Source organism: Lacerta agilis, chromosome 1 (assembly GCF_009819535.1).
Source record: "Lacerta agilis isolate rLacAgi1 chromosome 1, rLacAgi1.pri, whole genome shotgun sequence".
NCBI lineage: Eukaryota > Metazoa > Chordata > Lepidosauria > Squamata > Lacertidae > Lacerta > Lacerta agilis.
Window position 1 is genome coordinate 77545194 of NC_046312.1, and position 113245 is coordinate 77658438.

Sequence of the window (113245 nt, forward strand, 5' to 3'; positions counted from 1 at the left end):
ACACGAGTACACACCTAAAGCCCAGATTTTTTCCTCTACTGTACTTCATTTGCAAATGCCATCTCTGAAAACACTGTGCTGAATGCGGTCATTTGTGCTTCTTCAGTGTGTTGAGGGGAAAAAGAGCATAATTTTTTGTTCAAAGTGCAACAATAGCAATGCTAATTATGAGTGATGCTTACCAGTGGAGCAGCAACATGCCAGGGCGATGAGGAGAAGGACAAGTGTCAACTTCATGATGACGGAGAACACTCTGTGTATGGATAGCAATATGCAGGGAAATCGTCTGTGATTGTGAGCTGCACAGAGCAGGTGTGTATATATATACACAGGAGGTAGCAAGAGCAACACCACCCACAACAGGACATAGGAGGACACTTGGCCTTCGTCATATTTGTTCTCTTCATTATACCCTGAGGGAGGAATTAGATGGATGAGAGAGGAATTATCCCATTGGTTTGTTTCTCTTCAAAAATTGAATCTGAGGGAGACAAGGAGATGCTTCAGACATTCTCAAATTAGTTGGCACCAAGTGGATCACTTTGGTTAGCTCCGATAGTGATAAGCTTGAGTGAAAAATGCACTTTTTAAACCAATTTTATTCAGTGCCTACCCATTAGAGCTGGTGAGGCAGAATAATGGAGACTTTGGTGGATGGGTGAGATTTTCCCTACTGAACCAGCCATTTCTGAGGGGGCAGACTTTCTCCCCTCTTCCCCATGCAAGTCAATGCAGTCTGTCACTTTGCCCCACAAAGACAGAGAAGGTGGACAGAGGCCTGTTCTCTTCCCTTCCACTACCACCTTTGCCTGCAATGTGACTTGGGCCCATGGCTGCTGTTGGTCACCCACCTCCACAGCATCCTCACCAGAGGTGATGTCCTTCCTCATGGTGCCTAACAGGCAGCAGCATTGGTACCCACTACATAGCTACTCTACAGAATGAGAAATTCTACAATTGCTCATGTAGAAGAAACGTATGTTCTCAAATGCATGTAGCTGCAACCAATATAAATTAGCTGGCATGTTTGAGAGGATGTTTTTAATGTCTGCATTCTCTGTTCTTTCTGTTCCTCTCACTTGGTTTTGGTTTTTTGGTTTTGCATGGCAAGAAATCTTTATTTTTCCCTCTACCGGTAAATCTATAACCTATCTCCTCAGCCTCCAAGCACCTTGTGCATTCACCACAGAGTCCCATGCCAGCTCCCACAGTCTCCTCTAACTCATCTCCGGTAACCCCTTCTCTCACCAGATCAGGCTATCATCATTCCTCTCCCCCACCCCAGCTTCTGCTCCCATGTGTGCATATCACACCCTGAGCATGAAGAAGCTGTGGCTAGGAGAGTGACTGATTGTGTGCAGCCTTACCCTTTGGTGCACAGGCAGAGGGGGTGCCAGCAGAAAGGTCCTGCATCAGGATTACCTGCAGGGTGTCTAGGGATGGAAGGTTAGAATGTGCATTAAAATCCATGTTGCAAAAATAACATTAAAAATGCTCCAAAAACCATTTTACTGGGGTGGATCTACACACAGGAAAAAACCACGCTATAAATAAGTCAGAAATAAAATCATTATAAGAAAAGGGGGGGAGCTCTGTATACAGGCTGTGTGGGGGGTTTGTTGTTGAGAGAGTAGGGCATAGCCGTGACAGTGTTTACTTCGGTTGTGGAAAACCCTGAGCTAGAAAGAGTGTAGCACTCCCCTTGCCCAACGGAAAAAGGCTCTACCCTTGGTGCACACTGCACGGGTTTAAGGACAAACCTGGTTCCCCGTGGGCTTGTATGGACAATGCATATGGATTTTTGCTTAAAGGTAAGAGAACAGATGGAATGCCATGGCTTGAGGACTGAGTTTGGAAATGTAGAATGAATCCCTGGTTTCGCCCATATTAAGCTCCCTAGGTATCTCTGGAGAAACTGCACACAGCACAGACCATCTCACATGATTATTGTGAGGCTATAATGTCACTTTCAGTTTCTTGGGGAAGTAAAAGACAGGATCCAAAACGTACAAAAAATAATGATGAAATATATCCATGTCATATGTGACAGTGCTTTTTTCTGGGGGGGGGGGATGCAGGGGTACGCATACCCCTAAACATTTTGTGAATCTTTGTACTTTTGTCTATTTACTGTATTTATTTTTCCCAATTTGTACTATAAAATGGTGATTTTCTTGAGTCAAAATGAGAACACCCCTAAACATTTTTTAAAGGAAAAAACCACTGGTTGTATTTAACGCACATAATTTGTAGCTGATATATCTACTACAGAATTGTATTTGCTATGACCAGTGGCGTAGCGAGGGCGTGGCGTTGGGGGCAGTGCGCTCTGGGTTCCAGCATGTGGAGGGTGCCACCCCCCGTGAGTGTGACTCCCAAGCCGCCGCCTGGTAGCCCTTCCGCGCGAGTAGCCACCACATGGAAGGGGTGCCGGGCGGTCTGCGCATGTCTGCAGCAGCCTGCACTCGTGGGAGGGTGGCCGGGTGGTGGCATACGCATACGCTACGGAGTGAGGCCCCGCCCCCAGGGGGTGCCACTTGGCTTGCCGTCCCTGGCAGCCAAGTGGCTCAGTACGCCTCTGGCAATGACCACTGGCCATAAGTTTTTCATGGCTACAAAGAAGAAAGGGCAGGCAATTTTAGGGCAGGCTAAATTGTCTTTGTATCCAAATGATCAGTATGGCCACAGGTTTTCTAAACAGACAAAAATATCTGACAAGAATAACTAATATGAATTCTGTTTCTAAGCTATTGAGGTTATTAAGGAATTGCCTAAATGAGGGACTTGTTTTGTATATAATGACTTTTCTACTTTGGGTACTGATTTAGGCTCAGGCATGTTCATTGTTTGATGGCGTGCTTTGAAAACCAGTTAGTAATATTTTATGCCCACACTGCATGTTATTAAGGGATCAAACTCCAGTGCTTTAAAACAAATATTTGCTTTTGAGCACTTTGACAAAGGGCTTGGCATCTGAAGTGGGGGAGTGAAAATAGAGCCACCTTCCTCAGGCATTCTCTAGGGGATTATCCTGCCAAGGCAAACTTCTGTACTCTTCTGAGGACCATTGCTCTAAGCTGCTATTTCCCATGAAGTGATGCCGTGATCAATGAATCCAGCAGCACTTTGCCATTGGCGTGGGGGGGTGCGCATGCTGTTCAATAACATCTTCCCATCTTAACGTATTGGTTTCTACAAATGGGTCCCAATCAATCTCCCATCAATACACTGAAAATTCCAAACCAAGTGCTTACTCATTACTATTTTGTTTCCTGAAGAATAGCCTAGAAATACCTCTGCTGTGGCTAAGGTGAATATGCAATACAGTTTGCTCAACCATTAAGGCATCAGTGCCTGCATTCACTGGGGAAGGACCACAGCTCATCTACATTGCATGAAGAAGGCCTCAGCGTCAATCCCTGGTGTCTCTGGGTACAGCTGGGAAAAGCTCCTGCCTGAAACCATGGAGAGCAGCTTCGTATATTCATTGCCCCATCCCTCATGGTGCCACCTGAGGCAGGTCATCTGGCTTCGAGGCAAGGCCCAGTTCTGGCCAACCTGCTTAGCTTCAGCCAACCTGTCTCTGATTTAGACCATAGTTAAAATGATAACTTTTCTGCCATTCCTATGGTTATATGTCTCATAAAATATCACATATTGCATATATTTTAACTATATTTTTGAAGGAAAGTAGAAAGAAAAGTGCTACTACCGGTATTTCAATTGTGCTACCAGGGTAATCCTTTGGCTCTGTCACAGAAACTAGCAAGTAAGCTGTTGGTTCAGGCAGTGTGGTGTTTTTTAATTATCTGCCCAAGTTTTACTCCATTTTTCTGTTATTGTTTCGGCAGTTTCACTCTCATGTCCCTTTTCCTCTCTGGTAGCATTTTGGTGTTTTGTAACAGTAAACCAATTCAGCAATGCATTGGTGACTGCCCCAGAGACTGTAGCACAGTGCAACATCCCTGTGGCAAATCAGAACTCTGGGCCCATGATCTTGAAAATAACATGCATCCATGGTAATGTGAATTCATAAAGATTTAATGTGCCTGTAAAGTTCAAGTGTGACTAATGCATGATCTGGGTCATGTGTCGTCTTGGTAACAATGGCTTGCAGGGATTGGCTGCACTTGGAAAGCGTGAGAGGGAAGGATGGTTAGACATGGCAGGTTGCTGAATGAAAGGAAGGTGAATGGGGAGTGGGGTTGGCTAAAGACAAGTTGGAAAAAAAATTCACAAAATGATTTTCAGGCAAGAAAGGCTTTGGGGGGGGGGCAACGCAAAGCACAACATATGAACCTAAGCCATATATTAGAAAATCAAAGTTATTAAACTTCATGAATTGCTAGCGTGCACTATGGATACAGATTGGGGTGGAAACCCTGGAAGAGATGAGCTGTTATCAGTTGTTTCTTTAAAAAAAAACCCCATCCAAACCACGCCACTGGTATGCTTTTTGTTTATTAAGGAAAGAAGTGACTAGAAAGAAGCCTGTGAAGATGCCCGATCTTGAAGAGCAGGATTGTTTGAGAGAAGAACGGCTCTTGAAGCAAATATACGTTTCAGCAGGATGAAGATCGGCAAAAGGGAATCACAATCAACAGCTGGCATGATCATCATGGGTTCCTGTCCTGGTTGGGGCTGGTGGACCACGAGAATTCCTCAAAGCTTCAGTTTTGCAGCAGTTGCGGCTTCTCACATTCATGCAGGATATTTAACTGGAACAAAGATTGCCAATAGAAAGGTATGCTGTAATTCACATGGAGAATAGGATAAGATCTAATCATATAATCATATCTCTCTCTGATATGGTAGGTCGTGTCTAGGCTGTCCTAATCCAGGGTTAGCCAACATGGTGCCTGAGGGCACCAGTACCTCATGTGGTGCCTGCAAAAGGTCTCAGTAAATATCCCCTCAAAAATCTACAATGCATGAGAAACTGCTTTCCCCTGGGCAGTTCCTGTTTCTCTCCAAGATGGACCATGCATGCTCCTTTAAACATGCTACATTTCAGTGAATGCCAGGATTAGACACATACCCTCCCATCTGTGCTGAACAGGGGAGAGGTGCAAAGAGCTCTGTGTAGGGGCGAATATAGGTGATTCCCCCCCCCCCCGCTCCACTGATGGAGATGGCTGATGGGGAGGAGGTCTGCACCATTTTGTGTCCTGTCTCTTTTTCTGCTCTTCTACATGTGGCAGCCATTTTATAACTAGAACCCTGTGCTTTCGCAAAATTCTGAATGTGTCCTCTAGCCCAGAAAGGTTGACAACTCCCGCCCTAATCTCAGAGATTGAATGGGCTTCTTTAATGTGGGAGCTTTTGCCCTTCACTACCAATCCCCAGGGGCTTGAAACCCTCATTGGTTGTAAAATATTCTTTCCTAGAAGAGATACATTTTTGGTGCCAATTTTCTAATTTTTAGGCAACAGATGAAGACAGTTTGAATCTTCTGGACTTCTAATGGGTTGCTTTAATGCTTGGTGTTTCTCTGCTTTTGTTACAACCTTTTTGCTATCTAATTAAACTTTCTCTGTGTGGTTCTTTTTTATTATCTGACTTTAGTATTTATTATTGAATGAAAAATACTATACAGTTAGCTCATACAGGCACCCAGCCAGCTTATGCTGGAGTCATGATGTGATAAACAGCCATATCTGAACAAGGTCTCAGAGCCTACTTCCACTGAAACATAATTGTGTCTGTGGTGACTTGAGGCAATCTGTCATAGCAGTTTTAGACCTTCAAGTCCTCAAATGATGAATAGGCCTGTGCTTTTGTGAATTTGCCCGAAACTGTGATTTAAGTGTTGGGTATATGTGTGTGAAAATAATTACCAGCACTTGGCTTTTTGCCATTAGAACGGATTCCGGAAGCCCGACTGCACATTGTTTAAGCACTGAAGCAGCTTTCTTCATTTCTTCGGTGGTGGCAAAGCGATCAATTGCTTTCATGTAGTCATCATGCGAGGCGAAAAGGAAGTTTGTGAGGGTATCAACAAGAACGGGGCAAGTTTTGATAGCAGTAGCTGGAAAGGAATGGAAAATGCTTGAAAATTAGATTTTGAGTGAAGAAATCTGAATTGTGATAAAAGTTAGCAGGCTTTGAACCAGTTAAGCATCACATGCCAAAACGCAGGTAGCTTTGACTAGGGTATTCAAGTTAAGCAGAAACTATGAATACATGATTACATATCAAAAGCCAAATATATAACAAATAAAAATATTTTTTAATTAATCTGTTACTTTTGTGAATCTGTCAGCTTTTCACGTTCTCACCTGCTAACTGGCTCCCTAGGGTAGTTAATGAAGCAGCAGGCCAGATTCCATGACCTTGAATGACAAGGATTTTATTATTTCAGTCATGTCCATAAATTGGAACTTGGGGTGGGAGGCTGAGTGTGCAGGGCACATTTGATCTTCTACTCCAGAAATAGATCCCGGCACCAGTCTTCTTAACCTCCTCACCATACCACCAAAATCCTCTTGAGACTCTCACACAGAATTCGCCTATTCTTTTTTGGGTGTGCAAACACGGCATGATTATGTACATACAGGGCTGGATACAGGTGCCACGTCATCCCTGTCCCAAATTATTTGTTGATCTAAAACACATTCTCCTGGAACAGTTATAATCCGTTCTGCACCAATAATGCACTTCTCAAGTGCTTGCTGCCTACATGCATACACAGAGAGCACTTTCTCGGGTCTCCTCCTCCTATTGGGGAAGGCCTATGGACATTGCAGGGTTGTGCCACTCGCCCTCATCATATTTAACTTGTCTTTGAATGAAATAGACAAAATAAAAAGCGGTGCAGTCATTTAGCCTCCTCTGTATACTAGAATATATCCACAGCATATCAACACACCAGTTTCCTTCCCCTCTTTTGAAAGGCTATTATGTGTATATATGGTCTGTTCTAACACTGAGTGAAATAGAGAATGTCATTGCACACAAGTTTGAAAACAAGCCCACCTGTGTGTACAGACAACAGGGGTAGTAGCTGCAGCTTTATATGATGTTATTGCATTAAGGTGTGTACAATTGCAGACTGCTATGTACAAAAGAACACTGTGGAAAACCAACTCCTGTGTGGTTTCAAAGACTACATGTGTACGCATCCTTATTCTTTCCCAACCCTATCTTTTGGGGTCACCCTTGGGGTAGGCGACTTCTAGCTTCCTCTCCCGTGGATTCACTGTAATGATAACAAAAGATTGGAGCTATTTACAGCTCTACAAGACACTCCCTCTGCTTTGACCAAGTTGTCTTCTAAATAACTCCAGTACTAAGCAGCTGGTGCAGGCTAGCCTTTGTGTATAAACACAACAGTCTTACTCAGAATACCTATGGGGTGAAATACTCCCCCCCCCCACATATGTCCAGAGGAAACTGTACGAGCAAAATTGAGCACATAATCCCAGATCCATTTACTCACAACTCTGGATGCTAATAAGCAGTTGTGAATTGTGAGTGGGGCAGAGCCATCCTCCTAACACTGGTGTCACTGCATCCTAGCTGGGTGAGGCTAGGATGAGGTAGAATAGGGAGCGGTAAGGTCAGAGCCGCATGGGTATGCAATGGAAGCTCTGGATTGGCTCTGCTGGTGCACCTATCCTGCCATAGAGCTATCAGGGTAAGCTGCAGCAATGCTGACTTTGGAGGGTGGCTCCATCCAACCACAATAACAGAGAGAGAGAGAGAGGGAGACTGGTCCATGAAATGCATTTGGGGGTAGTGTCAGGGACTGGAGGAATGGTGGGGACTGCCCCACCCTCTTTGTGAACCTTCCCGAGAAGAGGACAGTATAGATTTAGAACAGCGGTTTGAAGAAGGTCATAGTTCAGAGGCTGCAAAGGGGAGAGGCTGGAAATATTGGGAGAGACAGCTGACAGTGTCTTTAGACAGCATTCCTGACCCCTCCTCTCCCAGGACCCGGCATGCATTGAGAGTAGGAGAACTGAAAGCTCAGAGGCAGATAGCACAGATCAGCCAGTGCAGGGATAACGTAGAATAGGAGAGACGGTGGGGTGGGACTTTACTTGGAGCAATGCCATTATGTGAGAGGCAGCATCCTCTGTCTCTCTCTGTGAATATTGAATAAAATACCATGGTAATAACTTCTTGTTTTCCCATTTCTGACTGCCAGCTGGGAGGGTGAGGGATCAGATTCCCTGGAGCCTGATAGGGAGGCAACTTTATACTGCTACTGAAAACTAATTTGAGCAGCAGGATAACAATGACTTATAAATTTTAGGTATTTAAGGAAAACTGTTTAGTATGAAATTGTCCAGTATGAAACTCTTTCCTATGGAGGCATCCATACTTACCCCAAAAAGGTCCATTGAGACTAAAATGTCTTGTTATAATGGGCTAAGCAACTCACCTGAATAACAGCAAACCAACAGAGTGCCCAGGAGAAATACAGTTGTCAGCTTCATGGTGGAGATGGTTGTCTATTGCGTACCAGATGGCAACAGGCAATGGACTTCCTTTGGAAAGTTGAGGACCAAGCTTAAATATATATAGGAGACTGCTGGTTTTCCACCCAGCTGAATTTGTGCCAAATTACAGAAATATATTCTTCAGAAATGTAATTCAAACCATCTTTGCTCATGAAGTAGGTTTCCAGAGCAGGGGCGAGGGGAAAGTACAACTATAGCTTTTGTTCTTGTTCCCGTGAGAATGAAGTGGCCCATAGAAACCACTTGTTCCTGCTATGCACAAATGCAAAACAATAAAGGATATTTTGCAAACTGGAGAAGTGAAGCGTGTTGTTTCAAGAAGAATGGATTATGCAGGATCACATTAAAATGTAAAAGGAACTGAAAAGATTATTTAGTGCCAAAGAAGTTCATGTCCAGTTCAGGTATGACCAACAACACAGAAACAAGCCTTAATCTCTGTTTTAGATAAAATTTGTCAGTAGTAACAGCTGAAGAAACTATAAAACCAGATTGGCAGGGTACAAATAAAAAATTATTATTATTATAAAATTATTATAATAAAACAACAAAACTGGTTTGGACAATTTTGGAGATGCAGGTGACTTTCTATTAAATATATAAAAACCTTAAATTGTAGTTTTATCCATTAAAAGAATGACCCGGGGACAGACTCCAGCAGTCACTTCCGAATCAGCCAAAATGGTGAGCATTCCAGGGTACAAAAATCACAGCTGTTATTAAAAAATTAGGCTGAGTTGTTAAAGTACTGACAGTTACTAACCAGAAACGTTATTACTATTGTTAGGTTAAGCGAATCTGTCAATAAACCTTTGGGGTTATAAATTGACATTTCTGGTTCTGTCCAACTCAAATTTCTTCATTTGAAAGGTTACATTGTTCTTAACAGGAATTTGACCAGTTCATTTATAATGAATAATTCATGCTTTCAGTAATTATGAAATTATTAATACTGCTCTAGTGGACCACTGCCCACCATTAAAGGGAAACTAAGAGGACTTGAAACAAATAATTTATTGGCACTTGTTCATTGCTAATTCCTAACGGTATAAGAGCTTAGCACTTATGATGGTGTTGGCAGCAAAATGACTTGCCCTTTTAACATTTGGTTTTGACTTCCCGCCAAATCGTAAACAGTCTTGGTTCAACAACTTTCTGCAACATTTATCTTCTTATTTTAACAAATATTGACAGGGAAATCTACTGAAATGAACAATGGAGCAAACCTTTCCCCCTATAATGCAACAGTATCCACCTGAGAATTTGGAAGTATGCAGAAACGATTTTATGGTCTGGTTCATGTACTTACCCAACCCACTCTTCCCTCAAGCAAAGAGGACTGATGGGCTGAGTAAACATATGAACTGGCATCAAGTGAACTGACAGGAGTCACCCAATGCTGTGCTCATGGATGCCACAAAGACCTTCATTGGTGGCCCCAAGCAGGGGCCTCAGACTCAGAGCTTTCAGTAAAAGTGTGTGGGGCAACTTTACTTTTGCTGATAAGGTGCCAGAAGAGAACCAGCTGTTCTGGACTGAAAATAACTGGCATGATGTCTACAAGGCTTCCAATATTCCTCTGATTTCAGGCAAAACTGTAGGCATGACTGAATGGAAGAAGGTAATCCTGTTGAGGGGCTGTACTATTCCGCTGACTTCAGAGTTGAGAAACCTGAGAGGTCCCCTCTGCCCATTTTCTAGAAATGTCTTTCTTTGCTGTTATTTAGCAGAGGAAAAAGGGTCATCAGATCCTGAAGTTGAGGCTCCAATACTTTGGCCACCTCATGAGAAGAGAAGACTCCCTGGAAAAGACCCTGATGTTGGGAAAGATGGAGGGCACAAGGAGAAGGGGACAACAGAGGATGAGATGGTTGGACAGTGTTCTTGAAGCTACCAACATGAGTTTGACCAAACTGTGGGAGGCAGTGGAAGACAGGAGTGCCTGGCATGCTCTTGTCCACGGGGTCACGAAGAGTTGGACACGACTAAACAACTAACCAACAACAACAACAACAACAAGAATGAATTACCTGCCCTTTCTTCTTTGTAGCCTTGAAAAACTTGTGGCCAGTGGTAATTGCAAATACAATTCTGTAGTAGATATATCAGCTACAAATCATGTGCATTAAATACAACCAGTGGTTTTTTCCTTTAAAAAATGTCTAGGAATACTCTCATTTTGACTCAAGAAAATCACCATTTTATAGTACAAATTAGGAAAAATAAATACAGTAAATAGACAAAAGTACAAAGATTCACAAAATGTTTAGGGGTATGCGTACCCCTGCATTCCCCCAGAGAAAAGCACTGTGTACAACATATGACAAGGATATATTTCATCATTATTTTTTGTACGTTTTGGATCCTGTCTTTTACTTCCCCAAGAAACTGAAAGTGACATTATAGCCTCACAATAATCATGTGAGATGGCCTGTGCTGAGTGCAGTTTCTCCAGAGATACCTAGGGTGCTTAATATGGGCGAAACCAGGGATTCATTCTACATTTCCAAACTCAGTCCTCCTAAGCCATGGCATTCCATCTGTTCTCTTACCTTTAAGCAAAAATCCACATGCATTGTCCATACAAGCCCACGGGGGACCAGGTTTGTCCTTAAACCCCTGCAGTGTGCACCAATGGTAGAGCCTTTTTCCGTTGGGCAAGGGGAGTGCTACACTCCTTCTGTAAGACCATAATGGGCTCTTGAGCTCTTGAGCGGTGGATTCAGGAACACGAAGAGGCAAAACACCATGCAGGGTTCAGCAGGATTTATTTTGAGTTACATATGTAAAGCAAAAGGCACAATCCAAAAGTTGGACTGAGCACTGAGAGACTGGCGCGTACTCATTATAAAGGCAATACAGAAACCGAAAATAGAAACCGAAAATTGGCTCAAGGTTCACATGTTCCTTAGGAGTACAACCTCCCAAAGCCTCCCCAACTCGCTCTCCCCAGTCTGGGAATGTCCTGGCAAGCCTTGAATATACTTGGCAGACTTCCCAGAAATATAGCAACATAAGCAACAACAGTCCCCTATTGTATGCTGAAGATTGAACCTATTCATAAGGCATGTGTGTGTGCCTAATCAGCAAGAAAGCATAACTTCAATTAACCGGCAATAATACTTGTTGCATTAGATAGGAAATACAAAAGCATAAATCAATAATACCCATGCAGGGGGATGAGTCTACTAACTAGGAAATACCTTACATCTTAATGGACTGAATATAATATTAATACAGTTGGCAGGAGCCAACTCCAGCTGCATTCCTCCTGTCTGCTCGGAAAGCGCATACATCCCGTCCAAGGCTGAGAGCCCCCCCTTGCTCACACAACTCAGAGCTGCCCCTCTCCCAAAGACCCATAGGAACATTACACAAATATGCAATCAATACATACCAATACATGTAAGGATACCCAACTCCAACAAGCCTGATGCCTCCAGTATGATCAATCAACAAGACCAGCTCTTAAGCCCATTAAAGGCTAACCACAATTAACGGCACATTCCTTAAAAGGGGCTTTCCGTCCCCCTCTCTCATGATGGTGTTTCTATGGTAACAGCCAAGGTGCTATTTCTGTATTAACAGGCCATTGTTTAATTCCAGATCGTGCACCGTTATCTAAACTTTGAAGCTGCTGCTGGCTAGTTTTGGCTGATTTCCCAGAAATAGTTGAAGAAGCAACATTAGGCACATTCCTTTTCCAAGGTCTCTGCCTCTAAGAGACTGTCTCTCTTAATATTCAGCAATACAGAAAAATTATATTTTAAACAGGTTAGAAAAGCAATTAAGGCATTTATAATCAATATGGGATATTTAGCTATTTGAACTGTCCCCTTCACTTCTAGCTCAGGGTTTTCCACAACCGGAGTAAACACTGTCACAGATATGCCCTATTCTCTCAACAACCCCCCCCCCCCCACACACACACAGCCTGTATACACAGTCATTTACTTCATCTGGTTTTCCTGGGTGGGTTCTGGCCAGCACAGAACATGGCTGCTGCAATTTCTTGCGGCTCATCCTCCTTCAGAGCCACACAGGCACCATGTGAATCATATACAAATTGCTTCCAGTGAGCATATTCTTATGAATGCTCAGGTTCCCTCTGTTTTTCATTGCAACTGGTTAAAATATGTATCCAGGTGACTCAGCTACATTAGTCAAAAAACCAACATTTTGAATGCATTAGAAATATGCAACATCAGGTGGTGCCAGAGAGCAAGAAAAAAATTCTATGTGATTTTTACATAGCTCCCCCCCTTTCGTTATAATGATTTAATTTCTGACTTATTTATAGCGTGGTTTTTCCTGTGTGTAGATCCACCCCAGTAAAATGGTTTTTGGAGCATTTTTTATGTTATTTTTGCAATATGGATTTTAATGCACATTCTAACCTTCCATCCCTAGACACCCTGCAGGTAATCCTGATGCAGAACCTTTCTGCTGGCACCCCCCCCCCCCCGCCTGTGCACCAAAGGGTAAGGCTGCACACAATCAGTCACTCTGCTAGCCATAGCTTCTTCATGCTCAGGGTGTGATATGCACACATGGGAGCAGAAGCTGGGCTGGAGGAGGGGAATGATGATAGCCTGATCTGATGAGAGAAGGGGTTACAGGAGATGAGTTAGAGGAGACTGTGGGAGCTGGCATGGGACTCTGCGGTGAATGCACAAGGTGCTTGGAGGCTGAGGAGATAGGTTATAGATTTACCGGTAGAGGGAAAAATAAAGATTTCTTGCCATGCAAAACCAAAAAACCAAAACCAAGTGAGAGGAACAGAAAGAACAGAGAATGCAGACATTAAAAACATCCTCTCAAACATGCCAGCTAATTTATATTGCTTGCAGCTACATGCATTTGAGAACATACGTTTCTTCTACAGGAGCAATTTTATATTTTCTCATTCTGTAGAGTAGCTATGTAGTGGGTACCAATGCTGCTGCCTGTTAGGCACCATGAGGAAGGACATCACCTCTGGTGAGGATGCTGTGGAGGTGGGTGACCAACAGCAGCAGCCATGGGCCCAAGTCACATTGCAGGCAAAGGTGGTAGTAGAAGGGAAGAGAACAGGCCTCTGTCCGCCTTCTCTGTCTTGTGGGGCAAAGTGACAGACTGCATTGACTTGCATGGGGAAGAGCGGAGAAAGTCTGCCCCCTCAGAAATGGCTGGTTGGGTAGGGGAAATCTCACCCATCCACCAAAGTCTCCATTATTCTGCCTCACCAGCTCTAATGGGTAGGCACTGAATAAAATTGGTTTTAAAAGTGCATTTTTCACTCCAGCTTATCACTACCGGAGCTAACCAAAGTGATCCACTTGGTGCCAACTAATTTGAGAATGTCTGAAGCATCTCCTTGTCTCCCTCAGATTCAGTTTTGGAAGAGAAACAAACCAATGGGACAATTCCTCTCTCATCCATCTAATTCCTCCCTCAGGGTATAATGAAGAGAACAAATATGACGAAGGCCAAGTGTCCTCCTATGTCCTGTTGTGGGTGGTGTTGCTCTTGCTACCTCCTGTGTATATATATACACACCTGCGCTGTGTAGCTCACAATCACAGACGATTTCCCTGCATATTGCTATCCATACACAGAGTGTTCTCCGTCATCATGAAGTTGACACTTGTCCTTCTCCTCATCGCCCTGGCATGTTGCTGCTCCACTGGTAAGCATCACTCATGATTAGCATTGCTATTGTTGCACTTTGATTTTCGTAAACAGCTTTGGGATTTGTTTTTAAAGGAAAAGCAGTATGAAATGCGTTTAAACAAACAAACAAAAAATTATGCTCTTTTTTCCCTCAACACACTGAAGAAGCACAAATGACCGCATTCAGCACAGTGTTTTCAGAGATGGCATTTGCAAATGAAGTACAGTAGAGGAAAAAATCTGGGCTTTAGGTGTGTACTCGTGTTGCTGAATGGAATATGTGGAAAGGGGGCAATTGTGGATACAGCTGGCAGATGTTAATGTGACTTCAGTGGAACATTTTCCAGCCATTATTATTGTGGAAATTCCTGGCTCCGTCATTGTCAGCCTCAGGTAGGCTTCACTTACTGTGTCAATGTGAGGGATTGCTTCTGTATTGAAGGAAATGTTTGGTGGAAACTGGTCCGCAGAGATGCAAACTCACTACTTCGTTGACTAAGTCTCAGTAAGTCAAAGTGCTGATGCCCAACAGCTTGCCAAAGTTGCTCCGTATTTGCTAGCTGCTTGGAAGAACAGTTAGGCTCCAAGGAAGAACTGGAGAGGTGCTTGTGGGATTTCCTGTTTCAAGGGTCAAAATAATGCAACAAACCTTGAGGAATATCCACCCTTGAGTCTGTGAAGGCATCATTTACCACTCCAACTCAGGTTAAAAAACAACAAGAACACAACAATATCTCATGGGAAGAACTTTCCAAATTGTTACTATTAATATTTTGCATTATGAACAACAACTGATCAACTCAGGGGTGGTAGTTCCACACAACTGGGAAGCCCAGTTGTGTTAAGTGGAGCCTGCTGCCTTGTAAATGTTTAGGATTATATGTTGTTGTTCAGTCGTTCAGTCGTGTCCAACTCTTCGTGACCCCATGGACCAGAGCACGCCAGGCACGCCTATCCTTCACTGCCTCCCTATCCTTCACTGCCTCAAGTGAAGGATAGGGAGGATAGGGAGACTATAGGATTATATAGTCTGAGTTAATTGCATCCAATTTAGATCAGAGCTAGTGCATTCTCAGGTGAGTCCTTTTCCTTCTAGCCAGCTATCACACAGGTGTTTTTTATGTAAAGAGTTTTTAAACATTCATTTAATTTATTGAAAAATCCATTTTGATTTTTTCTTTTGCTTCTTTCTAGTTTCTTCTGATATGTGTGATCCTGTTGATGAGTTTCTGCGAGCAATGCTGAATAAATCAGATGAAGAATTTAAGGAGATAGCTAAACAGTATGCAGAAGACGAAGATGGCGTAGATGCCTCAATGAAGATTAAAAAGTGTGCAGATGAACTGACAAGCGAGCAAAATTCTGCTTACTTTAAAGTGGCGGTAATTATCATTTTTGCCATTTTCTTTTCTTGCTTTTTGTAGCACAAGCCAACAAACCGATTTGGGATTTGCAATCAAACTTTGTTTTCCTCTCTGTTTAAAAAAGTTATATTAACATACAGATCAAAGGTCATAAGATATACTATCCTCATCCAAAAAGCACTCATATACCTTGTCCTGCCTTCTTCCCCATAGAGAACTGTATCTCAATTGTTGTGGTGTTGTACCTGAATATGGTTGCAATATAAATAAAATTTGAAGCAAGCAAGCCAGTCAGGTCAGGCCAGCAGACCTAAATTAAAGTATGAGCCGGTTTTCTCCTGTTCAACTGCTGACATGCTGTTGGACCACCTGCTCCCAGTACACCTGAATCACCCAGAAGTAACCAGAGTTGCACTGTGTACCCATAATCCCCTGCTTCTTTGTCCCGCAAGACTCTGTATTGACCTGGATTTCATTTCATTTCAGAAAAATGTAATGACCAAATGCAAAGAAAGCTGGAAGGAGGACTGATCCATGGATGAATCCAAGCTGATTCCACAGGCTGACTACTAGCATCAATTGCTGCCAAGCAACACTCATTTATCCATTCTTCTACTTCTTCTCTACTGTCACTATTCCGTCCTGAGATGTCTCTCTCAATCTCACCTGTTGTTCTTGAATCATGCATTATCAATAAACTCACTGCCTTGCATTAATTTTTGAGTGTGTATTAACTTTTGTCAGTTAATCCAGCGACTTCATTGGGGATCTAGAATTCTAGAAGGGTGACATAACATTTGCCAATAAAGGGTCACTAAAGGTTCAACATTGCCTTATGAAAGAACACTATGTTGTGTAGAAGTGAGGGAATTGTATTTTACCTCTCTGAATATTCAGAGCGGACTCTGAATAGTCAGTCTGCTGCAACATTCAGGTACATATGAAAAGGATTTGGGGTTTTAACAGACCACAAGAGTCAGCTGTGTGATATGGCAGCTAAAAAAATTTCTAGGCTGCATCAACAGAAGTGTAGTGTCCAATTTGCAAGAAATCATGATACCATTGTATTTTGCTTCAGTCAGACCTCAGCCTGGAATTCTGTGTCCAGTTCATGGAACAGGAGTTACAGGAGAATATTGTTGCACACCACCCCAATCTCTGAGCAGTACGAGATTCCAGGGGTTCCAAGCAATTAGCCAGGGTTCGTGTTTCCTTTGGAATGAAGCACAGTGGAGACTGTGGTGTCTTAAGGCTACAATGTTTATTTACACATACATAAAGCCTGATCCTATGATGGAGGCATTCACGGCATCAATACCCCAAAAGGGTTTCTCCCATAGCGACTGCCTTGGGTCCAAGCAGAGATCTGGCATGGCTCTCTCTCTCTCTGCTTGCTGCATTGCTCACACCACAGCCCTGAAAACTCTACCCCAAACTCTGTCTTTTGCAAGAGGAGCCCCCACCTTTGGAACTAGGCTCATCCAATGAAGCATATGACTGAAACTACACAACGAAGGTGTTAGGGCACATATCTGCAGGAAGAAAATCACAACAATTAAGAATTCTTAATTAAAAACAGTTAAAATCAAACCACAGTCACAGGAATAGGCTGAGGCCAGAAAACATACAGAATATGTATAAATATAATACGGAACAAACAAAAGGAAAAGAAGAAACAAGAAATTCTGGATGCGATTGAGAAAAATGAAAAAGAACTTTATAAAAAGTTGGACGATGGGAATATTAAAAGAAATATCAAATTGCTTCAATCTCAGTTTTCTATGATCATCAATGAGGAGATTGAATGGAAACTAAAACTAATGAAGCAGAGGAATTTTGAATTCGCCAATAAACCAGGTAGACTTTTAGCATGGAAATAAAAAAAACAAAAACAAAAACAACAAAGTGAAAAGCTGGCCAACATTTAATTCATTACTGGTAGAGGAAGATAATCAATTAAGGCTTAGGAAATATAAAGAAGTTAAAGATCAACTTTCAGGCTGGCTTGATTACCACCAACTACATGAAACCTTCAAACAAGATAAGAAAAAAGGATTCCATAATGAACCTTCTAAATTTGAAACAGAAATATTAAATAATAACAACAAGATAATATCTAGGATGTACCAAATCCTCCGTGAGTGGAAAGTCAAGGAGGAGGAGGTTAAGGAAGTCATGATTAAATGGGCACAAGACATCGGCCACCCTATAATGCGACGTGAGTGGGAAAAACTTTGGAAATCTACAATGAAGTTTACAGCATGTTATAATACAGTATTAAAGAAAATATACTTAAGATGCAGTATAGATGATACCTGATGCCATCAAAGCTTTCCAAAATGTATAAAAATATTGCTAATAACTGTTGGCGATGTGGGGAAAGCAGTGGAGACATGTACCACATGTGGTGGTCATGCAAAAAGATCAGAGAATTCTGGAACCTTGTATATGAGGAACTTAAAAAGCTTTTTGGATTAACTTTCCTAAAAAAGCCAGAAGCTTTCCTTCTACGTATTATAGGTAAAGATATTGCAGGGAAAGTAAGAGATATATTTCTATATGCCACAGCAGCAGCATGAACCCTGATAGCAATGAACTGGAAGGGGGGAAATATTCCAACGATAAAGGACTGGCAAAATAAGCTACAGGAATATGCAGAGATGGATCAGTTAACGAATAGCTTAAGAGGAAATACAAGACAAGCCTTTGTGTTAAAATGGGAAAAATACAGAAAATATTTACAAAGCAATAACAATAGTATAAAGTCTATGGCGGCCTTTGAGTGACCCCGGAGTTTCAAAATTTGAAGGAGACAAGTCAAGGTTAAGCTCTGTTCTAAGAATGTATTAGAAAGGTCATAAAGAAGAAACTAACAATGTTGAGTACATTCACAAGTAGAAAAGAACTGTTCATTGGGGAATGATAGGAAGTCTAAATATTTGTGTGTTTGTTTTGGTATTTGGTTGAGTAGAGGTGGTATTTTCTGGGGGGGGGGGTTGTTGTTTTTCTTGTGGTTTTATTTTATTTTTGTTTTTTCTGAGAAGTTGCTGAAACATAAAACATGTATACAAATTGTACTTTTATACCTGTTTTAAAATTATTAATTGGTTTAGAAAAAGAAAACATACATATCGTGTCAAAAGGCAGGGTAAAGAGATGTGTTGTCAGCATTCCCCAAAAATTGTACATGCAGGTCCCACTATCCAAACACAAAGTGTTCTTAGGAAGTCATTTGTTATGTGAGCTTCCACATAAAAAGTCAATGATTTCCAATTATTCCTACAGGGAAATTTCTAATGCATTTGTGACTATGGAATTTTGACCCCAAAATGATAGGGGGAAACAAGAAAACCCTCTGGAACCTTGCAAAAGGCAAACAAGGAAAGAAAACATTCTCTCTTATCTCCGCCCCTCCCCCCATGGTTTATGGCGAAACGGTTGCGACATACAAAAAAACCTTAAGACTTCTTTAAGGCTGTCTATTGGTTTACAATACTACACAAGGGTTCAGCTGTTGGGATATCTGAATCTGTGGTGTTGTAACAAGGTTTGGGCACTAATAACTCATGTTTGAATAAGTGAATTTTTGTGTAACGAGTGTTTGGATAGCAGAACCTTTGTGTGTATAGGCCTCAGACTCAGAGCTTTCAGTAAAAGTGTGTGGGGCAGCATTACTTTTGCTGATAAGGTGCCAGAAGTGAACCAGCTGTTCTGGGCTGAAAATAACTGGCATGACTTCTACAAGGCTTCCAATATTCCTACAACACATAACCATTCCTCTGATTTCAGGCAAAACTGCAGGCACGACTGAATGGGAAGAAGGTACAGTTATCCTGTTGAGGGGCTGTACTATTCCGCTGACTTCAGAGTTGTGAAACCTGAGAAGTCCCCTCTGCTCATTTTCTAGAAATCTCTTTCTTTGCTGTTATTTAGGAGAGGAAAATGGGTCATCAGTGACTAACCCAGGACACTGCCTTGCCTTGGGTTTGTCATAAACCTCCCATGTGTGTGGAGGAGCTGAAATCCAGACCTCCACACATGGAGAGCCAGAGGGCTGTTTGGAGAAGAACATAAGCAGTAAAGGCAAGAGGCAAGCAGCAGTTTGGGGAGTGGGATTTGGAAACACACTGTTTTCCTTCCCCCTTTCCTGCCTCATAGGCCAACAAGGGCCAATTTGAGTTTGAGTATTAATACAGCTGTTTTGCGCAACATCAGTTTGAGCTGGTGGAAACAAGATGGTTTGGTTCTGCTTAGGTGACTAGCAAATAGAAGCACAGGTGGCACACGGCCAAATGTCACTACACACATTAAAACAACCACCACCCACCTGCAGAATACAGTTTTCTATGTCCACACTTGAGTGGCATGTGGTTTTATGCTGTTTCCCCCCTCTTAGGGTGTATACACATGGCAGTCTAAAGTGGACTTGATGTGTTTTGTGTGTGCATGTTTTACATGTTGTAAACACAACATCCAAGTGGAAGCCTGAAATTTCTGCCTAATTAATTTGGATTTCCCCAATCTATGGATTATTTGATTGGGAGGGGGGTCCATGTGCTGCACACATGGAGAGTGGAAAAAGAATCTCCCCATTTCTTTAGCGCCCCCCAGCTCCTTTTTTTGCCTAGGGAAGTTCTCCCAGTAGCAGGACTTAACTGATTCACCATTTACATCATCAGGCAACACTAACATGGCCAGAAAAGAACAAAGCTGGAAGAATTTAGTGGCTCTTGAAACTTATTTTTTATGCAAAAGTGGTAAATAAACAATTATTATTTTTTAATGAACATTTGGCTCTCTGTGGGACATTTTTGAAAGGTTTGCTTTGGTAAGATGTGTTGCTGTGCAATTTCACAGACAAAACACATGTATCTGTGTGCATGCCCACAAAGGATCTCAGTTTCCTGGAACTTTCAGAAGGCGAGAGAGTACCGGTAATAATCGAGGAGACAACAGGCACAGTGGGAACACACGCCATTAAGCAATTGCTAAGGCCAAGAAGTAAAATTCACAGAATAGAGAAGTATTTTCTTTTTACTGAAACTGAACACACACTGAAACAAAGCTAAATAAGACACATATTCCCTTCTATATCAGTCAGACAGCATTTAGGGCAGTTCAGAAAACAGGAAAGATTTGGGTTTGACTGTTTTGCAACAAATCAAGTATGATGTAAATGTTCCCTAGTTCCTCTTCAGGGGGTCTAAGGTAGGAATCTCCTCTGAACACTCAGAACATACAAAAGTGAATCCAAGGCATAGCCAGATTTCTTACTCACAGCATTATCCTTGCTGACTAATGGTAAGTACATAATTTTCTTTATTATCTTCCAGTATTTGCTGGTAGTGCTGATGAAAGGAAAACTGTGATCTATGAAGTTTGCTATTTGGAAACTTCTTCACAAGCTCCTTAATAATGAGCTGTACCTATAGCTTAATTCCCATATATTTCAATGGGGCTTTTGCATATGAAGTCTTAACTGATGAAAAGTTTTGCTGTTGTTTTGTTTTTAAATGGAACAACTACTTTGGCAAAATATCCCGAATGGGATTGAACACTGATAAATGCCTATAGATTTAGATTTACAAGATGTTCAAGGTTAAGTATTAGAGTTAAGTATCAATAAATATTCTACTGCCTCACATTGTCATTAGTTTTTGTTTGGTGAGACAGTTTCTGGAAAAGTAAAGAACACAGATATAGTAGGCATAATGGAAACTTGGTGGAAGGAAGAGAACCAGTGGGACATGGTTAAGACAACATAGAATACACCATGTTGGAAATCCCAAAAGGGGCAGATTCCCCCCATGGAATCAGGCCACGAGAGTAATTTAGGGCTGGGGGTGTACTATTGTCTGCCTGTCCCCAGGTGATTGTGAGATGAAGAATCAAATTAGGGAGGCATCTAAAGGAGGAAGTGCTGTAGGCAGTGCTTTTTTCTGGGGGTATGCAGGGGTACGCATACCCCTAAACATTTTGTGACTCTACGTTTGGCCTCATTGAGGGGCAGTATTTCAATATGAGTAGGAAAATGAGAGTACCCCTAAACATTTTTTTAGAAGAAGAAGAAGAAAAAAACCCACTGGTTGTAGCAATGGGTGACTTCAGTTACTCTCACACAGACTGGGTAGGTGTGGGTTCCAGTAATGACAAAGATATAACATTTCTTGTTGCTGTTGTTCAGTCGTTCAGTCATGTCTGACTCTTCGTGACCCCATGGACCAGAGCACGCCAGGCACGCCTATCCTTCACTGCCTCTCGCAGTTTGGCCAAACTCATGTTAGTAGCTTCGAGAACACTGTCCAACCATCTCATCCTCTGTTGTCCCCTTCTCCTTGTGCCCTCCATCTTTCCCAACATCAGGGTCTTTTCTAGGGAGTCTTCTCTTCTCATGAGGTGGCCAAAGTACTGGAGCCTCAACTTCAGGATCTGTCCTTCTAGTGAGCACTCAGGGCTGATTTCTTTAAGAATGGATAGGTTTGATCTTCTTGCAGTCCATGGGACTCTCAAGAGTCTCCTCCAGCACCATAATTCAAAAGCATCAATTCTTCAGCGATCAGCCTTCTTGATGGTCCAGCTCTCGCTTCCGTACATTACTAACATTTCTAGATATCCTAAAAGACTGTGCCTTAGAGCAGTGGTTCCCAATTAGCTAAGTACTGCCCCCCCATTTTTCAAAAGCCAAGCCATGGACCACTTTAGAAAAATGTTGATATCTCTATGATAGTTTTTGTTATGTGGGTGGTGCCACAGACCCCCTTGGGTGGGTTATGCAATTGGGAACCACTGCCCTAGACAATTGGTCATGAAACTGGCCAGAGGGGCAATGACTCTGGGCCCCAGTGTGGTAGCAGCCAGGACCTGATGCAAGACGTAAGTGTAACTGAACCAATTACTGGACAATTGCTGAGGAAGTTGAAAGGCAAAGTGGGTCAAATCTCTCCAGAATACTTGGGAGCAGTGCTTTTCATCTAGAAGAAAAGTTGCAGGTACTCATCAAGCAGTTGTTATAGTAAGTGCCACACTTTTAAACAGGCCCTGGAACTCTGTGCTGCCCTGACAGTATCACTGCCAGATGCCCCATCTTGAGTGAGTGAGGGTGCAGTGCAGATTTGGTGAAAGTGGGCACTGAGCACCTCAGTCATCTTAATGTCATTTATAGTACCTAGCTCAGTTATGAGCCGCCCTATAGCGTTCTACAATGTTCTCATTATGTTTCATATACTTAACAGACATGGCTCTTTATTTTTCTGTTTCCATTGTTTAATTATACTTTGGTTTCAGCAGAGGGTTGTTGCTTGTCTGGTTTTGTCTCTGCATTGCGGACTCGTGTGCAGCAGGTTGCAGGCCACTGGGGAGTGAGGAAGGGGTGGGTGGGAAGTATAAATGCAGTAAAGAAAAGACACTGAATTAGGATTTAAATGGGTGGGCCAGGAGCGTCTCTTGATTAGCGCCAATAGAGGAACCAACCACAAGCCATGCCGGAGACAGAGGTTCGTCCATGGCAGGGACACACTCCCAGGTCGCACCCGCTCTGCCTTTTGAGTTGGCAGAAACGGGCTTGCGCGGCACAGTGGGATGCAGTGAACTCCCCAGACCCCACTGGGGAACATTGGCAGCAGGACTTATACCTCATAAATCCTGGTTTTCCCCTGCCTGAACCTTCTCGCAGCCACCATTAACTCGTGAGGTGAACTCAAACAGCTAAGGCCATTACTGACGTCAGCTGGCTGTGTTGATCCTCAGCACCCTGGCTCTCTGGTGGCCCCAACCACAGCTACTGCCTGAAGACAGTAAGCAGTTTTTCTTGCATCACTGTCCTGCTGATGTTCGTAGTAATCTTTAAATTTCCTGTTTCTATTCTATTTTTAAACATTTTTTAAAAACCACATTGTGTCAGAGTTGGGTAGAGCCTTCACAGTAGAGCCTTTCACTTCCTTACAGTGAATAATCCTCATTAGTTGTTGTTGTTGTAGTAGTAGTAGTAGTAGTAGTGTTCAAGGCGTAGGTATGCAACTTGGGAGCAGTTTGTGAGCACTGGATTTTATAAGCTGATTCATATTAAAACAAAGATTCCAAAAACATTCCAAAAAATAACTCTGATGCCTCAAAACTAACAGAGACAGGGCACACATACACAAGTATACATGCACACATTAGTATAGAGTGAGTTTCCCCAGCCTGAGAGTTCAACACTTGCCATAGTCAAGCAACCTGGATATGCAGCCATTTATTTTCCTTTCTGTAGGCAACTAATCCCACCCACCATGTTTATTTTAAATTTCCTTTTTAAATTATGTAATTAAAGTGGTCCTTTGCTTCTTCTTTACATTTCAGTTTAGTTCTTTGATGCTTAACAATGGGAAACAAAAGCAGCCGAATCAGTGACCTGCTCTTACTTGTGCTCGATGACCTTTCTCAGGAAGACTTCAAAAGGTTTAAAGACAAGCTCTCCTATTCAGACCTCGAAGGAAAGCGTTTGATAATTCCCCGAAGTCGGCTAGAGAACGCGGACAGGGTAGATACCAAGAATCTCCTGCTCAAGTGTTATGGTGGAGATGACGCAATAGATGTAACCATACAAGTGCTCTCGGATATTAATCAGAAACAGTCTGCTGCTAAACTCAGAAAAGAGAAAGAAAAAGGTAAGAGACTCTGAGAAAACCTGCGACATTTCCCTCCATGTATCTCCAGCTGGAACAAAAAGCAGCCATGAACAAGCTGTGTTTAACACAGGCGATCCAACTAGCTCTACTTATCACTTCTGTCCAGAGTGTAAGTGTCTTCTAGAAAAGAGTTATGAAATTATTATGTACAAAGAGTTTACACCTATCGAGTCTGGCAAACTTGCTCAGAATTAGCTAATACTGCACATGGTTGCAACATTGAATTTGTATGTGGAAAACTCAGCTGGACTCAACTATTACACTTACCAAATAGCTTTGGAGAAGATACTGTCTTTTAGCCTAAGCTGGGGGGTAGAGAAAGGAAGAAACTCCAGATGCTTGAAGAAAGATTTATTTCAAGCCTAATGCATTTATGATAATCCTTCTTTGGGCCACCAGGTGTCCCTCTGTGAATAATATACATGCATCAAATGACACTAAACTAAACAGGTATTCTAAAAACAATTTCAATTCTCCTTTCAGGTTTGGAGTCTGGTCAGAAAGCACTGGAGATATCACCAAAAGGTACATAAAACCCACAGCAGGTCATTCTTCTTATCAAAGCCTTAGAAGTTTGGGTTTAACACCTTAGCAAATCTGATTCACTTGAAAGTATTTTGAGAGCTGCTGAATGCACATGATTCCATTAAAGTGGTGAACATGGTCTTGCAGTATATATATACAGGGCAGCAGCACTCCTTTCAATGGAAGTGATATAGAGTCCTCCTGTTTGCATATGGCGGGTAGAGTGCTGAGGCCTTCCTCCCTGTGTACAAGTGGACCATAGAAATATACGGGCAGGGCAGGCCTTCTCTGAACCAAAGCAAAAGCCCACCTAGTCTAGCAATCCATTTCAATAATGGGTCACACCCTGGCCACACCTACATGCAGCCTCTCAGGGCTTGCCTGCCTGCCACTGCAATCCAGGTGAACAGGGCATCTAACCCCACCAGCCCCCCCTCTAGCCCCACACAGAGACTCCAGCCACAGTAAGGTATTAGGGCTGGAGTGTGGAATATGTGCCCCCCCCTCCAGATGATGGATCACAATTCCCATCATCCCTGACAATTAGCTGTGCTGGCAACAGCATCGGGAAGGTAATATGTTGGCAATTCCTTTGTTAGGGCTTGAATGCTCAAACGTCTTGGATCTGAGTCCAGTATCTAGCCCAGCATCCATGGGCCTCAGTATGGTCCCAATTTGTTTTCTACCTGCTCCACACCTGACATCATATGTGATGTCAGGTGTGGGGCAGGCACAGATGCAGCTACAAAGGAATAATCAAGAACTTAATCTTCCTGAGTAGCTGATCAGTGGTTACAGGGAGGCTCTTTGAAAACTGTTTTAATTCAAACCACTTCATCCAAATGGAGCATTTTACCTCTGTGGATGTCTGTGTCTGCATAGGAGGGGGGGGGAAGCTCCATTTGTGGGAAGCCCAAACCAAGGTCAAAAGTCTACTCCTGGGAACTATATCATTAAACCTTTCATTTGCATTGTTTCATGTACTCTCCCCCAGCGCTTTATTTCTTGTTATTAGATTACAGGATTAAATACAGAGAATATGTATGGGAAGAATATCAAGTAATTCAAGACAAAAATGCCCTCCTTGGTCAATGGGTGAACCTGAACAGAAGGTACACCCAACTCTTGATCATTCAGAAACATTGCCTGCTGGAAGAGAAGCAGCATGAAATTATGTCCACTGGAAGGAAACATGCCAACATGATGGGCAAGCAAGCCAGTCCAGGTAGTATTGCGGCTTTATTTGACCCTGATGATAACAGAGTGAAGCCTAGAACTGTCGTGCTGCAAGGGCCTGCTGGGATTGGAAAAACAATGACCGCAAGGAAGATTATGTTGGACTGGGCAGTTGGCAAACTCTACCAAGGCAAGTTTGACTATGCATTCTACATAAACTGCAGAGAAATTAACTTGATGACTGAGCAGCAGAGTCTGATTGATTTAATCTTTTGGAACTGTCCTGAGAGAAATGCTCCCCTGGAAGATATTTTTGCAAACCCAGAGAGGCTGCTGTTCATAATCGACGGTCTTGATGAACTGAAGTTTCCCTTAGAATCCAATGGGGAACATCTGTGTTTCGATCCTAGTCAAAAGAAGCCGGTGAAAGTTGTACTGAGAAGTTTAGTCAGGAAAAGCATTCTTCCCAAATCATATCTAATTATCACTACAAGGCCAATTGCTCTGGAGCAACTGCAGAAGTGTCTGAAGTATCCCCGCTACATAGAGATCCTGGGGTTTTCTGAGAAGGACAGGGAAGAGTATTTCCACAAGTATTTTGGGAATGAGAGGCAAGCGGTACAAGCTTTTGGGGTTGTGAAAGCAAATGAGATGCTCTTCACCATGTGCTTTGTCCCCATTGTGTGTTGGATCATCTGCACTGTGATGAAGCAACAGATGGATAGAGGAGAAGATCTTGTGCAGACTTCAAAAACAACTACCTGTGTATACATGTTTTATTTAACTAGCTTACTCAGAGATCACAGTCCAGTGTTGGAAAGAGGTAAACAGAAACATTTCCAAAACCTTTGTCTCTTAGCCAGAGAAGGAGTCTTGACAAGGAAAATACTCTTTGAGGATGATGACCTCCAAAAACATGGCTTAAATGAAGCTGACATCCGGTCACTCTTCCTTCACAAGAAACTTTTCCAGCAAGATATTGATTGCCAATCTGCCTACAGCTTCATCCACTTAAGTTTCCAAGAGTTTTTTGCAGCCTTGTCCTACGTGCTAGAGGAGATACCAGAAATGGCCGACAAATCAGATTGTTGTTATGAAGACATGAGAAAGTTGCTAAAAGATTTTGGAGAGGGTGGAAATGAGTACTTAGTGTTGACAGTCCGCTTTCTGTTTGGTCTTTTAAATGAGAAAAGGAGGAAAACCATAGAGAAAAGTTTAGGCTGTAAAATTTGTTCAGAAACAAAACAAGTGCTTTTGGACTGGATCGAAGCTGAGGTGGCATCAAAGAGCTGTCAAAAGCAATCTGAAATATTCTCTTGCTTATACGAGATTCAAGAAGAGGAGTTTGTGGGAAGAGCAATGGATTGCATCCCTGAGATTAAGTTGTATGATAACTGCCTAGGGAATGCATTCAACTCTCTGGTTATTTCATTTTGCCTGAGACACTGTCGTAAAGGACAGTCCTTCCATCTTGGATATCTACTTTTTTTGTCAAGGTATGTGAACCCATCAGAAGACACTGTTCAGATCAGTTCAGGGTTTTTGTTTTTAGCTAAAGTGCAAACCAAAACGTTGGTCCATTTAATTCTGCCCTTTCCTGGGATATTCTGACTGCTATGGCCCATGCAATGGCAACCTCATAGTTACCAGTAGATTACTATAATGTGCTTTATATGGAGGTACCTTTGGGCTTGGTTTTAAGGCTGCAACTAGTGCAGAAGGCAGTGGTTAGGGTACTGAGCGGGGTATCTGTCTATACACACAACACTTGTGTCAAAGGAACTGCACCAGGTTCCTTTTAGGTGTTAAGCCATGTTCAAGGTTCTGTTATAAACAAGTATAGCCCTGAACAACTTGGGATCAGGTTGTCAGGTTATGTCTTTTCCACAGTGGCACCAGTCCTCTGGCATACACTCCCCTGTGCAATCTCAGAGGCATCAGCTGAGATGTTTTTAAGAGGCATCTAAAACAAATGTGTTTGTTCAGGAATTTCCTGAGTGTTCATTTTTAGATTGCTGTGCTGAGTGTTTTGTGTTAGAATTTTGATTCTGGGATTTTAATTGACAATATGTATTTTAATTTTATTTATATTCTAGGTCTTACAATTGGTTGGGTTTTGTTTTATATACCAAGTAGTCTATAAAATGATTAAATATATAGGTGGTTTGTTGTTGTTTTTAAAGAAAATGTGTAATTCTCTGAAAGCCAAATAATGTTCCAGATTTAAGATTCTATGTTGTATGTTGTACTAGAGCATGGGTAGCAGTGAATCTAGGGCACAGATTTTCCAAAGAGCCCATTTTGTTAAGCCAGGGCACATAAATTTTAGTCGCTAAAGCTCAAACTGAATACAACAAGCAAGTATTTGCAAACATTTATATTGTACATGTTCATTCATGGCCATCACTCTCTTTTGAGCATATACTTCGTGGCAAACCCAGCTTTGCTGGTGCATACTTCATTAAAGAGCCCTAGTTTTGGTTATCAAGGGAAAGTTTCATTCAATGTGAAATTCACTTTTCATATTCTAAAATGTGCCTTTCTGTTGCTTACGTCTATGCCAACCTCTTTCAGAAGTGATTTCACGCAGAATGAGCACATCATATGTCAACATTTATCAACTAGGGCTAAGAATAACTCTTGATCAACAATCTTGTTTCCGCACCCTGGGAGGGTTATGTAAAACACATCCCACAACTTCACAGGTCATGATGCAATGTTGTCTACTGCAGCTATATGGTCCAATTGCATAGCATATCCTACACACAGTTTTCTATTTTGTTCAGCTTATATTTTAATGGAAGAGTGGATGAAAACCTGCCTCTCCTATTTGAAGGACTGAAGGATCCAAGGTGTAATGTAAGAGAGATCTGGTATGTAACTGGCAATGATACTTTTGTTTTTTCATGTCCTGTGCAACTCTGCCTTACTTCATCTCACCCAGCTTTCCATTGGCATGCCCAGGGCCCAGATGCTTTCAGCCCTGTCGGGGGTTCAGCCAAACACCCGAGGGCACGAACTGGGTCAAGGTTTGGAGGGCTGTGCACACTCCTCTCACCCCAGCATCTCTCCATATGACTGTATGGAGATTCATAGCCTGTTCAGCTGGAAGCTTGTATTACTAGGGTTCCCACTCCCAGGAAGGCCTTTCAGTGTGTTCTGCTGAATGCAATTGGAATGTCCCTTCAACGGACAAAGTCTGAGTGGAGGGAGGGATTGAAAGTGGTGTACATGGCTCTCTATTTTACACCATTTGTTTAAGTATTTTAAAATTGCAAACTGCAATTTGACAGAAAGGCAGGAAATAAATGCAATTTTGAAAATAATATATATGAGACCATATAGTAGTCTAGGGTTGCTGTAGGCAACTGTTACCTTGGATATGAAAAGTTTTTCATAGGTTTGCAGCTTTAGGCAATTTAAAGTAGCATCCATTGTAAAGGCCTTTTTATTGTTTGGAGATAGCAGCAGCCAACTTTTTTGACAAATGGGCAGTTGGAGTAGAATAGTCTTTTGAGGAGGGAAGGGGAAAGCCAGCTCCCTGCAGCTGCTCCATCTCTGGCCAATGGATTGGACTGTGCAGCCTGGCCTTTTCCCTTGATGTGAAAGGAGATTCTGTTGATGATCACATGAATAAAGTAACTGCTGAAGTGAGTAGACTGCATTTCCAAAACTCATTTTAAAAAGAGAAATCTGTTATCAGGGACTGCCAATCCATGTCAATCTAGTTACCGGTAAAAGTCAAAAGTATAAGCGTGGGCTTTAGTATGATTCACTTCCTGTTGGCACCCATCTGTCTCAGGAGACAATGGAGGAGTGTGCCTTTGGGGGTGAGGTCAAGCTGTTGGATGGTTGCAGTGCCAGCTGTGGCGGTAGAGACCAATACAGGAGAGACATGCTTTGTTGCAGCAGATGCAGGCATCCGGTTGTGCTGCTGCTGATGCACCATGGTGTTTCTTCTCTTTGACTCCTACAGTTTAAAAGCTTATCCCAAAGAAGCTGCAAAGACCTGGGAAAGGGAAGACTGACTCCCTATTTCTTCCTCAGTTTTAAGCGATGTAATCTCAGAGCTGCTTCCTTTGAGATTCTTACCTCTGTCCTCACCATGAATCAACACATCAGAGAATTCAACTTACAGCAAAGCGACCTAGGAGAAGTGGGAGTGATCAAACTCTGTCAAGCACTCAAGCATCCCAGCTGCAAACTGCAGATACTGAGGTGAGTACTCATAGGTGCCTTTTATCAAAATGGTAAGGGCAGAAACTGGGTTACACTTGCCAGGGTTGCTATCCAAAATGGCCTTCTTGTGCCAAAGGATACCCAGTCTTGTTGGAAGACATAGTTGGATTTGATATCCCGCTTTATCACTACCCGAAGGAGTCTCAAAGTGGCTAACATTCTCCTTTCCCTTCCTCCCCCACAACAAACACTCTGTGAGGTGAGTGGGGCTGAGAGACTTCAGAGAAGTGTGACTAGCCTAGGGTCACCCAGCACCTGCATGTGGAGGAGCGGAGACACGAACCTGGTCCCCCAGATTACAAGTCTACCACTCTTAACCACTACACCACACTGGCTTGTAGTCTGTGATGCTCTGCCCCGAGTCCTGACACTGCAAATCTCCATGCCACTGATCTACCGAATTTTCCCTCCATAATGCGCACCAGACCATGACGTGCACCTAGTTTTTAGGGGAGGAAAACAAGAAAAAAAATATTCTGAATCAAATGTTGTACTAAACTACCATATTTAATAAACAACTGGTATATCAGCATAATATTTCAACCATGTAAAGTGAACAGCAGTCAACAGTGGCATTAAGAACCATCATCACTGTCATTAACAAATGAAGAGAGACTTTAAGGCTGGAGCACTCTTCTAGTCTTCACTTCCTTGTGGCTGTGCCCAAATGGAACCCTCTGCATGCCTCATTATACTGCCAATAGAACTCCTTATGCCTCATTAACAACTTGATAACACAACAATAGGGTGTCAAATCTTGCTTGAAAAGGGATACAAATGTACCGGTAATAAAACTCTAAACCTCAAGGAAAACCTGTTACGCTTGGGTTATAAACTTGGACACTGTATTTCCGAAATGTATCCCTTCATTCCACTTTTTCTCTCCCAGAGTAATGTGTTGCTGTTTCCTTTAACTCTGTATACCCACCCACTGGCCAACACAATTTGTTTACATAAGAACTCACAGATCCATCTGATACAGGAAAAATGATTTTATTGATGAACCAATAAAGCTATAGAAGTCGAGAGAATGGCAAATGTACATGCAAATGTTCAGTTCCACCACCCGCCAAAAATCCTGTAAGGCGACAACCACCGGGAAAAACATAAAGTGCGGGGGGGGGGGGAGGACAGAAAGAAAAGCGGCTGCCGATCTCTGCTCTGGTGAAAGCAGCAGAAACAGCGCCCAGTGCCTTCGCTCCATAACGCGCACAGACTTTCCCCCTTCCTTTTTAGGAGGAAAAAAGTGTGCATTATGGAGCGAAAAATACAGTATATTGCTGAGTCACTGGAGGGTACGTGGATAGTCAATATAATGGCAAACTCAGTGGCTGGAATAAAAAATAAATTAAAACACATTAGTAAATACCTATACTGTTATATAAGTATTTGGCATAGCAACCACATTTAGAATATTGTTCACTGTGCTAGTCAGCCCATCTCTAATGCACTTTCTGAGGACAAAGGAAACAAAGCAGTATGGTTAAGGGAAATGCCAAAGATAATGGGACGTCTACTTTGGGTTTGTTTGTTTTTTTAATGTGACCTACTTTTGAAACACAGTTAACTTACTGAATACATCTTCATTAATTCCTCTTGAACACTTAACCCTTTCAGATTACGTTGCTGTAACCTCAGCCCCAAATCATGTGAGAAACTAGCCTCTATTGTTCCTAAAAACCAGAACCTGAGAATGCTTTATTTGGACTTTAACAATATAGGGGATGCTGGACTAATAGAGCTCTGCCAAATGTTGATGCATCCAGACTGCCAACTGCAGGTACTCAGGTAAGTGACCAATGGCTTATTGCAATCATAGGCAAATTGTGGCTCTCCATGTACTGTTAGGCTTCAACTCCCATCAGCACTGGCTAGCATGGTCAATGCCCAGGGATGTGGGAGTTGTAGTCCAACAGCTTCTAGAGGGCCACAGCCCCCCACTGGCTTTTTTTTTTTTTTTTAACTTAGCATCATCTGAATTGCCTGGAAGTGTGTAGATTTTTCTCCTAAGCATAGTACACACTGCCCCCACTCAGTCTCTTGTTTTCTTCTTTAACATTAACTTCCTGTGGTGCATAGACTCCATCACTGAATTACGTAGTCTTTGCTTCCAACACTCTTTCTGCTCTATTCCACTTGGGGATTAAGCAAGACTCATTTGTCTTGCCTTGCCAATCAGAGCAAGGAAGAGTAATGCACTCAAGACTACTGAGAGAAAAAGAAAAGGGATTCTGAGGATACTAAATTAAATGCTCAGCACAAATATCAGAGCTTATGTGGTTCAGTTGTGGCATATAAACTGATCAGCTATTACATGATTCCAAAAAGTTATCAATTTTGACAAAATATTACTAAAGAAACTATTGTTTGTTGCCTGAAATTAATGCTGCTGAAGATTTTTGATGATACACTGTAAATGTATTGTCAAAAGAATTGGTCTTATATACGATGGCAGCATGAAATAGTAATTACAACTCAATGGAAAACAGCCCAAACTCTTACACTGGATACTTGGTACTGCTCACTCTGGAATATAGCTCTAATGGAGAAAATCACACATCATTTGAGATTTTGTCAAAGACTAGGACCTCCAGACACTTGATTTGGCATTCCTAGGACATAATACAGCAGAACCATATAGAGACCATCTTGGCTGTCTCTTAGTGCAGACCCAAGTCAGCAAGCCTGAGCTTCCACAGCCACCACCTGCCCTGGCAGGATTGGCAGCAACAGGTATGTTCAGTGCTCATGTTTCATTCTCTTGTTAATTATGCTGTTTTAAATGTGCATTTTGTATTTGACTTCCTTCAGTTATGTTTTCTTTTGAAATGTGTAAGGTTTTTTTTTGGTTAAGTTTGTTACGTTAAATATGCATCCTGTTGTTGACCTTTGTAATGCTTTATTTTGACATCTTTAGGTAATATTTTAGATTCCTGTTAATTATGTTGCTTTGAATTTATACTTTATTTTTGACTTTCTCCAGTAATGCTTTATCTGGTTTTAATGTGTTGCAAACCAGATTGCTTTAAAATATAAAGCAGTATAGAAATGAAATGAATAATTAACTGTCAGAGACAATAAACCCCATCAATAGGCTCAAATTTCTAAGCAGACTCGCTTTGCAGATGGCATAAATGTCATATTCCTTTATAACAAAGAGACAGCACATTGGGGGCAAGATTCTGCTACATCTCTTCTTCCTAACAGGCTAGTTGAGAAGGTGCAGGAGTAGTAGTTCTGTCACATGAGACCATTTAATCAGGTACCCTAGCATAATCATGACTGTGGCAAAACCAGGGAGAGGTGCACATCTTGCAAGCAGAGACATTTCCATCATAAGCCACCACTGATAGGGAAAGTCAGCCAAACTAGTCAGATTGGGAAATGGGTGCAAAGTCTCAAATCTTGGGTGGGGAGGGGTCCTCAATGAGTACATAGTGACCTTTCTTCTACAGGACTCATTTTATTTTCGCTGCAATAAGTTATCTACCCCGTAAAGGCAGATACTGTAAAAATATTCTGCTGCTGGACTTAAAGCCTGTTAAGCTTCTTCCATGTAAATAACTTTGTAATGGATTTTTCATCTCTTTGAACAGCTTGCTTGGTTGCAATCTCACTGCTGCTTGCTGTGTGAATCTTGCTTCTGTTCTCTGTAAAAACCAGTCCCTGCTAGAGCTGTCTCTAGGCCATAATGAAGAAATGGGAGAGGCTGGCATGCGGCTCTTATGCGAAGGCCTTCTACATCCAAATTGCAAAATAGTTTCACTAAGGTACTTATTTCAAAGTATTTGAAATATCATAGGGATGTTAAAAGCAAATTGAGCAGTGATGGGAACCTTTGACAAAGTGGTTCATAACTACATTGTGAATAAGATATTATCAGCTGTACACAGTTTGGATGAAAATTGCTTCCAACAGATTTTAGAAGATTTGGGGCATGGTGCCATCAGTATGCTAAAGCACCCAGCTCTATTTGTCCATAGTATCAGGAGAACAATGCAGATCCCGGCCATACTTGGACACTTTGGTGGTCTGAATGGGAGAGTGTCTTTCATCAAATTGAATTAGCAATCACGATATTATGCTTTTATATGTGTTGGCAGCCCCCCAGAATGGCTGGGGCAACCCAGCCAGATGGGCAGGGTATAAATAATAAAATTACTACTACTGCATTCTGCACTAACAAGAACGACACCATGTCATCTTATCACATCTCTGTTGGAGAGCTGTACTGGCTGCTACTTTATTACTGGGGTAGATTATAAGTATACAAAGCCCTCAAGAGCTTGGAACCATTTTCTTGAAGGAATTTAACATGTATTTTTATTGTTATACCTAAACTGATTTTGTTATTGCATTTTATGTCCATTTGTTTTTAACACTTGATTTTTAAGTGACTAGTTTCAAGGAAACCATTGCAGTGGTAAGAGCGATCATATTGGATATCTTTGCAGACATTTTGGGAGGAGGGTGAGGGTCTCACATATAGATAGCAAAGGTGGACTAAAAACAATAGGCCAATAGCTTATGACAAGCTTCCTTACAACAGAACCAAATCAGTCAGAACGTCAGAAGAATGCAAAGTCATTTAGGACAACTGTCCTTCTGAGAGTTATTTGCAATAGATTTTGACCTTGGTGGTTTTCATTTACAGCAACCATTTTCTTATGAACTTTTATCTAGGTTGGATTCATGTGGACTGACAGAGGCATGCTGGGAAGCTTTTTTGGCAGCTCTCAAAACAAACCAGTCTCTGCGAGAGCTTGATCTACAAAATAATGATGATTTGAAGAGGTACCTGGAAGCTGATAAACGAAGCAGGATAAGAGAATTGAAGCAGCATAACTTTAGAATACAAATAAGCTTATAGGCCCACAATATGGGGAAGGTGGGTTTGCTTGTTTCTAATAAAGTTAACTAGTGGTTGTCTAATCTGTTAAAATGGTAGTTTGATTATCTGTATATGATTTAAATTTTGTTTAGAGATTTAGGATTTGTATATGGCCATATGTTCACATTTCTTAAACCTTGTTCCCTAAATGAAAAAAGCAGCTTTTTCATTGCTGCTGGAGACAAACAAAATTCTCATTTCCAGTTTGTCGTCTTCTCCATCTTTAGCCTCACACAGCAAGAAAACTGAACCTCAATTATCATTAAATACTTAAGTGTGATCATATTTACAAAAAGGTGTAATTAAATTGTGACACAGGAAAGCTAAAAAGGAGTACATCTAGAATGCACGTCAATTTCTTCCTACTAGTGCTTGGGAGATTGGATAAGAGGAGTGGAGGGTAATATCACTACAGCATCTCTGGGTTATTTGTGGGGCATGGGAATTCGTTCACCCCCCCCCCCCAATAGTCTGGCCCACTGCATGGTCTGAGGGATGGTGGACCGGCCCATGGCTGAAAAAGATTGCTGACCCCTGACATAGGCTCTTCCTAGCAGTTCAGTAAGTTAAATATAGGCCAAATGATTTTCACTCATCTTTGCCAATACCAGCTGGCAATCTGTACTCTCTTCTCTCCATCACAGAGACAGAATCTGCTTTAGAAGCGCAACATTTATTAATATAAACAAGGAAAAAGGGACTCAACATTTAAAACAGCAATACGCTTCTTGAGCAAAAATACCACACATCCATGAGATCTAGAAAACATCATATCTTTAAAGCATATGGTACATTTCTGCCACCTGGGAATGGTGGAGAGTTCCACACTGCAGAACTGGTGCGTTTGAAGTAACGCGGCTTGCTTTTCTTGAATATTTCTTCTAGTTTAGGGCTCTTTACAACTCCAAAGAGGGCAGTGGTGTCAACTGGTTTGTAATACTGATGTATGATTGCCTGGCTTAGTAGATTTCCTAAGGGAAAGAACAGCAGCATACAGTCAGTTGAAGCTAATTAACCAAGTTTTATGTGCCATTAATAATGCTCATAAAGAACTCAATTCAAAGATAGTAGGTTGCATCCAATGAACCTAAAGAGCCTGCTGGATCAGACTAATGGCCCATCTAGTCCAACATAAAAAATAAAAAAATCCTTCCAGTAGCACCTTAGAGACCAACTAAGTTTGTTATTGGTGTGAGCTTTGTGTGCTACTGGAAGGATTTTTTTTTTATTTTGTTTCGACTACGGCAGACCAACACAGCTACCTACCTGTAACTAGTTTCTTGCAACTAGTTTCTTGCAACTGGGGAAGTTCCACTGCTCTTGTGAAAGACTTTCCATTAGCACAGTCCATTTTTTCAAAAAGGCCAGCATGGACTGAATAGTCTTTTTTTAAAAAAAGAAATGTGCCCTTTCATTATATCCCAGACTCAGCTTTACAGAACAGAAATACTGGGCATCAATACAGGGATGTAATTTTTATAATGTGCTCTACTTTTCAATACAGTAAAGCCCACAACTTATGTGAGGGTTACATCCCTAAAGCCAAAATTGCATCTAGTCAAAACACATTGGGTTAAATGCCAGGTGGGATTGCCAATGTCATTTTCCTAGAACCCTGCCCCCTTTCTAATTTTTTTAAATAAAGCTGAATGCACATAAGTTAAATGTGCATAAGTTGTGAGCTTACTGTATTAATAAAAAGGTAAATAAATAAGTAAGACAATGATGTATTATATATTCTCAAATGACTTGGAAGTACCAACACCTGATTCTTAGCACTTTCCTAAGTTGCAGGCTGGAAGTTTGAAAAAAGTTATACCCCCTGAGAACAAAGAAGATATTAATAAACACTCAAGTACTTGAGCATATACATTAAGTAGACAGCATTGCAAGCTTGGTCAGACTAAAGGTTCACCTGTCCCAGCATCCAGTGGCCAGCTAAATGCCTCTTCCTCCCTTAAAGCTAGTATTCAGGGGCATGCTGCTTCTGAACACACAAGTTCCATTCAGCTATCATGACTAATAGCAGCAGAGACAAATTCATGGAGGAAAAGCTAGTGGTCTTCACACCTTCACCATCACACCTTGAAGCAGCCCATTCCATACAATAATATAAGGAAAGTTCAACTATAAAGGATTCAAACAAACCAGTAGCCCAAGCAGGTATGGCCTTGCGGGGTTGACTCTCATCATCTGTTGAATCATCACTGTTCAAATCCATTCCATAATTATTCACATCAATCTTGGGCTGTTTAGGGCCTTGTGGTGTCATCGGGTAGGAATTACAGCTAGTAGAGTTCTGGAAAGAAGACGAGGGGAGGCTAAGTCACTGGATATAGGACGAGATTTTGCTGGCAAAGTTAGAATCATGGAATTGTAGAGTTGGAAGGGCCCACAAGGGTCATCTAGTCCAAACCCCCTACAATGCAGGAATCTTTTGCCCAACATGGAGCTTGAACCCACAACCTTGAGATTAAGAGTCTCATGCTTTACCAACTTAGTATTGTTGCACTATGCTAGAATCTCAATACAGCCTTTTAGAAAAGAACTTATTCTATCAGAAGAGCATGATGAATCACCACCGCCTGACAAACTACGAGTCAATATGGCTAACTTCACCCAGCAGCATGCCCCCCTCAATCAAAACACACTGCAACCAATCAAGCCCTAGGCCCTCTGATCTCTCGCTCCACCAGCAACAAATCTCTTTTCAAAGTTAAAGCACAACTTTTCTGACAATGGCCACATCATTATTTTTAAAGGTGCCTTCTTTTATACTGCTTTCTCCTTTAAGATAACCAGCTGTCAACCAGCAAGAAGCTGACGGTCCAAAGCAAAAATTCCAAATTCCAGTTATTAACAGTTTATTTTTCACACCAACTATAGCAAACACCACTTGCCAACAGATCTGTACGTATTCTCCAATGTGTAACGTGTCTAAATATTCTTCCTCATTCACAACTTCCTCCTTTTACTGGAGTGTGTGTTTTAAATTCTGCCACTGCACTTTCAAGTTATTTCTCTGCCTTTGAAATCCAAGGGGGTGAGGGAGAAGAGATGGTAAGATTCTCAAAATTCTCACGTGTGCAGTATGTTTACCAAGAAGGGGACATAGGGTCAGCAACAAAAGAACCCCCCTCACACTCATACAAAGTGGGGAGCAGCACTTCAATACTGTATTTTGCAATAAAAGTTTACAGAAAAGTATATGATTTTGGCATGCTGCCCTTTTCAGGGTTTAAGATATATTGCTCCATTTAATGTAGCTGTTCACTTAAGAGCAGTCTTCCCCAATCTTGTGCCCTCCAGGTGTTTGACTACAACTCCTATCATGGGAGCTACAATCTAGTGCTCCAGGTTGCAGAAGGCAGACTTGGAAATAATTGGGTCAGAACAACATGTGTGGGACTTTATGTTCAAAGCCTTTATTAAGTGGCCTCAAGGCACACTGAAGGTACAGTGGTACCTCGGGTTAAGAACTTAATTCATTCTGGAGGTCCATTCTTGACCTGAAACTGTTCTTAACCTGAAGCACCACTTTAGCTAATGGGACCTCCCGCTGCCGCTGCGCCGCCAGAGCACAATTTCTGTTCTTATCTTATTTCTGGGTTAGCGGAGTATGTAACCTGAAGCGCATGTAACCTGAGGTACCACTGTAATGTGCTTCTGTGGGTAAGCCTGTGCATTACAGCACATGCTCTCTTATAGAGCAAGTCAATAGGGCCATCATTACTCCTGATCTGTGGTTTGTAGTTCACCTCGATAACCACTGTTTTATTCAGTTGTTTGCTGGAAGCCTTGGCCTCAGTCTCAGAAGCAGCTTTCTCTTGCTTCTCTTCTTGCTGCCGCTGTTCCTGCTAAAACACAAAAAGGCCACAGTGCTGTTGATAGGTCACTGCTCCCACCCTACACTTGATGACACAGTGCACTCCAGGAAGCATTAAGGGTCTGCCAATTTAAATTTCCCCTAAAGCAATCGGACCAAGATTTGGGGAGCTGAAAACATACCTTTTAGTATAAGGAATATTATTCATGTGATAGAAACATGAGAGCCACTTACCAATTTCCTCTCTTTTTCCTCCAAATCTTTTCTGAGTCGCTCCTTCTCTTTGGCTGCTGCTAAAACCTCTTTATGCAGCCGTACAGCCTTCTCCTTCTCTTTCTGTTCATGCTCCCTTGCAGACAAAAGACACTTCATTACCATCCAAAGAAAGAAGGGGATCATGACCTTAAGCATGACCCGTACACCCAGCATTAGCTTGAGCAGCACTCCCAACAGCCTGTGGCATACACCTTGGGGCTAACATCATTCCCCCCTTCACAGCTGCATCCACAGCCATATTTTTTAGATTGGTGAAAAGAACACCTACCCTTTTCTGGGGTGGGTGACTGTTGTGGCCTCTGGCCCAGCTCCCTGGGGGTGGGAGAGCAGCCCCATCATCCCTTCGGTGCTAGCTGGGGGCTTCAGCTATGACTGGCAATGGGGGATGATGGGATTATCTGCCATTTTTAAAAATTTAAACTGGCCAGTATTAGCCTTTGAAGGGAGCAGGGAATCAGCGGCAGACCAGGAGGAGCAAGTCTTCACTCTGCCCTATATGGACTGGCTGTGCTGAGTGACTGGAAGCCTTCTCAACTGGGTTGGCTCAGTCATTCTGTTCTTACCGCTGTGCTTGGAGCCTCTCCTGTTCTTTCCTCTTCTCCAGTTCTCTCTCAGCAGACAGCTTTTTCTCCCTTTCTAGTTCCAACTGATGCTGCTCTGCAATCTTTCTAGCCTTTTCCTGTTCCTCTTCTTCCCTTTTCTTCTGCATTTGCTCCTTCTGCCTTCGCTCTTCCTCCTGAAAAGATAAACACAACAGGCTAGTGCTTTGCACTCATGCCCTGCTTTGGGACTAATAATAATAATAATAATAATAATATACCCCACCCATTTGGCTAGCCACTGGGATGAAAGGATGCTGGATTAGACAGGCCTCTGACTCAGCAGGGCCCTCCTTATAAAACAAAAAACTTTTGCCAACTCATCTTAGTATAATGACCTAAAGAGCCGTAGTGAAGTCGTATAGATTATGCATAAATACCTGCATGGCATGAATCAAATCCTCAACTCCACCTGGGACAACCACCCTGAAGTATTCAGTTGCTATTCAGCTATGTTTCATAGGTGAATAACAGTGAATACTTCAGGCAAGACAAATTTGTAAATTAGACTTGCAGATTTCTTGTAAAGTTTCCCCTTCAAGTTGTCAACCTCTGAAGCTTGATGAATAGGCAGACATTTATTTATTTTTTAAAGATCTTTAACTGGAACTATCTACTATGCTAAAGTAGCAGTTACTGGTACCTTAAAAATCACTACAGATTTGGTGACCATGAAAGACATAGAAATACTTGAAAAAGAGTAGCCTCTTCAAGTCCTGCAGCTACATGGCTTTGAATTTAGACTCAGCAGGGGTGTGTCTACTGTCCTACATGGCCAGCCATCCCCACATCCCTGCCCTTACCAGCTGCAGAACTCTTTTTTTACGGGCATCATCTTCTTGTTTCCGCCGGGCTTCAAGTTCTTCCAGCTTCTTGGCAGCTACCTTCTTCTTAACTTTGTCCTCTGCCAATTTTTCCTCACGCACCTAAAATAGGTTGTGTATATATTGCCATTATATGGGTCATGTTTCTTTTTACAACAAGATAAGCCTAACACAGTAATGTAAGAGATATGTCCTTTATAATGTACCAAACACTCTAAGCCCTTCACTGTTTTAACAAGACAAACACACGGAGGGAGGGACTTGTTGGGTTGATAAGACTATCAGCACAATCCTAACCAGGTCTACTCAGAAACTAAGTCCTACTGCATACAATGGGGCATATTCTCCTGTTGAGAGTGGTTAGGATTGCAAAATAGAGAATTAAACTCTGAAGAACACGTTTCCAAAATGCTCTCTGGCCATATTCATGTTCACCTTCTCATTTTTCTCCTCATGCTGAGCAAGCTTTTGCTCAAGCCGCCTTCTCTTCTCTTCTTCCATCTGCTCTACCCGTTCCCGAGCCTGCAGCACCTTGCGAAGGCGATCTTCACGCTTCCTGATGGCACACAGGAGTTCAGTTAGAAAAAGCTCCAAGGCAAAACTAGGAAAGGAGTAATTGGAAGGATGTCTATGTATGCATACCGCTTTATCTCCTCCAACCGCTGCTTTTTCCCCTCCTCCAGTTTCTGCCTCCTTAGTTGTTCTGCTTCCTCCCTCTTTCTTTTATTCTCTAACCGTTCTCTTTCCTTTTGCTAGGTAGGGAAGGAAGTTCATTAGCACAGGCAACTGGAAGGAACTATTCTCTCCACTGTGGCAAATGTTCTTAACAGTGAAATCATTTGTAGTGAAAGTGTAGTAGCTACAAAAAGAGAGCACGAATTTAGCCACCAATTTTTCCCTAGAGCAAGCTAGGCAAGAACTGCTCAGTCCCTCACAATGCCTGTCCTACACTCCCTCCTTCTCCCCCTCAGCTAAATCACAGCAAACAGTTAGTGATTAGACCAGTGTTTTTCAACCTTTTTTGGGCAAAGGCACACTTGTTTCATGAAAAAAATCACGAGGCACACCACCATTAGAAAATGTTAAAAAAAATAACTCTGTGCCTATATTGACTATATATAAAGTAATTATCTTGAATAGGAATCAAATAAACAAATTTTTCCCACGGCACACCAGGCAACATCTCGCGGCACACTAGTGTGCCGCGGAACAGTGGTTGAAAAACACTGGATTAGACAACACTCTCTATGTACTTGAATGCATTGTTAGACCCAGAGCATGCATCTTTTACTTATTTCAGAAAGGCTTTGATGCACCTTGTGGTGGATTGGGTAGAAAGAATCACATAGCAACAACACACTGGTAATTCTATCTACCTTCTTGAAGTATTGCACCCTACACTTCCTAATACACATGCAATCTAGAAATGCCCAGACCTCAGACAAGCCGTCAAGTGATTCGACAGGTAGATCCAGCACAAGACAGGGCTCATATGCCTTCAGTTACATAGAAGCAGATGCTATTTCTATTATCACCACCAAACAATATTGACAGAAGCAACGCACCTGTAAAAATTCTTTCATTTTGGGTACTTCTGTCAATATCCACACATGAACAGAACTTGTAAGGAGTACAAAAATGCAGCAGCTAATATGATTGGGCTAGCTCATGGTAAAAAAAAAAAGATCCACCTGAAACAGGAACTGGCAAGCCACTCCAGTATCCCTGCCAAGAAAACTCCATGGACAAAGGAGGAAAATAGGCATTCCTATTTAGAAGGAGGTCTCCTTGAATTCAATGATCATACCATGTAAGTGTGCATAATGGAAGTGAAAAAGCTCTGGCCCACCAGAGCCAAGTCCAAGTCCACCAATGCAAACTGAACCAACATTTTAAGATTGCATCTAGTTTCTTTTTTGCACTTTATTCTAAACTTAAACAGAAAAAACGTTAAGGCATTCAAGAGAAGAAATGGCAGTTATTGATTGTGTTTTGAAATGGTTGTGGCTTTCTTACTACAGGGAACAAAATAGCACAATGCTACTACCCATTATCTACTTTTTAGTAAGATTATCCTAATAAGCACTAAATAAAATGCTAGAATTCCACCTTAAAAAGAGGAAGCAATGTTAAGTCACTATGCAGGTTAAGAATGCCATTAGATAACACACCATGTTAACGATATACAAACAGTTACTGTGAGACCAAAAGTTGTTACTTACAACAAACCCCCGCTGTACGAAGAGAAGATTGAGACATAGTTAATGCCTTTGGAGGTTAGTACCCAAATTATCATTAGTTTATTGCCAACAATACAAATGGACTAGACCACTAGTTGATATAGGATTTGCCCTACTGGCCGATTTCAGATTCATCTCTCTTCACCAAATAACAGCAACCTGCCATGCTTCACCAGAGTCAAGCCCTGTTTAACCTGAGAAGCAGTAATGGATTTAACCAAATGGCATGCAATAAACTTATGCTAAAAGATCACTGAAAAGCTAAGCTATGGAGTAGGGGTGGAGTAATTTACAACCTGCAGTCAAAGACATAAGTTGGTTAGCTCAATGCAAAGGAGAAATGTTGCTCTCATCCAATCCAATGCCAGTCCTTTCAGTCTCTTAAACCCTCTTACAGCTCCTCCTTCCCTTTAAGCCCATGTGAAGTCTTTGCACAATTTATTTCTTACATTTACACCCCACCTTTCCTCCTAGGAAGTCAAGGTGGTATACATGGATTTAAAAACAAAAAACACTCTACCTGGGGAGTGGCTTGGATAGGAGTGTTTTGTTTGATGAATGATTTCATGGTTGCACTTCGACTCGAAGAGCCAGGGGTCATCATGAGCATTCGGTTCTTATGCACTGTATGCAAGAATGTCTTGAAAGGACGGACAACCTGAAAAATACAGAAAGTGATCAGTCCTTGGAAGGCAAATGATGGAACCTGGTTCACTCCCAAAGATGGAATTCTCGGCTTACTTTGCTGGCAGGGCACTGCGGAGATACAGTCCTTTTCCTTGCAGGGGAATAGTCCTCCTCTGAGTGCTGTCCTACATCTTGCTCGTAAACTGCTCTTTTATAGCTTGGCTTCCTCCTGTAAATATTAAATATCAATACAGGGTCATTTCATAGGATGCAACCACCTCCTTGTCTCAGAATTACCATGGGAAGTATAGGACTCTGGCTCCATTTTCTGGTCTTTGAGGCCAGAAGAAATATAGCTGCTCAGTTAAGTATTTTAATTAACTCTTCTCTCACATAGGAGCTACCTATCAACCAGGCAATGGACCTGCTTTCCTATTCTCATGATGCTTACAGTCTTCTCTGAAATCACATCTTGTATCTTCCCTTCCCTTACTCTTCGTCCATTATTCCACTGTTTGGATCAGGGGTCAGCAAACATACCGCACCTTGGGCCGGTGTCTCCAGCACCGATTGCATGGCAGGCTGGAGGGCAGGGGAGTGTGTGCCCATGCGCGTGCACACAAGCCATTTCCAGTGCTCCTCCGACCCGGAAGTGGGCAGCCGTGCAGCACAGCACCAGTAAGAGCGGGCCTTAGTTTGGGGATCCCTGGTTTAGATCCTAGCACCTTCAAGCTGTGTCAACCAAACGGAACCATTAAGCCCCTAATCCTCAAATATCATCATCTTGTTTTGCTCCACGGAGGTTTTGTCCAAAGAAAACCTACCTAGCACTCTGGGGCTGCTTTTGCACATCATCACTCTTTTCAGAATTTCCCCCTGCATACAGAAAAAGAGAGCTACAATTAGGGATGGTGGAAGTGTTTTATGTAGAAAAGGCCTGAAGCCAAAGTTGTTTAGTCAACAAATGGATGAATACTTCTAGTTGTCAGGGCAGAATTAATAATAATATTATGATTATTATATTAGCCCTGTACCAATGAGTAGTATTCTATTTTTAAAAGAAACATTTTATTAATACACAGCCCAATGTACTGGGTCTACACAAGCTTGATTTGCTACATATTCAAACAGAATTATGTCTATAAGGAAAGTACATAGAACCCTTATGATTATTTCTCTTGCCTGTGTATGTGACATAGCCAAGTTTGCTATGAATTTAATAGGACCCTTCCTTCCAAGAACTCATGGCAGCATACATTGCTTCCCCACAATTTTTCATTGTAGATTAGTTCAAGAGAAAACTGGCTCAAGCTCACCTCATTAACTTCATGGCCAAACTAGGATTTGAACCTGGACTTCTCAATCAAACACTAATACACTATCTACTATACCACATTGGCCAGTTAAGTCATTATTTTTGCTTGAGCAACTGAGAATCTTGCAAATAATAGGCTTGTAAACTTGCCATTCCTCAAAATATATTCTATCCAACTCACCGCTGACCTTCTCTGTTACTTAGCCAAGGAGTATACTGACCTTTGTCATCTCCATCTTGTTCCACAGGTTTGATAACTGCTTGCACATTGGCCTTGTGAGAACGAAGGGACATGCGAGGGTTCTCATCAACCTGCAGCAAAGGCAAATTCCTTCTCAAGCCCCTCCCATAGATGTGTAATCATTAGACAACTAAGTGGGCCCTTTAATGATTTAGCACATATAATGTTAGGTAGACTAAGCCCCTTCAAGTATCTCTAACAATGATGTTGGCACTTCAGTGAGAACCATAGGAAAGAAGGCATTCTAGGAAAGCACTCAGATTCATTAATGTGGAATCCAACATGCGTAGGCTCAAATGACACAATCATGAACTTCAAAGGACTGACTGCAGATTAAGTCTATGTGTGTTTAACTCTGAATGTGCAGGTCCTGTCCAAACATCTCATCCAGCATGTCAGTGTTGGGCAGGTCTGGAGGCAGGACAGATGTACCCTGAAGATGCACCATGGAATGCCACCCAACTCTTCCATGCACATTACACTTCCCCGCTAGAGTCTGGATGGTTGCCCACCACACAGTTCTACCCAAAAACGAGTCTCATAGAGTTGAGTGGGGCTTACTGCTGGGTAAATGGGTATTGGATTGTGGCCTTAAGCTTCTTTTAGTCCTCTTTAGAACTTACCTTCTGAGATGCTGGCTCTATCATCAGCCTAAGAGAAAAAGTATGCATATTTTTAGTAGTAAAAACTTTGCAAATTCCTTTCATGCTCCTATCTTGCAGCATGAGTGTTAATTGGTCTTATCATTTCATTGTATCTTTAAATGCATTGAAGTAAGTAAATGAAGTTATCAACCTACCAGCCTCAGCTCATACTAGACTACAGAAAGCCCATACAACACTTCACTGCTTCCATGCTTTCAAAAATAGATTCATCATTTCCTTTCTTGGTACATCTAGGTAATTAATACAATTTCCACAAAAAATACATTGTGTATGTAGTGTCATTGACAACTTGGAACCTGTGCAGAGGAGGGTGGCCAAGATGATAAATCGTCTGGAAACCAAGCCTTATGAGGAATGGTTGAGGGAGATGCCTATGTTCTATTAAAGGCCTTAAAAGCATCCAGGGAAAATAACAACCCTGGCAATTCTTTAGATTGCAATTCATAAATTATATTGAGAACCCTTCTTACCAATCCTGCAATGCTTCAAAATGGCATGAAGCATATCCTGTCAGGGGAGATGTAGGAGGTTATAAAAACATGCAAGTACTTCACTATAATGGCAGCAAAAACTTAGCGTCCACATTTATAAGTGCTATTGGTCTGTACGAGTCCACTTTTGTACAGTAGAATCTTTACCCGACTTCAGATTTTCTTAAAGTATAATCTCCGTTCCTTCCTTTTGCAAGATAGAGTCTACATCTGCTCTTTTAACAGCGGCACCCAAACCCTTTACATTAAGCGATCACACTTTCACCAATCTACAAGGTTCTACCATAATGTGGAGGGAAGTTCAGCATATAGTAGGGCAAAAAAAGAAGAGAAGGGAAGGGAAGGGACAGAACTATCATGAGGGGCTGTTAATAGGGTGGTGAATAGCAAGACTTGTACCGTCAGAATAAGTACCTAGACTTTGACCAGATTTATAAATAAAACAAGTGAACTCTGTAAACATAATTTGCCAAGAATACAGGCTTCAACCAGCAGGTAGTCATGGAGCCAGTGGGGAGCTGCTCCATGCAATCTGGGCTTAGGTGGGAGCAAAATGGGGCTGTTACAATGTCTCCAAATCCTCCCTTCCTGCCACAGGACTGTCAGAATCATGGCTGTAGCAAGGCTGTAGCATTCTCATTTGGGCAGTGTTTAGTGTTTTCTGGAAGGTGGAGCTGAAGCATCTAAAGCATATTATCAACTTTCTGTATGCGCTTACGATCCACGCTCTTCCTTTGTGAGGAACAATAAGCTTGTGATATGCCCAATAGCTTTGAAGACTATCCTTGAGCCGGTAGCGCTCAAACTGTCTCTTGGGAGTTTCACCTGCTCAGGACTCTATGAGCGCACTCTAAATCCACTGGAGACAGTGAGATTCATGGTCCTGTTGATTATAAATGCATCCACACCTCCCCCTTCCTCTTTTTCAGGTAAACAATGAAGGTTAAAGTTTTCCCACCTATTCTTCTAGCATAAGTGCTAGATAATCATTGTCATTTGGAGCAATTGAATTTCAGACTGGTTTTCAAGGGCTGTATTCACAGCTTCATTAGCTGTTTTGGAAATTTCTTTAAGGTTCCTGATAGTGTGTCAAACCATCTTTCAAAGGGGGCTAGAGTAGTTGCCCAGTCTGAAGCTAGCACTTGCCAGATTTAGGTTATGTAAGCATCTGATTCCCTATCATCCCACATTTAGAAAGCTGAGTTCCTACCTTTTAGTTGATGTGCCATTTCAGAGTCTAAGGCCTTGTCAAAGTCCTCAGAACAGATGTTTCCTCCCTTAAATCAAGTTTTTGCATTTTGCTTTTTGTACTTTGTAGTCCCCGGAGCATTACCTTATTGGAGCTATAAATTGCTGTATGTTAAATTGCTTTTTAAAAGCCCACTAGATGTCTTTATCTTCTTGTGGTAGTTATGCTACCATTTAGCTCCTCAGCCACGTCTCCCAAATTCATCACTTAAAAAATAATAATCTAAAATTCTAATTCCAACTCACCCAGATTCAGTAATTTCTTCAGCCACAGCAACATGACCTGAATGAGAAGAGACATGAGGTTGCATCTCCAACCAAGTCAAACATCTGCAGAAGCATTCTGGTTCTTAGCTAAGGGACAAGTGCTCTGAAACACATTCTCAGACAGACACCTGACAATAGTTAATTTATACTCCAGGACTACTTCCTGTAGCATGTACAGAATGCATTAGCTTCCCTAAATTGTCAGCAAGCAATAAGCAGGATGCAGCTGCTCCTTTTGTAGCTGGATGAGAGTAGGATGTTGTGATGTGCTTGGGAGGCAGTGTATACAGATCTCCTGGTGGCCACTGTTTTTCTTTTATTTAAAATGTTTATTGCCCATCATTCACTGCACATGCCAATTCCAAAGCAGGTTACAAATTAACACAAATCTACACACATCACTGGCAGGCATCCCAAACATTTTATGACCATGCCTCTTCTCATTGGAGCCTCTGGCTATCCACACATTTATGTAAGCACCTGGCAGTGATTGTTGCACAGCAGCTTCATGTCTCTGGATCACTTTCCTCTGAGATACAAAGTTGATGCATTGCCCAAAACTGGCAGAAGACCTACCTGCTCAGCTGGCAGCATGCACCTGTCCCAAGAACCAACTATGGCTAAGTGCCCCCAAACCTAAATGATAGCAATAGGTTTCCCCTAGATGTACTTAAGGCCTGCACCACATGACTTAGGATAGATTTTAAAAATAGGAAGCAGGTGTTTCAAGACCAAGTCTCACTGAGTATAAAGTAAAATTATTCCAATACATCACCTTCCATTTTAAACCTTACTTTTGCCTTGAGTTATTGGAAGCTACAAAGGAAGCTATCAAGAGAGTGGAAAGAAGCCTAACAAAAAATAAAATAAAACACAACTTAAATATTGGAAGCTTTTTGCAGTTCATTTCAAGCTAGCCTGCTACAAGGTAAAAACAGCAACACTCTTTTTGGTACTCTTATCTCACATTATTGAAACTTACAACTTGCAGATAATGACTTCTGGGATGTTCTCCGCTTTGACAAAGACTTCTGAATAGATTTCTGGATCATTCTTTCCCTTTTAGCACTGAGCGAGTATCTCTCAGCCAGAGAGGCTCTAGAGTGCATGGAGGTCCTGCCCAATAAGCTTAGGCGGACTGAGCGACAGTTTGCTTTTGAAGTAGTGGGTGCTTGTGAGCTCTGGTTTAACTTCTGAGCAGCCTCTGATTCAGAAGCCCAGCTTTCCTCTTGGTTCTGGACACACAATTTCTCCTGAGTGTTGGATTCTTCCTTTTCAGCGGCATTGGGTACTTTTGCTATTTTCATCTTACATATTCCCCGTCCCTCTTTTATTTCGGCTTCAGGAGTTTCTTTCACCACAAGGCAAGTTTTGGTCAAAGGTGATCTCTTTATAGGAGACCCCTCCTCAGATAATTTAAGAGTCAAATCAACTGTATCTGTCTGGGGTGGTGCTTTTTTTGCCTGCAGTTCTGCAATACACCTCTCATTAGGACTGATTGCTACTAGTGGTAACCGATCATCGGCTAAATTGAAAGATAGTTTCTTAAGAGGAGCATCTGAGACTCTGGCAGATGAGGCAGTCTGAGATGCAGTAACACGAAAACAAGGGGAGGCATTCTCTACATTAATTTCCAAGTTTTTCCGACTTCGGGTAATCCGTTTGGAAAATAACTGAGTATTCTCTCTTCTTGATATCCTGAAAAAAGAAACTCATTGTAAGGAAAGCAATGGGGACCAAGCTCACTGCATACCAAAGCTTGCAGAAACGGAATCATAAGACAAATTTGGTGTTGCAAGGGACAATAGAGTAGCTGAACTGAAAAATCCTAGACCAGGGGTAGGCAACCTAAGGCTTGTGGGCTGGATGCGGCCCAATCACCTACTAAATCTGCCCCGCGGACGGTTCGGGAATCAGTGTGTTTTTACATGAGTAGAATGTGTCCTTTCATTTAAAATGCATTTCTGGGTTATTTGTGGGGCATAGGAATGCGTTCATTTCCCCCCCTCCAAAATATAGTCCGGTCCACCACATGGTCGAGGGACGGTGGACCGGCCCACGGCTGAAAAAGGTTGCTGACCCCTGCCCTAGACAAACTGAGTGAGAAATGTTACATCAACAATTTATATATCAAACATTTGGCTGATGAAATTACTGGGAATCAATATTTATTTTAAAGATTTATACCTTGTCTTTTGATTTAGGGTAACTATGTGGCTTACAACAGACAACAGACTAAGAGACTGGCTGATGGACAGGGACAGAGAGAGGGAGTCCTTTCAGATTTGCAGTCCTAGGACACCAGGCAGATGGAGTTAGGAAAGTCCTATCCTTGTTGGGATGTGCTTTGTGAAGTAGCGTGTGGAGATCTCCTGGCAGTAATTTTTTTTTTGGCAGTAATTTTTTTTAATTTTAAAAAACATTTACTATCCATCCCTCATTACAAAAGCACAAAAGGACATTTTTAAACCTTCAAAACATATTTAGCTAATCAAGTAAACATTGCAACCCAATCTAGACATTTTCCTGAAGTAACAACTAGGAATTTTAACCATTATCTTCCAGATTATTCCCTGCTCCTTAGCCCACAAACACATACATTCCCTACCTCTTTGTAGCAAAGTGATTCTTAACAGAAGAAATGCGCTTCTTTTTCCTATGACTCTTCTGTGATGGTGTTTTTGGCATCAGCTCAAGTTCATCACTGGCGCCACTATTGAGATAAGAGCAGCAGTTTAAATTCTGGTTTGCCAAGTGCCTTTACCTAGGAATATTGCCAACTACTAACTGAATGGCCATTTCTTATTTCAAACCAATTCACACAATTCATGCTGTAGGATTGAATCAATCAAGATATCGATTCTTACAGCGGTCAAGCTATTGGAGACCCGAGAATGCCAACATTTTCCTCAGAAGCAATGGCTTGGTGGCAGGCTAAAATTGTAGGTATCCCACTTTCATTCTAAGTTCATCTTTCAAGTTCTCATTTTGGTAAGGACTAGGAAAAAACATTATTTGCAGTTCAGGATATTGTTTGCAGACTGGGATTCTTTTACCAAAGCCAGTCTGGTTTCTGACCCTGGCACAGCATCAGACCTCCTCAAACCCAGAGACCAATGACACTGATTAACATTTGTTGTATGCTCCCACACGAGAAAACACATTAATACTGCAACGTATTCTGTAATAATGTAGCTATGAGAATTATATGCCCTACAATTGTAGGTTTAGCTCGCTTTGGGGTAAAATCCCCAAAAAAGCTCAGCAACTTTGGTCGGCCCTTCACTTCATCAAATCTTGCCCTCTTTGAAAAAAGTTCCGACACCACTGACTGATGGCAACCAGCTAACGTCCAACCAGTTCAGGAAAGGAAGCTTTCTCTGCTGTCTTGCCAGAGTAGTGCAGGCTCTGGTTATCTCCCGCTTGGACTACTGCAATGTGCTCTATGTCGGGCTACCTTTGAAGGTGACTTGGAAACTACAACCAATCCAGAATGCGGCAGCTAGAATGGTGACTGGGAGTGCTGGGACCATATAACACTGGTCCTAAACGATCTTCACTGGCTCCCAATACATTTCCGAGCACAATTCAAAGTGTTGGCGCTGACCTTTAAAGCCCTAAACGGCCTTGTCCCAGTATTATAAATAATAATTTGAATTTATATACCACCCTATACGTGAAGGTCTCAGGGCGGTTCAGTATACCTGAAGGAGCATTTCTACTCCCATTGCTCAGCCCAGACACCGAGGTCCTCCTCCGAGGGCCTTCTGCTGGTTCCTTCACTGCGAGAAGTGAAGTTACAGGGAAACAGGCAGAGGGCCTGTTCAGTAGTGGCACCCTCCCTGTGAAATGCCCTCCCTTCAGATGTCAAGGAGATAAAGAACTACACAACTTTTAGAAGACACCTGAAGGCAGCCCTGTATTGGGATGTTTTTAATATGTGATGTTTTATTATGGTTTTAGATATGCTGTAAGACACACAGATCAGTGGGCTGTTAAATAAATATGTAAATAAATAAATATGTAAATAAATTGTTTTCGTTGCCTATGGTATATACACAGCTTATGGAACAAATAAATCATGGTTTGGGGCACCATTTCTAGATCTCTTGCTCATACCTCGTAAATATCTTTTTAGCCTCTTCAACAATCTCATCCATCCACACAAAGTCATTGTTGTCAATATTTTGTAGAAATTCCGCAAGTATCTTCCTGGCACGTTCTTCCAGCATCACTGGGTTCTTCATCTTCCACATGGATTGGCCTGCAAAAAGGAAAGTGACTTCTTGTTCAAGGCACAAAAAAACAAAATTCATTGATCTCCCCACATATGGTAAGAAGTATGTTGCAACAAGTAAAACAGAATCATGTTACAAAACTCAAATGGCTTTTCTCAACTCCCATCTTCTCCTCACCCCTTATTACAGTTATAGTAAAATAATAAATCAGCTTAAGCCTTCAGGATGGAAATTCAATTTTTAAAAATGCACATAATCCCAAACTGGGTCTTTGCACCAAGATGTTGAGAGCCTTCTACCTGTCTCCTGTACCTAAAAGCCACTCTACATCTTAAAAACAGAAGTGAGCAAAAGACAGCAACATGGAAGTGAGTACAGTGGAAGCTCTACTTATGTACGGCTCTACTTATGTAAGATTCCAGTTACAACCTTCGGTAGGTGCTTTGACTTATGAACTTTCTTCTAGATATGAACAGAGACCTTGCTGGCAGCCTGGGGCTCACCCGGCCAGCTGTGGGGCAGCGCTGGGGCCTCCACCGCTGGGGAGAAGCCCTGCAGAGCAGCACTGAGGCCTCTGCTGCCAGGGAGAGGGCCCCCATCCCACCCCCAAAGCTGTGGAAGAGGAGTCACCTGCAAGAGGCACAGCAGGTGCACTGCAGCCCCAAACCCCACCAAGGAACTAACCTGAGGAAGTGGAGAGAATAACTTCCACATTCTTCCTAGTCTGAATCTTATTTAGTATGCAAACCTTTTTAAAGAACAGTTTTTGAAAAGCACAATCACTCTGTATGCAAATCAAAGGAATGCAAGGCTTGACATGCAGCTGAGTGCTGGAAATGACTTGAGACGTTTTAACAGGGAAAAAATGTTAAACTTCACCAAGCCATAGGAAAATGCTACAGAATTGTTGCAAAACTACCTCAGCCTGGCAACCAGCTGAGTATTCAGAATGAAGCACACTACAGGGCTTTTAAAATTCATTTCCCTCTCTCTCAGCAGCAGCCACAGACTCTTCCAAGCTGCAATATGGGATGACAAACTACTTTACCTCGTCTGCACTGACAAACTTAATTGGATTTTTAAAATGCAAAAACAAGCTATTTCACATTTCAGAGCAGAGTTACAAGCATCATTGGCACCTGTCTTTGCTGCTACCTTTTGCTTGGAGCACACAGCAACGTTAAATTCTTAGCTTTCTCTATTTCTATGAATGATTCCAATTTCCCCAGGAAAGGGATACTTAATAATGGTTTATACGGAAGCGACTTTTTCTAACTTCAAATTCCCCCTGCCTTTTTGATATCTCTATTTTGCTCCTCCCATTCTTCCTGTTTGGGCTTGCCCTGCTAAATTCAAACTGCACCTGGCAGCAGAATACGGAAACAAAACGACACTCTTGCTACCGAGAACGAGCTGATGGAGAGTAAATAACACTGAACTTGTGTATGCTTACAATACCTCCCCGCAGCCTGGTCTGACCCTCAGCCCACCAGCTCCTGTCCATTCCCAAACACAAGCCCTGGTCAGTAACACACTGGTGTTAGGCACAAAGGACATGGACGAGAGCCAGTGAGAGTGAAGGGGACAGAGGGGCGGAATGGATGGCGCCTCGAGGGCCGGGTAGGGATGCCTGGAGGGCCGCATTTGACCCCCCCCCCCCGCAAACTCTGTAAGGCTCCTCAGGCGCCCCCTCCGCTCCACACACTCACCACGCCCGCCCACTGCAGGCTTCCCTGCCGATACACCACCTACGTCCTCTCCCCGGCTCTCTGCCGCAACCGAACGAGCAACGGCCGGTGTCCTCAGGAGACCGACCTCCGAAAGCCTCCCCTCGCGCCCCCCTTTCCCCCCTCCACGGCTTGTAAACTCACTTGGGCTCGGCCCCCGTCGCTCCGCCGCAGGTCCCGTTTGTCCGGCCGCCGCACGAGCCGGAGAGCACCTCACGCCAAACGAGAAAAACCGCCCAGGGTTCGATACGTCAGGCACGGCGCCCGCTCCTATTTTCAAATAGTGTCACAACCGCCGCGCTCCAATCGAAAGCGCGGTTTTTCAGAGCGGCGCCTGCTATTGGCTCAGGCGCGACTGGGCGAAACAGGAGGGGAAGGGTTCGGAAGTCTTTCCGCCGGCTCACTGCCTAGCTTTGAGTTTCCTTTTCGTGCTCGAGTGAGGGGGAGGGCGGGCGGCGTCATGCGCGTGGAGGTGAATGGCGCGTTCAAACTTGGGGGTTTTAAACATCCGCGCGGGTAAACCGGAGGTAGCCGTTCGTGCTTGCTGCAACCTGAGACTGTTGGCCTTTGGGGGATTTTCAGCAGCTTATAACAAAAAATGGGGCTGGGCTGGGAAGAAAACCTTCGTCGCTGCACTTTAAAAGGGCTTTAACAGCCCCGAGATATTTACGTTTGCATTGGTAGGACAACGTTCTTTTCCTTTCCATCACGCACGGACACAAATGTGGGCTTACAAGTGTAGGACCTCCTTTCTTTGTTGGTCCAGCTGCCCAGTCCCAGCTCCCTTAAAGTCCGAGACTTCTCCTGTCTCCAATAAGTAGCTGTGCCCTCATTCCTCTACCGAGCTCACCCCCCCCCCCTCAAAATTCAAAAATAAGCAAATGGTCCCGTCATCGAACAAAGGAATGGCCAGTCTATATCAGGCATGGCCAAACTTGGACCTCTGTGTGTTTTGGGACTACAACTCCCATCATCCCTAGCTAACCTCCCTGTTCGTCTTGGTCCAGCTGACGTTAAAAGGGGTGGGGATGCAACGTCCTCTTTAAGATTTAACTTACAAAGGCTGCAGCCAATAGGCGTCGTCTATCCGTATAACCCGCCCTCTCTGCGCGTGAGCCGCGATGTTGCTGCGCTGTAGAAGTGGTGAGAAGGCGCGCGAGGGGGCGGGCGCTCGCTTCGAACGCTGAGGCGCGCGCGGGCGGAGTGCGTTCTGTTGTGTTGTTTTTAAGAATTCAGGCACTTACCGTGCAAGTTTTAGGTGTGCTCCCTGCAATATGCAGGGTTTGCCGTTTGCCTCTTTCTGGGCAACCGACGGAGAACTTAAGTTAAAGGAGAACTTAAGTTTGTTTCCTTGGGTTTGCTATTAACTAGCAGGCTTTGAGCATTTTCCTCTAGCTTTGCTCGACTCCTTTATCATGGTAGGGAGGGAGCGGCTTGTGCTCATCCTCTTTTCCCTTCCTTATACTGTACAGGTATTAGCCAGGAAGCTCTCTCCCCATCCCACCCCTTGCAAGCAGCAAAGGGAGCTCTGTTCAAAGGAGTTAAACAATTTGCGAACGTAATGGCGCTTAATCTAACTCTTCTAAAAAGCAAAACCTAATCAGGCTAGTTGAAAAGTAACCGTTCCTAACCGTATTGAAAACCCGGGCAGCGTTTGCTTCCTAGTTTCTCCCTATTACTGATTTTGCATGATGTAAGTTGTTTAACATTACATATGTATAAGTTGATGGTTACTCTTCATTTGTCTTGCTGGTATGTTAGCTTTCTCGCTCAACTGCACTTTCTGTAGTAAGACTCTCAGACAAGCACGTTTGTAAGAAAATTGGTTGACTGTCAATATTTGCTGCTAGGAGGAAATCCCTATGTAATCAAATGCAGAATGCAATGATTAATGCATTTTTCTCCTGTTTTAACCAGTGCCATGGCAGAGGCAGGAGGCCCCACTCATCTTCTAGATGTTTGTAGTCGGAAGTTCACAGAATTCTTGTTCAATGCTGAACATAAATGCTTGGTGTGGTTGCGGGAAATCGAGGACGAAGCCCTGAAGATGTTTGATAGGTAGGCTTAGGCTTTGACCCTTGAATCCCAGGCATCTTATAAAAGGGGAAAGTGACTTTTTCCACCAGTGCCATAAGCTCTGCACTATTCTTAAGAGATTTAAAAAAATGTAGAGTACCAGACTGCTTGGAAGGAAACCAAGGCTGTCTCTCTGGCATGTGGGTTTTGTTTTTGTTTTGTTTGCTTTATTCTGCTCCTGGCGTAAACTGGGTACGGTATTTGCATCAGAAGTTTAGGACTGACTAAGGGGCTTTTCTGCATGTGGATTCAGTGGCTGTCGCTGTGATAAATACATATGAATATATTATTCTTTTACTATCAACTGGCTGGTGTTGCAACATGTTCTGGCCTGCTAGAATGTCAGTATAATTTTTAAGATTTTCTTCAGAAACAGGGACCAGCTTATGGTATTGAATCCAACTAAACTTTGCTGAGGCTGGACTAGACCTATTGGGAGCAATGCGTTAGTAATGTCCATTAATTTCAGTGGGTTTACTCTGAGTATGCCAAACATTGAATGCAACTTGCAATCTTTATTTTTGATTTTGGTTCAGTTCAGTTATTCAGTAGATTGTTTTTAATAGCAACTTCAGTGCTGAGCCTGAGCTGATGCCCAGAACGCCTTCTCAAAAGAAGTATCGGAAGAAGAAACGATCTTCATGTTTTAAGGATGAATATAAAGAACTAACTAGAAAAAGGTATTGCAGTCAGAGGTCACAGTTATCATGTTTTTAGATCTTCATCTATGTATTTAAAAGAGCTATATCAATTCTATACTTGCCTAGGACTGAATTATAACTTGCTAAAGTGGTTGTCCCCAGGTTTTGCTAATATCATGTTCCTCTCTCTGTTTCTAGATTATACTTGTCAGCCTGCACCATACAATGCTTAAATCAAGCCTTAGTTTTACCCTGTGCTGGGCACCTGATAAGGACAGTGACTATTCAGTGGAGTAACCTATTGTTACAAAAGCCCAGTGCCTGCCCCTCTCTCTGTTAAGCAGTGGCAAGAGTGCATGGCACCACAGGCGCACATGCAAGGTCTGTGTCCCTTTGGAGAATAGAAGACACGGTGGAGACTGTTGTGCTTTAAGAAATAGGGTTTATTCACCTATTTACACCTTCAGCCTGCATGGAGGGAGTCTAGATCGTACAGCATGGCCCATGGCATTGCAGACGACCTTTCTTCCCCTTCTCTAAGATGGATCTCAGCCTTACTTCCTCCTCCTTCTGCCCAGAAGCCCCTGTTTCAAAACTCCCCTTTCCTGGCCCCTCAAACACACAGTTGCCCTGGCAACCATTGTGACATCTGACTCCCCAGGCCAAAGGATCCTTCTGTGGCCCCTCAACACCTTTTTGTAATTCTAGCAGGTCTCCTCTTCTCCTAGCCAGGCTGGTTTACATAAGCCAGCCCAGGAATTCCTTTGCAGCTTGCATTCTCCCTCCATACCACAAATAACCAAAATCCTAGCATTTATTAATTTCTAGGTTTATCCTGTCTTATCACACTACAAAGAAAATGGAGAGATTTGGTATGGTCACACTCAATTCTAGTGGAAAACAGCTCTGTGGAATATCTGAAATTTGTATCCCAGTTTCTGGTGCCACCCTGTGGCTTAACATAGAATAAACATATATTTTTAGATTTTTTTTTAAAAAAACCTTTATAATAAGTTTATTTGCTTGTTTCTCTTTTAAGACTGTCTAGAAGACGAAGCAGTGTAAAGATAGTACCTTCTCACTGTCTGTCCCCATGTGAAGAGAAACTGAAAAAACTTGATGTTGGGATGGCAAGATCCATGTCTGGTTTTACGGCCTGCTCTGTTGCTAAACCAACTTCAGAAGTACAGTGTGACGAGTTGACTATGTATCCAGCAGGAGGCGGAGCACTTGGTACTGACTGTAGCCAAAATAGTGAATTATCAGGAAAACTGAATGAGGGGATGAATGGAGACCCTGAAATCATCACTGTGGGTTCAAGCGGCTGTTCAGTTGATAGGGCTGGGGCTATAGAGGCTGCAGGTGTTGCAAATAGCTCTGCGCTGGTGCCGACAGACACAGCTGATCCGGAAAATGCAGAAAAAGATGCAGTCAGATCAATGAGTACATCCACTCCAAACACATCTTTGAATGAAAAAGCAGTGTGTGAAAGTGAAGACTTTCCTGCCCAAGAACTAGTTACTAATATGGTGCCCGACGGAGAGTTTTCCCGAGGGTTAAAGAACAGCACTGGAACTGCTGCAGACTCTCAGTCAGGCCACCCCCCTCCAAATAGACCTCGCAAGAGCAGGCGGGTGTCCCTTGCAGAGAAATACTCACTGGCCAACAAAAGGAAAAGCATGATTCGGAAATCCATCCACAAGAGTGTTGCTAAGAAGAAAGCAGTTTGGGACTCTTCATCTACCTCTAGCCAAGTAAGCTGTAAGTAAAGACAATTGAGTTCAGTTCTGGGATGTAAGGCTCTACAAGCTGTCAATATGTAGCCTTAAATTTGTGACATATGGGAAAGAAATTGGCATCTCCAGTATGCTGCTTATATAGAAAGTACAGGGTCACTTCCTAATTGCAGCGCCTTCAAAACTTGATAGCTAACCCTAGAGCCAGTGTGGTGTGGTTAAGAGCGGTAGACTCGTAATCTGGGGAACCGGGTTCATGTCTCCACTCCTCTACATGCAGCTGCTGGGTGACCTTGGGCTAGTCATACCGGTACTTCTTTGAAGTCTCTCAGCCCCACTCACCTCACAGAGTGTTTGTTGTGGGGGAGGAAGGGAAAGGAGAATGTTAGCTGCTTTGAGACTCCTTCGGGTAGTGAAAAGCGGGATATCAAATCCAAACTCTTCTTCTACTTCTTCTTCTTCTTCTTCTTCTTCTTCTTCTTCTTCTTCTTCTAGTACACCCAGTGTATTTGCCTTCTTTTTGCAGGCTAGGAACTACTCTGAAAAGTACATGGTATTCCTTAATAGTTTGCACCTCACATCTCCCCTTAACTAACACTGGTTTAATGAAACCTGTGGCATACTATGCTCTTTGTCATGCACAGTGAAAGTGCTGGATGAAGACAAGTACCGGTAGCAAATGGGCTGGTATGTTAATTCTGTCCAAGAGAGACATACACGCACATACACCCTTCACTGTAGCAGAACTTGTTGATATGTTTAAGGCTCTTCCTCTTAGACTGACAGAGTTGCTAGTGGAAAGGAGAGAACCAAACCACACTTTTACCCTTCAAGCATTTGTTCAACTAATGGTTTTCTTTAACTTTTTTATTGTCCAGGCCACAATTCCTTTGATATATTCATGGATGATGAAACCAGCAAACATAGGTGAGCAAGCTTTAGCAAATGGACAGAAATCAAAGCCCTTTGGAAGATTCTGCTATAACTTTAACTTTAATTTTTTTAAAAAAAAAAAGTTTAAACAAACAAATTTCTGACCAGTGCCATTATTGAGCACTTTATTACCGGGGGTTGCTAAAATGGAAATAACAGAAATATGTTCTTCTTTTAATTCATTTTAAATGTTAACATTATAGCATAGTGATGTGTTAGCACTATATCTTTCATTACAACAAAATACCAAACCCAAAATCATCCCTACCTGAAAAATTGTCTTTTGCTAATGTGTGTTGAGCATCAAACACCCTACCCACAGCAGCTATGCCATGCCCTCTAGTATGGATGGATCCTAGTGGAATGTACACTGAAGAAAAATACTCATAATGTGGAAAATAAGTGCGGTTCTGTCTGTAATTTACAGTGGAAGAGCAAAGACTGGGAGCAGCCTCAGTCTCAAGGCTCTGTTGCACTTTGGTTCTTGACCAAGGTCACAAGTGGCAGAGGGAGCTTTTGGTCCTAATTGACAAGAAAGCCCTAGTTGTCTGGCCTATACTCCTCGCCTTCCCAGATTTATGTGGTGATCCGATCCTTAGCACAGGAATCTACTGGTAAAATGTCCTCAGGGCATAAAGAGGTACATTGCATACATATGTGTTGTGATATATGCTTGAATGGTGCTTATTTAACACTTTGGATGTGTTTCTGGCACACTTGACTAAAGGAGTGGTCATTGCTCTCTTGGCAGCTATGAGGCTCCTAATGTATAGCTTAAAGTCATTTTACGCCAGGACTGGGGAACCTGTGGACCTCCTAAGGTCATTGCAACATCAATTGCAACCAGCATTGCCAGTGGTCAGGGATGATGGGAGCCAGAGTCCAACAACCTGTGGAGGTCTACAAGCTCTCCATTCCTGTTTTCCACTGTCCACTTGAATATCAATGGCTCTGCAAAAAGTCTTTAACTTTCCTTGGAGTCTTTTGTTCAGTTTAAACTTCTTAAGTTGCACCTTGAAGGGCATAAAAAAATAAACTGCTAGACGTGGGGACATAATACGCTGTTATTTCAGCTTTGTTCTGTCAGAAGATTCAGCTTCTGTTCAAGTAGCCTGTAAATTGTTCCTCAAAAATGCCTTAAGGTTTTAATCTGCTCATGCAGCTGTTGTTTTGATATCTGTCGGGATGGGTAACGCTTTGTCAAAATGCCTCTCCTTAGGCCTTTTTTGGCGCAGAATGCTGAAACTGGTGAGGTAAGGTATTGATGAGCTATCCACTGGGTTACACTGGGTGAATTGACTGCTTTTTCCTTGCACCTGCTTTAGTTCAAATCACTTTCCCTCATAATCTTGTACGAATCTGTTGGTTAGATCAGAGGACCGGTCAGTTAGTTCTGTCAGGATGACTGGTGATAGATGCTTCGTGTTAAAAGGCATCCAAACAAAACTTAGAGACTTGTGCAAAATGCAGAGGAAAACTAAGTGTTGTATCTGTTGGGTAGAGAAGTAAATTAGGGCCTTAGACATGAGCCTCTTGGAGGTTCCGAGTCTTAACACGTGTATGTGATCTTGGGAAGTTTTTATTTGCCACCCGTGTTTTCTGTTTTGGGTGTCAGATTAGACTTGTAAAAGTATCTCATTGCAGGGACTTAGGTTCTTGTGTCAAGATAGAACTATCACCCCTTGTGCAACTGAACAGACGTTATCCATCTTAACTAATGCAAGTAATTAAGTCTGTACTGCTGGCTGCTACTGTGTTGGGATATTTTTCACCTTAATTTGCCTAAACAAGACACCACCACTGCTATATTATGGAGGGGCATCTCAGTCAGTAGAGCATGAGTCTCTTAATCTCAGGATTGTGGGTTAGAACCCCATGTTGGGTGATAGATTCCTGCATTGCAGGGTGTTGGACTGGATGACCCTTGTGGTCCCTTCCAACTTTACATATCTCTGACTCTGTGTCTTCTCTAAGCCAGGTAGGCTCAACTTACATGACCACACTGAACCTTTTGCCCAAATATTTTAGCTTTTATGTGGAGGAAGGCTTTGTTTAGGGGAGCAATTGAATAAGCATGCCTTCTCTCCTTACTGCCCCATGACACCACTGCCAGTAGCGCTAGTCTAAGAAAGTTTTGTTTGATCTTCTAATAGTATAAACTGATCCTGAGACTCCTGCTTCTGGTGTTTGAATATTTCCTTGAGTTTGGTTGGGTTCCCTCACTGGGTGCTATATGGCTGCTTTCTTGGAAATAGTCTTTTAATATTTCTATCTCTTTCATCTTTCTTCGTGAAAAATGGCAAGTGCTTATTTTACTGTTTGTGTGAGTTGGACCATGCATTACAAGTAGGTCAGCATCACAGAAAGCTACCCACATGGCTATGCTTGCATGTGTTGCTATATAGGAGGGCACTGATGCATTGGTTTACATCCGTTTTTTCTATTCAGTTAGGAACTTGAAGTTTACAGTTATTTTAATATACTGTAGAGCCCTGAAATGGGATCATTCTGAAATAGGATAAATTATTTGCATCTCCTTTTTCTACAAAGTTACTAAATGTAGTTATGAGTTAATATCTTTTAGTTTTGGGGTTTCCCACTGAGGTTTTGGGACAAGCTTTCATGCTTATTTGCACTAACTAATAAAAGTTACAAGGGATGTGGGTGGCGCTGTGGTCTAAAGCACTGAGCCTCTTGGGCTTGCCAATCAGAAGGTCAGCGGTTTGCATCCCCGCAACGGGGTGAGCTTCCATTGCTCGGTCCCAGTTCCTGCCAACCTAGCAGTTTGAAACCACGCCAAAAAGTGCAAGTAGATAAATAGGTACCGCTTTGGTGGGAAGGTAAACGGCATTTCCGCGCGCTGCTCTGGTTTTGGTGTTCCGTTGTGCCAGAAGCGGCTTGGTCATGTTGGCCACATGACCTGGAAAAAACTGTCTGTGAACAGATGCCAGCTCCCTTGGCTTGTAAAGCAAGATGAGCGCCGCAACTCCAGAGTCGTCTGCAACTGGACTTAACTTAACTGTCAGAGGTCCTTCACCTTTTAATAAAAGTTATGCATGTGCTTCATCTAGGATTCAGCTCGCTCAGCCTTATGGAAGGACTGTCACTCTAGTGTTAAAACATTGTTTTTTCCTATAGGCTTTGAACACACTACAAAATATGGCTTGTGCTCTGGGTGCACCTAGTCTGAATATTTGTTGCACTGTGCAAAGTCCAGTTCTGCTTGAGATGCAGCAAGGGGAATCATGCAGTAAAGGTAAAGAGCTTCATGCAATCAAAGCTGCCTGTGCAACGTAGGACTTTGTGAAACAAATGAAATTAGAAGTTGCCATCGAGCCACTATAGCATTGTTATGAATCATTTTCTTTTTGTAAAAAAAATCTGTTTTTTTTTGTTTTTTTTTTTAGAATTTTAATTTTATGGGTTGTGTTTCCAAGTTTAGAATAAAGGAGAACTGTCATATAAGTTAACCTGCATAAATGCTTAGCATCTTGTCCTTCCAATGGAAAGGACCTTGCACAAGAGACCTGAATCATGGTATACTGTTACTATGCCTAGATTAGCATTGTCTAGAGTACACGTTGCACCCATGGTACGATTTCCACCTAAGCTTAGCTGCCATCAGTTGAGGGTGGCTTTTGTGATACTGTTTCAGAAAATACCCTTCATTGAACTAATTGTGCCTTCTCTACAGAAACAGCTGAAACTAAAATTACTGACACCCAGGTCTGTGGAGCTGACTATTCAGCCCAGAACTGTCCCCGTGAGCAATTGCAGAATATACGGTATGTTTTCATTTGGGAGCATAATCTGGTGTGGCCTCTTTTTTCTTTTCAGCTTTGATTTAATCCTCATCGGTATCCAGTCAATGCAGTTACCAAAAGTTGTTTCAGGTAGAAGGAGTTCTCCTGGAAGGTATCATGATGCCTTGTGTTAGGGATTGGTTACACAAGTACCGGTATATCTGATGAAAGCTTATCTTTTTTCTGGGAGATGAGTTCTTCCAGGATGGGTCCAGCCAGTGAGTCAGATTCTTCTCTCTTTTCTTATCCCCCCACTCAATGGGTCACCATTGGCAGGTGAGTCCACTTAGAAATAGTATGCAGTCCATTCTCTTTACTGGAAAAAGCTCCAGAATGAACATCTCCTAGTACAACTAACAGATCAGAGGAAATTTGGATAGTTGGGTAAGCTTAACACGTGTTATATATGTTGACACAGAATTAGAAGTGTCAGGCAAAATTTCGCTATCATGAAACCATGTGGCATAACAGTATACAGTTGTACGTTGGATCCATAATGCCTTGGTACTCGGACGTTTTGGCTCCCAAATGCCGCAGACCCAGAACTAAGTGTTCCTGTTTGCGAATGTTCTTTGGAACCCAAGTGTCTGACGGGGCTTCCGCAGCTTCCAATTGACTGCAGGAGCTTCCTGCAGCCAATCGGAAGCCGTGCTTTGGTTTCCGAATGTTTTGGACATCAGAACAGGTTTCCGGAACTGATTCCATTCTACTTCCAAGGACAACTGTATATTCCTGAACATGTTACTATATAAAGCTGTTATTTTACTCTAATCTGAAGAGTCTGAATTTTTGGATTAAAAAATATATAGGGTTTTTTTTTTTTCTTTCTCGTGTTTGCTAGGTTTTTGTTTTGTTTTGTTTTTGTGGTTTCCTCTGTAATCCCTCTCCCCCTCCCCAGTTTTCTTTGAGCTTCACTGGAGAGCTTATAGGGCACCTTGACCTCTAAAAGGACATCGAGTAAGAGGCCCAAAACCTTTTGATCCTGCTGAATCGTTGGGAGTCTTCAGATCTCTGACAACAAGGATAATTTATGTAACTGGGATTGCTATGTATACACTTCATGCTCTTTTCAGGAGCCAGAGTTATAAACAAGCGATGGATGAACTGCCTGCTGCCCAGCACACACAGGATGAGGGTGCTTCTCTTCCTAGTCACAAACCCACATCTCCTGCAAACAAGCTCTTGCCCTTATCTGGCCCAGGCAAGGTAAGTAAACGCCAAGGACAACATAATGGCGCTTTTCTGATGCCACAACACTGGCCAGCCACCAAGAACATCCATACTCTTCCGACAGATCGCACGGCCTTTCAAAAACTTCTTCCAGACAATACAGAAGAGCCAGCTACTCAAATCCCCAGGGTCTGCAGGCCACAATAGTGTCATGAAAAATCTCATCAAACGTGGCACCCCCAGTAAACCTACCTCCAAGGTAAGTTATTTCCCCATCTTGGGTTTAGGAATAATAAAAATAAGAAAAAAAAAAGGTGTCAAGGATGCTGCTCAAGTTAAAAGTCTGCTACACATTGAGTTCCTGGCAGCTGCAGTTACCTTGCGTAGCAGGGCTAAGGGACCTCTGTGTGAGACCTTGCAGAACTGCTGCCAGCTGGATTGGGTTTGGTGAACTAATAGTGTGGGCTTATGCTTCCTTCTATCACACCGAGAGATGTGAGGTTGGGGCTAGGACTGTCATTTTGTAAGTGGCGTCGTGGGAAATGTCCAGCACATACCAGCAAGAGAAGTTTCTTCCTCCACTTGTGCATGTGGATCCGATTGGTCTGCCTTACTCTTGCGGAAACCAATTTGGGAGGTCACTGGCCAGACCAAGCCATCTTCTTCTGCCTTTTGTCCTATCTGAAGCATGGCTGAAGTCTCTTCAAAATTAAGCTTGTTGGACTTCCCAGCTTTGGTTTGGTTTTAATTTAATTCCCATTCCTGTTGTGGAACTTGGGATCTTTGATAGCATTAAGGCAGCAAATGGGGATTTATTTGCCTCATCTCTCTATTATTGCTGATAAGGTAAATAAGTTACTTGCTGGTCCCTGGTGCCATGTTGCATCTTCCCACAAGCATTTGCTTTACTGAGGCAGAAGGAACTGTTATTGAATCACTCTAATGAACTGGTTAGTTAGCATTTAGACTTCATGGAAACCAAGTAACTTGTCTTTCCTTTCCTTTTCATATTCATCCTACCAAAGGGAGAATTTGTTGTAAGTAACTATTTTTCTCATTTTGCGGCCCGGGAGTAATTTTTTTTTTTAAAAAAAGACTTAACTGCCCTAAATGCGCTACCCAATTTAGCTGCATATGGATCTTTTCAGAAGGGTTGGTGTTTCACGTACCTAAGTACTGCTACACGTACTGATCTGGCTTTAACTTGTGGTAGTGAGGTTGGTGAAAACATTGCTTTTGTTGGCTAGTGGGTCAATAATAAATAATAATAAATAAATAAATAATGGTTGCCGAAACTGGAAGTAGTCTAAACTTTCTACGCATCACAGGAAAAGGAGCGACAGCGTCTTGAGAGTTTGCGGAAAAAGCAAGAAGCTGAGCAGCAGAGAAAGCAGAAAGTTGAGGAAGAAAAAAAGCGGCGACTAGAAGAGATAAGGCTGTAGGTAGCTGTTCACCCTCAGCCCCGTTTGGATAACTGTGGGCCATTCACCTAGATAAGTCCAGCCTGCAGACTAAACTAGGCATGGCAGGCCATTAAGATAAATTACACCACCTTTCCCAAGTCTGGCATATGTTGCAGCTAAAAGGAAGAAGGCGACTCAGGAGTGCACTCTCTGCGAGGACCTGATTCTTCCTTTGCATTGCCAGCTTGAATTCAAGCTAGGGAAGAATCGGCAACCTGGTGGCATCAGGTGATGGGCAGGTGGACCATAGGTGGCCTGTGGGGGGAGGTCATGCCAAAGGAAGAGATACCGCTCTTCAAATATGGCAGGACGTACTGGTGTAAACTCTTCATAGCACTGAAAATATATTTCATCTATTTGGGGTGGGGAAAACTGTCAATCACCTGAGATCGCTATGATGTCAGATGAACCATTTTTCCTTGGTGGTACAGCATGCTAACAAAGGAAAATTGAAGTCAAGCAAGGCTTGCTGCCTTTTTTGTATTATGTTGGAAGCTTCCCAGAGTGGCTGGGGCAATCCAGTCAGATGGGCAGGATATAAGTAATAAATAATGATAATAAATAATAAAGTTACCAGTGATCAACTGGTTGAAGCCCTGCTTTCTACAAGGATTGACAGCACTACCAAGTTCCCCATGGGGAGCTCTATACTGCAGCCACTTCCAGCGGGCTGATTGGCCATGATAACAAGCTTTCCTTGCTAATGAACAATTGGGAGTGCATGTTAAGGTTCCCTGTGGCACATTCCCTGCCGGCCCCTTACCTGATACCACATATCATGTCAGGTATGGCTGGTGGACGTGGTTTTGGGAAGCAGCATTGCTTGCCATGTTGGGGCTTGTGCCAGGCCTATCCTCTGCTATAAGTACACCTGTTTCTCAATATCTCACAGAAAGCGGGAAGAACGGCTAAGAAAGACACTGCAAGCTCGAGAACGGGTGGAGCAGATGGAGGAAGAAAAGAGAAGGAGAATGGAGCAGAAGTTATCTCAACATGAAGAAAGGAGTGAGAAGGTGGGAGATGGTCCCATTTTTTCCCTAGCCTTTTTATGGCGGTCAGAGTATGTAAGCGGATTCCTATTGTTTTGTTTTTGCATTGTTGTTTTTTATTTTTGTTATTTTTGGAAAATCAAGAAAATGTTATTTTTTTTTTAAAAAAAGACAATTCTTAACTGGAGGAAATGTCAAATATATTCTCTTAACATTTTGTGGTTCAAAGTAGTTGGCATGTTATATATATATATATATATATATATATATATATATATATATGAATTCCGTCCCCCCCCCTCCTCAGATACTATATGAATTGTTATTCAGTATGGTCTAGAGGTCTGAAATATGAAAACTAAAATACAAAAGGATCTTTCGCACAGGTGCGGGAAGAGAAAGTAGCAGAGGAAAAGACCAAGAAAAGAATATCTACTAAGAAAACGGGCGAAGCAGAAATGCGAAAACAGAAGGTGCTTCAGATGGTGAGCACTGTATTGAATGTCAAGTGAAAGGGTGTACAGAAGAGAATGAAACTGAGGCGGAGGATTAAGCCCTGCTTGCTAGAGACTGAAATAGTCAAACTCCTGAGCAACGTCTGATTGCAATCCTGAAAAGTGCATTTGCTGTTGCCTGAAATATCAAACAAATCTTTGAAAGATGAAGATGCATTTAAATCTCCGCGGACCTGTTGGTTCCTATTAACAAAGCCAGGCCATAAGGAGTTGTCAGAAGGAGTGAGGAGTGAGCAAAATATGGAAGGACTCTTGGTGGTGAGAATATGTAGGTTTTTAAAACCTACCCGAATGTCTTTGCATCTAGCTTCCTAGCATTCGAGTGGATAAGAGGTAATACCATTGCCACATGCCCTGAGATATATTAAATGCAAAATCCTCCCAACTCAGGCATTGCCTTCTGTATCTCCTGGGGAGCCATGAAAAAAGCACTCAAGTCCCACTGTGGTTTTCGCTGCAGATATATGGGTGAGAATTGAGAAGTATTGTCTGAACTGCTTGGTTTGTTTCTAAAGCATTCTGCTTGACTATTTAGTTGTTGTTTTTTATAAACCTTGTTGTTACAATAAAACCTCTTAATACAATTCCTGTTATGAACATAAGGAGCAGTTAAATATAATGGGGCAGAGTTCTCAATGTTGCACTACAGGGACTTGGCATTTCCCCGCCTGCTCTTCCTGTTTATGGTGGGTGCTGATTCTGTACTCCTTGTTTCAGGAAGAAGGCCACAAACTTCGAGAATGGAAGACCGTTGGAGAAATTAAGAAAATGCTGGAGCACAATTGCACAAAGCAGGGGAAAGGGTGAGGACTTTGCTTCCTCGGTTACAAGGTTGGATGACCCTAGGACACTTGATGGAATGGTGTAGATGCAATTCTGATGACTCCCAAAATTATGTGTAAAAGGGCCAGTTCTAAAACCATATGGCTTTCTTTGGGGTAATATCTACATTTTGTAATTAAGGGAAACTGCTTAAAGCTGCAGTCCTAACACACACTTGCTAGTTATCTAGTCGCAAGTAAACATGTTTATGTATGCTCTCCTTTCACTTTTTAGACACCATGGACAGCATGATAAAGATAAATTGGGGAGACCCCTGGAGCTAGCAGTAGTTACAGAAGAGGAGGAAAATCTGAAGGTATGCCAAGGAATTGGAAAGCCAGGATTTGAAGTGGGGGTGGGCATAAAGCCCCACTTGCCAGCAGCTATGTAAACAAATCCCTCTGATTTTAGCAGATGCATTTTCAAAATGCAGGACATCGGCTTGTCCCTTGTACTGCTGATGGGAACTGCTTGAATTGAGTATTTGCTTGTCTGACACCATTTAAATTCTGTAAAGTGCTGTGTTAATCTTGTGCAGCTATGTTCCCACCATACTGAACCAGATTGTAAGTTTGTGCACATTTTTTGCACGATATGCTCTACAAGAGAACTGAGTTTACACTTATATTTGTTCTTTGGGGAATGGGATGGGTGTCTGGGGAATCACCCAGGGGAAAGGTAGCGATCACAGTTATGCTTCACTGATGATGGGGGAGCAGGCAAGAAGAGTTAATGGACTTATTAGTGGAGCATCTTAATGGATTTTTCTGAAAAGAATTTGAAGACCCTCTGCATCTTTACAAAAAATAGCTGCTGGTGCCTTCTAGCGAAGAGGCTACTCTACTAAATTGCAATGCAGTCTGGGTGAAGTGGATGGAATCAAAGACCATTGTAGAATGGTCAGCTAATAAATCTGATCTTGTTAATAGGATGAACAGAATTCTACCCACCTAGACGAGCTGCAGCAAGAAAAGAAAGCTATGCAGGTGGACACAGTTCCTGCTGCTAATAAATGGTTGAATATAACTGCCCAGGTAAGCGATAGATAGTTGAGGCCTGTGGTCAGATACTTGGGCTTTGAATTGGAAAGTGACTTGGATGTCCATTGGTATCTCACAAACTTGTGATACCTTTTCAGTAACTGAAATTAAAAGTAGTCCTCCGTTTTATGCTCTGATATATTCACTCTGTCTATGCCCTGAGCAGTGGTCAGACACAGTCCAAAATTGCCTTCTGTTGCCCCTCCCTTCCCTTTGCCTGTTAAGTAAGCACTTGGGGATGGGGCAGCGTCTATGTTTCTGCAGGTCCCCTCACATGTTGGCTATAGAGCAAGCAGTTGTAGTGCAGTGTATCCTTGCTAAATCACGCTTCGCGCATGTGCACAAGCGTCAAATCGCACCGCGCACCTGCGCAGATACGGTGCTTCAGGTTGCAGGCTCTTCACGTTGCGAACAGGCCTCCGTAACGGATCCCGTTCACAACCAGAGGTACCACGGTACCTCAAAGCATAAGTGGGGCCTACACTGATTAAAGCAGATAAAAAACAGCCAGGCGGTATATTGCCGAATGTGTTAAATGCCTCCAACTTGGGGACCTTTTATTTCTCTTCTCCCCTCACCCTACCAACACCTTCTAGCACCACCACTTGGCAGTCACTGGCATAGGTTTTTGAGTGAGTTTTGTGACCCAGATGCTGCATTAAGCATTTACTGAGGCTGTACACTTCCTTCCTCTTTGAAGGAGGCAAGGCATCGAAAATAACACTCTTGAATACATATTGGAAGAAACCTACAGCTGTTTATGCTGCAATAAGCGGTCATGAATTCTAAAGGTGCTGCAGTTCTGACAAATGAGCACAAGGGGGCATGAGGCTATGAAGAACTAAGCTATTTGACTGCTGTTATCAAAGAGTAGGAATATTTGCAAAGGGCAGCCCCTCCATGGCTGTAGCAAGTGCTTTTTTCGGGGGGGGGGGGGAACGGACGCATACCCCTAAACATTTTGTGAATCTTTGTACTTTTGTCCATTTACTGTATTTATTTTTCCCAATTTGAACTATAAAATGGTGATTTTCTTGAGTCAAAATGAGATTACCCCTAAACATTTTTTTAGGGGGGGAAAAAGCACTGGCTGTAGCACCACTATAGGAAGGGCTTAGAAGAAGCAGTACTTCTTCTAATACTGAGGGGATTACTTTGGAGCAATGGTGTCTCCCACCCTACACACACACGTACCGGTATGCTATTCCATTTAGCCTGGCAGCAACCAGAATGAGGGAGGTGGAGTTTCATAATCCCCATCTTGCCTTGTGAGTATCTGGTGTGCAGCTCCAATAACTCACAAAAGCGCAGGAGAAGGATTGATTACTTGAAGCCAGCAAAAATGCAGTTCAGCATTGTTCTGGTTAGACCTGGAGTTATTTTCTTTCAGCCAGTTAAGGAGGAAGCTGTGAGCACTATATATAGTAATGCCCTTGTGTGTCTATGAAGTCCTAGACTTTGTGGTGTTTCAAAGTGTTAGCGTGTTGGAACAAGCTCTGTTCCAGTGTATAATGTAACCGGCTGCTTTTGCAATATGTATATTCATGTATTCATTCTTGAAGTAGCTTCTCCCTGATGGCATATTGTAATAGACTAACTGGAACTACCAATCTTAATTTCCAGGAACTTGCATAGCTGGTGCCTTTTAGTACTGTGGCGCAGCCACCAGCATCTTCCTAGCTATTTATATTTTGGACTGTACCACCAATGGCTCAGGCCTGCAATAGCTCAAGGACCGCCTCTCCCTTTATAAACCAACCCAGCCTCTGCAATCATCATCTGAGGCCCTTTTTTGTGTGCCTTCTCAGCAAGAGGTCTGGAGGGTGGCAACACAAGAACAGGACTTTTCTGTAGTGGCTCCCTGCTTGTGGAATGCTTCCTCCTGGAAAGCTCACCTGGCACTGTCATTATATATCTTTAGGTTCCAGACAAAAATGTTTCTCTTCAACCATGCCTTGGGCTGATTAATGTGCTATAGCCTTTTAAATGTGTTTGGGATGGGTGTTTTTGTTTTGTTTTCTAACTATTTATTTGTGCATGTATTCTGTATTTTTATCTTGTGAACCGCCCTGAGACCTTTGGATGAAGGGCAGTATATAAATTTAATGAACAATAATAATATACACACATTACAGAAAATAAAATAAAAAACTTAAAGCTCATTAGAGCATCCGTCTTCCATATTAAATTTTCTAGGTATGGTAATCATAAGCTTTCCATAGTGATTAATGATCCCACAGGATATATCCACAGTGTCATTTGAGGTGTTTGCATAATAAGAAACTTGAAGAAGAAGGCACAGGTTGAAACGTTGGAACTGGAAGATGTGTAGCCAAAGAGCTCTGTTGGCAAATTGCTGCACCTGTAACGTTAACCAATCCATTCAGGTCTCATCTTTATTACAGAAATCTCCTGCTGGCCACTCTAGTCAAATGAGCCCTCAAGGTCTGAAAGGTACCAAGCCCCTCAAAGTCAACCACAATGACTATGGAATGGACTTGAATAGCGACGACTCCACAGATGACGAAAGCGAGCCCAGGAAACCCATCCCTGCATGGGCCACTGGTAAGAGTGAGTTTTCAGTGGCAGCAAAATGGCATCACTGGAATTACAGGGTTCTTGCTCAGATTCTGACGGTCCTCTCGGTTTTTGCTGGGTCTGTCCTAATACGTAAAATACATAAACAAATCTCTCAGAGCTCAGTTCTGCTACAAGACCCTGACAGTACAAGAGCCTTTACAGCGCCTCTACACAACCTTGCGGAGAGAGCAAAATCATTGTACGCTTCATTGCTATCTATGAGATGCTCTTTCTGGATGGTGGATGGTTGGTGGAAGGACCCTGAGTGAAATGCAAGGAAGGGAAGATCTCCCAGGGTGTGAGAGACTGGGAGAAGAAAGGAAAGCCCCCAGGTGAGAACCCTGTGTGTGACAACGGTTAAGAACTACCTTTGAGAAAGGACTCTGCACTTTCTTCTTTCTTCCTCTGTTTTTGTTTTTATTTAGTTTCTTGTATTGTGAAAAAGCTTTAATAAAATCTTACGGGGGGGGGGGGAGGAAATTCATCATGTAGCCAACTTGACCAGCTTGAAATATAATTTCTGTTCTACAGGCCTGCCTCTATTTGGTCATCTGACAAACTTGCTTTTTAATTCCTTTGGGGTATTTTGAATCAAAATGATAAGTGTGCTTGTGTGGTGGAGAATATTGGATAATTACAATGGGGTATTCCATATGTAGGCCGAGCCATAGCTAGATCTGGTAAATGCTGCAGCTGAATTGAGCTGCTGGCTAGAGTCCACTCATAGATTGGGTTTCACGTTCCCCCCCCACACACACACACGTAGAAGTGCTTCAAGTGGAGATGTGTTGCTACTTGAAGGATTACTCACAGAATAACTGCTTGTTTCCTCAGGTCTTCAGCTTAATGAAGCTGTTACATACCAATACTACAACCCTCCAGACATCAACAAGTTCTTTGGAGTAATCTTAAGTCCTAAACTAGAATCTATCTTCTATAAAAACAAGCCGAGGTATTTCAAGCGCACAAGTTCAGCTGTTTGGCAGTCTCCACCTCTTCCAGGTACCAAAGCAGCATTGCGTGCCTCTAACAGTATGAAGAAGCACTGAAGCTGTGTAGAACCACTTGTGGCGCTCAGCTGTTTTTTGTCTGCCATGTCTATGTAAAATGCATCTGTAAGGTATTTTAATGTTTTATATCTTGTGCAATAAAGGTTTAAATGCTGAAACTGTCAATAACTTTTTTTAAAAAAAAAACAACAACAAATAACCAGGGCAATTTTGCTTTGCTTGTTTTGGATGCAGGTGTTGACCAAATCTTCCAACTAAGATGAAGAAAGAGGTTGTAGTAGATTTCAATACTGCTGGGTTTATCTCTTCCCATTATGCCTTCAGGTCCTAACAGACTGTTTATAACTGTTTCTTACTTAACTGCACACCAGCACAAATGGTGAGAGAGAAAGAGGGCAGTTGAAAAAACAAACTGACAGTAGTTGGAATAACTGAACAAGTAAACAAATTGGCAAGAATGACGTGAACTGAATTCTTGCTCAGTATGAACCAAAGGGATCATTGCCAGACTAAACTATATTAATACTTTATGAGACTTCCTCTGCCTTTTTAAAAAAAGTGGATTTGGTCTTATGTAATTACTACCAGCCTTTAGTTTTAGCACACAGTTCCCAAATGTTATCCTCGCAGATTTTCAGTAGCCTTTTTTACCTGCCTAGATCAGAATGCAGATTCACTTCTTCAGAAAGTTAATTTCAGTGTGACATACAAAGGTTGCATGCATTTGTAGTCAAGTAAATAAAAGGCAAATATTTTGTTGACTTTCCTAGAAAGGCAATAAAACCAAGGAATGTTACAGTTCACATGGTTATTTCTGAAATTTTGAGGAGGGTGAAATCTGTCATATTGACAAAGGCAGTACATAAACTCACTTTTCAAGGCTCCGTCTAATGGGAGTATTGCAGTGACCTTGGCTTTATTTACATGGAGGTAGCTAGCTTTAGGGTTTTAAAGTGATAATTGCAACAAATGTTTTTTTTTTCTTATTTGAAACTGCCTCTGGGGGCTGCTGTATCAAAGGACAAGAAGTAATGCCCTTGTCCTGGTAGCAAAGATTTATCTGACATGAGGATGCCAAGGCAGTTTCCTTGAAAGAGACAAGCCCAGATCTGTCCTAGCAGGCATGTTCAGTTTCAATGTCCAAAACAGCAATTAGGCACAGAAGGTAGCTAAACATGATTTTGGTTGCTAGGCAAACCTTGATGAAAAGTTGTGAATCCAGGCTAATATCATATTACTGGTCATGCTACAGAAGTGAGCCTTGGGATTAATCAATCAGTTGGTAGCTAATTTTCATTGATTTATCTGTTTTGGAAGTAGGGGAGTCTATTGGAATTGTAAGTTCTCCAGCATTCTCTGTTATGCATGCATCTCCTCTGCCTAAAAAACCAGTAGCCTACTCTCCAGATTGTGGTTGCTGCCTGTCACAGACTCCTCTTGCACTAGCAACTGTGTGATGCTAGTAAGCAAAAGGAGCCAAGTGGTCCTTGTGTTGCATTGGCCAACATACTTCTACCCCCCTCCAGGGCAAATGCTTGCAAGCCATCCTATGCTACCAGGGATGTACACATGTACACCCCTGTCCTGGAGCAGATTTTTGCTGTTTTGAAGAGCAGGTGGTATCGACCCAAAGAAGAGATCTTACTTTTTCCAACTCCTCAATTTGCTACACTCTGTATCTGCATGTGGACTTAGAAAATTGAAGGTATGGCTATCAAATTGGCCTTGGAGCAACAACCCACTCATTCATAACAATTCCTTGTTTGAAGAAGTCAAAGTAATGTTCATGTCTTGTGTCAGAGGAATCTTGTCCCATCAGCTGAAATCTGAATTGGCGTAATGACATAACCAGAAGAGCAGGAAGGAAAAAGATGAATCAGTCACTATGGATTTTGAAAGAACAGCCCTTTGCTATATGACTGGAAACATATTTTTGTACAATGTGGTTTTTTTAATCCCATGAATCTCCTTTTACATCAGTAAAACAAAACAAAAACCTTTCATTCCCTTTGTTTGCATAAACTGGACCACAGAGGCTCACGTGTAATTTGTGCTTAATCTGCATTAAGACTGAAGGTGTTGAGTCAAGGCTGTTGATGGAATGTGTTTCCTTATTCTCTACTACTTACACAATTTTGGGTGAATAACAAGTGCTCAGTTGTAATGCAATTGAAATACAGTTTCTTTTGGAAGTCATTGGTAATGGCACAGGATTGGAGGTGCTTTGCTCCTTTTCCTAGAGCTGCTTTGAAAGGATGTGCACAGCAATTCTCTACAGGAGCACTGCTTCCTGAGCACTGAGTGTCCTTTTGCCAACCTTTGCATTTCCAAAGAAATTCTACCATTTACCCCCTAGACTGGTGTGTGTATGTGTGCCTTGCACCAACCCAGGCATGAAGGATCTGCCGGTCACACAAATGAGTTTCTGAAGAGTGGGATGTAGCTCTTTCCATCAACAACCACTTGCTAAACTGTGATAACTGAATTTGCAGCTCTTGTTCTCCCAAGCTGGGCTCCTCTGTGATTCTGTCTCCTAGTGATAATTACAGAGGGTTAGTATTGCTTCTGTGCACATGACTTGAGGAAGTGCTGCAGCATGAATGCCTGCCAGCCTAAGAGGGCCTTGACAAGATGTTAATTATGTCTGTCGGCTCCATAATATGATGAATGACTAATATCGCCTGATAAAAAACAATTTGATACCTAGCTAAAGTTTGTAATATATGCTGACATGTTCAGAAATGCATATGAAGATGCACACAGATGGAACAGTCAGTCCCTAAGGGGCCTAGTGCAACTACCCAGAAGCTCTCATTACAAACTGGCCAAGTGTGCAATAAGTCAGATTTGAATTCCCTACTGTATCCTATGAAAGCTAGTACAACTACACATTTATTTGGAATATAAGAGTGGAATAATGATTTTTGGTGAAAGATAGAAAGTAGTGGCTTTCTAGCTCTATTCCTAGGTACCTTGACATTTTTCTGAAGTTTATTGCTTTTGCTTGAAATCGTTTTATTTGGTTTTTATAATTTTATATAAATTGTTTTACTTGTTTGCATGAATGTACTGCTGTTACCCACCCTGAAACCATACAATGAAGAGCAAATAAATCTAATTTTTTTTTAAAAAAACTTTTTTGAGGGGGATCTCTGACCATCAGCTGATTTGTGGGGCTTGTATAGCTCTATGTGCAAAATACTCAAACCCAAGTACTGTATTAGTTGATCCTTGGGGCTTGCATTGTGCTGTGAATGGAGGTTCCCCATCCCTGGTGTTGGCAGTCCTTCAGCTAACCTGGTCCCACACCATTCAGGGCTTTAGAGGCCAGTACCAGTCCTTTCACTTGAGCCTGGGAATGAGTAACTAAAGTGGCTGATGCAAAATTGGTGTAATATGATCAAACTGTGTAGTTTGAAGTTCCATGCTATAGTTCCACTCTGTTGAACCCTCTATAACTGGAGTCTTCAATCCTCCCAGTTATTTATGAACAACGTCGTGTTTGTTTTGCTTTGGGGAGGTTACATGTTTGTTGGGGGGTTGTCTCTCTTTTGTCTCTTACTTGCTTTGGATGTGTAGGTGTTTTGTCTGCTACATAGGTGTTCTGAACATCACCAGTTTTTCTTCTGCAAAATGGGTATCTTGTGCCCTCGACAGTTTATTAGATTTCCAAATTGCCCCCTGACTCCAAAAGGTTAGGGGACTTTACAATATGTAAGGGCTTTAAGGACAAGGCACCCAAGTCTCTCAGCTGATTGACTGACATCTCCCACCCCTGCTTTTGTGTATCATCTAGCAAAGTGTTCCAAGCTAGGGGACTTGAAAGCTTGTTCAAGCCTCGGCCCTGTATACCTGAAGGAGCATCTCCATCCCCATTGTTCAGCCAGGACACTGACGTCCAGTTCCAAGGGCCTTCTGGCCATTGTCTGTGGTATTGGGTACCGTATATTATGTGGAACGATGTTTTCAAAATGATGAAACAAAATTCATCAGTAGACTCTGAGAATAGAGTTCTGACAGAGTTAAGTGTTATGATGAGATAATCCAGCGCAAGAGCCCTACCACCAGAGGAGTACTAAAATGTTTTAGCGTAAAGTATGTCAAACCTAGAGCAAACTGAATAAATAGGTCACGCTAGAATGTCCTGTAGTCTTGGCCCTTATCAATCAATAAGCAGCTACTAAAGAAATGTCCTTTAATTCCTTACTAGAAATCTGAGATTAGTAGTCTTCAGTCTGTACACCAAAAATTAACTTGGATTTAGCACACAACTTTACATTTCAGTGAGGAGTGATGAAGTCCCTTTTCTCTCCCTCACTTTGCCTCACCCCTTCCCAAAGAGGACTGCTGGCAATCTTCCCATAAACATTAGCCAAGGCAAAACAAAAAATGGCTCCTGCTCTCCAGATGTTGCTGAACTTACAACTCTCCTTATCCATGAGCATTGTCCACACGGTTGAGAGCCGTAGCTCAGCAACATCTGTTGGCGATTCCTGCATGACAGCTTATTCCAAAATAAAGGGACAGAACTCTGTTACTTTTTTGCATGTGAGACCCAGTCTTTTTTAGTGTTCATAGATTTGAGCTCTGTTAACCAAATTGGGCTCTTTGGTGTGACAAAGCTATCTAGACTCTGCCTTGGGTGGTTTGGGAAGAGTGTGTTTCTCTTTTCTCCTGATATGTGGGGGCTTTTTCTGCTCAGCTGCTGCTGGTTCCCCCCACCCCCTTGCATATTCTACAGCTGTTTCATTCCCATTTGTTTAACTTCTTTAAAAAAAACAAAAACCCCACATGCCCAAGTTGCAACATGCTGGCTTTCCCCTCATCACATGAAGTGCGTAAGTGTGGGTTCCTGAATGAGCAGAAATGTGGAATGGCCACTGTGAGCTCAGCTTTTGGGCATGGTTGTAGTACAAAATAGGGACTGACGGCACACATGAGGGATTGGAGGCAGGAGAAGGGGCATGGATGGGGATTAGGAAACGATTGAGTTGGAGGAGGACTCCCAGCTGTTTTTATTGTCTCTGCTTGTCTTTTGGAACTGTTGATATTTAACTAGACCTGAGGTTAAATGCCCCTGGTTCTGGCGCCAAGGGTTTCCCCCCCCCCTATGCAAATAGCTTCAAAGGACTTCAGCAAGGGAGGGGAAAAGCTCCCTACTTCTGCCTTCTGCAATCTGGACAATTCCCCAGCCCTGCTGCAGCTTACATTTAAAAATCAAAATAAATTACACAGGAAGGGCAGAGACATTTTTAATGACACTGCCTAGTTCGGCCCCTGTTTAAAAACAAGCAGCTCTCTCTCACTTACTTGCAGCAAAGGGCAGGGCTAGGTTTCCACAGCAATCAAACCTACCAGTCAGCCTCATTGTTTACCAGTTGTGTTTGCACAGTAGCTGGAAAGGGGCTGAAGGGGTTATAGGGAGTGGAAAGTCCCCATAATGGCATTTCAGCAGAGATATCTTTTCCCCTCATTTGCCCAGTTCTTGTGTTTAGCTTCTGGAATTTTTTCCCCTGACACCTCGGCTCAGTGCCTGAGGGACATCTGCTTCTCGTCTTGGGACTGAACCCTCAACAATGTTCTCTCTGTTGTGTAGGGTGGTCTGGTCCTTGTGAGGTGGTGCCTATATACGTTGAAATGCTTTTGAGGCAGCAAATCAGCACCAAAGTGACTGCTTTCCAATCTCCCTGCCTGCAGCCAGCCCAGGAGGCTAAGGGAACTGGTGGAAGAAGAACAAAAGGAGGCAATGGCTCGAGCTGGCTGCTGTGAGAACAGCATCCTGGACTAGATGGGCCTTTGACCTGATCCAGCAAGGCTCTTGCATTCTGGCAAATAAGAGCCAGAATGCAAGAGTGTCAGCATTTCCAGCTGCATCTGTGGCCTGCAGAACAAAAAACGGATCAGCAAATCAATGCAGGTTTTGGACATTATAAACACTCCCAACAAGTGGCACAATATTTCTCAGCAGTACAGTACCTTGACCACTGTATATAGCAGCTTATGTACTAGGGTTTATGGAATAGCAGCAATAGCTTCTCATTCACAGTACAGGGCTGTGGCAGGCATTACCTTTCCTAATTCTGACCTATGTCAAAGGGACTGGTGCAAGGAAATGTACGAATTATTACCAGCACCCCTGTGAGTCATGTAAGATGAGTAATTGACCAACGCTACTTGGTTCATCTTCCAGTGGGGTTTTGTGGCACTTCCCACTGCGGTTTTAATTCTGTATTGTGTAGCTCTGCTTTCTTAATATTTAATACTCTGATTGGCTTTAACATGACATAGCATTTTACTGTGATTTGGCTTTCTTAAAGGCGTTTTGAAAACCCAGGTTATGCTCTCCTAATCCCTTAAGTACTTTGTAGACTCACCCCAAGGTGATATTTCTGTAATTTGTTTTTCCTCATTGTTGCACAAAGTTCCTTTACAGGGCATTGCAGAGTTTGCCTGACGTAATTGGGTTTCTACAAGTGATAGCCCCAGTAGTTGCCCAATGGAACTTTTACACTCATTTCCTGTCCGGGTGACATGTCAGATTCAAAACAAACAGCTAAACAAACTAAAAAAAAGTTACTCTGCCTAAAAGCTTCTTCTCAAAACACACTGTAAGGTCAGATCCATAAAGTGCTCCGCTGGATCAAAGTATTCTGTGAGAACTGCGGACAAACGTATGGCTGGCTAATTTGAACAATTACTCCGGCATCTCTTACCTCAGCCCCTTAGCATCCAAGGCTCCTTTGCTTTCTTATCCCTTCCTGCCAGCTATTGGCCTCTCCTTTTAGAAGAATTCTTACAAACACCCTTCCCCCACATGTTGAGCAGGAGAGCAGGGTGTCACCAGGTAAGCAGGGCCATCTGCTGCTGACAGATGCCCTGACTGTATCCCTTGCCAGCTGTGCATTTTGGTGCATATAAGGAGAGATCCTATAAGTGTACCAAACGTGTAGAACTACCACATGTCAGGAGGGAAGACAAAGTGATGTACTAGTGAATTGTATGGATGGCAGATACTACAGCAAGGGGGCATGGCTTTAAAGTTGTTGTTGTTGTTGTTGTTTGTCTAGCTTCTCTAGGGAGGGAGTTCCAAAATCTGGCGGCAGCCACCGAGAAGGCTCTGTCCACAAGTGATCCTGTGAGGGTGGCGAGATCAATAGAAGGGCCTTCCCTGAAGATCTCAAACGTAGGGGAGCTCCGTATGAGGGAATAAGACTTTCAAATAGCTTGGACCTAAGCTGTGTAGGGCTTTATAGGTCATAACCAGCACCTTGAATTGAGCCTGGAAACAGCTAGCCAGTAGAGCTGTTGTAGAAGGGGGTCCCATGTGGGACTAGTCTGTGTGTCACATGTTCAAAAGGCATAAGAGGACCATGCGGCTGCACAGACTAGCTTGTCCCATTTGCAATGCCTGTAGCTGCTCCTCCCCATATGTGAGGAGCCCTTCGTGCAAACTGATGGAATGGAAGCCCATGAGGGGTTTTGTCTCTTATTTGCTTTTCTTTGAGGTCTCTGCCTCCTTTACCTAACCTCTCCATTGTTGTTGTTGTTGTTTTGTCTCTTAACCCACTGCCAACACTGTCCAATAAAGTTCCTTCCACTATCTCCCCTCTCTTCCTGGCTCTCTTAGCTTGGTTGCCTATTGGTTCTACTTTCTTCTTCTTTTGATGGGCTATCTTTGAGGATGGAGGGATCTCCTGGGATATATTATGTGACTATTTTTATATATCACTTAATTAACAAAAACCTCTGAGCAGTTTACAATGTAAAATAATTGATTTAGAATCAAGTGTTAAACACAAATATAAAATTTATCAACATACAAATAAAACCAGCAGCTATAAACCAAATATACATAATAGTGTTGCATGTTGAAAGTGCATGCTAATCATTGCCCCCCAAAGAAGAGCTGTAGCTTGAAACATGTTAGATACCGCAACGTTTCTAACCAATCAATCAGTATTTAACTGCCCTGTGATATTCAGATGGTGGTATACAAATTTTAATAATAATCATAATTTGTACTCAGCATGTTGCGAGTTGCTTCCCTTGTTGTAATATCAAATCCCATCACCCTGACCAAGCTGCTATTGAAATCCTTTAGTTATCCTGTTACTCTCTTTGACAAGAATAAACCTTTTTAATTCGTACCAGTTTGAAGTCTGCTGCTTCTTTCCAGCTTTCAGTCTACAACTTATGGGCTGAAACAATAAGCCTTTGACAACGCTCCCTGGTATTGCAGGAGTCTAAAGGGAATCCACAGCCCCCCAGGGCATCTGTTTTATAATTACTGCACAGTGTTTTTCTACTCTCCGAATCGTCTCTGAATTCATACCTGATTCTGCAGCTTCCCCTCCAACTAGTACGCTACTGAGGCGGATTCAGGACTTTCTCACTTGGGAACTAAATTTCACAATTCTGCCAGTGTTCTGAAATTCTGAAAATGTGAAGGATGTTGAGGATGACGTGGTGATAAAAAAAGAAGAAGTACAGTTATATAGTGCATCATTGTGAAAAGGCGTTTCCTGGCGCATTCAAGAAAATGTATACTTGGAAGTTTGTTTGTTAAAAAAATCATTTGGCAGAACACATCACCAGACCTCACAGAAGACCCTTATTGATTTTGGCTTGACGCCTATTTTATGTACAATGAGCACTGTGTATGTACACAGCTATATTTTCTCCTGTCAAGGGGTGAAGTATGTGTGCAATGTATACAGTGCTATAAAGCAGGTTTTTTCCAACTCTTTTTATTATTGTTGTTGAGGAACCCCTAAAAAGCACTGCTGTAAAAGGTGCTACATTTACAGGAACTGTGAACGCACATTAAAACAGAAGAACAAGTGTTTTCTCTCTCTGGAAGCTGCAACCTGGCCATCAACTGCTCTGAGAGACCAGTTGTCTCTGGGCTGTCCCTGAACAGCATCCTAGCCTTGCCTGTTCCATCAGGTTACAGTAGTGAGAAAGAAAAGGCTACAGGGCTATTTCAAAACAAAATTCCTTCCAGTAGCACCTTAGAGACCAACTACGTTTGTTCTTGGTATGAGCTTTCGTGTGCATGCACACTTCTTCAGATACACTATTTCAGCCACTCTGCTGGGAGACCAGCTACCTTTGGCTAGTCTTCTCCCTCATGGGTCACCTAGCAATGGCCATTCCTTCAGGATACCAGACCTGTTATAATTGACCTGTTAAAAGAACTGTAACTTTAAGAACTGGTGTCTTGAGTTTCCTTTCCCCCCTTCTCCCACTCTTCTTCTGAAGAGTGGAATTAAAAACAGTTTAAATAAATACGGTAGTTAAAAGAAAAATTAAGTGCAAAAAGGCAGTTGCCTCTCTACCTACCCCTGCATTGAAAGAACACCACTGATTCAACAGCTAGTTGGTTGGGTACTCTGCTTTCAAGCTGGTAAGATGCCCACCACCCAGATAAGGCTGGAGATTATCTTTGCACTGCCAACACAGGCTTGCAAGTGCAACCCACTTTTAGAACCATTGCACTACATCACAATGATTCTTCTCTCAGAAGAGATGAAGTTTTTGTGTATTTTTCCAGTCTCTGGGTAGCAGACAGTTCATCACTTGATGTTACTGGGGATACCAACTTGGAATAAAATATTGAATGATGAACTTTGGGAGGGGGCCTGGTCCCCTCAAGATTGTTGTTGGGGGGTGGGCCCCCTAGAAATTGGCTCCTATGGATGTTACAATCTCAGAAGTATATGTGCCCGCGCTTACGTACACCCTGTACACAATGAAGCTGCATAACTGTTTTGGGTTATGCATTAACTGGCTTCCTTCTCTATAGGGTACCACTGCCTTCGGGTCTTTCATTCCCATATTTCAGCATGCAACTTTATTTGAATTTCGAATAACACCACGACTCAGCGATTTCTCCCTGGGGCTGGAGCTCTCTTCTTACTCCCGCCGCCTGCCCCCTTCGCCGCCGGAGAAACTGCTGCGTCACGCTTACTCTTCAGGCGCGAGATCTGAGAGCTGCTCTCTTTCCTTCCCTCCGCCTCCCTCCTCGCGCGGCCGGTGGGCGTGGCTTTTCCCGCCTCGGATTGTGACGCAGCCTCGGGGTCCGGGTATATACAGCAGCTACGTAAGGCGCAGGGCTTTAGAACGTTCCGCGAGACCCAGCCGAGGAGGTTCCTGCTTCAACAGTGATTGGACGGAACCCACCCCTGCTCGGGCCCACCCGACCTCTGCGCCTCCGCCTGCCCGACCCAGCTGCACCACCTACAGCCGCGCTGCCATGGCTTCGTCTCCTTCCCAGGTGCGCCAGAACTACCACCAGGACTGCGAAGCCGCCATCAACCGGCAGATCAACCTGGAGCTCTACGCCTCCTACGTGTACCTCAGCATGGTGAGCTCCGACCTTGGCAGGGGTTGGTTAGGCGGCGGGGGATATCCCGGAATTGGAGCAGGGAATGGTGCCTTGCTGAAGGCGGGGGCAAAGGAAATGGAAGCGACGGCGGCGGGAGCTCCCCCCCCTCCCCGGAGGCGCCGCCTCCTCCGTCTCTGTTTACTAGCCGTGCATTGGCTTGTCCTTGGAGAGCGAGCGAGGCCTGCGTGCTTCGGCATTTCTCGCTGTAAACAATCGAGCGCGGTTTCCTTTCCCTAGGAGATCGCGGCGCCCTTCGAGCCGCTCCTCTGCCCTTCTGGAGACGGTGCAAAGAGGCTTGGAGTTGGCCTCTGCCCGTTGGAGCATAAAACGGCAACGTCTTGTGACGCCTTAAAAGGCACAACATGTTTTTTTTTTCCCAGCCGCGGGCTACTTCGCAACTTAATGTCGTAATAAATCTGGTGGTTTGTTTTTTTCCCGTGGAGCCGCAAGGCGCTCCGTTCCTTTTTTCCCCCCCTTCCCTGGAGCAGCCCGCCAGGTTGCCAGCCTCTTGCGTAACGCGTTCCGAGCGTGAATCGACTCGGGAGTCGGAAGAACCGCCATAAAAAAGATTATTGAAGCTTGCATTTCTATGCTGCTTGTTTGACCGCTGCTGGAAATCCAGTGCTGAGACACGGGAGGTTTGATCCGCTCCCGCTGCGCTGTAGCGGTTTTCTTGGTTCTCCGTTCCTGCTGAGCGGCAGTTTTGCTGCGCGCACCTGCGGCGGGAGCGAGAAGCGCATCGCGGTGCGCCCTGCCTCGCGCCCGGCGGGGCCTCCCGTGATGCTCCGTGCTCGGCTTAAAGGTCAATGCAGCTTCTGCGCCACTGCCTGGGGGGGGGCAGGCCGGGCCCACTGGGGTTTGGCAAAAAATTGGGCACTGCACTGCCGGGACCGGTGAGGAGGGCAGAAAGCAGCATTGGGGGGCACCTTTTGACAGAGGCCTGCTAGGAGGCAACATAGGGTGGACTCACAAATAAGCAGTTGGTTGTATGCTTGCCTCTGAATAAAAGGGGGTTGCACTTTAAAAGTTAATCTTTAACCAGTCTTTCCAAATACACGTTTGGTATAAACAGGCTGCCACTGTAATGTTTGTACTAGCCTATGTGAACGTGGAGAACAGTAGGACTCTGTCAAGATGGCTATCTTAAACTTGCCAGGAGGAGGAGGGCGGATGGGACTGGTGGGCATGTTAACGCTAAGAATCTTCAATGAAGCTTCAAACAGTATGTCGTTTGGGGTGTAGGTGTAGTTACAAGCCATTTCTCTGACCCTAGCTTGAAAAGCTTCCTTGCGGTAAACATTGAAATGTTTGCCTTTCACTTGTTGCCCACTGTTTTGAGTGCTAGAATGTACTGTAATGTGCTGAGAACTTTGATAAGTGAACCACGAGTGAGCAATCTACTGCTCATTGCTTGGTATAGTAAAACAAGCTTTATTATTTGTCTGGCAGCATCTAATAAGCAAATAACAGATTGGCCTGCCTATTTCAGCATGCATTAATGGTTCAATTTGCATTAATTAAAGCAGGCTGCCATATTACAAACTCCGCTAAAGGAGTAGGATGACTCCTTCAACCCTAGAGCTTTTATCATTGTTATTTGGAAAGTAGAACAGAACATACAACTAGCTTGTAAGCAAATAAATAGTAGTGCTTTAAACAACCAAATTACACAATTGAGCAATTTAGAACCTATAAAGTTGCTGTTGGAGCTTCCACAGTCCTGTTAAAACTGATTTATTCACGTGGACTATGTTTCACAAGTGTATTAGAGGGATTGGACTTGGACTGTCAAAACCTGAGACAACGTGGTCTGGATTCTTGAGACAACATGGTCTCAAAGAAGCCACCGGTTTCTGATCCTGCTTTGGAGTGTCGTGATTAATTTCCTAACTAGCCTTATCCATATTTGTCACTTTGATAGTTATTTTCCTACTCCTAGACCACCACAAATTAATCATTTTAAGTGTTCAGCAAGCACCATTGTGCTGTTAAGGGCCAGGTTTCCACCATTACTGCTAAATAATAAAGTCAACTAGATTTTCCACATTGAGGTCACTTTAGTTTGTTGTGGTTTGACTGAGGCTGGAGCTCCGGTGCTTCTAGACCCTTGAGCCTATGTGTGGTATACCAGAAACAAGTAATAATGGAAACCTTTAATGTGGCCAGGTTTGGCAGATTTGTTGATCAGTAGTTTCAAGAACTGCCATGTAGGAAAATAAATTTGCCAACCAGTAGCAGCAAGTTCCTGCCTGCATATGTCAAGTGATATGAACATTGATGGTTGCAATACATGGTTCCCTGATTCTTTATTAATGAATCTGAACTTTATTTTCAGTCCTACTATTTTGACCGTGATGATGTGGCCCTGAAGAACTTTGCCAAGTACTTCCTTCACCAGTCCCACGAGGAGCGTGAGCATGCAGAGAAACTTATGAAATTGCAGAACCAGAGAGGCGGCCGCATCTTCTTGCAGGACATCAAAGTGAGTTGTGAAAGTGTGGTAAATACAGCGCTGTTGCTTCCTGGACTGGGATCCAGATTAAAATTATGAAAAGAGCTGAAATATACTTTCCAAAGACTGAATGTATCAGCTAGTCTAGAAGTTACAGAAGCTAAATCTGCTTAAGATCAGTTGTTCATGAATAAAGGACCTCATAGGATGTAGCATTGCTAGATTACACCTGTACACCAGAGTGGAAGGGAGGGAGGGGAAACAAATTCCTTGCTGCCTGTACAAAACTACTTGGGGGTAATTTGAAACTAGAACACCCTCACCAGCATTCACATTTTAATTATGCATGGAGTTATGAGGGCGATTCAAAACTGGATTCCCTCCCCATGACCAATCTGAAGTGGTACAGTCCAGCAGTAGGTAAACTGCAGCACTATGTGTAGTTGCTGATCATGTCTTGCTTTGAAGTAGTGGTTTTCAGACTGTTTGGCAAGGTGCCATGGGGGGGGGTTATTGTGGTGCCTTCTCTGCTAAATTCTAACTGTAGGGCAAGCTTTTCTGAAATACAGCTTTACCACACCTGCATGAAAAAGGAAAGTTAGGGTCAGTTCACACAGACCAAAAGTGGGTCCCATCAGGTCTAGCCTGTACACTATGAAGTGTTAGCTACCTAGAATTTCCTACAGTCCTTTGCAACTTGCAGGTGGTCTTGTTGGCCAAGCTGACCAGGAAAGAGTTCCTTCAAGCTTAAAGTGGCTTGAGGTGTCTTGAGTTACCAGTGCTTGGCTAATGTGTGCAAAATGGAACATACCCTTCGTTCTGCAGTGAAAATGCAGCTTGAGAATTTAGTTGCCATGGAAACGGCAACATCAATCTTCTGGTGATTATGTAATAAACAGGGAACAGCTCTAATCTGCAGATAAATATGTGGTGTTCCATATAACTTCAGTATTCAGTGATAAAACAAGTGACTTGTGTCAAAGGAAAAAAATATTGACGGGGCAGGGGAAATAAGGGGAAAATCTGATCACAAGAAACTTGAAGTGTGATTAAGAGCAGTTTAAATCAGCACTTGGCTCTTTCAGATAATTTCGGTGTTTATGGGCGTGCTTAGCTAGCTGCTGTAGTTTTTGTTGCTCTTTCCTTCCCATTAGGGATGAGAGGAGAGGTAGATGGAATCTGGCAGTGCCTGGAGCAGGTTTAGGAGCAGCCAGTTAGTTTCAGGAGCTGGAGGACATTGCAATAGACACATTTTGTGTTGGAACATGCCCTGTAATGAAGTATTTAATCTAACGTGCATTCAAAGATAAAGGGCCCTAAATTTGTCCTGTAAATACCTGCCAGTTATTCTGTTAGGTGTATGTTGTACTAATAATCCTTGCTATTCCAGTGGTTCAGCTTTGAGAGTGGTTTCCTTTGCTTTTATTAGAAACCAGATCGTGATGACTGGGAGAGTGGATTGACAGCAATGGAGTGTGCTTTGCACTTGGAAAAGAATGTGAACCAGTCACTTTTGGAACTGCACAAGCTGGCAACTGACAAAAATGACCCCCATGTAAGTTGGAAATTAATGGAAATAGCATGTTTGTCTGTGTAAATGATATGCTCAAATACTTGCTGCGATTGAAGAAAAGCAAGAAGTAAATGAAATTTGCACCAGTAAAAGAACTGGGCTGAATTGGAATTCCACGCTGGTAGGTGGAACTGTGTGTTCAGAGAAGCTGTGGGACTACAGAATGTGTTCATGTGGGTAGAGAACCCGACACCATGATATTTTTTGCCATTTTTATTTAAAGAGACCGTTTCTAGCCTTTATGCCTGCCCACACATTTCCAGATATATTTTTACACTGCATAATAAGATTGCAGAAGTGAGAAGCTTTCAAATATATATATTTTTTGTTTTAGAGACTGGGGTGGGGCTTCAGAGTCCTTACTTCTTTAGTAGCTAGCAAAAACTGCAGGACAGATTGCAAAATCTGCGTAGTCTATACATGCAACAAAATGTGGTCTTCATTGATAGATTTTTCATTTTTAGCATGGAGTACATCCCTGCCTGGATCAAGTAGTAGAACATGCTCTAATTCTTGAGCTGCCTAATGCATTGTTTTATTTTCCAGTTATGTGACTTCATTGAGACCCACTACTTGGATGAGCAAGTCAAATCCATCAAAGAACTGGGTGACCATGTGACCAACTTGCGCAAGATGGGGGCACCAAAATCTGGAATGGCAGAGTATCTCTTTGACAAGCACACCCTGGGAGAAAGTGACAGTGAAAACTAAACCTCCTGTGAATGCTTCAGCAGGGACTCTTACCTTCTTACTCAGCTGTGCATGTTTGGTTTTTTTTGTTTATCCATACTATTGTCCATAACTGTATAAAACCATCTATTGTTCTTTTTGTGTTGTAACTCAAATGCCCAATAAAAGTGATTTGGTTCCACTAAATTTCAGTTGTCCTATAGTACGTATATAGGTCAAGTGTTAGCAAAGTAGTGAGAGCAGGGTTTCTTCCAAATTTAATACATCTTTTATACCTTCCTTGTTAGGAATACCACTCAGTTCTTGCCCCCAAGCTCCACCACAAGGCCTTCACATTTATCCCACTTTTAAGTGAGGCGGAGGGGCTTAAACTTCTAAAAATTGCTCCTTTGCCCACACTGGGACTTGTACAACCCTGCAATCCTATATGCTCTCATAAAATTGTAAAGTTTGAAAACCCCAAGGGTCATCTAGCCCAGCCCCCTGGGATGCAGGAATATCATGAGAAGAGTATGCTCCATTTAACTCAGTGGTACTTTTGAGTAGACATGCTGTGCATGTTTTCAGACTTCTTGAACATTCTGTTCTCTCTACTGGACTCTCATCCCATGTCTTCCATATAAAAGCACTTAAATAGGACCTCTGCATCAGAAACATTAAATTATACATGCAGCTTAAATCTTTTAAAGTCACACCATTGTGGAAATGAGCTACGTTTTCATAAGGGGGCAGTGTTAGTTTTAACAAGTGGGATGTATTCTTTTTTTTTTTAATTCATGGAGGAGTGTTGAACTATGAACCTGGCGACAACATGTCTGGGTAAATTATTTTCTAAAAAATGATTCTTCAGTGAGGCTTGGCAAGTTAATCACTACATGAAATGCTACTCTGCCACCTTATAATGAATATGGTTGGGAATGCTAAGGAAGGGTGGGATAAGACCCCACTGCGGATACTGTTGGTATGGTGTTTCTGGGCCTTACCCCTCAAATATGCATATGCATACATATATAAATGTCTCGGGTACAAAATTGCCACAACTCCCATTAGATGTGTGCTGCTGCTGTCGGCCATTTTCAAGCCCATTCTATTTCCAGTAAGTTCAGTGAAGGATGTGAACTCAGGCTTTAAAAGGATCTATAAACTGTTTAAGGCACTCCGATAAACTATATAGAGATACGCAAGATATGTTCTAGCCACTGTCCTAACATCCTCTGAAATCATGTCATAGCTAATGAATTAGTCTGGATCTTAACTTTCTCTTCGGAGCAGTTCTGGGTAAAGGATTGATAGCTGCCATGAAATGTACCTTTCCGCAATGAACCTTTGAAACTGGTTCATTCCAGAGTAATTTTCCCATTTGTTTCATGCACTCCATACCTTTGAGGGGCAGCTCTGAGTTGTTAAATTCTAGATTCAGGTCAAAGGTTAGGAATGATGAGGGTGTAACTCAGCAGTATCTGGAGGGAAACGGTTAACAACCATTGGATTTGTGCTAGTTATGGGGAAAGTTTGAGGAACTTGATTCATGTCCATGACAGAACCCTGCTTGGGATTTTCTGTCTTAATCTTGTGTCCTCAGTACAATTTTTGGGAGAGGTTCCTATCCAAAGGTTTAGAAACTTGGTTTTTTCCTCTTTCCTGTAATGACAGCTGATGTCAGGTTATGTTGAAATCTTTCCTTGTGTGGAATGTAGGCAGCTTTGCTTATACCTAAAGCATGCCTGAAGCCTCTCCACCTTTAATTGAAAGAAATTACACCCTTTTGAAGTTGGCCTGATGCTTTACTAATAACTGCTTTTACAGTTGGTATGTTTCTGACCCATCTTAATCCCTCCTGTAAACTGGAAAAAGGTTAATCTTCCTCAAAGAACAGATTAAGTCAGAGATGAGGAACCTGGGGCTCTACAGATGTTGGGCTGCAGTGATGTCTGACCATTGGCCATCTTGGCTGTGGCTCATAGGAGCAGTTGGCACAACATGAGACTCTTAATTTGGAAAACCACAGTTTCCGTATCTGTGGATTAGATTGTGTATCTACAAGAGGATGAATGACTGCTGGGAGAAGTGCAGAAAGAAACACCATGGTGCACCTGCAAGTAACAAAACCAGAAGCCTTCATCTGCCCCAGCTGCAACAAAACATGTCCCTTCCCTTATCAGTCTCTACAACCACAGCAGGTGTTGCAACTCCAACCGTTTGACTTCACCCTCGAAGGCGCACTCTCCTATTGTCTACCGAGACAGACGGATGCCAAAACCAATGGATTAGATCCAATGAAGGGATTTCTTCCTTGGAACTTTCAATAATGGCCCCCCAATGGGTTTCCTGTGCTTTGTGGTGCACTAGGCCAAAACGGAAGAGCAGTAGCAGAAAATAAAAAGTGGAGGTGGTTCTCATTTGATACCCTGAGAACTTTAGGTGCTTTTCAAGGATTCCAGTTTAGTGAGCATGAGATTCTGCAAATGCTGACACCCAAAATTGTAAGTTATTCTCTTCCTGCCCCGCTGAATGTTGCTACAGCAATTGCTATATCCTGACAGGAGCCGTTTATTGGGCCTGTAAATGGCTCAAGATCCTGTGTTAAAGCATAGCCAGATCAAAACATCCAACTCTCTGTAATTTAACAGGGGCATTGTCTAGCTGTGCTTTCTGTTTGTGCTATGTAAAGCTACAAGGAACTGAAACTTTCTTCAGTTGACTTGTCACCTGCTTTTTAGAAATAGATTGTAGGCAAATAAAAGCTGTTATGCTGTCTATTGCTAATGTGTGTTTAGTAAAGGGATATAGCGCAAAAGACGGTGCTCTGTATATAGTGTAATCAGGCTATGGCCACTCAGCAAAACTGCTTTTTCACTATCTGTCCTACAGTTGACTTAGGCAGGCAGCAAAAAAACTCCTAATGCTTATCAAGCAAGTGGTTTTTAACCACTGAGCCTTAATCTTTTTATCCGTAAGTGCTGTTGTGAGTGCGCTCCCCAAATTTTTGAGACCTGACACCTTTTTTCTGCATACTTCACTCCCATTCTCAAAAAGATTATATCACTCTAGTCTATATTGTCTCAGAACATTGGGCGGGCCTCTTCCTTGCAATGGTGGGACTGACCAATTAGTACTGCTTTCTGATGCTTGTTGATCCTCCGCTCAAGGATGGGATTGTGCTTTGGGAGCAACTGGGATATTTCTGGGACTCCCACACTCTCCTTGGCTTGCTGGAATTAGAACTGGTTTCATAATCGTGTGGTGCTCAAGTGCCCTGAATGACTCTTAACCAGCACGTAAGCAAAAGCCTATGCATTAACTATGGCATGATCTGTTCGACCCAATGTTTTTGCCTTCTCAGCTGTTCTGTAGCTCATTGTATGTGATTCCGGTGTCCCTTAAGAGGCTGCGCACCCATGAAGCTTCATTTTTTAAATAAAAAAATCCTGCCATCCTAGATGAAATGCATCTGTGAGCCCATTTCATTTAGGTATCTCTGCCTCCTTCCCTTCATCAGCTGTGCTCTCGCTGGTTTCCATGATCACTTCCATTAGCCCGACAAAGTCTCCTTCTGCTAGAGAGATGCCCGAGTCATTGGGAGAAGAGCTGGCTGCCTTTCTCTGATCCTTGGTATGATAAGTGTTGGTGACTCCACTTCCTGCATCTCTGGCAGCCCCCGGTGCTGTTGGCGAATCCTGCTCCATGCCTCCAGGAGAAGCCTCTGAGGCAGAGCCAACAGCAGCATTTGCTTTGCCCAGGCGGGATCTCTCAAGCACTGGGGATGTCAAGGGTGTGAAGGGAAAGCAGGTGGGAGGGCCATTGCTGCTAGGGGTCTTGATACCGTAGGAGTGGAGGTAGGTGGGGTAGTCTGGGTTTGGAGTTGCTGAGCGGTCTGGTGTAAACCAGGGCTGCCGATGGCCTTTCAGACCCTTGACGTTAGCCTGCATCTCAGGATCTGGGGACTCCGCAAAGAAAGGAAACTTGGGACTTGCCGAGCTCGCTGAGGAGAGAGGCCCTCCTGGGCTTCCCAAAGGGGCAATCTCCTTCGATCCATTGGTCAAGTTTTTTGCCACCTCTTCAATGGTCACTGCCAAGGAGTCTGAAGCCTGGCCTTTCTCCATTGGCCAAACAAAAGTTTCTCTAGTTCCCGATCCAAGAGAGTTCTCACTTCTGTCCATGTCGCTGGCTCTGCAAGGAGATTGGCTGGTGGAGTTGTCCCTCAAAGAAGCGGAGCAGGCGGCGATGCTGGAGAGAGCAGGCGGCTTCTTGCGGCCTTGACGTCTGGATGGGAAGATCATGGGGATGGAGCTGATGGGCGTCTGTGGGGCGCTGTAGAAGCCAGGCCTCTCGTAGAAAGGAGTGGACATGAAGGCGTCAAATTCTCTCAGTTTGCTGGCCGCCTTGTCCCATTGGTCCTGGGGGCTGAAGCTTGCTGGGGAGCAGTCTCCCCTTTGCTGGTTGATACTGGTTGGGCTGCCGGGTTTGCCCACATCTGGGTATGCGTAATAAGGGGAAGAAGGCACACTGTCATTCCTCCGGCGCATCAGGTTCATTCTGGACGACCTGGGGAAAGTGGGGGACTGGACGTTCAGGAAGCGGCTGATGTGGCCCAGCAATGGGGTTGAGTGGCTTGCTTCCTCGTTCTCTTTAATCTGTTCCAGGGGTTGGAATTCCATCTCTTCTTTCTGCATGCTGGAGAAGGGAAATAGGCAGTTGCACACAGTGACTGGAGAAATTAGAAAATGTAGGGTGGCTCTAAACTCCTATGTTGGGTGCGCTCTGAACAGTGCCATCTCCATGTTCTGGAGAGCCCTTGGAGAGAAAACATCCTTTACCACCTCTCTCCACCTTATGCCAGGGGTCCCACTTCCAGCCCCTGTTGCTGCTGCTTCCCCTGACTATTGCTGTCACCTGTTCAGTGTTCACCAGGCAGAGAAGAACCAATGAGCAAGAAAATGTGGCACAGATTGCTGCTGCCCTCACTAACATGGCTCCTCAATTGCTCACCCCCTTTGTGGGAGAGAGAGAGAGAGAGAGAGAGAGAGAGAGAGAGAGAGAGAGAGAGAGAAGGTGAGCAAGTGGACAGCAACAGCAAGGAAGAGAAGGGGTGGGACCAGGGGGCTCTCAACTATTGAAGTATGGGACTTGGTAGATGCTTGACCATGCCAGTCAATGATTCTTGTGCCCAGTAGGAATACTTCTGTGTTTTTTGATACTAGCATGTCTACTAATAGTTGTTTGTTGCTTCCATGTTTGGCCCAAGACATTTGGCTGCAAAATTCCTCCTCATCAAGGGGTGCAATATCCAAGGTTGATCAAGTTAGTTTGGCACCCGAGGCAAAAAATTATACAAGCAGCTCTCCCCACACCTCGGCAATAAAAAAAAATCAATAATAAATCACTAACAATTTGCTACCTTCTTATGATATCTAAAATCAGCTGCCTGAAGTGGCTGCCTCACCCTGCCCAATGTTAGGGCCGGCTCATTGTGTGCTTACAAAACAAAAATATGAAAATCCCGCACCAGGAGAAGCTGACCTATGAGACAAGTTGCTCAGACATGACATATAGCACAGTCCTGTTTATTCAAACACCTCAGAGGATGCGGATGTTCATAAACAGCTTATTTGGCAGTCTGCGCCTTGATTACCTTGGCCAGTGGTATTCACTTGATTACCTGCAGGCCACAAGGTGAGGTGTGGCAGAGCTAAAGAGGTGGGTCTTGGCAACATATCACAAAGAATTTGGCTATTTGTGGTTTTGGTGACGGAGGTTCTGCTGGGAGCCATAGCAACAGCAAAAACAAGCTCCACAGCACCTCAAAACAGCCAAATGACATGTTCTGGTAGATGCTGATGTAAAAAGAGTGGTGTGAGCATTGGAGGAATGTCAAATTATATGCTAACTGCAAATTCATTCTCCTTATGTAGCCAAAATGGCATCATCCATGCACAAGAGCAGGAAGAAGAAGAAGAAGAAGAAGAAGAAGAAGAAGAAGAAGAAGAAGAAGAAGAAGAAGAAGAAGAAGAGTTTGGATTTGATATCCCGCTTTTCACTACCCGAAGGAGTCTCAAAGCGGCTAACATTCTCCTTTCCCTTTCTCCCCAGGCTTGCAGAAGTACAAAATGGTTTAAGGTTTTTAAAAATACATTCTGTTGAACACTGTCCTCTTCTGGTTTATTACTTTCTGTTCAGGAAGAGGGCATGGCTGGCTGGCTGGAACCCTGAACAGGAGCACTCCCCATGGCAACATGTTATTTGATCTCCTCCTTGGGTTTTCTGCTAGTGATTCTCAAAACTCTTGTGGAACTATAACGACAAACACGTGTATAATGGCATGAGCTTCCATAGGCAAACGCCTACTTCATCTCCTGTGTCAGGAAAGGGTTGCTTTAGGTAGCTTCACTTGCCTGATGTCAAAGGTCGAGCCTAGGAAAGATGTCCGCTTATAATCCGCAGTTGCTGCTGTGTAGGGTGGCTGTGGGTCTGGTTCGTTCCAATATGGGTCCTTCTGCAGGGTGGGCAGGTCCTGGTGCATTTCATCCACTGCCATAAGGGAGACCTGCGTAGACAAATCATACATGTCAGGCACAATGGGGTCAAAACTCAATGGCACTGTAAATGCGTTTGCTCATATTCTTCCATTTCTGAGAAAACATCAATTTCTAATAATTTGGGGGCGGTTGCAATTTAAGAATGGCTGAGGCAATGACTGTGTTCAGTTGAGAGTGCTGGAGAGCTTATGATAATAGAGCAGCTCACCAAGATAACTATGTTATTGTGCCTTGCTGGAGTCTTGATAACCCTCTTCTTTTTTGGGTGGGCGAGTCCCAGGCAGACAAAGAAAAGCTGGAGGTATATGGCGTCTGTAGTAGGCTCAGCTCATGGCTAAGTGGGGCTATGCTCAGCTTGGTGAACCAGAGTTGTACAGGCCTGCCTAGGAGGAAAGGTTGATAATGAGCTGCCTTTGATGTACAGGAAGCAGCATGAGATCATGAGTAGCAGGCAGATGATCAAAGCGCAGTAAAGAGTGAAAGCTCAAAGAGGGGTGAGTACGGGAAGCCTCCTTCCAAATTTTGATACAGAAACATCTTGAAATGTCAGACGTTAAGTTAGAAGCACACTAGGCCTTCTGATAACAAAGCCACACATCAAGAAAGTCATGCTTGGCTCAGAGACCTGCTAATGCTATATGGAGCTTTTTCTCAGAGCCATCTTATTGAATGCTGGATGTCTAATGAATCGCTGAAAAGGAATGTTGAGCTTAATTCAGTTTAAATTCAGTCCCTAGTTGAGAGGCCCTAGTTTGAGATGCCTCAAAGGGGAAAGAGCTGCCCTGTGGGAAGTGTAAGAGAGGTCTTTTCTGAGTTCTGTAATAGCCAGGCCTCAAACTCACCTGCAGATTCCTATCAATGAGCCAGTTGGTTTCAAAGTCGTCGTCATCCTCCCCAAATGGATTAATGAGCTGTTCAGCGACCTGTGAAATGTGTGCAATGAAAGCATTGCTGATCAGCACTGGACATGAAACATCATCCATCAGTTGTTTCAGATGTCTTGTGAAGACATAGGTTGGTAGTTAACTAAGCTTTACTCAGAGTACACCCGTTGAAATTAATGGACATGACTAAGTCAAGTAAAACTTAATTGAATACCACCCATATCTGTTAGCCTAGGCTTTCCTTGACTCAGAAGGTTGGTCTGTTATTGCTGAAATCCTGTTTATGTTTTTGTAATGCTGTTTTACTGGCTTTTATGTTGTATTTTTAGCTTTACGATAATGTTTCATTGCTTTTGTTTTGTACTCTTACATACTGGTTAGAGATTGTTACATATTGTGAGGTTTAGAAATGCTTTTAAATGAAATGAAATGGAAAATAGCACCTTAGTTGTGGAACTAAGGATGGACCAGGTGGTTTTCAAAAACGGGCTTCACTATTATATTTAGGACAATATTATCTTGTCCAGTCAGCAGGATTAAAAGGCAAGGTTAACAGACCAAAAGGATCTGGCACTTTGTAAAAAAAAGAAAAAAGTAAAAAAGTGAGATGTTGATGCATCTTACCAATACAATTTGCATTTGAAGAAGACATTGCCAGCTCCAGCTACTTTTTTTTTTAAGCTAGCTCACTAGAAAGAAAACCTCTTGATGGGATGGACTGCAAAGGTAAGAGTTGTGCCTGGAGCGGAAGGCACAGCACCTCACACTTGCATGCCCATTTGGTCCTTTAAATCACCCAACATCTTCCAGTTACCTATGGATGGGCAGACCTATGTTTGAAGATATAGGTCTGCCGCCATCACGTGGACTTTTGGCCACTCTATAAATCCTGGATTTGCCTCTGTCTAATGTGGCTTCAGGGTGTGTCTTGGCTACTCAAAAAAAGAACTTCAGAAGTTCTATCCTGATGGGCAGAAGTTCCTGGGGGAATCCACGCCCTCTCCTTTGAACTGACCTTTAGCCAGCCAGCATAGAAGAAAAACTGCAGGAAGGTGAAGATGGGCACAAAGAGATCCATCTCGTGGCCAGGATACTCCTTTGCAGGATCCAGGAACTGTCGACCAATTAAACAAGCCAGGAAAAAGCTGTAAACGGCCACTGTGACCACCTTGGAGAAAGAGACACAGTGTGTTAGGGCCTTTTAAGACACTGTGGCTTATTGGGGTGGGGGTTGCACAGCCATTACTAAGCTATGGTTCACAAAAGGAAGTGCTTCTGCAGGGGTAGTGTCCTTATGACCCAGACTAACGTCACTAACCCAAGAAAGCAAACAACTCGCCCTCAACAAGCACAACCGTCTTCTGTCTCTTTTGCTGTGGTTTCACTGATGCCACATGCACCCATGGGGTCTGAAATGCCTATGAGACTGCTGCAAAACACATCACCTGCCCCTCTCCTGCCTACCTACCACAGGGGTAAGCGCCACCATTCTAAACCCCTTCCATTGGTTCTTTTCATTCATTTTTTCCCTTCCAGAAACTTCAGCCACATCTTCCAGTACTTGAGTGAATCCCTCGTACAGTTTCAATACAACCCCCCACCCAGGTTATCTTCTTGCAGCAAGTTCATGCCCATTTGTTTCCACACTTGGAAGATTTATGGGGATTTTTTTAATGTGGCTAATATTAGAAAAGCACTAGGTGAAAACAGGGTTATATTTCCATGGAAAAGGACTTTTGTCTGGAAAGCCCCAAAGATTTTGAAGATCTTAGTTATTGTCTCACTTCCTCATCCCTTTTGCCTCAAAAGAACTACTCTGGCTGTAAATTCTCTACTAATTCTTTAACTTTTTTGAGTTTTAAAATTCACTATTTGATCTTTCCAATATATGGGACCTCTAAAGGCACCAGGGTTAATGTCCCATATCATTTCTACATCATTTGCTATCCAAAATCTGGCTCAGAATGCCACTTGTCATTATTTAAGTCCCTATGGCTATGCAGAAAACAACTAACTCATGAAACTAGGCTGTGCATGTACAGCCTTGACCTTATCTGCCTTTCATCCTGGCTTGCAGGGTTCGATATATATCTTCCATTAACCTGAATGGATAGGGACAGAAATCCTTTTTCTTGGAACAACGGAGTCTGGCAGAGTGCACTATTTAAGCAACAGGGTTGCATAAGACATGTGAGGAAGCTGGCACCATAACGTCTACCCTGAGGCTGCAGTTTGGGCGGTGGTGAGCAGTTAACATGCCTGGTGTCTAATGCAGATAACAGCCTTCCCTTCACACAGAGGGCAGGAACAGCATGCCAAGAGCTGTGAAGCTGTGTTTGCAGGGCTCAGGCAAAAACATGATTCAGTGGATGGGAGTGAGCTAGTATAGCAAGTTTTGATATGCTCAAGGAGAAGAACAGCACGCACTCAGAGAAAATAAGGACCCAAAATCATTAGTCATGAAAATTCCCTGTCATTGTATGGGGAGTTATTATGTGCTATGTGTTTGACTGCAACCGCATAAGACGTTGTGACTTGAGTATATAACGTCTGGCGCACTAGAGTTGTGCGTATGGGATTCATAAACAGAGGTTATGTGAGAAGGTGATGCAAGGAATGGGTGTGAAGGCTACAGAATATAATGCATGCAGTATGCGTATCTGTGGTTGTGCTGGGGAAAGCTAACCATTTTATTTATTTATTAAATTTGTATACTGCCCTTCATCTGTAGATTCCAGGGCGGTTCACAACATAAAGAATACAAGATAAAAACACAAAATACACAATAAAAATGAGAGCAAAGTAAACAACTGCAAACCAATAACCCCCCTCCCACTTGGAGATTCAAGTGGAAGGGGTTTAAGTGCAGGTACATTTTCGTACATGAGGACTTTGGATGTATTCCGAGGCTAATAATAGAAGAGCCCTGTTGGGTCAGACCAAAGGTTGATCTAGCCCAGCATTCCATTTCCCACAGTGGTGAACCAGATGCCTATGCTCACAAGCAGGGCATGCGGAAGCAGCCTTCTACTGCGGCCATTGCCAAGCGACTGATATTCTGAAGCATGCTGTCTCTGCTCCTGGAGGTAGCAACAGCCATCATGACCGAGCAGCAGCCACTGACAGCCTTATCCTACATGAATTTTTCATATCCCACTTCAAAGCTGCCTTACGTCAGTGGCCTTCACTACATCTAGCTTTTTTGCATAACCCCAGATATTCTAATGTTAGGAGAAAGAAGGAGGGGCAACCCACTCTATTCATGTCCCCTCTCCTCAACTCACCTTTTTTTCTAAACTAAAAAGCCCCAAATGTTGTTATGTTTCCTTGTACGGGAGTTGCTCCAGCTTGCTTTGCATTTTGATAGCAAGTTTGGTTATTTTAAATCCCATTGAAATAAATGATTGTTAAGTGAGATAGCTTGATTTTAAGTGGGACCAAGACTCATTTAATTTTGTCTGGAGAATATACACCAGTTCTCACCTGTGTGTAGACCAATGGAATGCTGATCCAATCATACCCATAGAGTCTCCCACACTGACTGCGCAAAGTGTTCATTTCCTGTTGGAGGGAAGGGCAAGTATTGATAAAGGTACAGATGATCCACCACAGAGTCCACCCCCCATTTTGCCTTCATTATTTGTTTCTTTGCAAATATTTGTATACTGCCAAACATTTAAAAAAACACTGAGGCGGTGAACAACATAAAATCATAAATAAAATCAAGTTACAAATAATGCCTCAGTGAATCAGATTAATAACTCAGTGTAACTGCATTGCCTCTCAAGGAAAGCCAGGATGAACAAAAGTGTTTTAACGAGATGCCCAAATGCCAGTACTATATGCACCTGTCTGATGATTACTGGGAGCACATTCCAGAGGGCAGATGCCACAACACGAAAAGTCCTGTTTTTGTAGACATAAGAGGAATCTCAGGAGAATGCAGAAATACTAAGTGTCTCTCCCAAGGAACGCAGTATCCACATCACAATGTCCTCATCAAATTGCCATCCCACTGTATTTTTCCATTTAATCAGGATTTACTGTTTCCATGGAAAGCCAGTTAAGTAAAACAAAAACAAAACAGAACTGGTAAATCCTGATTAAATGGGGAGGAGGGGTGGTGTTTTAACGAGGATGAAATTGTGTGGACACTGTGAGAAACTTGCATTCATGAGCAGCACTGAGTCACAATCAGCTGCTGCGTGGAAGCACCCAGTGAAGCAGTTCTCCCTCCTTTTCTCATCCTTCCGCTTTTTGCGAGGGGTTCCTCCTTGTGGTCCTTGAAGCACATCACACACTCACATGACCCTGCTTTATCCTTTCTATTGACTTGCCTTCTCTGAGCCCAAAGTGAGTACTGCCAATTGCAATATTGTTTTGTTATTTTGTCAGTAGGGACACAGAAGGTTTTGGGTCCGCAGCTCCCTGCATACCACTGTCCTGTCTGGTCTTAAGCTGCCTATCATCATATCCCATCCTTGATGGCCTGCAGCAATTATTCTGCCTCTGCTCCTACCTGGAGAGAGACCTGATGTTCTCTGTTCAGGAAACTACAGCATGGTTGGCTGACACCCACTTACATATCATGAACTCACATTCAAGATGCCTTGCAGGAGCACACTGTCACGGATCCTTCCATCATTACGTGCCTTCACTGCCAGGTTTGAGAACCACACGCAAGGGATCCAGAACTTGTTATGGGGTGAGTTTAAACTGTCAAACTTCTTGTGTTCTTCTGGAGTCATCAGGCCTATGCAGACAAGAAGATGGAGGGGAGAAGGAGGACAGTTTACAGGAATCCTGTCACGCAGGTTGTATTTTGGAGTGGAAATAAACCTGTTTATCTCAAAAACCATTTTTGGGACCTCAAAATATCGAAGCGTCTTAAAAATAAACAGCAAAAATTAATAACACAATAGACAGCACAAATTCAAATATCTATTTTGCAAAAAAAACACAGATATTACCATATTGGCCCGAATATAAGCCGTACCTGAATATAAGCCCTTTGAAATTCATGGGGGGTGTGGAAGAAAAAAAAGACAATACACGAATATAAGCCGCTCCCTTAAAATTCTGCAGGCACTCACACCTGTTCCATTTTACCGCTTTGTCTGTTTCAGCAGCGATATCGTAAAAGCCAATTTTTGTAAGGTCACAAATTTAAGCCACAGTTTAACTTCTCACGGTCAGAATTTGGGGGGGAAGTGTGGCTTATATTCGGGCCAATAAGGTACAAAACACCAAAAGCTTCCAATGACCACCTTCCAAAGGAAACCAAACCTGCATATGTGCTGTACCCCTAGAACTGCTAACCACTTGGAGATGTGGGAAGAGCTTAATGGTAGCTTCAGAGCGGGTCCCATAATAATTATAACTTGCCCAGTTGCTCTGAACCCTTAGATTTGATAGGCTGAAGGCATCATAGATTGAGAGCCAGTGTAGCATGGGAGATTAAATCTCAGGCTACAAGTGGGGAGACCCAAGTTCAAATCAATGCTCAGTCCTAAAGCTCACTGAGTCACCTTGGGCCAGTCACTATCTCTCAATCCAACCTACCTCACACGACTGTTGTAGGGGTAAAAAGCAATGGGGAGAACCCTGTACACTGCCTATTAGTTTCCTTGGAGGAAAAAAAGCAGGCTATAAATGTAATTAACAAGCAAGATTGCCTCCCTCCCTCCTCTAACCAACTCTTGGCATCTCAAAAAGGGTCCCCCTGGACGTCTTCATTTGTGACACTGAGGATGGGAATCACTTTAAGCACATTTTGTCTTAGTTGGTCATCACTGCGATGGATAGTACCTGCTGTCACAATATGTTCGATGCTGGGAAATCGCTTGAAGACAGCAGTACTGACCGAGCGCAAGATCAGTACACTCAGCAGATTGATGTAGCGCATGAGCGTGCGCCGAAGGAGGCGGCCATACTCGTCCTTCCCTTCCACGCTACTTGAGACCAGGTTCATAATGCGGTCAGGCCATGGGATGCTCTCGTATTGTCCCCACCATCGAGACACCACTAAGGTGACATAAAAGCCTAGAGTGAAAACAAAGAGATGGTTAGTGAGGATGATAGGAACCAAAAGGAAAGGGCTGCAGGAACAGATCCGATTTGAGCAGAATTGGCAGAGTAAAGGGACACACACACACACACACACACACACACACAAGCTCTGAGCCACAAACCTTTTCCATTTTTAGCTTTCACAAGACATCACTTATGCATGTTCAATTTTTTGTCTCACAAAACTGAAGAAAGCTGAAAATCTTTGGGATCCAAATTACGTTTGCTTGACTCTATATGCTCAGCACCCTGGCTGTAGTGCCTGAGCTTGAGAGATCTTTATTTGCAGTATTTGCAGTTGACACTGTGAGAAAGAGCCCTGAGCCCTGATTTTCCTTCATTTAGCAATACCCTGTCAGAATGGGCACTACCACACTGTTCCTCATAGTCTTATGAGCCCGGAGTAGGGAGAATGCTTTGACAAAGCCTGACATGTAACTGTCAATAAGAATGGTAAAAGGCCTCTTGGCAGAGACCCATCTAGCCTCTCAGAGAAGACATATTTATGCGAACTTCTGTCTGGTGTTTCTTAAGGGGTGTGAGAAATTCTTCAGCAGCCTTCAGATTTCATGCCAGGCAGGAACAGCTGTCATAGCCTAATTATGTCCTCCTTTGTGAAGAAGTACTTTATTTTGTGTGTTCCAAATTTTCCAACTTTCAGCTTCATAGGATGTTATGAGGGAGAAAAACATTTCCCTATTGTTATAATCGAGAAACAACAGAGTCTGTGATTCTCAACTGAAGTGCTTTGCTACTGATCATTCTAGGTACAGATAGAAAGATATTAGGGATGTTCTGCCTCAAGCACCAAAATGTTTTTGCTAGCCCTGGCTATACATGTTACAAATAAGCAAATAAATAATGTCAGGGATTCACACCATTCTTTCCCCATTTTTACATGCCTTACCTAGTACAAAGGACACCGGGATCAGTTCAGCATAGCTATTGCAGTACATAGCCAATTTTTCAAACATCAGCCTTTGGCTCTCATTCAGAACCAGCCTGTAATGGAAACACAGGGGAATATTTCCAGTTTCAAAGCTGCAAAGGGGATTTCTCAGTCATGGGTATAGTGGTACCTCTAGCTGTGGACACGATTCGTTCCAGGGTAACATTCGCACCCCGAAAAGTCCACAACTAGAGCGGTGCTTCTGCGCAAGCACGGAGCACGATAGAGCACTTCTGCGCATGTGCGTTCGCAAACCAAAAAGACGCAACGTGACCCTAACGCAACATGAGGTATGACTGTACTGATAAAATGCTCATTGCTCAGAAGCTGATTTAGCCAAAAGAAGAAGAAGAGCTTCCTGCAGAATCATGGGCTCTTGTTGCTATTTGAACAATACAACAAATTCACTTTTGCTTTCATTTGTTGTGTGCAGTTTCCCCTCGATGTATCAATGCAATGCTTACCTTATCAGAACCTCACATTTCTCTGAGCATTCAAGACACTCAAATCTAGGGGAAATATAATCTTTAGAATAATTTTTTTCTTTATGGTTCCGTGTTTCCTTATTGCACAGCTCTAGTACAAGATTGAACACAATCCCCACCACCACCACCACTGGGTCTGGATTTTTTTTAAGTGTTCAGATTTTATAAATAAAATTTTAGGTGCTATGTATCCGTCCCCCTGCAGATCACATGGAAAAACACCCTCCCCGGTGCCTCCTTGGTTGAGCCAGGCAAATGTGCCCGGCCTCAGGCCTACTCTCTGGAGAGCTGCCTCCTTCCTACAGCTCAACAGACTCCTGTTTGTTGGGTCCTTAAAAGCACCCACTGCCTTTCCAAAGAATGAGCTCAAAATGAAGGCCAAAATCTACTGTGATTTTATTTTTTTTACAATTAGTTTGCTGTGGTTCATATTAAGCTGTGTTGTTTTTCTGGCTCTACGTACGTGGGAGCAGGCTCCTCCTTCCCTGTCTCTTGAGAGGAAGACTGATAGGCTACAAGTGAATGAGATATTGAGCCGTCTTCTACCAATTGTTCCCCTGCAGAAGTCTTGTACCAAATCTAAAACGTGCTTGCGTGATGCATGCAGAAAGACCCTAAAAGAAACCAACCGGGCTTAAAATAAATGCCGGTGCTCACCTGTAGATGAGGCTGATGCCGAAGTAGAAAGAGATGAAGATTAAGAACTCGCAGTAGAGGAGTTTGTAGATGCTCCCTTTCCATCGGAGCAGGAGCTGTGAGAAGGTGCCGAGGCGTGCATCAGCTACGCGGTATGTGTATGTCACTGTCATCACAAGGCCTGCTGAGAAACAAACAGCAACGTGATGGGGGGTTGAGGCCCTTTGCGGGAGAGAGGGTCCTGTAGAAAGACAAAACTAGCTTTGGCAGGTTGGAGAATTGGATAATCTGGATAAAATCAGTGCTTTTTTGTGTGAAGGTTCTCACCAGGGCAGGGAACCTTCACCTGTTTTTTTGCTGCCCGTGGCAGCCATTTTGTGCTGACACCCACAGCACTTTTAATGAGAGGAATACTGGCACCTCACTTTTTACACACACACGGAAGCAAGCAAGCAAGCACGGGGCAAAACTGTATGCAATTTCATTGTGTTTGTGTGAGAGAGGGGGAAGGTAGCCTTGCAGTAACTTGGAGCAGAGTTTTTTGAGTGACTGCCCCTGTTCTGTGCAATAATTGTATTCCTATCGAGATACGACAGGCATCCACTTTCTGGAAACAAATGAAGACATTTTTTGTTCCGACAGGCTTTCCCAGCCGGATAAATGGGCCCTTCTGTTTGGTTTTGGTTTTGTTTGGAATGTATTGGCTTTTGGGGTATTTTAAACTGTTTTTAGTGCACACGGTCTTGAGACTATTGTGTATAAACCTGTTAGTAAATTAATGATAATTATTATAATAATAGCCCCAATGAATCAATCTCAAATTGATAACAAATGCTGATGGAAATATACTGTGAAAACCCTATATAGAGTGCTATGGCTAGTGGCTAATGCAAACAAAGTTTCTATCTATCTAACCATATATTGATGATCGAATATATAGGTCAGCAGAATAAATGTCCATCATTGTGCATGATGAGCTGCATTTGTTGCATGCTTTTTTCTTACATGGACATATTTTCCATGTTGGAAAAAAGTATGTTTGATGGGATCTCAGTGGGTGGATCCTTGGTGTCACAAACACAATTTGTTCCAGAAAGTAAGGATGTCAAATTATATCGGATACACATATACAAGGCATTTTAAGGCAACCACAGCCAAACACTAAGTAGTGTCCCAAGGCTCCCCCAACCATCATGTGCAGATATTGAGGGTGCACAGGGGAGAGGAGAGAAGCAGGAAGTTCCATTGTGCAATTTGGAAAGAAACAGAATGCATCTTCCCATGATGGAGGAGGTTGGGGCCAGATGTCCTCTGTGCCTGTTCTGTCTGCTGCCCAGGTGCTAAGGTGGGCAACTTCAAGACCCCTGCTCTCTCTTCTTACGTCAGACTTGGATTGGATGGTTCATTGAATAAAGGATGCCTTCAAACAGAAGACTTTCCTCTCTGACAGTCCTTCAAATAGAAGACTTTTCCTCCTGAGGCAAGAAGTGAGCAGGAATAAAGAAGTAACTGGAAAATATCTGGTATCTGAAGAAGTGTGCATGCACACAAAAGCTTATACCCAGAACAAACTTAGTTGTTCCCTAAGGTGCTACTGGACAAAAGCAAAACAAAACAACTATTTAGTGGAAAATAAGGAGAAGGAAATTGGGGGACATCTAAAGGAACCGAAAGTTGGAGTATGAGAAAAGAAAATGTGAGATGTAAGAAAAAGTTTATTCAGTAGTACTAACAACTCAGGTTTGGACTGCTGCCCAGGAGATAGTTTACACATCAAAGAGAGCATTAAAGTATGTTGCTCCTCAGAAGGGCCTTCCCCACAAACCATCAATAACAACATTTGGTTTGGACTGTTGTGTTTGGATAGGGGTGAGCAGGAGGGGTGATTGTATAGTATGGTGCAGAAATAAGGTATAGTAAAAGGTGGGAGAGGCTTTCTGCACGTTCTATGCATGTTCCATGGAAATGCACAAACTTTTCCTCTAGACGAGTTTGTCCAAGCAGGCAGAAACACAATGAAATGTTTTCTGTGGAATATTCCCCCCCCCCGACCATGTAGGTAGGTTTAACAGTATCTCGATGATGTGGATTTCCTGGCTCAGTCATGTCATCGCCTGGAGTTGCTCAATGTGATGGATGAACCTTTCACAAGGTCCCAGTGTTTATATTATTGTGTTCCTAGCCACGTGTTTGCCAGAGGCAGCTTGAAGATTATTCCAATATGTAATGCCAAATACATAACACAGAAATGTTGTATGGTAGCCAGTCTATCTGTAGGAATTGCTCAGCCCCGAAATAAGCATATTGTCTGCTGAATTACCCATCTCACTGTGCCTCTTTCTCTCTCTCAAACCCTCCCCCCCCCCAAGATGATTATGCACCTGACTGCATTGGTAGCAAGAAAATGCCAGGGCTTATCTACACTTACCTTTCCTCAACGCTTTCCAGGCACGGTCTGTGCCCTAAAGTTCCATGTCCAAACTCCTTTTTTTCCATTGCTCCGGAGTTTCCCTGTGTAAACCCACTCTTTATAGCTCAGTTGGAGCAAATAGCAATCTGCGGGAAACCCAAATTGATGTTTGCTCCAACTTGAGTCTTAAAGAGCGGGCTCTCATGGGGAAAGCTCAGTCCCCCCTCCCCCCAAAAAAACATAGACAAAAAGTGAGTTTAGATAGACTCCCAGTCTGGCCTGGGGCTGCTATTTGGTAATGTTACAGCTAGATCCTTTTGTTTTAAAAATTGTCGTCATGCAAGCAATGCTGCTGAAGACGAACCTTTTTAAAATTGTGTATATTAGAATAATCACATAAACAATGCCCCCTTCACTTCTTTCCTAGATGGGTGGCAAACGTGCCAGTCAGATAATGTTCACCAATGCCAATTTCATTTTCTAATCTACAGTCATCTGCATTCTTCTCCCATAACCACAACATTAGATTCCAGCAGAAATCACCCATGGCTGTGTCTCTCAGCTGTCCAGCCTGCTTCTAACCTCTAGCTCAGACACACACCTCTGGCTTTTGTCCTTCACACTAACAGCCAGGTAGGGGTGGGGGCCCCATCTATTTCCTCTCTGGCACAGAGCTACTTCCTTTGTTACCCTAAGGACTCATAGGGGCCATTACCAAGAAACTTGCCTGGCTTTTCCAGCAATTGAATCTTCATTGGATCCGGGAATTAGAAGGGATTTAGGCATACAGCTTACCCTCACTTTCCAAAACTCACAACACAACAAATCCACAAACATGGAAAAGATACAGGAAATGACCACACATACACTTGAAGATATTCCTTGACTGTGTGTGTGTGTGTTTTGTTATGGCAACTTCCTTTGTGCCTCCACCGCACCCAGGTAGAATTTTTCTCATGCAATTCAAATGTGGAGTGCATTTTTACCAAAGATGGAAAACTCCAAGCCTTGCCTGTGTAAATAATGCCAGTGAATTCTTCTGCAGTATATAGAAAGTCTTGTGCCTTTCCCTTTCCCTCCTAGTCTAGAATGCCCCCCTGCCCTGCTATATTGCTTACTGTGGGAGGAAACTGGAAGGTTAACCATGCCAAATCAAATTTCTAGAAGCAGAGGAGAGAATTCACTGATCGTCAAAGAAGAAGAGAAGAAAGTTGTAATGCTGCCTCTTGTTGGATTCGGTGGAGCGAAAGAGCATATTCTGTATTATATGATGCCAGGGTGCTTTGAATTAGGTGTTGGGTGGGCTCTTCTTCACTAGATATATTTAAAAAGAGCCTGGGTGGCTGCTTTTCAGAGATGCTGTAGCACCAGGTTTTCTGCATCAGCAGTGGGGTTGGAAAAAATGGTGTTTTAGGTCCCTTACAATGCTATGATTCGATATATCCTTGTACTGCACCTGGAATACCTATGGAGAAACGAAAACACTAATTCCTCCTTATTCTCAATCTGAGAATAAGTGAATATATCTTCTGATATCCTACGGTTAGAGGTATCTTCATTGTTTTCCCAGTCAAACCTCTCCCTGGTACTCACTGGTTAAAGCTCCCTTGGCTCAGGAGCTGGTAGAGTGACAGACACTAAACAGTCCTATAATCTCTATATGTGCAGACAGGCGTACACTGTTAAAGTAAGGAAGGATCCATATCCAAAGTCGCATAACACGAGGAACTACCTTTTAACACACTTCAAACAGCTTTTGTCCTCACTATTAGACTGGCTGAGGCTGACGTCCTATGTAAACCTACTTGGGAGAGTTAAGTCCCATTGAACACAGTGGGACCTACAGCAGAGCAAACATGCACAGTCTTGGAAAACACGGCTGATGGTGGCATTTCCTACTATTTTACAGTTCACGGATTCCTCTGCATGGAACACGACTTGTAATCTCCCTGGAATAATTGTGAGTATGGTAGTTGCTATTTGAGGTGAATTGTTCTAAAATACAAAGCTGTGACACACACACACACACACACACACACACACACACACACCAGGGGCCCTTTATAATACAAATACTCTGCGGACCTCATAGAACAGTAGATCACTGGATTTTGTGCATTGAGAAAAAAGAGTTTGCCAATGTGCTTTTTTTAAGGGGTGGGGGGGAGGGGAACAGCTTTCAAGAATTAAATCATTTTAAACGTGAACACTGGAATGCCCAACATGAGAATGCCATTTTTTTTTTGCATGTTAAAGTGCATCCTTAGACCTCATGGCCAGCCACAAAGGAGAACAAGACCTTCTAGTTTATGCAAGAGGAAATTGTGGCAAGAGTTGCTTGACCTTCTGGGACAAGAGAGGCTGTACCTGCTGCACTGCCCTCCTCTCCTGTGAAAGATACAAGAACTCCAGGTGGTTCCTCCTTTGTATCTGTATACGCAGTATTCTCGTGATGGCCAAATGTACAGAACTGGCAGCCTCCCTCTCCCCCAATTAAACTAAATAAAGATGCCTTGTTATAAAAAAGTGGAAACACATGTATCCCTAAACAAACAGAAAATCTGTCCCATTCTAGGACAGCGACACAGCAGCCCTCAGGGAGCTACTTACCAAAGCAGGCTCCGGCCCTGCAGCTGGGACTGGAGACGTTTGGCCTCGCATGTGTCCTGGCGAGGTTCTTTGTCGGCACACGCCACACTCCACCTCTTCCCACCTCTGTGGCTTGTGGGTGATTGAACCTGACAGTGACACGGTGCTCTAAGAAGCCTGAAACCCACTTGGGAGTTGCAACCGGTCACTTGATTCCTTAATCCCACCCCCATTACAAAAGGAACTCTGTTGTCTTTTGCTGTGTTCTCTCCTAATCTTCCAAGTAAGCTCTGCGTGTTTAGAGAGAGGCAGGCGGGGGGGGGGGGGAGACGTGGGGGGGGGGGGTGTCCCTCAGCTGCCGCCCGCCCGCTCCTGCTTGCACTCACTCCTGGCACAGCCGTGGCAGCCGCAAGAAGAAAGGCATTTCTCCTGCTAATTCTTTCCTGTTTGGATCTTTTCTGAATGTCACCATTTTTCAGAAGCCCCAGGGATTAAGTGGGGATGGAATTTTCCACACAGTTTATAAGGGTTTTGTCATGCTGCGCTGAGCGCAACCCACCCACGGGCCTTCTTCTGGGGCTCCAAACGATGGCTTCCTGTGAGCTGGGATGCTCTTTCGCTTCCAGGCACCTGAACTTGGGCCAAGTTCACACATTCAAGGCTCGTCACTCCATGGGTTGTTTCTTCACTTGATGGCTCAGTATTTGGTGGCTTGAAATTGAACATGTGGGCTTCTCCAGTGGGAAGCATAGGTGGAGATATGGACACTCTCTCTTGTGGGACTTGATCTACAACGGCTCTTCTTGTATATGGCTGCCACCATCAACTTAGACCTGCCAACTGACCTGAGGGGCAGGGGGGAATTCACACTGGTTTGTTCTTGTGGCTGCTACTCCATGTCCTTGGAGATGGAGGTGGAGTCTTGCTGTCAGATTTATCCCCAAGTGCTTCCTTAGGAGAGGATGGATCTGCACTGACGGGGAGATGCCTGAGTCTTCTCAACTGGCAGTGGTGTTGCATGTGGAAGTGAACCATTCTCATGACTTACCCACTCAGCCCTTCCCCTAGATCCATGTGTCCCTGGGATCAGACTCCTCCTGGAATCTGGAGGTCACCAACCCACTAGGACCTTCCCCTTGGTTAGACTCCTCCAGTTCCCCAATCTCCTCCCATTCCTTGTCATCTGACTGCCCTCTCCATGATGTCTCCACAGGACTCATGACAATTCCTCATCTTCTGACCTTTAAATCTTGTCCTTTGGTGCAGGTTCGCCTGCTTTGCGGCCATTCTCATTTCTTCCACCAATTCATTCACATAAAATCAGCCTTGCCCAACCTGGTGCCCTCCATATGTTGTCAGACTACAGCTCCCATCATCGTTGGCCATACCGGATGGGGATCCTGTGAGCTGGAGTCCAACAACATCTGCAGGGCACCAGGTGTTAGGGTGCCAACAAGTTGGCGTGCTGAAGTGCAGCAGTCAGTCAGATAAGCCGAGGTCGAACAGTCCAGGTCAGAAGCCAGCTGAAGTCAGGTATCAGTACGGGGTCAGGAGAAGCCGAAGTCGGAAACAGTCCAAGTCAGGAACCAGCCAAGTCAGTCAGGAACAAGCCAGGAGCCAGGAACCAGGAACAAGCCAAGGTCAGGAACAAGCCAGGAGTCAGGAACAGAACGAGCAAGAGCAACCATGCACTCAGCATAGCAGTTGCAGGTGCTAGCGAAGGGAGAAGCCAGCCTTTCTTAAGTAGCTGGCCTGTAACCACGTCTCTTACGAGTTGCAGCTGCCTCTAATTGTTCCCGGCGTCTCTCAGCTCTACGCTCTACAGCTGAGAAGGGAGGAGGGGAAGGGCTGTTTCTCTCCTCACAAGGGCCTGATTCTGGCTCGACTTCCTCCTCCTCCTGTTCTGGTCTTTCCCCCTCTCCATCTGACTCTTCCTCTTCCGAGGAGTGCCGCCATCAGTCTTCTCCAGGTACGAACTCCTCCATTTCCCCAGGTTCTTCCGTGGGTGCAGCCTCGCCAGGGGGGGCTTGCCACCACTCCTCCTCATCTGGCTCAACCCTGACACCAGGTTGGGGAAGACCTGCATAAACTCATTCTCACTCTGATGAGGAAGAGAACTATTTCCTAATGGTTTGATTCCATTTTATCTAGTAAGACGGGGGAGAGGGCAGAAGGTGGGGTTTCTAGTTAAAAGTGCAGCATATAAAAGTGCCTCTCTTGGCCAGTCACACTTAATTCTTTAAACTATAGTTGGCAGATGCTTTATCTGAGGGAGGATTCTTGTCTCTGCCTTCAAACATAACCTTCTTTCACACCCAGCCAATGTGGCCAGGAAGGGCCCGTTCCCAACATCTCCTTCTTGGGTATCACTGCCTCAAACTCTCTGAGACGGTTTCATTTTTTTGTCTTCACCTCAAGAGCTTAACCTCAGGGAGTCAAAACACTTTTGCCCCATTTCCTTCAGGGGGCAACTGAGTAAACTTTGCAAACTGCCTCCTGCTGGGCAATCCAAGTTAGGCAGAAGTTCCTGTCCATCGTTTCATCCTCAGACCCTATGTCAACCCCTTGCCACTTGGTGCCCTCCAGATATTTTGAGCTGGCTGGGGCTGATGGGAGCTGGAGTCGAAAGCAGGGCACCAGATTGACATTTATGGGGTCAGGGATGACCCCTTGAGGAGAGGGTACACCACAACCGCCTCCTTCAAGGCAGGTGGCACCCCCTCCCCTACAACAAGGCACTGGTGACTCCTTGGACCCACCTAGTGATTCCCTCTCAGCTAGACTGAATAAGCTAAGATGGGCAAGAGTTGAGAGGAGTGTGTCCACAACCTCCTGCCATTAACAACTGAAACCGGGACAGCTGGACCTGATGGTGTGCTGAACAGCTCCTCTGGACTTCCTCTAACTGTGTCGTCTAAATTTGTCTGGATAGGTGTGTTAGTCTCTTGCAGCAGAAATAGAAAAGATTATTCCGGCACCCTAAAGACTAACACATTTATTACAGCATAAGCCCTCCTAGACCACAGTCCAATGAATGTCCATCTGATGAAGTGGACAGTAGTCCTTGAAAGCTTATGCCATAATAAATCTGTTGAGGCTGGATTCAACTAAGTTGCGCTAGCGGAAGCCAGTGCAAAAAGACATGCCTGTGGAATGGGGTTCCCCCCTCTTGTCCACCTGTGCGCCCCCCATAGCCTCCCCAGATCTGCTCAGGAGGGTCAGAAGAAAACCCAGAACAGCATGCATGTCCAGAAATGCTTCTGCTCATGACAATTTTGTGGAATGATGTTGAATTCCGCTCTCCATCTTTAAGGTGCCAAAGTCTCCTTGTCGTTTTCACATTTGAACTAACTAGCAGCTGAATCTGTCAGTTTTGGTTTATCTCGGCTCCTCATCCTTCCAATCTTAAATTCAGTGTTCCACATTTCCACAGCAACCTGCAATTCTTTATTCTTTTTTTTAACCCTCATGAAAATTCATTAGCATTTTAGTGTGAATTACTCCTAATAAACACATTTCTGTATGAAGTTTTGATTGACATACAAATTTTTGCAAGCGATTCCTCCCTCCTGATGTAAAGCATTTTTATATCTTGTTTCCATGCTTTTTTGTACACACTTTAATATAGTGCAATTTTGTACACATTGTTTGGTTGCATCGCAAAATTCAGAGATGTACGAATTTCAAAAGATAGCTGTTTTCAGTTCTCATATTAGTTCGAAAAGTGTTTCTCATTTAAAATGCAAACAAAATTGAATTTCTCCCCCATCCTTGCCAGCAGGCTATGTTCTAGAAACATGACTTAGCACCATCTAGTGGTATCAAGTAGAATCGGCTTCTTTATCACCCCGATAACAGAGGTGCATCTGGTCTATCACTATTTTGCTGGAGGGATTCAAGCGCATGTTGGGAATGTAGGTTTGTTCAATAAAAATGCATTAAAATTCATCGTTGACCTAGTGCAACAAATCCATAATAAAAAAAGGATTTTTATGGTCAGGAAAGTGAAAGGGAAATGCACTGAAAAGTGTGGGATGGACGAATGACTAACAGGAAGACACATAAGCACTGCTAATCAGGACAAATGTTCATTGTCATATAAGGTAACCGCTACACAAACAAATGAGAATGAAAACCAAATAAAGACCGGATATAAACTGACCTCCATGTAAGCTTTGGGCAAGCAAATCAGGATGGATGCTCAATGATCTCCATATAGGGAAAATTTAATATGAAATAACCTTCCTTTAAAGTTTTCATTTTTAAAGAGAGGGGGTGGAGAGAGAATATTTCTAATCTGCACAACTGGAAAAGAAGCGAATTCATGTGTGGAAAGCTGATCTCAGAGGCATTTTGCTTTGAAGAGGATTTGTAGATAAAAACCCAGGAATTTGTAGATAAAAGATAAATAAACTATAATGGGTATTGATGCAGTATTGATCTATGACAGTGGCTTTTTTTGGTCTTCTGGTGTGAGTGCAAATATGAAGAACTGATCCTGTTTACCCATGCTCCAAGTTATATCCTATATAAGCCAAAGCTAGCCCCCAGAAACATGGCCAGCATTGGTGGAGTGTAGTGTGTGTGTGTGTCTGTGTCTGACTCTCCTGGGCATATAACCCTGAAGCAGTTTTGGAACATTTAGATTTTATAAATTATTTCTTATTTTCTGTTGTTATGTGAAATGAGGGGTGTATGACACCATTTCTCCACTGTGGGGCAGGGAGGGGGGGGGAAATAAAGCTTTCCTTATGAATAAAATTGACTGGATAAAAAAGAGGCTTGAAAAAAAGAGAATTGTATGCATATTAATTTGTATAAGGCTGTCTAGGAGCCTGGTCTGCAACTAAAGTTTAAAAGAAAACAGAATAAGCAGCATTTCCCCCACCCCTTCAATGAGTCTTCTTCATCTCCATTACATATACATGGCATTTGATCTACTTAGCTGTAGCAGTGCCAAAGTGGCAGAAAGGGGGAATTTCTTCCGTTGCCTGAACTCAGCCCAAGTACCGCACACTTCCACATAGAGCGCATGCACAAGATCCGCCACTAGGAGGCTCCAAAGCATGGCCCATGATGGCTGTGACATTTCATTGCCACTCCTCATTGCAGCACTAGCCTTTGAAGAAGCTGGAAGTTTCTTGCGCTGCTCGCTTCCTTTCACTCCAACACCAGCCCTCCACTGGGAAAGAGGCTGTAATTGTAATCCATAATTATTCTGGCTCCATGTGAACTCAGACCCACA

General features: G+C 43.2%; 5 protein-coding genes across 6 annotated transcripts; 3 read left to right on the forward strand and 2 right to left on the reverse strand.

Annotated features, from left to right (window-relative positions):
* Positions 1 to 20709: 20709 nt before the first annotated feature.
* NLRP6 (NLR family pyrin domain containing 6) lies at positions 20710 to 35085 on the forward strand. Its single transcript, XM_033139994.1, has 9 exons — positions 20710 to 20782; positions 23819 to 24126; positions 24598 to 24672; positions 25688 to 27344; positions 28635 to 28721; positions 29896 to 30066; positions 31705 to 31875; positions 33684 to 33857; positions 34771 to 35085. Exons 2-9 carry the CDS (start codon positions 23841 to 23843, stop codon positions 34955 to 34957), a joined length of 2808 nt encoding a protein of 935 aa, XP_032995885.1. The 5' UTR covers positions 20710 to 20782; positions 23819 to 23840; the 3' UTR covers positions 34958 to 35085.
* Positions 35086 to 35635: 550 nt separating this feature from the next.
* On the reverse strand, positions 35636 to 53837 carry INCENP (inner centromere protein). Its single transcript, XM_033156727.1, has 19 exons — positions 53707 to 53837; positions 51717 to 51861; positions 50206 to 50310; positions 48580 to 49295; positions 47577 to 47613; positions 45550 to 45577; positions 44907 to 44997; positions 44195 to 44246; positions 43485 to 43599; positions 43264 to 43401; positions 42726 to 42737; positions 41146 to 41255; positions 40939 to 41059; positions 40483 to 40605; positions 39644 to 39816; positions 39039 to 39153; positions 38737 to 38835; positions 37127 to 37277; positions 35636 to 35949 (listed from the first exon to the last, which is right to left on the reverse strand). The coding sequence occupies exons 2-19, from the start codon at positions 51851 to 51853 to the stop codon at positions 35747 to 35749; spliced, it is 2526 nt and encodes an 841-aa protein (XP_033012618.1). The 5' UTR covers positions 51854 to 51861; positions 53707 to 53837; the 3' UTR covers positions 35636 to 35746.
* A 1222-nt stretch (positions 53838 to 55059) lies between these two features.
* Positions 55060 to 72512, forward strand: LOC117050849 (inner centromere protein A-like). Its single transcript, XM_033156740.1, has 19 exons — positions 55060 to 55255; positions 55480 to 55620; positions 56205 to 56318; positions 57319 to 58040; positions 58894 to 58942; positions 60168 to 60201; positions 62087 to 62204; positions 62643 to 62733; positions 63825 to 63957; positions 64046 to 64180; positions 64947 to 64958; positions 65250 to 65359; positions 66277 to 66397; positions 66760 to 66858; positions 67606 to 67691; positions 67945 to 68026; positions 68640 to 68744; positions 71156 to 71315; positions 72165 to 72512. The coding sequence occupies exons 1-19, from the start codon at positions 55251 to 55253 to the stop codon at positions 72377 to 72379; spliced, it is 2532 nt and encodes an 843-aa protein (XP_033012631.1). The 5' UTR covers positions 55060 to 55250; the 3' UTR covers positions 72380 to 72512.
* Positions 72513 to 82436: 9924 nt separating this feature from the next.
* On the forward strand, positions 82437 to 87628 carry FTH1 (ferritin heavy chain 1). The gene is made up of 4 exons (XM_033156754.1): positions 82437 to 82706; positions 85063 to 85209; positions 86609 to 86734; positions 87299 to 87628. The coding sequence occupies exons 1-4, from the start codon at positions 82596 to 82598 to the stop codon at positions 87461 to 87463; spliced, it is 549 nt and encodes a 182-aa protein (XP_033012645.1). The 5' UTR covers positions 82437 to 82595; the 3' UTR covers positions 87464 to 87628.
* A 2879-nt stretch (positions 87629 to 90507) lies between these two features.
* On the reverse strand, positions 90508 to 108259 carry LOC117050862 (bestrophin-1-like). Of its 2 annotated transcripts, none has more exons than XM_033156772.1 (10): positions 108022 to 108259; positions 103023 to 103182; positions 101839 to 101933; positions 100671 to 100904; positions 99461 to 99615; positions 98346 to 98423; positions 95878 to 96030; positions 94821 to 94901; positions 93835 to 93986; positions 90508 to 92116 (listed from the first exon to the last, which is right to left on the reverse strand). In XM_033156772.1, exons 2-10 carry the CDS (start codon positions 103172 to 103174, stop codon positions 90907 to 90909), a joined length of 2310 nt encoding a protein of 769 aa, XP_033012663.1. In that variant the 5' UTR covers positions 103175 to 103182; positions 108022 to 108259; the 3' UTR covers positions 90508 to 90906. The 2 variants fall into 2 exon arrangements, with proteins under 2 accessions (XP_033012663.1, XP_033012658.1); XM_033156767.1 differs by having other exon boundaries at positions 103023 to 103185.
* Between the last annotated feature and the right edge of the window lie 4986 nt (positions 108260 to 113245).

Bases quoted from the DNA above. Each gene is read 5' to 3' on its own strand.
- NLRP6 (XM_033139994.1), top strand. From the start codon at position 23,841: ATGGGAAACAAAAGCAGCCGAATCAGTGACCTGCTCTTACTTGTGCTC. The intron at 24,673-25,687 runs GTACATAAAACC...TCTTGTTATTAG, and splicing joins ACTGGAGATATCACCAAAAG to ATTACAGGATTAAATACAGA. The intron at 33,858-34,770 runs GTACTTATTTCA...ACTTTTATCTAG, and splicing joins TGCAAAATAGTTTCACTAAG to GTTGGATTCATGTGGACTGA.
- INCENP (XM_033156727.1), bottom strand. From the start codon at position 51,853: ATGTGGAAGATGAAGAACCCAGTGATGCTGGAAGAACGTGCCAGGAAG. The intron at 44,998-45,549 runs GTAAGTTCTAAA...CCTTTGCTGCAG, and splicing joins TAGAGCCAGCATCTCAGAAG to GTTGATGAGAACCCTCGCAT. The intron at 35,950-37,126 runs GTTTGTTTGAAT...TCTTTCCCTTAG, and splicing joins CATACCTGCTTGGGCTACTG to GAAATCTACTAAGCCAGGCA.
- LOC117050849 (XM_033156740.1), top strand. The intron at 58,943-60,167 runs GTGAGCAAGCTT...GCCTCTCCTTAG, and splicing joins GATGAAACCAGCAAACATAG to GCCTTTTTTGGCGCAGAATG. The intron at 62,205-62,642 runs GTAAAGAGCTTC...CCTTCTCTACAG, and splicing joins AGGGGAATCATGCAGTAAAG to AAACAGCTGAAACTAAAATT.
- FTH1 (XM_033156754.1), top strand. From the start codon at position 82,596: ATGGCTTCGTCTCCTTCCCAGGTGCGCCAGAACTACCACCAGGACTGC. The intron at 85,210-86,608 runs GTGAGTTGTGAA...TGCTTTTATTAG, and splicing joins TCTTCTTGCAGGACATCAAA to AAACCAGATCGTGATGACTG. The intron at 86,735-87,298 runs GTAAGTTGGAAA...TTTATTTTCCAG, and splicing joins CTGACAAAAATGACCCCCAT to TTATGTGACTTCATTGAGAC.
- LOC117050862 (XM_033156772.1), bottom strand. From the start codon at position 103,174: ATGACAGTGACATACACATACCGCGTAGCTGATGCACGCCTCGGCACC. The intron at 98,424-99,460 runs GTGAGTTCATGA...TCCCTCCAACAG, and splicing joins TCCTGCAAGGCATCTTGAAT to GAAATGAACACTTTGCGCAG. The intron at 96,031-98,345 runs GTGAGAACTGGT...TCTTTCTCCAAG, and splicing joins TTCCATTGGTCTACACACAG to GTGGTCACAGTGGCCGTTTA.